This window comes from Drosophila pseudoobscura, chromosome X, assembly GCF_009870125.1.
Source record: "Drosophila pseudoobscura strain MV-25-SWS-2005 chromosome X, UCI_Dpse_MV25, whole genome shotgun sequence".
Taxonomy (NCBI): Eukaryota; Metazoa; Arthropoda; class Insecta; order Diptera; family Drosophilidae; genus Drosophila; species Drosophila pseudoobscura.
The window spans coordinates 40208256-40329467 of record NC_046683.1 but is presented as its reverse complement, the minus strand read 5'-3'; the positions used below and the strand labels follow the sequence as shown (position 1 = coordinate 40329467).

At 46.5% G+C, this 121212-nt stretch overlaps 14 protein-coding genes and 1 non-coding gene across 26 annotated transcripts; 5 read left to right on the top strand and 10 right to left on the bottom strand.

The window, feature by feature from the left end:
* Positions 1 to 25818: 25818 nt before the first annotated feature.
* Positions 25819 to 25890, bottom strand: TRNAE-CUC (transfer RNA glutamic acid (anticodon CUC)). The gene has a single exon. It is a non-coding gene; the product is annotated as a tRNA-Glu (tRNA).
* Positions 25891 to 29100: 3210 nt separating this feature from the next.
* On the bottom strand, positions 29101 to 33678 carry Rilpl (Rab interacting lysosomal protein like). Of its 2 annotated transcripts, XM_001355408.4 has the most exons (5): positions 32615 to 33678; positions 32055 to 32545; positions 31895 to 31990; positions 31645 to 31800; positions 29101 to 31421 (listed from the first exon to the last, which is right to left on the bottom strand). In XM_001355408.4, the coding sequence occupies exons 1-5, from the start codon at positions 33227 to 33229 to the stop codon at positions 31307 to 31309; spliced, it is 1473 nt and encodes a 490-aa protein (XP_001355444.3). In that variant the 5' UTR covers positions 33230 to 33678; the 3' UTR covers positions 29101 to 31306. The 2 variants fall into 2 exon arrangements, with proteins under 2 accessions (XP_001355444.3, XP_033239955.1); XM_033384064.1 differs by having other exon boundaries at positions 29101 to 31800; positions 32615 to 33675.
* A 997-nt stretch (positions 33679 to 34675) lies between these two features.
* On the bottom strand, positions 34676 to 49553 carry LOC6902086 (homeobox protein 2). Of its 9 annotated transcripts, none has more exons than XM_015185670.2 (3): positions 49257 to 49553; positions 41793 to 42591; positions 36433 to 38242 (listed from the first exon to the last, which is right to left on the bottom strand). In XM_015185670.2, exon 3 carries the CDS (start codon positions 38212 to 38214, stop codon positions 36433 to 36435), a length of 1782 nt encoding a protein of 593 aa, XP_015041156.2. In that variant the 5' UTR covers positions 38215 to 38242; positions 41793 to 42591; positions 49257 to 49553. The 9 variants fall into 9 exon arrangements, with proteins under 9 accessions (XP_002133617.3, XP_015041156.2, XP_033239951.1 ...); XM_033384060.1 differs by having other exon boundaries at positions 49429 to 49553; XM_033384058.1 differs by lacking the exon at positions 49257 to 49553 and adding an exon at positions 43770 to 44172.
* A 72-nt stretch (positions 49554 to 49625) lies between these two features.
* LOC4816040 (thioredoxin, mitochondrial) lies at positions 49626 to 50794 on the top strand. The gene is made up of 2 exons (XM_001355410.4): positions 49626 to 50060; positions 50392 to 50794. Exons 1-2 carry the CDS (start codon positions 49872 to 49874, stop codon positions 50686 to 50688), a joined length of 486 nt encoding a protein of 161 aa, XP_001355446.1. The 5' UTR covers positions 49626 to 49871; the 3' UTR covers positions 50689 to 50794.
* A 258-nt stretch (positions 50795 to 51052) lies between these two features.
* Positions 51053 to 55705, bottom strand: AMPKalpha (AMP-activated protein kinase alpha subunit). The gene is made up of 4 exons (XM_001355411.4): positions 54412 to 55705; positions 54094 to 54191; positions 53139 to 53883; positions 51053 to 53069 (listed from the first exon to the last, which is right to left on the bottom strand). The coding sequence occupies exons 3-4, from the start codon at positions 53415 to 53417 to the stop codon at positions 51585 to 51587; spliced, it is 1764 nt and encodes a 587-aa protein (XP_001355447.2). The 5' UTR covers positions 53418 to 53883; positions 54094 to 54191; positions 54412 to 55705; the 3' UTR covers positions 51053 to 51584.
* Positions 55706 to 56160: 455 nt separating this feature from the next.
* On the bottom strand, positions 56161 to 61387 carry ssx (sister-of-Sex-lethal). 2 transcript variants are annotated; one of them, XM_033384063.1, is made up of 7 exons: positions 61246 to 61387; positions 60378 to 60594; positions 59906 to 60295; positions 59588 to 59695; positions 59323 to 59504; positions 57666 to 58270; positions 56161 to 57556 (listed from the first exon to the last, which is right to left on the bottom strand). In XM_033384063.1, exons 2-7 carry the CDS (start codon positions 60453 to 60455, stop codon positions 57540 to 57542), a joined length of 1380 nt encoding a protein of 459 aa, XP_033239954.1. In that variant the 5' UTR covers positions 60456 to 60594; positions 61246 to 61387; the 3' UTR covers positions 56161 to 57539. The 2 variants fall into 2 exon arrangements, with proteins under 2 accessions (XP_033239954.1, XP_033239953.1); XM_033384062.1 differs by having other exon boundaries at positions 56161 to 58270.
* A 6782-nt stretch (positions 61388 to 68169) lies between these two features.
* Positions 68170 to 69162, bottom strand: LOC4815831 (histidine-rich glycoprotein). The gene is made up of 2 exons (XM_001355412.4): positions 68947 to 69162; positions 68170 to 68775 (listed from the first exon to the last, which is right to left on the bottom strand). Exons 1-2 carry the CDS (start codon positions 68959 to 68961, stop codon positions 68329 to 68331), a joined length of 462 nt encoding a protein of 153 aa, XP_001355448.2. The 5' UTR covers positions 68962 to 69162; the 3' UTR covers positions 68170 to 68328.
* A 2290-nt stretch (positions 69163 to 71452) lies between these two features.
* Positions 71453 to 72571, top strand: png (pan gu). Its single transcript, XM_001355413.4, has 2 exons — positions 71453 to 71711; positions 71774 to 72571. Exons 1-2 carry the CDS (start codon positions 71541 to 71543, stop codon positions 72464 to 72466), a joined length of 864 nt encoding a protein of 287 aa, XP_001355449.2. The 5' UTR covers positions 71453 to 71540; the 3' UTR covers positions 72467 to 72571.
* On the bottom strand, positions 72495 to 75009 carry LOC6902089 (pre-rRNA-processing protein esf1). Its single transcript, XM_002133584.3, has one exon. It carries the CDS (start codon positions 74918 to 74920, stop codon positions 72569 to 72571), a length of 2352 nt encoding a protein of 783 aa, XP_002133620.1. The 5' UTR covers positions 74921 to 75009; the 3' UTR covers positions 72495 to 72568.
* A 189-nt stretch (positions 75010 to 75198) lies between these two features.
* On the top strand, positions 75199 to 79093 carry LOC4815419 (solute carrier family 12 member 8). The gene is made up of 7 exons (XM_001355414.4): positions 75199 to 75922; positions 76001 to 76548; positions 76605 to 76806; positions 76875 to 77109; positions 77168 to 77773; positions 77830 to 78008; positions 78074 to 79093. The coding sequence occupies exons 1-7, from the start codon at positions 75693 to 75695 to the stop codon at positions 78231 to 78233; spliced, it is 2160 nt and encodes a 719-aa protein (XP_001355450.1). The 5' UTR covers positions 75199 to 75692; the 3' UTR covers positions 78234 to 79093.
* Positions 79094 to 79855: 762 nt separating this feature from the next.
* Positions 79856 to 84339, top strand: MTPAP (mitochondrial poly(A) polymerase). Its single transcript, XM_001355415.4, has 3 exons — positions 79856 to 80114; positions 80172 to 81054; positions 83177 to 84339. Exons 1-3 carry the CDS (start codon positions 80015 to 80017, stop codon positions 84084 to 84086), a joined length of 1893 nt encoding a protein of 630 aa, XP_001355451.4. The 5' UTR covers positions 79856 to 80014; the 3' UTR covers positions 84087 to 84339.
* On the bottom strand, positions 81062 to 82792 carry Tsp2A (tetraspanin 2A). The gene is made up of 2 exons (XM_001355416.4): positions 82646 to 82792; positions 81062 to 81995 (listed from the first exon to the last, which is right to left on the bottom strand). The coding sequence occupies exon 2, from the start codon at positions 81982 to 81984 to the stop codon at positions 81250 to 81252; it is 735 nt and encodes a 244-aa protein (XP_001355452.1). The 5' UTR covers positions 81985 to 81995; positions 82646 to 82792; the 3' UTR covers positions 81062 to 81249.
* A 2355-nt stretch (positions 84340 to 86694) lies between the features above and the next one.
* Positions 86695 to 88981, bottom strand: Naa30A (N(alpha)-acetyltransferase 30 A). The gene is made up of 4 exons (XM_033382367.1): positions 88533 to 88981; positions 87667 to 88423; positions 87337 to 87582; positions 86695 to 87274 (listed from the first exon to the last, which is right to left on the bottom strand). The coding sequence occupies exons 2-4, from the start codon at positions 88420 to 88422 to the stop codon at positions 87110 to 87112; spliced, it is 1167 nt and encodes a 388-aa protein (XP_033238258.1). The 5' UTR covers position 88423; positions 88533 to 88981; the 3' UTR covers positions 86695 to 87109.
* Positions 88982 to 92484: 3503 nt separating this feature from the next.
* Positions 92485 to 103487, top strand: LOC4815576 (mucin-5AC). The gene is made up of 3 exons (XM_001355418.4): positions 92485 to 92953; positions 99024 to 99282; positions 99339 to 103487. Exons 2-3 carry the CDS (start codon positions 99041 to 99043, stop codon positions 103093 to 103095), a joined length of 3999 nt encoding a protein of 1332 aa, XP_001355454.3. The 5' UTR covers positions 92485 to 92953; positions 99024 to 99040; the 3' UTR covers positions 103096 to 103487.
* Positions 103488 to 104111: 624 nt separating this feature from the next.
* LOC6902090 (golgin subfamily A member 6C-like) lies at positions 104112 to 109879 on the bottom strand. 2 transcript variants are annotated; one of them, XM_033384358.1, is made up of 4 exons: positions 109735 to 109879; positions 109582 to 109659; positions 106081 to 106160; positions 104112 to 106021 (listed from the first exon to the last, which is right to left on the bottom strand). In XM_033384358.1, the coding sequence occupies exon 4, from the start codon at positions 105997 to 105999 to the stop codon at positions 104233 to 104235; it is 1767 nt and encodes a 588-aa protein (XP_033240249.1). In that variant the 5' UTR covers positions 106000 to 106021; positions 106081 to 106160; positions 109582 to 109659; positions 109735 to 109879; the 3' UTR covers positions 104112 to 104232. The 2 variants fall into 2 exon arrangements, with proteins under 2 accessions (XP_033240249.1, XP_002133621.2); XM_002133585.3 differs by lacking the exons at positions 109582 to 109659; positions 109735 to 109879 and having other exon boundaries at positions 106081 to 106248.
* Positions 109880 to 121212: the final 11333 nt, after the last annotated feature.

Below are 121212 nucleotides of genomic sequence, written 5' to 3'. Positions count from 1 at the left end.
CTGTCAATGCTTCCAGCGGCGCAGGCGCAGGTCTAGCCGAACAGCTGATTCCCGACGAAAGCGAGAGAAACGCCAAGCCTTCAGGGTGGTGCAGGAGGGCTGCTTTGGGGGATGGGGAGCCGGTCGGATAGAGCGTACGATAGAGCAGCGTCCCATGTCCGATGATTGGCGATGCCGTCGGGAAATGCCAGAAATGGAATGCAAATGTGGCCGCAGGAAATGCCTCGGGATATCGGATAATGCAGGAAAGTTCAGAGATTGCCGGAGATACCCTCATAACGACATTAGATTTGCATACCTAGTATGTATTTACATACTAAATATTGACATATAAACCTATTAAAGCTGTCCAGATAGCCTTTAGAAGGAACCTTTCTTATGGGAACACAAAAATATATGGCCATACCTATTCTGGGGTTACGTTACATTCCTACAACAAAATGCTAGAAATAATGTATGTAAAAGTCAAATTTTCTTAGTAACTAAGTAGCTCTATGTTCAGCAAAAAAGAGACCACAATCGAACCTAGACATGAGGTAAAATATGATTACCAAAGATTGGGTAGGTATACCAGTATAAGATTTTTTTACTGATATTTGAAATGTTGAGAGCAATTTGCAAAGATATTAAGTGTACAAACCTTTCCTGTTTTTATGCCCTGTACTCAAAGAGTTTAGGATATCTTAGTTTTGTGGTGAAAGTGGACGTGTGTACCACTCAGAAGGAAGTGTTTCCGATCCCATAAAGTATATTTGTCCATGATCAGCATCAATAGCCCTGTTGACAGAGCTATGTATGTATGTCTGTCGGTCCGGTTAGTCCGTCCGTGCATCTGTCAGTCTTGTTTGACGGCCAGCTCTCAGAGACTATAAGAACTAGAGAAGCCAAATTTTAAATGTGCAAGCTCTGTGATCCTGTGACACTGAATCAACGCCCCCTACTGCACCAAAAAGAAATAAAATCTGTGGCATACAAAATGTTGAAAAGTCGAGAAGACCGAAAGTGCAGAATCACTTATCTAGCAGACTGCCGAATCTGGATCAGATCGGATTGTTATTATAGTCAGAAGGAACCAATAAAAGTTCAATGGGTTCGCTACCCTCTTAAAATTCTCACTTCCGCTTCCTCTTGCAGTGTGCGCCCATTGGCAGAGGGGAGCGAGATATAACGGCTGGTGTTGTTGTGAGACAAAAGAGAGTGAAATGTAGAGATGTAACGGTAAAATGAAAACAGATAAAATATTTTAAAATTCGAATCGTTCTAGTCGATAAACAAAGTGCTTGTTCTGTATGTTTTTTTCATCTCTCATGACGAGTGCGAGCAAAATTGAGAGAGACAGAGAGAGAGAGAGAGAGATCATGCGGAAGTGTGAAAATTTAATATTATTATTTACATTTAACTAAATGTCATCTTCAATTGGTAACGTAAAAACGCCAAATTAATAAGAAAATTATGAATTCCACACAATACATCGGTTTTGTAGAAGAAATGATCCACTTCGATGTGATACAGTGTGCAGTTCTGTACTTTCTATCCAGTTTATCGACATCTAACCCATCCACCTCCATTCCCTCAAAAATACTTCTCCTTACGAGCTTTGTCTTTCTCCTCGGATACCGAAAAACGCAAACAGCTGTTTGTACCTATATCGATAGGCTCTGAGCCGATTTTATTTACAACGTCACGAATCGCGAAAGTAGGCTGTGCAGCATACGCGTTCACCGGTACTCATAATATGACGGATGCGACACTTCACTGAGCGCTGAACCCGTTGTTCTGGTGAACGCGCTTAATGTGCTTACCTTTGGGGTAAGCAATCCAAATCACAAATGTAATTAAAACAATAATTTTGGACGGGATCGAAAGAGGGATTCATGATCTGTGGAGGAGTCTTTTGTAGGTCATCAGCCATCGGTCCTTCGTTGGGTCCTGGCTCAGGTGAAGTATGTAGTAGCCAGCACAAAATATAGGGAATTGGTTATCTTCTTTCGTCTCGTGAGACCCCCTAGTGATATTTCGAACGATCAAGCTTTAGCCGCTCTTAAGGTTGGATCAAAGCCTTAGCCGCTCTTAAGTCCGAACGCCCACGAACACATACAAGCGACGGACAGTGGGAAGCATAGGCGGCAATCGTACGATTGCACAGTTAAGCTATGCTGTGCATTAGACGATCGTTTTATGCTGCTGCGAATGTTCTGGATCATACGATTGCACAGTTAGTAAAAAGCTCAAAAGCTCTGCTGCACTGGCTACTCAGTCCATCGTCTATTACTGCTTTGAACAATATAAGAAAGTTGATCGATCTGTAAAGACGTGATAATTTCCGAGTGCGAGCAACATACATATTGCACACACATATATATAGTGCTATCCGGAAAATATATATATTTCCACAAATATATGCTGGAAGCATATAGTTACAAGTGCCGTACAGTTCAGTGGTCAGTGAATGACAAGAATTTAGTGCAGATATATTTGGGAAAAGAGGTATGTTTTCATATTAGTGCCGTGCACGTGCTGACATAACCTATGTTGCAGGGAGGTGTACCTAAGCTGCCCCATCGCGGTATAGTCTCGAGAAGACTACCCTGGGAGCTGGCTTAGGCGAACAGTTGTCGAGGTTTCTCCAACTCCAACCATAATTCATGTTTTCTGGACCTTATATTGCCACCAAGTCGGAATCTCCAAAGATCCAAGTGGAACAGATCAGCCTTAATCGCCAAGAATATTTAGTGCTGCTCAGACATAAATAACTAAATACAGGCTTGGCGGAAGATTCGTCAGTACGGCCAGGAACCATATACATCGCACCTGTTGACCTCTAACCAACTTCAGGCGGTCAACAGTCTACAAAGCAGCAGCACAGGATCGAGTTTTGTCCAATTTACATTTAATTCATTATCAAGTTCCAACGCATAAACATCAGCAGTTTAACGTAATGTAACTGAAACTTTATTAACACCCCTCTTTGATGTTACGCGCGTACATACCTACATACATATGTGCATATGCACACTATATTGTCTTTCGTTTGCTACCTTTTGGTTCAATTTTCGCGATAGAGCATAACAATTAAATTTCTGTCTGTATTATGAAAACCAAAACAACTGACTGATGACTATGCGACGGTGTTTGTAGCGTAATTGTATTGTATGCATTATATATTTATGATTTCCATATTTTAAACAGCTGCGGTCAACATCTACGACATCATTGGGCCCAACGATCAGCGTAAGACAATAACGCCGGAGTGAGTAATTATGTACAGCAAAAAGTAGTTTGGTCAAAAGAGCCTATTAACTTGAAAGTGTAGATATGCATACAATGTATAATGATTCAAACCCGTCTGCTCAGTGTGTATAATGCACCCCAGTCTGATCTAGCTTTTGTTTACGATTTCGATTCTTATTCTCTCGTTTATATATATATATATATCTATACCCTAATGTTTTTCATGCTTTAAAATAATGAATTTATAACTAAACTTATATGATAATTAGGATTAAGGAAATATTACCCACAAATTAGAAGCTAAGTCAATTGTTGTGTTTCTACAACTGCAACGTAATGAATATTGAAATTGAAGCCTCACATTATATTAAAATATGAATCTTTTTGAATTGAAATGAATCTTTAAAATCATAAAAATGGTCTGTCGAGTATCCGTGCCAGGATCTTATAAAATGTGGTAAACCTTAGTAAAGGATGGATCAAGGGACAATGCAAGAACTCGAACGCAATGTCATGGTAGGGTGGGTACAGAAGAGAGGGACAATCAACACCTAGGTTCTCTCTAAATAGAAATGGTTCAGTAGGGCTTTTATTTGGCGTGTCGGCGCTATCAGTATTTCAGTTTCCTTTGTTTTATATAATCACTTATAGTTCCCGTAAAGTGCACTAATTAAATGTAGTGGAGTACGATAGTACAATTAGGCGAGGAAGAACCCCGACCATCCGGCGAGCTAGACCCGAGCCTAGCAAGAGTGCACACGACCAACCCTATTTGTACGCCGTCCTTAAGTCAGTCATGGTCATCTGCTGATACCGAGGGCCTATATATCTGTTTACACAAATATATATTTAAACTCTGGTACACTACACATTTATGGCGCCCAACGTGGGGCCAGGCAACTTGCCTTAGAATCTAAAACCAATTCAGAGCCGATATTAAAATTTGGATTTATAGTGTCTTACTATATAGGCCGTTTATTTTAATAAGACAAGCAAATCTTGCCTTGGTTCTCCAAGCTCAACCGGTAATACATCAAAATTTCAACGACACATTTTCTTTTGCAAAATATTGCACAAAGGTTAAAGATTTCAAAATTTATACTTTGACTCGGTTTTCGGATTTAGCAACTACAATTCGTTTTATTTCGGATTGGTTGACCAAAACAGACCTATAGTATCAAATTGTGAGTATCAGAGACAGTTATGCAATACCATACAGTGATCAGAATAAACAGGAATTGTTTTAGGATTTAGCGGTTCCAATTCAGTTTATTTTGGATTGATCGACCAAAGCAAACCTGCTTTTTCACTTTAGGCATCTTGAGTTATTCGGATTTACAATTTTATACTGCCAAATCGCGATAGTTGTCCAATGATTCAGTGCACGAGGTCATTAACTTATAAATAGTCCATATTAACGAAAATAGAAAAGCCTACTGAAACCAAATAGATATTTCGTAAGTATTCTGGCATGTGGGAAAGACAGACATTATTATTACAATTAATACCTTCTTATATAATTTTTTTTATTATTTTTTTTTTCTTTAATTCCTTAAATATTGTCTGATATACAATGGCTGTAAGGCGAAGTACAGATGATATAACAACTGCTTTGCAGGAAGCAGAACCATTTTGTGGAATTTGCAACGAAGTATTGGGAACTAGTGAGATTATAGCCAACACCCCGTGTAGACACAAATTCCATAAACTTTGTATTTTGGAACAGATTAGGACAAACCCAAAATGTCCCACCTGTTCATTAGATTGTTCTGCTCTGGCACTAACATTCTCTAACAACACGTTGTTAGCCGAGCTTAACGCCGAAGGAACACGACCAACTAGTGCTAACGAATCTTTTAGCACAATAGACGGAACGTCTAATCGACCTAAAAAGGGCCAAAAGTTTATTAGAAGGGGTATGAATACGAGAGCAACTCAACGATCCAGGTTAGATCGCTCACTAACAGAAACTGAAACCAACAACACAACCCTTCCAATAACCTCTCAAGTGGAAATCGCTAACTACGTCCAGTCTGCTGTAAGCATTCAACAGGCTCAGTTAATGGAACAACTAACTTCATTTTTAAGCAAAACAATTGAATCTTCGATTCAAAGTCAATTAGCGTCACTCCAGCTGACACAACCAGAACATATCTCTCCCGATGTTTCCGGTGACAATAACATTAACCAAACAAATAACGTGGGTATCGGTCAAGCACGAGATAGTCACGCAGAAGTTCTTTTAGATTTTTCAAGAGCGAGTGCAAATCGAAGTAATTCGAGCTCACACGTAGCACCAGCAAAAGTTTCCAGTATAATGCAGAATTGGCGCATTAAATTCGATGGTTCAAAAACTTGCATGAGGATGGATGAGTTTATTTATCGAGTACGTTCCCTAACGCAACAAAATCTTTATAACAATTATCAATTGCTTTGTGATCACTTGTATCTTTTATTCGCGGGAAAAGCTAGTGATTGGTACTGGAAATTCCATCGAAATTACCCAAACTTTAATTGGGATACGTTTTGTATAGAGTTTAGAAGAAGATTTGAAGATGTTGAGACCGACTATGATATCTGGGAAAAGATTAGGAAACGTCGTCAGGGCGAAAACGAATCCTTCGATGACTTTCAATATGCTATCGAAGATCTCGTGGATAGGCTTCAAAATTCGGTTACAGAAGAAGATGTTGTGAATCTACTTATTAGAAATTCCAAGCCCACTCTTCACCACGAGCTTCTTCACTTAAAGATTGCCAATAGATCGTTATTACGACGAGAGGTACGTAAGCACGAGCAGTTTTATAACGATATAAGATCGGTCAAGCAAAGGACTCTTCGCTCATACGTATCGGAATTGTCAGGTCCAGACGATAGCGAGCAGCTATTCGATGACTTGGTCGAGCATAATGAAGTGTGTCAAATACAACGTCGTACTTCACAGTCAGTTCCAACTTGCTGGAACTGTGACAACAAAGGTCATAAATTTGACGATTGTGTAGGTCCTCGTAAGATCTTTTGCTACGGGTGTGGAACAAAAGATACTTACAAACCGGTATGTCCCAAATGTAACCCTCCGGGAAACCGGCAGAAGGATGTGTTAAACAACAACAAGCAGACACATCCTTAGAAAAAAGTTTGCAAGAATCACCTACTAGTTTAACGAACGACCAAAGTTTAAGGGAGCCTAAGATCAGCTCACAAACAGTAGAGGAAACCCTGCCTACGGCATATCATTTTTCATTTACTCCTTTACCTGAAAGGGAAGCAAATTATATTACAACGCGTAAGAAAATTTTTGATAAGATAGATAGTTTTAAATTTGTAAGAAAGCCCAAACGTTCAACTAAACGTTTGAGACAATTTTGGAAGATGGTTCGCAAGAATAAGAACAAGTTTGTTTCAGCTATATTTCTCAGTTCGGATAACAGGCTGTACACCAGTGTCACCATTGAAGGCAGTGATTACATAGCTTTGTTGGATTCGGGGGCCACAATCAGTTGTATTGGAGGTTCAGCCGCGAAAGAAATGTTGGCGCATTGCAAGGTTAAGAAGTGTTCAGGAGCAATACGAACGGCTAACGATACTGAAAGTAAGGTTATAGGCAAGCTGGTAACACAAATTAATTACCGTGGATGCACGGCAGACCTAGAAATGTTTCTTATTCCTGAACTCAAGCAAGACGTCTATTTGGGGATAGACTTCTGGCAAAAATTTGGACTTTTAGATAAAATCTCACACACTGCAGAGGTATCTGAATTAGATGTTGGAGGTACGGATGACGTCGAAGAACCACCGAACCTACATAAATTGACAGCAGACGAGAGAATTCGCTTAGATAAAGTGATAGGCTGTTTTCCATCTTTCGCTACTGAAGGATTAGGCCGTACCAGTTTAGTCACACACTCTATAGATGTTGGAGCAGCTATTCCCGTAAAGCAACGACATTGGCCGGTATCACCAGCCATAGAGAAATTGATGTTTGCTGAGGTGGACAATATGCTTGCGCTCGATGTTATAGAGGAGTCGACTAGTCCCTGGAGCAGTAATTGCGTTTTGGTAAAGAAAGGCGAAAAATATAGACTGTGTCTCGATTCAAGAGAAGTGAACAAGGTTACAAGACGGGATGCATATCCGTTACCACATATTGATGGTATTCTAAGTCGATTACCACCCGCTCGTTACATCACTGGATTAGACATGAAACACGCATTTTGGCAAATCCCGTTGGATGAACAATCGCGACAGTATACTGCATTTACAGTGCCTAACCGACCATTATATCAATATAAAATGATGCCATTTGGTCTTTGCAATGCCGCTCAAACTCTCTGTAGACTAATGGATCGAGTTATTCCAGCTCATCTTCGGACACGTGTATTCGTATATTTAGATGATCTACTTGTTTTATCGGAGGATTTCGAGTCGCATTTACTGTTGTTACAGGAGATAGCGTTGTGTCTACGCAAAGCAAATCTAACCATTAACATAGGGAAATCAAACTTTTGCATAAAAGAAATCACGTATTTGGGTTTTATTATTGGTAATGGTCGGATAAAGACAAATCCAGACAAAATCAAGGCCATCTCGAAGTTCCCTGTGCCAGTTACCGTTAAGCAACTGCGTCGATTTTTGGGGTTATCCGGTTGGTACCGACGTTTCGTTGAAAATTATGCTACCGTTAGTTTTCCCTTAACCGAGTTGCTTAAGAAGAAAAAAGATTTACAGTGGAATGATGATGCTCAACAGTCGTTTGAGACCTTAAAGTCCTGTTTAACCGCATCACCCATTTTGATAACTCCTGACTTCTCAAAACCTTTTATTTTGCTCTGTGATGCTAGCACTTACGGAATCGGTTGTGTTTTAGCTCAAGAACGCGACGGCGTTGAATTGCCAATTGCTTACATGTCAGAAAAATTATCCAAGGCACAACGTAATTATTCGGTTACCGAACTGGAGTGCTTAGCAGTCATAAAGGGAATAAAAAAATTCCGCTCTTATATTGAGGGACAGGACTTCGTAGTCATAACCGATCACGCAGCACTTAAATGGTTAATGCAACAAAAGGATTTATCGGGTAGATTAGCCAGATGGTCTATGAAATTGCGTAGTTTCACATTTAATATCCTACATAGAAAGGGGACACTGAATGTTGTCGCTGACACTCTATCGCGTCAGGATGAACCGGCTATAGAGGAGCTCACGCAAATAAACCCCATGGTTGATCTAGACTCAGATCAATTCAAATCAGCTGAGTATCTGAGTTTAATAGAAAGTATTCAACAGAATCAGAGTAAGTTCCCAGACTTGAAAGTGATAGACGGTCAAGTTTTCAAAAGGACAGTATTCGCTTCGGGAGATGAGTCTCAAGAGAACGCATCATGGAAACTTTGGGTTCCGTCAGGGTTAATTACGAACGTATTATATCAAGCTCATGACGCCCCTAGCTCCGCACATTGTGGGATGAGTAAAACCATAGAGAAGCTTAAAAGATATTTATTCTGGCCTCGCATGGTTAGCCAGACGCGCAAGTACATATCTGAATGCACCGTTTGTCGCACGACCAAGAGTCCGAATATGATTCTTAGACCTCCTATGGGTAAACCATTCACTTCGGATAGGCCGTTTCAGAAATTATACATAGATCTCTTAGGACCATACCCACGCACGAAAAAGGGAAACATAGGATTGCTCATAGTTGTTGATCACAATACTAAGTTCCATTTTCTGTGTCCCTTGAAGAAATTTACAGCCCCTAAGATCTGTGAATATCTGGAAGGGTCTCTCTTTTATACATTTGGGGTGCCAGAAGTCATCTTGTCAGACAATGGATCCCAATTTAAATCTAGCTACTTTCAGGCATTTTTAAATAGCTTCGGTATAACACAAAAATGCACAGCTATTTATTCACCGCAAGCGAATGCCAGCGAGCGACTGAACAGATCCGTGATAGCTGCGATACGAGCTTATATCGGTAACGAACATTCCAATTGGGACTGTAACCTGAATGCCATTAGTGGTTCATTGAGATCTACCTTACATAGGAGTACAGGGTATTCTCCATATTTTCTAGCATTTGGTCAAAACATGATGTTGAATGGGAAGGATTACGCACTCTTGCGTAAACTAGACCTTTTGAACGACGATACTAGAATGGAGAACCCAGATTCCTTGCAGCTAATCCGGCAACAGGCTAAAGCGAATGTCAATAAGGCACACGAAGAAAATTCACATAGATACAATTTGCGCTGCCGTGATACACAATTAAAGATTGGAGATTTGGTATATGCTAGAAATTTCACACAAAGTAGTGCTATAAAAAAGTTTAGTTCTAAACTAGCCCCTGTGTTCATTCCCGCTCAGGTAATTAAAAAGCGAAGTCCGTACTATTACGAATTGGTCGATGAGAACAAGAAATATCTCGGCGTGTATCATCTGAAAGACATTCAAATCAGGAGATAATCCCTCTTAATCAAGTTCTTCAGATAATTATTCGTCGAGCAGGTCTTGTATGATTATCTGTGGTGTAGTAGCCAGCACAAAATATAGGGAATTGGTTATCTTCTTTCGTCTCGTGAGACCCCCTAGTGATATTTCGAACGATCAAGCTTTAGCCGCTCTTAAGGTTGGATCAAAGCCTTAGCCGCTCTTAAGTCCGAACGCCCACGAACACATACAAGCGACGGACAGTGGGAAGCATAGGCGGCAATCGTACGATTGCACAGTTAAGCTATGCTGTGCATTAGACGATCGTTTTATGCTGCTGCGAATGTTCTGGATCATACGATTGCACAGTTAGTAAAAAGCTCAAAAGCTCTGCTGCACTGGCTACTCAGTCCATCGTCTATTACTGCTTTGAACAATATAAGAAAGTTGATCGATCTGTAAAGACGTGATAATTTCCGAGTGCGAGCAACATACATATTGCACACACATATATATAGTGCTATCCGGAAAATATATATATTTCCACAAATATATGCTGGAAGCATATAGTTACAAGTGCCGTACAGTTCAGTGGTCAGTGAATGACAAGAATTTAGTGCAGATATATTTGGGAAAAGAGGTATGTTTTCATATTAGTGCCGTGCACGTGCTGACATAACCTATGTTGCAGGGAGGTGTACCTAAGCTGCCCCATCGCGGTATAGTCTCGAGAAGACTACCCTGGGAGCTGGCTTAGGCGAACAGTTGTCGAGGTTTCTCCAACTCCAACCATAATTCATGTTTTCTGGACCTTATATTGCCACCAAGTCGGAATCTCCAAAGATCCAAGTGGAACAGATCAGCCTTAATCGCCAAGAATATTTAGTGCTGCTCAGACATAAATAACTAAATACAGGCTTGGCGGAAGATTCGTCAGTACGGCCAGGAACCATATACATCGCACCTGTTGACCTCTAACCAACTTCAGGCGGTCAACAGTCTACAAAGCAGCAGCACAGGATCGAGTTTTGTCCAATTTACATTTAATTCATTATCAAGTTCCAACGCATAAACATCAGCAGTTTAACGTAATGTAACTGAAACTTTATTAACACCCCTCTTTGATGTTACGCGCGTACATACCTACATACATATGTGCATATGCACACTAAATTGTCTTTCGTTTGCTACCTTTTGGTTCAATTTTCGCGATAGAGCATAACAATTAAATTTCTGTCTGTATTATGAAAACCAAAACAACTGACTGATGACTATGCGACGGTGTTTGTAGCGTAATTGTATTGTATGCATTATATATTTATGATTTCCATATTTTAAACAGCTGCGGTCAACATCTACGACATCATTGGGCCCAACGATCAGCGTAAGACAATAACGCCGGAGTGAGTAATTATGTACAGCAAAAAGTAGTTTGGTCAAAAGAGCCTATTAACTTGAAAGTGTAGATATGCATACAATGTATAATGATTCAAACCCGTCTGCTCAGTGTGTATAATGCACCCCAGTCTGATCTAGCTTTTGTTTACGATTTCGATTCTTATTCTCTCGTTTATATATATATATATATCTATACCCTAATGTTTTTCATGCTTTAAAATAATGAATTTATAACTAAACTTATATGATAATTAGGATTAAGGAAATATTACCCACAAATTAGAAGCTAAGTCAATTGTTGTGTTTCTACAACTGCAACGTAATGAATATTGAAATTGAAGCCTCACATTATATTAAAATATGAATCTTTTTGAATTGAAATTAATCTTTAAAATCATAAAAATGGTCTGTCGAGTATCCATGCCAGGATCTTATAAAATGTGGTAAACCTTAGTAAAGGATGGATCAAGGGACAATGCAAGAACTCGAACGCAATGTCATGGTAGGGTGGGTACAGAAGAGAGGGACAATCAACACCTAGGTTCTCTCTAAATAGAAATGGTTCAGTAGGGCTTTTATTTGGCGTGTCGGCGCTATCAGTATTTCAGTTTCCTTTGTTTTATATAATCACTTATAGTTCCCGTAAAGTGCACTAATTAAATGTAGTGGAGTACGATAGTACAATTAGGCGAGGAAGAACCCCGACCATCCGGCGAGCTAGACCCGAGCCTAGCAAGAGTGCACACGACCAACCCTATTTGTACGCCGTCCTTAAGTCAGTCATGGTCATCTGCTGATACCGAGGGCCTATATATCTGTTTACACAAATATATATTTAAACTCTGGTACACTACAAGTAGCCGGAACACGCTGACGTGTATTGGACGTGCACACCTAAATAAGAATTATTTGAACGAACATTAAGAAGAACACAGCTGCTTCCAAATCCAGACTATTGCGATCCTCCTGCGCCACAACTAGGACCTTTTCAGCATAGTCCAGCATAGTCTCATGTGGTGGCTTGAGGGGCATTTTTGGCTTGCCCCAAGTCAATATTATGTTAAAGAGATATGAGATGAATTTGTATATTTGTATGCCCGGTACTCGCAGAGTTTAGGGATATACTAATTAGTTTCGTGGTGGATGTGGATGTAACACCCAGAAGAAGCGTTTCAGACCCTAAAGTTCTAAAATTCTGGTACGTTGCTGAATTCCTATGGGTACATCGAAAATGTATCTGGTTGTGCAGTAATAGTGTTGGAAAGCCAGGTGTCAAAACGACAAGTTCAGGCTCAAATTGTTTAATTTCATTCTGGCTATAGTAATAATCCGATCGAAACGTGATTCTGCATTTTCAATTTTAATGTTTATTTTGTATAAAATTGTGTGTATATCGACATATCGATGCTTATTAAGAGTATATGTACATACATACACAGGTGCACTAGGGGACAAACCCCCTGCCAACCCCCGCCAAAATTAAATTTCGGGCGACGACGACAACCCAAAACTATTTTGTGTAATAGAGAGATATACTTTATGGGGTCCGAAACCCCTCCTCCTACAAGATTTAAGTACTGGGTACTCTTTGAGTACTGGGTATAATGATTTACAAAGAACGATTTTCTTTGCAGAGATTAAATGAGTGTTTTGCTCAAGTTAAGAGCACTAAAACGACGGCATCGAATAATAGTGAAAAACTACTTTAAATAAACATATCTTTTCATGCATTTTGTGTACAGAATCGATTAAAATTTCGGTTATTCTGTTGCTCGTCTCGAGGCTTCGTGCAGCACCCGCCACACTCTGGAGGAGGAAAAGGAAACAGACGAGAGAAACAGCGGAAGAGGGAACCACAGGGGAACAAGGCCCAGCCACGCCCAGTTTAATCCAATCAGAGGCCCAAGACTCCCATTCAATGGAGAAGTGAGAGAGGGAAAAGGGAGAACGGCAGAGAAGGAGCACGAAGAAGAAAGGAGGAGGAAAGAAAGAAAGACCAACAGCAAACCAGGCAGACGGCGAATCCTCGAGCCGAAATTCGAAATTTGAATTTGAATTCCGCGCTGGATTTCATTTAATTATAACTTAACACGAACCGGCGTTGCATATACGAGGCTGGCGCCGGTTGCAAGTCGAGGCAAATGCCTACAGACCATGCCCCATGCGCCCATGCGCCCATGCGCCCATGAGCCACGGCCCACCACTGGGCTGGCTCTTTTAAAAGTTTGCGACACGACACACAGCCCCACCGTACCCCGCCTCCCCTCGCATAAGAAAATGAGGCGAGGACGATGGAGAAGTTGAAGTTGAAGTTGGAGCATGCCAAAAATATTGAAATGTAATAAATACGAGAGAAAAAACAAACAACAAGGCAGGTGAGGATTGAATAGGTGGAAGGGTGGTGCTGGGTGGTGCTCGGTGGTGCTGGGGGTGATGCAGGGTTGTGTGGGAAAGGGACAGCTGAATTTTTGTGGCACCTGCATCGCGTGCGCAGCTCACTTGTTCCACCATAACTCCCCTCTATCCACACACCCAGTAACTCGACCGCCCATTCTTAGCCCCTTTTTATGATGGCTATAAAAAATATTTGAAAAAACAGGAAGCAATTTTAAAAACTATGGATCAAATCGAGGACAAACAGACAAGGGGCACGTGCATATGTATGTGTGCACACGGGTGCATGTGCATGTGCACGCGTATGTGTGTGCTTGCGTGTGACGTCATTGATTCTACAAAATTCGCCCATTAATTTTCTTTCCTTAGCTTTCATTTTCCTGTCCCCGCCATTTTCCACGGATTTCCCCCTGTCCTGCTACTCGTTTTTTTTTATAATTACGCTCATTATAATTGTATTAAATTTCTGGGGCTTTTTAATTATAACGGTGCTCGAGCGTGTCATTCCCACTCTCTTCCACTCTCTCTCTCTCTCTCGCTGTACCGCTCGCACGCTCATTTCCGTTTGGCCTTTGGTGCCCACCTAGCGCCACCTGGCGGCGCAATACGGCAGAAGCCGTAGCAGCGGTGGCGAAACAAATTGCGTTTTTATTAATTAGAAGAAACGGCTCTTGGAAAAAGGGGGGTGGCAAGAGGAGGAGAGGAGCAGCGGAGCGGCGGAAGAAATCGCAGCAGCAGCCACCGGCAACCGGCAGCCGGCAACACTTAAGCCTCAAATGGTACCACACCAGAGAAGAAGGAGCCATTGAGAATTTTCATAGCATTTCTACCATTTGTGTGGGAGGTTTCTTCTTTGAGGATTTTATTAGTTCCCCACATCTTTTCAAGGTTAATGAACGAGTATTATATTAATTTTCCCCCCTTAAGCGTACCACAGCACCCACCCTCCTTTCACACCCCAACTCCTTGTGGGGCCTCTCTTTTGGCTCATTTATTTCGCTTCTTTTTCTGTGTGTTCTGCTTCTGTTTTGTCCTTGCTTGTTTCGGGTTGCTGTTTGCACCGTAATCCTAATAAATTTCAACAGCAAGGCCCGAAAATGTCAGGACCCCGGACCGCGGACGGGCAGGAAACCTGGGTCTGGGTCTGCGGCCGAGGCAATTTCGGATCGTTTTCACATCGATTTTTCTGCTCCTTGCAGTTTTACACGTGCCGCGCGCTGCCGGCGAGGCCGGAAACGGAAGTTGCAAGTGGCATGCGTCGCTGTCTACTGTCAGCTGTCCGCGGTGCTCTCTGTCCCATTGTCAGCTGTTGTAACAGGAAGCCCGCAGAACGAAAAGTTCAAACTGCTCTGGCATTGGTTTCTTTCTGGCTGAGATTCTGGTCTTTTCCCCACGCCGTCTAAGGAACATTAATTAGGAAGGCGGCAAGGAGATGACAGTCGCAGGATGTCCCTCGTGGCGGGGGCATGTAGCGCTCAGAAGTTGTGTGTGACATTTGAACTTCTCTGCCACCCCACACACAAAGTGGGAGCAGAAGAAGGACCCAATAATCGCTGCGTCAGAAAAAGAGAGAGAGACAGATAGAGAGTGGGAGAGTGGGAGATAAACGAAGAGGGAATCAATATTGTGGCCCAAGCCAAGTGGAGCCGAACAAGCCCACAGCCCCTGTCCATACCCTGTGAAAGTGTCTTTAAATATGTCCACTCACTAATTATCCTTTGGACACTCCAAGCCAGCGGACTATTTACGGAGCCACTTACCCGAGACCCAACCCAAGTGCTCAAGGTCGATGTCGATGCTGAGAAGGTGTGCGTCCAAGAGCCCGAGAGTGGGCAGAAGAGTGTGCCTGATATCCAGTTTCAGTTATTTTTACGACAGGCCCAAGAACCAGGACAAAGACGAAAACGCAAACGCAAACGCAAACCGGAGACAGACTTCTGGTATCTTGATTTCCCTTTTCTCTTGTTGCTTTTATTGTTATTAATATTTCATTTCCTTTCGGGGCAAAACTTCTCCACAAAAGCAGCAGTCCTCGAGCCCCACCGCCCACCGCCATCACGCACTCGGAGCAATTGCGTTTTATTATATGCCTCCCCCGTTCCACTCTTGTTGTGGGCCCACTCTTCGTCCGGGAATTGCGTCGTTTCGTTGCCTAAAACACACACAAAAAATACATTGCATACTTTCGGGCATTTCGTTATATCAAGTTACAAATTTCAAGGTCAAAGAGCCAGCTGCCAGCTTTCATTTGTCTGTGGCACAGCCAGCCCAGCACGCACCCCACACCCCTCACACCCCCAAAAGGGGGAAAGGGGGGAGATGGAAATGGAAATAAAAGAATCCCCAAACGGGGAACGAGCGGGTGTAAGAGATGTAAACGGAAGGTAGAAAGCAGCAGAGATACCCCCCGGTTAGCCCAGTTGAATGATGTTTACGTTTACGTCTACGTTCACGTTCACGTAATGAAATGATTATCCCTACAAAGCATATAAATTAACATAACCACCCCATTAATAGGCCTACTCAATCCGAATGTGAGACGTGGGAATGTGGAAATGTGGCAGGCTGCACTGGTTGCAAGTCATCCTCGTGGGCTCTAGAGGGGGGCGTTTGGGGGGGTGCTCATAAAGGTCATGCGTGAGTTGCTAATCTTCGTACAAGGACAACATTTTGTTTCAGGAACGGAGAACATCGTTTTTAGTGACCTTTTTATAGGCCTTTTATAATTATTCGAGGTTAGGAGATTCTCCCATAGGAGAACATGGTTTTCCTTGAATGAATCTAAGAATATGTCTTCAGACTCAAAGAATCCGTAATTGATCGATACTTATCGTTATTTATCGGTTGTTCATTTGCATATCCTGCCTTGGCTGAAACAGGGCTGTTGCCTCTTGAAAATGTCTTCAATGAAACTCCAGGAATCACATCTCAAAATCTCATTAACCGCAATTACCACTCTTTGTCGATATTCGTCGATTGTTTAATGAAATATCCAGCTCTGGGAGGCTCAAGGCTGTTGGTTCTGCGAAGAACATTTTCTTTAAAGGCAACCGCACTTTAATTAAGACTCTTTTCTGGACCCCCGTCAGCTGGCATTAAGGCCAAAAGGTGTTCTTGGTTCTAGCCTGTTGTTGTTGTTGCTGTTGGTGGCGCTACCGTGGCAGCTATTAAGGCGCCACCTGCTGGGCGTTGGTTGCGTTTTATTTGAGCTGAACTGTTCTTCGTCGTCGTCGTCGTCGTCGTCTCTGCTTTCGCCTCTCGCTATCGCTGTTGCTGCCACTGTCGTACGTTTTGTGATACCCTGCCAGGGAGTGCCCTCTCATTTATTCACCAGTGTTAGCCCCCCGACCTCGGCAAGGCTCTTATCAATCACACGAATCGATAAGTCCTGAAAGATCATGCAATCTGCCAAATCGTAGATCCTACACACAGATACAAATGGCATAGAACAAAAACGGGCACAATTTTAAATTAAGTGCAATCCACTTTGATTGAAATATAAGTAATACAGTACATATCTTATCTAAGTAAATGTGAAACACTTGAAACTTTGAAGTGTTAAAGTGGGTGTTACATGTGTTAAAGTGTATGAGAAATGCATTTAGTCAATATTTTATTTTGTATACATATGTATGAAAATGAATGTATGAATTTAGATCAAATATTGTGAAAGCAACAAAAACACTTCCATTTAACCATTTCCGCTCTCGGTGCAAATATTTTTGGCATAAATGCTCAAATCTAAGTGTAACTATTTGATTGTCAGGTCTACCACGTTCCAATACGGTCTACCACTACCGTATACCATACATATGTGTGCTCTAGTTCTTCTGGTTAGTATATTTCATGTTTCGACTTTGGTCGTCCCTTTCTTTCCTTTCGGGTTGTTGTATGGAAAGGGACACACTGCAGGGGCTCATTGTGGCACAAGTTTTTGGCGTAAATCGATGCGGCAGCCACAGCAACATAAAGTAGATGGCAACACACACACACACACACACACACACACTGGGAAGGGGGCAGAGGGGGCATGATGGGATGGATTGGGGAAGGAAGGTACATACATACTACCTTCTTCTTAGTACCATTCCTCCGTTTTTTGAGTGTCACTTTGGATTGTGAGCGGCTTTGACACGTGGCAAGTTAAATTGAAATGCCGCCGACATCGCTGTACACATCTATTAGGAGAACGGAGAACGGCGAAAGGAGAAAGTGGACAGGAGGGATTGGGCATGGGGCATGGGTCGTTTCGCCCAAGGCGGCACTTAGCATTGCCAAACTGCCGAAAGAAGGAAAATGTCACCTCCAAAAGCCGGATAGAGACTGCAACTGCCAAAAGGGGATTGAAAAGGACCCCAAAAGGATATTCCGTGGCATCCTCTGATTTACACTGTTTTCGTTTTGGTTTTGCCTGCTCCCACAGCTCCTCACAGATTCATATGGAAATGAATGTAGGCGGCAGGGGTGAGTGGCTCTTGGCTCTGGTCAGAATGATAACCGCAGGATCCCCACAGTCGCATTCGCCATTGTGTCTCAGAGCCAAGAGCAAATTCAATAAAGTCCGCCAGTCCGCAGCAGTTTTTGCAGCATTTGTCAGTTGCCAAATGGCTAACATGTCCTTCTGTCTCAGCCCTCGGCCCCCACTGCTCCAGTGCTGCTCTCCAACTGCTCTCCAAACTGCCATTCAGACAGCCATTCAGTCCGTCAGTCAGCCATTCAGTCGGTCAGCCATTCAGTCGTTCAGTCAGTCAGGCATGCAGTCAGTTGGCCAATTAAACGAAGAACCCAAGAGAGGGCTAGGGCTGGCTGGCTGGATGGCTGGCTGGATGGCTGGCTGGCAGGCCAAACGAGGACGCACATTAGAGCCAGGCCCGAAAGGACAGGCCAGAAAGGATTTATGCAGTGCGGCACACACAAACCCACAAACACACACACACATGCGGAGAGTGGGTCAGCAGTTGTACAACAATTCTAGCCGAGTTGTGTGTGAGTGCGTGTCTGCGACTGTCCTCAATATATATTGGAAGAACCCATAAATAAATAAGCCATAAAACGCTAACGAACAAATATTATAGCCAAGTGCGGGGACACGGGCACGACCCAGGATATCATCTCGATCATAGTCACCCTCCCAGACCTTCCAACGACTGTGCCGTCGATACTCCCTTCATCGCACTCAAGCCCAGCCAAAGGTGGAAATTTTCTGTGGCTCTATTGCATCATGCTCCCGGTACCACACCTCTCTGGGCAGCAGCGTCTTGTGGGAGCACCACCATCCATCATAAAATGCCAATGTGCATTAATTGAACCGCCCACACACACAGCACCCACTAGAGCAGCTGCTGGCTATGCAAATTGCATAAAAGGTCGCCCCTAATGAGGGGGGCAAGATTATTGCAACTGATTGATGGACACTGCAGTGATGGAGGAGCTGCCAGCCCAGACTGGGCCTCGGATCGATCCAGCAATCAGATTAATCAGGGGGCCCCAAGACGAAGCCGCAAAAGCAAATCGAATTCAAATTACGGGCCCACAACACGCTCTGCGGATAACTAAAAGGACAAGTGAGGTCAGCGTCAGCCGGGTGCCGGGTGCCGGGTGCCCGGGCCAGGCAACACTCAAATTACAGGACAGCCACGCCCAAGCCCAGCCACAGTCGCAGCCCCAACCGCCCCCCGCACAGATAGAGATACATAATTGGCGAAATAACAGGCCGGGCCTACAGATCGGGAATTACTTAACCCACAAAAGCGGCTGCCAAAAATACAAAAACAGAAGTTCAGAGGCCGCGGCAGGCTCCAGTCTCCAGTCTCCCGTCTGCCTCGTGCAGCATACGCACAGGCAAGGCGGCTCATTCATTCTTCATTCCCCAGCTCTGCCTGCGCACCTCCTGCTCCCATTTGGCATTGTTCCCCTCAGTCTTTTCCCCCTTTTCTATGTTCTTTTTATACCCGGTACTTAAAGAGCAGAGGGTTATGCTCATTTCGTGTGAATCTATGTAACGGCCAGAAGATACGAGGTATTTTGGATTATTTTACCTACCAGATCTGCATAATGTTCGGTTCGGTTTCGGTGGGATCATCATTATGGCCAGAATAAACAAAAAAAGTTGAGGTGCTTCTATCGTTTGGCTCTTTGAACACCTGGCATTCGAGCACCATGAATGCCGCCTTAGAGCATCACATATACTCAGATAAAAATGGCATGATAAAGACAAACACACACAAATTTAACTGAAAATAAGTACTTTGATAAAAGTAAAAACTTTGTATATGGGTATTTTTAATATGGCACATATTTAATATAAATATCCAAACATAATATTTCATTTGAAGGCAATTAAAATATGATATGAGAGTGAAATCATTTTCCTTGCACTATTTCCCCTCTCGATAGAAACATTAAAATCTGAGTGTAACTATTCTATTCTCATGGCTTTTTTGTCTGGGCATATATCGATATATATATATATCTATGCTGAGAACTGAGTATCCTAGTGTCGAGGCTTGTGTGCATGGACCCAACCGTTCCGACCGGCTATAAGTCATACATACTATATATGTACATATGTACACCCTCTTGTTGTTGGGGGTGCTCCAAATATCTTGCTGAAACTTTAAGTGGCACCACCATCATACATACTCGGATCTTCTCTGAGATAAGTGCAACAAAATCATTTAGAAATCGACTCTGCAAGTGTATGAAATGCTTCGGCCCCTGGAAACTAGTCTTCCTTAAGGATTTCTTGGGCGCTTGTGGATACAACCTCAGACTTTGGACAGGATAATGTATCTGCAACATTTTGTTGTTGCCGTTGCAGTTGCAGTTTTTGTTGTTGCATAATTTTCTGCAAGGCTTTGGCATTGTTCTGTTCCACTCGCTTACAAGGAGCAGAGAGACAGGGGGGAAGGGACAGCAGCTGCTATGCAACTCCCGCGAAAGCCAACTTTAGTTTCAGTTTTACATTTAAGCTTTGTTTGGCGCCATGGGGAAGCCGCTGAAGTGGGGGAAGTATAGAGTGGGCAGTGGAGAATAGAGAGGGAGAGGGTCTTCAATGGTAGGTGCTTGGCCGGTCATGTTTAACGGCTTGTTGGCCACTTTACGCCCCGTTGTACGCGTCGCAGCCGCAGCCGCAGCCGCAGCCGCAGCTGCAGCGGCACCCCCCTCTGTAAAACGAGTAAAAGAACGAGCACAAAATTTACAACAACAAAAACGCCAACAAAATAAGAAGAATGGCGCACAAGCACATACAAGTGCACACTAATGCAGACACATTCCCACACACACCACTGTTTATAAATACACGAGCCTGCGTGTTAATTAAGAGTGTGTTCCAGAAACCGCCACACACTTTTTCACCACCTCAAAACTGAAACTCCTGCTTTTCTCCTTTGAATACAAACACGTTAACAAAAATTTGCTTTAGCATGTTTACCTGTTTCGTGGAATGCTGTGGCATCTTCAGCTGTGAAGATAAGAGAAAACCAAAGATGCAACCACGATCGTTTCAACTGGATTCCAGAAACACGTTGCAATCGAATTATTAGTACAGCCAAAATAAACAAACCAAGCTAAAGTGTATATGGCCATTCGATATACATATTTGTATTTTCTATATTTATTGAAAGTTTAACCAATTAACCATTAGCTTTGTTGTGCAAAAGTTAATTTTTTCGGTATTCTGTGATATTTTTATAGCCTTTATAGCCTCCTTTATTATTATCTCCTATATAAACTGATAGATAAACAGATCCTATAAAAACAGAAGTCCCAGAAAATGGCCAATCGGCTAATAGCCTAGGAAAAAAAACATGAAAAGTTGTCATATTTAATAATAATAGCTTACTAAGTGTCTCTGAATAACATCAACATTCCACAAACCATCGAAGTAACTTACCTTGGAGTCCATTTGGAAACGATAAGAAGTTTACTAAAATTTAAAGTCAGTAATGTAATGAAGCCTATGTGGCTGACGAACGTCCGTCCGCCACTAAAACTGGAGTGCAAAGTGCTTTTGTATAATGCAGCTCTGAAACCAATTTGGACATATATGTAGCTCCGAACTATGGGGAAACGCTTGCATTAGTAATATAGAAGTAGTCCAGAGGACTCAATCGAAGATACTCTGAGAACTATCACCGGGGTACCATGGCACATACATACGGAAAGAAAATATTCATAAAGACTTAAATGTAGGATCAGCTCAAGGTGAAATCGATATGGTTACAGCAAAATATCAGGTCACACTTGGTCTCAGGCCTTTAACTTGGCACACTAGCCATACACGACTCCGGCGAAGAGAGCTCTCACCCACCAATAGTAGTTAGGACCGTACTCTAAACAAGAGGGATGATTGGATAAATAAAATTCCGTAATACAAAAACGTATCTAATAATTTTAAAAATTGACGCCAAATACTACATATATTAGTACAAAAAATGTTATACAGATAGTCCCACCCGATTCGCAGAGTTTTGCAATCTTGTAATCCAAGCTAAAAAGCCAGTTTTGTTTTTGGTAGAGTAACGTCAGGTCATATTTGGGCTTCGATCCTTAAAACCGCACGTTCTACTATTATAATTTTTTTTTATTAATATATGGCCTCTTAATTAATATGCAAAAGTTTTTCAAAAGATGACTTTTTCATTCAGATTTTTGTATATTTTTTCGTAAGAACGTAAGTGGAAGTGCCCATATGTCGTTTCTTTCTTTGAACACCTGGCTTTCGAACTCTGTTAATCGTAAAGCAACACGCTTTTGAGTTCATACTCTCACGATGGATATAAATCTAATTATTTGATATTTTAAAACTGAGTGCTGGGTATTCCAATCGACTGGACCTTTTTTTCGTTTCTTTCGGTGTTCCAGAAATCGGTCACTGAAAAACTCCGCTAAAATTCAACAATTTCCTCCCCATTGTTTAAGATTTCTGGAATGTTTTCTCTACCTTTCTCTCCTTAACTCTTTCGTTCTGCCCTCTTCTGTTCGCTTCGCCCTTTGCCACTGCTGGCTGTGGGCGTGGCAGGTGGCAAATCAAAGACCACGTTTGTGCCCGCCCGACTGCAATATGTTTTAAATGCCAAGCAACTATGGCGGGGACGCCCATTAAAAGTACAAATACACAAGTAAATATACACATTTATACCCCATAGACCATAGCCCATAGCCCATAGCCCATAGCCCATAGCCCATAGCCCGCAGCCCATAGCCCATAGCACATGTAGGAGGAGTATATACACATTCATATGCTTATGGAAATATCCCATGCATAGTATGTATTTTGTAAAGGGGTATTGCGACGCGCCAGTGAATTGCCAAGTGCTCTACAGAAAGTGCAGGGAAAATGTGAAAAGCGGCGACAAATGTGTGCAGGGGTGGGAGGGTGAGGACGAGGGCGAGGACGAGGACGAGGGCCACAGAGAAAGGGGTGAGGGGGCACTTCAAGCGGTGCCTGCTCGCATGTGGAAATAAATCTGACTTTTCACCCGTCCAGCGGTCAAGCCGGCATGGGGGAATGGACTTATCTCCACCATCTGCCGCTCTTCATCTGGCAATCGATCCAACAGTCCATCAATCAACGATTGCACTGTCGAAGGACCCATCCAGCAGGTGGCACTCACTCACTCGACTCTCAGCTCTTTGTCTAGACATCTGTCAGAGTCGGGAGGCATTTTGATTTAATCCAGTGTCTCCCGTCCCGATTTCTTCCCATTGGTCTCTCCTGCTTCCCCACTTCCCCTTTGGAGCCATGGCGTCATCAGAAGTCGGAGCGGCGTTAAGGGACGGGCGGTCTCCCCATCGCAGTTCCCCCACAGCTGTTCGCGCTGGCATTAGCCGTTAGCCGGGGAATCGGTGAAAGCTTTTGGGCCATCTGTTTTCTTTTTGTTTCGCTGCCCCTATGGTATATAGGGGGAAAGCTCATCCAGCGCCTGGAACGTTGGCCACGTGTCCAGTGGAAGGACTTCTCGCTTGCACTTGCACTCTCTCTGTATCTTTGTATCTCTGTTACTGTCTCTCTCTCTCACTCGCTCGCTCTCTCTCTCTCTCTCTCTCTTTTACTTTGAGAGGAGTAAAAGCTTGGCCCAGTCTCAGTCTGGGCTCTCTTTTAGAAACGGAAGCCGTAAAATAAAAAGCCGGCAAGCGGCTGACAGAGATGGAGATGTTTGCGCGAGAGGGACGGAGAACATTTTTGTGCCCCCTTGCCGCGCCCGGCGCGCCTGGCGCACCTACCACTCTCTCTGCAACAGCTCTCTGTTCTTGCAACATTCTAACATTATGTCATACCCGAAATTGTTACTGTTGTTGCTGTTGCGTCTGAGGGACAAGTTGCGGCATGAAATTATGATATGGAATTATTCTCGGATGGATAGCGACGAGAATGGGGAATGGTAAATGGAAATGACGATGATGATGGGATGATGTATCCCCATCATGTCCTTGTCACTGTCCTTGTCCTTGTCGCTGTCAGGAAAGCAGCACAAAGCACAGCCATGAAAATGTTTTGTGCAACATATTCGATGACTCCTCGTCGTCGTTCACGGTTCAGTGTCCGTTGGGGTCTCTCTTGATCCCCCGTTGAAAATCATTGAAAATCATTCATGTGCTTCTTTGGAGGATAACGCCAGCAGAAAGACAGCAGGAGGATGCGGATGTCGAGTAGGAGGTAAAGGGGGAGAGAGGATAAGCCAGCAGAAAGGGCAGAAGGATGCGGAAGAGGAGTAGCCAGAAAATGAGCCGAAAGATGTGGTAGAAGGGAACGTCGGATACTGGCTACAGGGAAAGCTCTCTGGAAAAGACACCCACGAATATGCATAAATTACGATTGCAATAAAATTGTCCGCCCAAGGGAACTGGGCCGCCTGTCCGCCTGTAGAGCTCTCCACTCGCACAGCAGTAAGCATCCTTTAAATGATTCTTATTCCTCATTCTGGAGGAGACTCCTCGCTCCTTTGGGCTTAAGCCTCTAGTCTGAGTAGTGATACATTCTGCTTACCCGGCAACTTTTTGCGATATTCTGAAAGAGAATTCACCTTATTTTTGGGAGGAACGAACACCCCAACCCCCACCGCCTCCCACACCCCCACTCGTACTCCTCCTGTGAGCTTAGCACTTGGCTGAAATCCGCTTAAATGCCATTTCCGGCACAACAAAAGTGTTGCCTACTTTTTGTCGCCATTTAGCCGGACGGAGCATTGAAATGTGCGGCCAAAAAAGAAGCCGCAGGCTTGCCAGGGAGACGGGGAGGGTTAGGTCTAGGGTATGTGTGTGTGTGTGTGTGTGTGTGTGTGTATCTCAAAAGCAACGAAGGGACGCCGTCGAGGCTGAGACTGAGGCTGAGCCTGAGCCCTGGCTGAGTCTGAATTGAGTTTACTGGGGGGACAAGTACAGTTGCCGCTTCTTTTGTTAGTCCCCGACGCCCCCGCCTGGGGGCCAGCTGCAATGCAGTTGCCATATATTCATTGCACTGCCTTTTCCCCGCTCCTCTAGCCTTCCAAGTCAACCCAACATTACTGTTGACAAAATTTTATTTCTTTTGAATTTTTGGGTTGGAGCGGATGAGTGCAGGAGAGTGCAGAGGTTGCCTCCGGGGCTAGTTGCATTGAGGCTTAAATATCCACACTTGACACTCCCCGGCAATCGTCCCTGTCACATCCATTGTCCTGCTGTCCAGAACTGGGCTCTAGGACTATCATTCCTTTGTTTGGCGTCGAAACCTCCCCCTTGCACCTCCTCGCTCTGACATGTTAATTGGGTGCAGCCCTTACTCTTGGAGCCCGGCTCCTGTGTGCTCAAAAAGGATTAACCTCTTCCTTGGGCATACATATGTATATCATTCATGTGCTAACATTTAAATCAAAACGAGTGGGATCGTGGGAACGGCCCTAGCCGCGGCTCTACATATGTACATATGTATTTACGCGATACTCATTTAGTATATGTACATATATGTGAGCTTGCTCTTGCATCTGTCTCTTGTTCTCTGTTCTCACACCTGTTCTTTGGCGCTCCTCTCCGCCCACCCAATATAATAGCTATTCGCTCTGATTCATCCTCGGCAATCTTTTAAATATGGTCATTCGCTATGATTCTGCGTTTTGGTTTTTGGTTGCTCTAGCTCGTATAGTCTGTAAGACCTAGGCGCTCATCGGGACTGACGACCGGACAGACAGTCATGGCTATATCGACTCGGCAGTTGATGTTGATCAAGAATGCATATTTGGTTTCCTCCTTCCCACAGGAATTAGTATTGTACATAAAACCGCTACAGCAAAATACATATATCCATGTATATTTATTTTGTGATCGAAAAATATATTTTCTTAAGTCTTTGATCATAAAAGAGAATACAAAAATAAACACTTTATAAACTTCCCATACCGGGAATTGAACCCGGGCCTCCCGGGTGAGAGCCGGGTATCCTAACCACTAGACAATATGGGACTGTCAATACTTTTTTAATTCCAATATTACAAAAACAGATGTTTCCCTATTTTCTTCTTTTCTCTAAAAATAGATTTTGTTGTATTTCCGCATTTTGAAAAAAAGTTTCCTTTTCTACTTGATCCAACATAATACAAGTGAACCCTCTAATATTTCAAGAGTAGTTCTAGTAGAAGAACTAAGGGACACCTCAGGGGAAATCTGAGAGGATCTCCCACATTCTGGTATCTGATCTAAAGACAAAGAAAATATTTATGCTGCAGAACGTGGAACGTTTCGAAATTCTTGAGTGAGTTTCCTCAGTGTGCCACCAAGTAGGGATATTCGCAAACAAATCCTATGTACATATGAAGATGCCAATCGCCAATCGTCGATCCTCTTTTAAAATGTTGCACTTCTGAATCCGACACCGTCCGTCAGCTGATAGACTGTCTTGGAGGGGAAATTGCAAAAGAATTCCCACACACTTCTGCGGCCAACCAACGCACAGATAAAATAACACCCAACCAAACAAAGAACAGCAACAGCAGCAGCAGCACCAAAGCACGGGCATAAGCAGATATTGGTGCGGGAGGGGTAGGGCAGAGAGAGTCCCCGCCAGAACCAGAACTGGTTCACTTTCAGTGCATCCAATACACTGCGCCCCATTCATGGTCGCCTGTCCAAATTGGAGCATTTATTGTACAAAAAATGCACAACGGAGCAGCGGCCAACAGACGGACGCGGGCTGATTCCAGTGCGTGAGCCAGGTTATCTGAGGGGAAACGCATCGGAAATCAGCAGAAAGAGAAGGCAAACGATTTGCCCAGCGAAGCTTTCCCCTCGAAAGCTCAGCGGAGAAACGAACCCCTCACAGGTGGTACATAATGTTGTCCCGCTCTTACAGCCAATTGCAGCAATATCTCCCCACCTTGCTTGAAAATGTGCGTATGTGTGGGTGTTCCTGTGACTGCAATGAAAATCCAACCAACGAGAGACTGTAAGAGGGAGAGCAAGAGCTAGTCGCACTCTAAATATATGCAGTGGGAGAGCATTGTTGAATTTGGGTCGTTCGGCTGCTGCCGTCTGCTGGTCGCCTGGTTGCCCGTCTAGGGTAAGTTCCTAGAATGTTCATTCCAATAAGCCACCACCATGGCCGGTTGCAACATCTCGCGCAAACTGATCCAATTGATGGCAGGCAAATTTCGTAGAATTCACCCGATGCCAGCAGGCGTCCAGTACCGCTAGCAAGCCGCTACCAACCTGGACCAACATGTTGCGGCCACATTGGCGAGGGCGACATTGGAATCGCGTCATGCGCGTCGCTAATTCAGCAGGCAAACAGAGACAGAAACAGCGGCGGCAACACTTATGTAGCTATCAGAGCAGTAGAGCATTAGAGCTGAGGGGGAAATACACCTTCAAGAGCGGTAGGAGGGGGTCGCAGTAGACCCGGACACGGTCAGGATGGAGATGGAAGATGAGAGATGGAGATGTAGATGGCCTCCAATCACATATGGCCGCCGCCACACGGCACCGGCAACACATACGGACCGGCGACCCAATGCCAAGGCGCTCGCGCAACAACATCTCGGATGCGGTAGCAACAACCACAATGAGCTGGAGCTACCGTTACGGAGCAATGCCGGCTTCAACACTTTCGTTTTCTTGTTCCCAAGCGCTGGCCGCTAAATAGGCGCCCAGCATGCGCGAGGGCGTTGCCAAGCGACCGAAAACGTTGGCAAACAGTTGTCAGACAGAGATGGACGGTGAGTCAATGAACATGGGATATAGCTATCCCACTTGCACCCAGACACCTGCTCTCAACACATGTTGAATATGTGCATGTATGGGACACGCACACGCAAACACCGTTGCTCTCTCGCTTTGTTTCTCTCTTTGGAGCTTTTCGCAACATGCTGCCGGGCAACATTTGAGGGAGTTTTGAGTTGCTGCTGCGGCAGAGAGTTGAGTTTCTCTTTCTAACGTTATTCGCTGCCTCTGTACTGCTGGCCTCCTGTTCGAAAATCGACTGACTGGGCCCCTGAATTCGTCGGGCAATACGAAAACTGTGTCTCGGCGCGCCGATTGCATCCGTCGGCAGTCAGCGGCAGGGGAAACCAAAGGGGCAACAACGACTGGTGCGCGTCCAGTGGCAGGGGAAACAATAGTCACAGCGGTACAACGGGACAGCAGGGGAATCAACAGCAAAACGGTTCAACGGAGGCCCGACTCATGGGGGAAGCGATGCAGAGGAAAAACTCATTAAAAAAAGTTCCTTTTAATTAATGGAAAACCACCAGAAGAACAACGGCACGGCTCCACTTGTGCCCAAAACCTCACACACACACACCATCCATCCCTCATTGCGGCTTTTCCGCCCAGCCAATTAGTGAAAAATGCCCAGCCCCCCTCCCGCTGGCCCCGCACTACCCCGCTGACCACAAAAGGCGCCTTCTTCATTAGCTGGCGCACATTTCGACCTACGCTTTTCGCAGCGCATCTTCTTCTATCCTATTACGCTAACATCTTCTTAATTAAAAAGCTGGCAACAGCTCGTTCCAGGCCATCCATCCCCCTGCGTGTGCCGGGTGGCCGTTGACGGATTTTTAATTGCTTAATTGGAACTGCGTGGAAATACCCTGCCTTGAACGAAGCGAAAGTCGGATGGGGGACAGGGGTAGTGGCAGAGTCGTCCTTCCGACACAAAGAGGGGCCCTGCCGAAGCCGCCTGTTACCTGTTGCTGGGCAATTAAAACATTCCCCACGAGGTGCACGAAGGATGGGCCGAAGCCATCATCAGCATCCTGGCTGTGGCTGACTTTCGGCTGACTGTGCTGTCAAGGTCGCATCCCCAGGATCTGCTGACTGGCTGAGAAACCACCACGCCCTAGATACGCCTCAAACTCAGCAGATGGAACAGGCGCTCAGTAAGCAACAGGATGGCCGTTCATACATGGGGCAGGACACACGACACGATACGATACGATACGACGCAGTATGCGGCCGGAGATGCTGCGCATCATGCAACCGCCAGATGCCAGATGCCCCACATTTCGGAAGATGATGCAAGCCTGGGGTAAAATTTAGTAATAGTAAAGCCGTCGTACCTCTGAGCTGAGCTGAGCCGACCCGAGCCGAGCTGAGTGGAGAGCTTTCAGCGAAAGCTCACAGAGTAAAGGATATGCCGGAAGGATATGCCCCACCAACCCAATGAAATTTTCGAATGACTTCTTGGTTTCAATTGTTCATAAGTTTTATTATTTGATGAATGCTCTCCATAAAGCGATTCATTCGTACGTAGAACATCTGATGAATGGATGAACGGACAGCGCAGTGGGATAAATCGGTCGCTTCCTGCACGCCACGCCACACACACACACTCGTTTCCTGGTCCATCCATACTCGTCATTCACATATGTACATACGTACACATATATCATATATTAATTTGTATTGTATAATTGTTTCCGCTTCTTTTTTGGTTAGTCATAAGTATAGTTCCATATAATATGGTATCATATATGTATATATAGTATATAGTAAAGTATATTATGTATAATGCATGTGTATATGTGTATATAAATTTAGTTAACATTAATTCACCAAATACTCGATACAATCCAATGTCTCTCCCCAGCACTCGATCCGATCCGAACCGATCCCGATACGCTCTCCTACGTTCCAGTTCCAAGTGATCTTTTAATATTCTTTTTCGTTAGTCCTTCGGTTATCATCAATACAGTTTTCTTGTATATATAAAAATTCAGTTGCCACAATTTGTTTGTAATTGAAACGAGTGTTGATTCGCTGATTGATCGATTGAGGACAAGGATGGCGGGATTTTGTGGGGCCTGGGGCTGCAGGGTGCATGGGACTGACCATTAGTCTTTGGCACATTTCAATCGATAACGCTGATATGTAAGGGGGGAATGCACGCTTTGTGCTTTTAGGCAGGGAGGCGGAGCAGAACACAAGGAAAATGAAAGTAATTTTCTTAAAAAAGAGATCTTGAAGTAGCTTGTGACTGTACTGCGCTCTGAACAGAGAGTTTTAATAGCATCTTTTTCCATTCGAACCTAAACCAATTCAAGGCAATAAAGGACACACTGTAATCTTTCGTATTATATTCTAGGCTCAAGGACTCGCTTCGATGGAGAGGTGGTATGGTAAAATTACTTGGAATCGTTTCTTGGATTATATATGTATGTATGTATATCTGGTCGCTATGCTACATATTGTATATATATGCCCTTTTTTCTGAGGGGGGTCTACGTTACTACATGCCTTCAGAACTCTCAGACCTTTTGTGTAGGCCCATCCACGCTCAACCTGAATCTTTATGTATTTCTTATCCCAAGAGATTTCTCAGCCACAATTGTCTGCACATTTCTCAAGCCATGTATAACCGACTATTTTTATATATTCTACATATATGTATATGCATGTGCATTGTAATTCGTATTCACATTCGCTAATCCGCTAACAACAATTCGAGTCTTGGCTATTTTCCAAGTCTATGGTAAAACTTTTTTGGCTAAAAACATTATCTGCGTCTGAATCTGTCTATTCGTTTCTGATTCTGGTTCTGATAATGCTCTCCTTCTCTTCTATCGCTCTCTATCGCAAGCCTTGGCTTTCAATGGAATCTAATTTTTGTCTTAGTTTGATTTCGTTTCGATTAGTTTTTAATTCAATATTCAATATGCAATTCAATTCAACAAACAATGCGCTAAGGTTTTAACGTTTCGCTAATTATTTAAATATTTTGTATATATAGTATTTGTCATCAATTTGTTTTAGGTTTCTCATTTCATCTAAACGTTTTGCGTATTTTGATAAATTTGTAATAGAATAAGGCCGCTTGGGGCAACTGCTATGAGAAGGCTAAAATATCTACCAACAGATATAGTATTATGGGCATATAGATCCGGGGGCGGAAAACAGGAGAGATGGTATAGATAGATAGACTTTTAGCTAATGGAAGTAAATACTTTTCGTGTTATCCTCTCTCTAGTTTTTGTTGGTATTTTTTTGGTATAGGCATGGTCAGGTTCTGCTCTGCCTGTTCTCTACAAATACAATCTATCATATGTACTCCTTCACTCATTCTGTTCCTTCTTCATACAGATTCTATAAAAGGGACTGCGCTCATAGTTAAATTCATTAAAAACTCACTTCTGGTTCTGTGTCTGGGGGTTCTTTTGAACACTCCACTCAAATACTCGTATATCTTGGGTCTTGGGATTTTCTTGTGTATGTATATTATGTGTTCACATCGAGGAATGTATGTGGGGGATGTGTGTTGTTTTGTGGAAGGTATTGTTGATTGCCTGCTAGTCAGGGTCTAGATTAGTAGTACCTTAGTAGAGGGCCCCCGGCCGGGGGCATTAAGTTACAAATTAAGTTAGAATAAATACAAAAAGATACAAAACATTTACGTAAATAAAATCGCATAACAACTTAGAATTACGAGGGCACAGCAATCGAGTGTATAAACTATGTATGTACAGCTTAAACGGAGAAGGTATATAGCGAGGGACAAAGACAGACTAAAACAGATGAAAACATAAAGAAACAATAAATACATAAACAAATAATAGGATGCGGGCGAGTGATGCAGGCGAGTGGGCAAATAAACGTAAAAGTAAGAAAAAAATCAAAATGGAAAATGACAGAAACAGATAAACAGAACGGAAAGACAAACAAAAAAAGGCGAACTAAAAAAATGAGATGCACTTCAACGCGTGTGATGATGCTTTAGGGGGCTCTTACTTCGCTGCCTCGCCGGAAAAAGATATGGCGGCGGCGGCGGCCGAGCCCGACACAGAGCCGGGTGTGGCCGAGAGCGCCATCTTGGAGAGCGTGGCCAAGGAACGTTTCGGGAATGTATTATTGCCGTCTGACGGATCCGAGAAGAGTTTGCGGAAACTGCAACAGAGAAGATAGGGGACACAACTTTAGTAGAGATTCTGATTATGAATGCATGAGTATGATGAGTATCATCTGATGAATAATTTCATACAATTTGCGTATGCCCGACTCGGAGCTCTTCTTCCAGGGCGCATCGTCTGGCTCATACGGCAGCGGTCCTTGAACGGGTGCATCGTGACCAGGTGGCCTAAGCAACATAAAAAGTTTTAAATATACAAAATGTATACAAATCCTTTTTCAGATTCACTCACGTCTCGCCAGCGACTGGGGGTTCAAGTTCGGCTGCCGCTTCAGCCGCCTCTTCATCGTCGTCGTCGTCATCGTCGTTGTCCGCCAAATGACCCTCGTCATCGTCACTGTCATCTGAGCTGGAGATATGCCGCGACCGCTTGGCCTTTAGCTGGCTGGGGGGCTTTAGCTCGGCCAGCTGCTCGTTGAGGCCATCGATGGTGGTCAGCAGCTCGTCCCGCTCGCTGATCAGCTCCTTGAGCTCTCGCGTGGTATAACGCGGCCGATTGGGGTCGTTCTGATCGTCGTCGTACGATTGCACAAGATCCTCGTTCTCCTTCTCGGCCAGGCCGAGGCGCTTGCGCAGCTGGTTGATCTCACGGCACTGGTCCTGCAGTTGGGCCAGGAAGTCGGCTCGTTCCTCGCACAGCGTCTTCACCTGGGCCTGCATCAGCTTGTGTCGCCGCCTCGTGTCCCGTTCCGAGCCCTTTAGTCGCTCCGACTGAATGTTGAGCTAAACAGAGGTTAACGGTAACCAGAAGAGAGAATAAGTGAGAGATTAAGTTGAGTACGGGCCACTCACATGCTCCAGCTCGCTGTACTTGTCCTGAAGCTCCCGCTCACGTTGCTTCAGCTCGTCCCGTTGCTTGTATATCTGCTCCTTGAGCCGCTGCAACACCTGGGTGTCAGACAGGGCGCTGTGCAGCTCATTGTTGGTCATGCTGATGATGCTCTCGGTGAGGCTGGCACCTAGACCGGAGCTCTGGGCGGAGGAGGACTGCAGGTCCTGCGTCTGTTTTACCAGCCGCTTGTTCTCGTCCTGCAGCGAGGAGACCAGATCAACCAGCTCGTTGGTCTCGCTGCGCCACTGCTCTTCGATGAGCTCCAGCTCTTTCTCAAAGCGGCGCCTGAACTCCGCCTTCTCCAGCTTCTCGCTCTCCAACTGAGTGATCTTGTCCCGCAGATCCTGAATGGTGGCGTTCTCGCGCTCATTCTTCGTGGCCAGCGCCTCCAGCAGCTCCAGAGTATTGATGATCTTGGGCATCAACCCACTCACCGCGTCCGTCCCGAAGCGATCCATGATCCGCTCATACTCCTTGCCAATATCCGAGGCCAGGTCGTACACATCGACCACGCCGATGTCGTCGATGGCGTCCAAGACCATTTCGCCCATTTCATTGAGATGGAAGCCGGGCATGGAGTAAGGCACGGGCCAGCAGCAGCAGTACGGAGGGTCCGGTTCGCTTCTCTATTGACTGTCAGCAGCTGGGGCCACTTTTCAGGTTCCAGGTTCCACCAGGTGGCCAGACGGTTAGCTTTCCAGCCTTGGTGCTCCGTGCCAGCTGGTAAGGGTGCCAGGTGCGACAGTTGCCTGGAGAAAACTCCGTCGATGGGGAGGGGGGACGATGTGTAATCACCCACTTCGTTTCGCACAAACAGAGACACACACACAAACACGCTCTGTGGAAGCAGAGGGGGCTGTGAGGAGGTTCACGGGTATTTTGTTCACTTCAGCTTTTGTTGCTGCTGCTGCTGCTGTTTTCCCACACACACATAAATTTTGCAATTTATTCGCTGCTGCGATGATCAAAACATACCGAAAATACGTCACAAATTTCAAAATCTACTGTAAATATACTGACGAATTATTGGCATTCAAGTTGCATCATATTCTTCGTTTTGGATATTCTGTTAAATATTAATAGCTAGCTAAGGCCCTCAGGTCTAAGCTCATAGTTTTATCCGATTATTAAATCAATTTCCTACAAAACTGGTTCGATTAAGTTTTCATCTTTATTGCATTGCTTATAAAATAAAGGTTTAAGCAGAAACGGTCAACAATAATGTCCACTACATTTCTTTCTTGACATGGTAACTGCACGTTAACTACGCAATTGCTACATATTAACTAAATTTATATGTAATTACCAAAAGCGACACCTGGAGGGGAAATGTGTACGTTTCAAAAATTGTTTCTCGTTTTTTTTTTCATGAAACCCCATGGAAGCGCTAGTGTGAAAAATCTCCGTTATCCACTTTTTGACATGCCTTTTGACATTATTGAAAAAATTCCATGGCAACCGATCAAGAATTCGATACTGATTACGAATTGTTATTCGATTAGACCTAGAACATAACTCTAAATGGCATTTCTACACGTTTTCTACATTGGTGCATTGGACAATAAGGTGAGTCTATAACGCGTCTTAAAATATGCTGGAAAATACTACGAAAAGTATACAATTTGCAAGGTGTGTGAGCTAGACATGATGGCAAGAAAATCCGAAAAGATATACGGTCTGTCCCTCACAAATTTACCTAGTGCTATGAGTAATACAAATAAATATGTCTGGCAGCGCTGTCTTCCGTGCTGCATTATCTATAAATGTTGGCGCCAAACAAATTTCGTTTTGAAAGTTTAGCTAAGTGGATTTGGGAAATTGTTTTTAGACGATGACTGATTCGAGGCTAATGCACTTAGCTTATGTTCTGCACTTATCAATATTATCATAATGTATACATTTATTTTAGGATTTCTAATTCGAACACGCAATAGTCTGGCAAGCCGGCTTTAGTGCTGCATAACTACAAAAAATGGGCGCCAGACATATTCAAAACAAACAACCACAGCTAGGCCACAAAGTAAATTCATTGTTTTATTCATAAATTTGTTTACAAAAGTTGTATAAAGATTTCATTCTTGGTTTCGGTTTTAATTTTGGGTGTATGGGGGGGGATTGATGTCATTTTGTAAATTCTATATTCACAATGAATGCAGTTTACTTGCATTTTACACGTTCAATTAGCAATAACTAAATCATTTTGTATGTTGCACTTAAATACAGTTAAGCAGCGAAGACTAGCAAGTTTCCCTCTCTCTCTTTCTGTACAGACTAAACGCGAACTTGGTTTCATTGAGGGGGGGGGGTTCTTTAAGTACAATACATTAAATTAGCTATAATTCTTTGGATGGTTGTGGGAACTGTGGGGCCGGGAGAAAGGGGAGGGTGGAGCGTATGGTTGATGGCGTTTTTATAAAAATAATACACATAATACAACAATTTCGTGTGGTTTTTGTTTTTTTGTTTTGTTTTGTTTTGTTTTGTGTGTGTGTGTTTTGCTTTCGCTTTTTCGTTTAAGGACTAGATTAGGAACCACATTTGTACAGTTTTCATATTTTTGTTTTCGCTCTCTTCTCTCTCTCTCTCTCTTCCTTCAACATATCCTCTCTATCCTTATTCTCATTCTAATTAAGTATGTTTCAGCTTTTGCTTTTGGTGTTTGTTTTGTTTTTAGGTTTCAGTTTTAGTTTAAAGGTAAAATGTACAAAGACAAAGTGTTCGCACCTCTTCTCTCTCTCTCTTTCTTTTTTTTGGTTGCAGCTCTCTTCAAACTTAAAACCCCAAATCTTTCTTAAGGGTATAAACAAATAAAAAATACAAAAAAAAAAACAGTTAAGCATAGGTTTCTTTTGTTGTAAAATAAATAGGAGTTGCGAGTTGGGGTGGTGCTTGGGTTTTGGTTTCGGTTTTGGTTTTGGTTTGACTAAGGCGTACGTTCATCATTGTTTTTGGCAAGCATTCTCGATGGCAAAGGTCGAAAGGTTAAGTTAAATTCTGATCTCCTCTCTTTTTGGCACACAAATTAGGCATAAATAAATAATATTAATAATAATAATCATAATAATAGTAGTACTCCTTCATGAATAGCAATGGTAGCGGTAGTAAAAGTAAAAGTAAAAGTAAAAGTAAAAGTATTATAAAATATTAAGTTAACGTGTAGCTGGTGCGGGGGCAGCGCACTCGGATTTTGTTGCAGGTGCGTTACGACTGGGTTAATACGTACAATACTAACTAGTAGAAATACTAGACCAGCTCTCTAGCTCTAGCTTTAGCTTTAGCTGCAGCTGCTCCTCCTCCTAGGGGGTTTCATCTCCATCTGTGCCCTGCAGCTTTGCATGGAGTTGGCTTTCAGGCGCTTCGAGCGCTTGGCGGCTGGCTGGGGGGCGGGCGATAGGGATGGGGATGGGGATGGCGACAGTGAGGGGCTCGAAGGTGATAGGCCACCCACCACGCCCACATCCCTGGCTAAGGCATCCTGTGAGTAGTAATCATATTCATCTGGCAGATCCGGCATATCTGTAATGGCGATCTTTGCTGGCAAAAGCAGCTGCACTTGCAGCTCTTCCTGCTCCTCCTCCATCTGTCCATCAGGATCCTCGTCATTATCATCATCATTGATATCGACAATGGAGATGATGTCGCTGCTGCCGCCTCTGCTGTCCTGGCCATCCACAAGACCGAAATCAACATCCTCCTCCTCCTCATCCGAAGAGCTCCCAATTGCGATCACGATCCTGCTTCCGCCCCCGTCCCCATCATCGCCATCGTCCTCTTCGGACTAGCTACTACTCGTCTGCGTCTGCAGGACACCAGCCGATGATGAAGAGGAGGCGGACGAGGTGACACCGGCCACATGGCCCAAGGCGGCGCTGCCCGGAAAGTGGCAAAGGCACGCCGGATTGGGAAAGTGGCCCGGCTGGGCACCCAGCTTCTTGGTTAGCGTCTGCCAGTAGTCGATCTGCGCATTAAGCAGGTCGATCTTCCGCTTTCGCTCCTCGATGGCCAGCGACATCATGAACTCCTGATGCTGCGTCCGCGGACCCGTTCCGTTCCCGCTGCCGCCGTTTGAGCTGGACATGAGCATACCGCCGCTGCTATTTGCACTGCTACTGCTGCTGTTGAGGCAGGGCACGGTGACGGCCAGGCCGTTGTAGCCGTTGAAGCTGCCGGCGGCCCCAATGGCCACGCCCTGCGTGGCCTTATCACGCCCATGCTGATTATGATGGCCATTGAGCAGCAGTTGCACACCGTTCGCCGTTCCGCTGCTGAGACTGGGGTTGTGGTTGTTGTTATTGTTGTTGTTGTTGTTGTTGTTGTTGTTGGTGTTGTTGTTGCCGCGCTGGAGACGCGGTAGCTGAAGGATGGGTGGAGTGCGCCGATTTCCGCCAAAGGCAGTGCTGCCAATGGTTCCCGGGGCAGGCACGGAAGCGGTGGCAACATTGATGGCCGCTTGCAGCGTCTGTGGCGGTGGATTAACAGCGGACAGACCGAGACCGTTAAGGAGCATATGCTGCTGCACCTGCTCCGCTGTGAGGTGCTGCACTCCGGCGCTGTTGGAGCTGCTGTTCCCATTGCCATTGCTATTGCTGGCATTGGGCGTTGCGGATCCGTTGTGCAGGGTCTTATTGATATTGGCAAAGGACCCCACGCGTATGTGGCCCACCGTCTGGATGGTGATGTCCGGTTTGGGAGTTGACGACACGTAACTGCCGCTAGAGGATACGGAGGTCTTTGTGGAGCACACGGGCGAGCTGGCAGATCGCTGCACTGCGTCCGAGAGGCCGTTCAGTGGTCCGTTGAGGCTGGCTAGGCCGCCGGGCAGAGACATGGACGAGGAGGAGCAGGCACCAATTCCGCTGCCCACACCGCCACCTGCCGATCCCGCTGAGCCCTGCTGCAGCTGGCTTAGATCTGTGGCAAAGAGGACATCATCCTCCTCCTCGAGGCAAACCTCGGGCGCCTTGGGACTCGGGCAGTCATCGTCGTCGTCGTCGTCCAAGCAGTCCATGCCGTTCTCCGTCTGCTCGTTGTCGCTGATGGTCTCCGATTTGATCAGGACCACGTCCGTGTCCATGTCGTATGGCGGCATCTGTTGAAGCATCAGTTGATCAGTGACCTGCTGTCTGAGATGGTTATAGAGATCGCTCCCCAGATGCCAACCTACCTTTGAGTCCTCATAGTCGTCCTGATGATGGCCATTGGCCCCGCCGCTCTGGTTGCCCCCATTCGGGGACATCTGCGTGGCTATGTACTGAGCCACCGATTCCTGTTGCGACAGTGTGTTGAGCAGATCGAGGAAGGTGCCATTGGTCTTGTCTTCGCCGCACAGGTCCTTTTTCAGCAGGAGCTTCATGTTCTTGTAGAGCTGGCGCAGCTGCTTGGCACTGCGCTGATGGTACACCTGGGAGTTGAACTCCTTGGCGATCTGCAGCCAGACCTCGTCCTTCTTCCGGTTGGACTCCGCGTCCGTGCGCTTGTTCTCAATCACTTCCTTGTACTGCGCCGCGTAGCCGAGCACCATATTCCGCTCCCGCTGTGTGTACCGGGGAGTCTTTTCCATTTTCAGCCGTTTGCAAGACGTCTTGAAGCTGCATGAGGGGAAGAGGGTAAGGTATACAATTAAAAATAAATAAATGGATAAGGTTCTTCTAAGGTCCTTCTGAGCCCGCTTCCTGTTTTCTCATTCATCCAGCAATCCACTTCCAGGCTGCACGCCCCACAATGCTGCCTATCGGTAGACCTGAAACTACAAAAATATACGAGTCTGCCCATCGATCCAGCTCCTCAGGTGCCGCTCTTCTGCATTCTCTGTGGATCGAGTGACTCTTCTGACGCGCAATCTAAGTCTGAAAGATACATATCTTGCGGATCGCGCAGCGCACAAGCTTCGTCGCTATCAATCCCCACCTAGACCAGAACGGCGCCGTTCTTTAATTAATAAAATAAAGTACGGGGACAAACAGGCAATTGGAAAAAACAATTCTCTACTCTTCTACACAGACGCACACTGACACACACTTACAAACAGACACACACACGTGCGCTGATAAGCTGGCGACGCAGCTAACGGTGAAGCCGAAAGCTTCGTTTGTGTAAGCCCCCGCCAGCCCATCCCCCTCTCCGCCCTTCTCCTCTTTGTAAATGTGCGCGTGACGCCGTAATTTCGGACAGGACCCCCAGTCATTTGTCGTACCTATGTACATATATTGATTGTGGAGCCCCCTGATCCTGAAGCTTGACTGAGCTTAAAGCTTAGACAGAAGCTTGAAAAAGGGAGAGAGAGGATAGATGTGCAGGAGTGACAGCAATGCAGCAAAACCCACAATAAGTGACAACATGCTGGGCTGCATTGGCCTGGCACTGGGCACTGCCGGCTGATATCTAATCTTAAATTGGAGATTAGCGTGAAGCTCTCTCGCACTCACAAAAACAAAACGACAGCGCAGGGGCAGGGGAGTAGTACTCACGTTTTGAGGCCGCGCCAAAGCCGGCAAACGGACGACACGACGAGCAAAGAGAGGTGGGCTGTGGTGTTGTGTGTGTGTGTGTGTGTGTGTGTGTGTGTGTGTGTTGGGGGGTTTTGTGGGTGGACTACCAGACGCCGACCAAAAACAAAAAACGAGAGAACGAAGCGAACACGACGACGAACACGAACACGAACACGAACTAGTGCGCAGCAACTTCGCGGGCGGCGGCGACGAAGCACAAAGCTCGACTGAATTCGTATTTCGAGCAAATGGCTGGGACGCTCAGAAGTACCGTTGGAGTGCAGCAACAGCAACAACAACAACAACAATAAGAACAGCTACAGCAGCAGCAACAGTGACAGCGGTGGCGGCGGGCGGTTGGCGGCGGCGTCGACGAATGGGCAAACAAAAATAGGAATACCGCGCAGGCCCGCAAGCAGCGGCAGCAGCAGCAGCAGCAACACCGCATAGAGCAGAAGGAGTGACGACAAGGGGGGGGCGACGAGGGCCACACACAGCTGGGGCCCTGAATGGGGTTCCTCTGTTTGTACACTCGCACACACACAGACACAATGTATAAATGTAATTAAAGCTTGAAACCGAGTTTACAATAACAACCTCGCCGTCGCCTCCGTAGAAGCAGCAGCAGCAGCAGCAGAAGCAAAGCGCGCGAGAGGAATCAGCGTGAAACTTGAATAAGGAGAGACAGAGCAAGAGCGGGAGAGAGGCCGAGCCAGGAGTAAAGCGCGAGAGGGCGCAACAATGAGCGCAGTTTATAAATAAATGCAAAGACAGCCAGCCACACAAACGCACGCTCACACGCACACACACGAGACTCGAGCTCAAATGTAGCTGTAGTTTTTAAGCTGCAACAAAGTAAGGGTTGTGACGAATGCGGGTGACGGGAGACGGAAGACGAAGAGGTGCGCAGAATTAGAGACGACAAGAACGTGTGAGCGCGATTGCAGAGTTGCATTTTGTTGATAGAGCGGTGGACGGACACGAGGCCGTAAATAATGGATGTGGCGGACTTAACCTCAATAACAGAGGGGGCTAGGCTCGGGAGGTTGCTAGGGGTCTCCTGCGATCCTCCTCAAATAAAGGGAATGGGAGGGCTAGGATGAGTAGGCTTTCTGCTTGGTTTAACGCTTTCTGCGTCAATGCGCCCCGCTATGACAATGTTGGGAGTCAACTTTTAAGATAAGATTCGAGGCACAGACTAGCAGTGTGGGTGTGTGTGTGTGTGGGGGGGGAGTGTTTCGGGCTGCGGTTATCTATGAAATCCGCCTGGCAATGAGCCGCACTGGCCGCCTCCGTAGCCGCAGCCGCAGCCGCAGCACGTCGCGACGGCGGCTTTCCGCTGAGCAATGGCAAACAAAAGCAAAGTTTACTTTTTGGGGACTCTGCCGATTACCTATACTCTCCTTCGCTGTCTCTCTCTTTCTCGTTGTGTGTGTTATAACAAGCGTTGCTTAATGCAGAGCAAAGCGATACCTCACCTCAACTTATCTACACACACACAAAAATAAAGAGAGAGAGCGAGAGTGTAACTGTACACAACAGGTGGAAGTATTTACTGATAAGCCGCTGATAAAAAGCGAGCCCCAAGCGTGTGGTGTGGTTGAGGGGGGGTTTTAAAGGGAATGGGATTTGAAATGGGAGTGAAGCTTCCATCCAAACCCCTTCTCCCTCCCCACTCCACAGAGAGTTTCAAGTTCTAATTGGCTTTGTTTGTTCTCTGATAAGGCCGCTCTGTGTCTCTCCCTTTCTCTCTCTCTCCCTCTCTCTGTCTCTCTTAGATATCCACCAAGTCCGAGATAAGGTTCGGCCCCAAAAACAAAACGCACCTGCGTCCAATGAGCGGCGGCAACGGCAACGGCAACGGCAATGGCAACGGCGGCAGCACCTTCCTCGGCCTACCAGCACCCGTCCTGATCTTGTGGCTGCCGCGACTGCTGCTGCTGCCTCTGCCTTTGCCTCTGCCTCTGCCGCTGCCTCTTCCTCTTCTGCTGTTCTTCTTCACGGGATGGGGGGTAATCAGACGCGGTGGCTGTCTCGAGGAGCGCCTGTGGCCGCGGACGGGGGGCATTTTCCCAGCAAAAAAAAAAACAAAACTTTCGAGGCGGCCGATCCGCTGCGTTTGAGTTGAGAATTTTTACTGCGGCCGCTGCCTCGGCTGCCGCTCGTTCGTCTCCGGCAGGGCAAAACGCTTACTCGCTCAATTGTCTGCGTGTGTGTGTGTGTGTATCTGTGAGCGTAGCAAAAGCGCTTGGAAATGCTGGAACAGAGTTGTGCAATCCCCCTTCCAGTCTTCCATTCGGCATTCCAAGCCCGCATTTGGGATCGTTATTTTTTTCCCTCACCCCCTCCTCCATCCCCCACCCACCAAGGTTCAAGCTTCATCTATCTATCTATCTGTTTCATTCTCATTCTAAAGACATTCTGCAATCCCAAGCTGTATGTTTGAAGCTTTTTCTTAAGCTCGTATGACATTCACTGCAAATGACTGGAACTGGAAATCCCACTTAAACTGGAAGTGGAATAATACGCTGGAAGAGTCTCAACAGGGGGGTCGGAGCTCTAAGCTCTCTCCTTTATCCTTAGACTGGAAATTTCCAGGAAAGAGAGCTTTCAGTTTGAAACTCTACCCTGCCCTCCCCATTCCACTCACCTGGATCTGTTGCCGGCTGCAGTTTGAATTCGTTTCTCCCTCGCTGCCGCTGTCTCACACTTTTTGCAGTGTGATCCTCGGCCCCTCTCAGTCTTTCCGCTTTCCGGTCACTCTTTCTCTCTCTCTCTCTCTCTCTCTCGGTCAGCTCTCCGTCTCGCTTAGCCTTTTTCAACTGTCTGAAGCTGGATCTATGCCAGTTTCGGGCCGACTGTTCGACTGAATAATTTCGGTTTATGGTTTTGGCTGTGCCTGTGCCTGTGGCTGGCTATCGGTTCACGCGGCGTATGCGCGATTTGCACGTCTTGGTGTCCCACAACGACGCTGACCGCCAACCCGACCCGCTCTCTTTCGCTCGTTCTTTATGCAGTGCGATGCTCTCTTTCGCTCTCTATCTGTCTCTCTTTCTGGGCTGAAGACTTTCGTGTTGTTTTTGTTGGGAGGGGGGTGGGGGGTTCTTTGTATGCGTTTCTTCTGCGTTTCTGCAGCAGGCTTTGCGTTGTAGCTTCTCTTGCTTCTTTTTTTTGTTTTCTTTCTTTCTGTTTCTTCTGTTATTTTTCCAGCTTTTCCTTCTGTTTTCCCTTGTTGCTTATCACCTTCTTTTCTGCAGTAGTTTTATCCTTTAGTTTCTGCTGCTCCTTTATGGTTTCCTTTCTTATCCTTTTCTTTTTGTCATTCTCCCTTCTTCGGCTTCTTGTGCGCCTCTTCAAGATGATCTACTCTTCTTCTGTGCTCCCCGTCGTCGTGTTGTTGTTCTTCTTTGCTTTCCTTTCGTTTCGCTTTTGTTGTTTTAAACCTTGGACTAAAATTAAAAATACATAGAACAAATTTTGTTAATACGAAATCACGCCAAAACGTAAACATCAAGCGAGAGAGATAGACAGATACAAAGAGAGACAGGGAGATGGACGGAGAGGGGCCAATAGATACACAAGAAGAGGAAGAGTAGGTGGAAACAGTGGCAGTGACACGGGGATGGCGATGGCGATGGGGACGGGGACGGGGCAGAGACTTGGGTTTCCCCGCACTCCACGCTCCCTTTTTCCCCTCTCCTCTCTTATCTGGGCAGATCAGAACCTCCCCTTTACGGGGTAGGGGATGGGGGGCGGAAACCCATGGTTGAAACTACCAATATCTAATCTGGCCACTGGCCTGACTCGACTGACTGTTGGTTGAGCATTATCTTATCGTCGGCCGTAAGGTGGGCTTGTGGCTCCACGAGAACTTGGAGCGCGTGACTCACATTGGCCCGATCCGATTCCGATTCTGATTCCGGCGGATTCGATAAGCTACGGCTACGGCGCAGCAGAGAAAGAGAGAGCAGTGGCATAAGAATAATTTTAGGCATATGTATGTATCTATGATATTATACTGGAAAAAAATCCCTTCTTAAAGGCACTAAAACAGATGGCTATACAAAAAGGGAACTTTCACTCGGATGTGCTGTGGCATTCTCTACTGAATTCTCAATTACTGGAGTCTAATGGAGTGGATCCTTGAGTGGCCGCTCCAAGATAAATTCCACTGGAACTCCCTCCTTGTTAAGCGGAGAATAATCCTCTCGTATGCCTTCTCTCTATCTTTAGACCCTCTTTCAGGGGATTGGCAGCTTAGAGACAATTCCCTGACAATTTTAAAGCAACCCATATAAAGACGCAGTCATGGACTCGGGGCTGTTTTATATATAGCTCTGGGCTGTATGGCTGTATGTATGTTTATGACGAATCAAGAATTCGAGGAATGGAGATCTTCTCTTTCTCGGCAATTACAAACAAACAGAAAGCAGATCACAGACAGAGACAAAGTGAGAGACAGAGACAGATACAGAGGCACAGCAAGCGCGGAGCTGGCCCTCTTCAAACGCCCACGCGTTCTGGCGGCCAGCGTTCTGCCAGAAAAAACAAATGATCAACCACATCATCCCCAGCCCCATTCCCATTCCCATTCCCATTCCCAGCCTCAGCCCATGTACCTTCCTACCTTCTGCCACTGGCACTGCCACTGCCACTGCAGCAGCCAGCACACCACTCTGAATCCCCCTCTCGAAATAGCCGACGCACCGAACGAAATATAACAACAACACAAGTGGAAAACACACACAACAGAAGGAAACAGAAAGAAAAGCGCGAACACGAGAGCGGCAGCACACCGCTCCGATCTTTACCCGATTCGAAAACCGTTTGTCGGGATTTTGTCGGCGTCGTACCGATTCTGCTTTCGATCCGATTGGGACTCCGATTCCGATTCCGTGTTCTTTCGCTTTCGCCGCCGCGTTCGTTGCAGAGCAGAGCAGAGCAGAGCACAGAGCAGCAGTCGCAGTCTAATTGGATACTGAAAACTGAATTCAGACACGCGGCCAACTTGAGTTGCTGAATCGGACCGAACCGGACCCGCCCCGGCCCCAGCCCCGGCCCCGAGCCCCGAACAGTGGGCCGAAAGCAGCCGTCGCAGCCTGTTGGCCCCTCTCCGAGCGGAGCGTCGGCTGAAGGTGCACGCCGCCATCGCCAGCCCCTCCACCGCCCCCGGCCACCAGCTCCCCAGCCATGGCACGGATGCGGGGTCGAGCTGATCGTCGAAAAGCCCCATGAGGGGTTGGCAAATTTCCAACCAAAAGTTCTGCTCTGCCTCTGTATCGGTGTATCGGTGTATCTGTGCATCTGTATCCCCGTGCTCGTATCCGTGTATCTATGTCGACGGCAGTGTCCGCCCAAAAGCCAGAAAGAGAGGGAAAGAGCGGAGCTTCGAACAAAATTGTTTTTACATTGCGCCGCACAATACACAAAAATCACAACGTAAATCGAAATAGATAGATAGATGGCTAAATATATGGAAGATACATGTATCTCCGGTGAAGGAAGGCTTCGAATACCCTTAGTTCTGGAGAGCTGCAGAATACCGACTTTCCCTAAAGGTATTCCATAAACTTCTTTGGTGTTTCTAACAGTGATAGAAAAACTCCTTTTGCGGCAAAATAGAGTATGGATCTCTATGATACTCTATGCAACCTTAGATACCCTTTGGCCTCTAATACCCTTGATTCTTGAGAGCTTTTAAGTACCGATTTTTCTTGAAAGAGTTCTTTGAATTCCTTTACATACAAACTCAGCTTCCATTTTTCTGATGGTTGCCAATGCCGCCCGAAAACAAGCGACTATTAACGTACATCTATTAGCTCCAAAGTGCAATGATCTCTTATCGGCCTGGAGCTCTCATCTCTAGAATAGCCCTTCAGATAACTCTAGACATGTTTCTTAGCTTAGCTTTTGAAAGATGATTTACTTATAAAATAGAAAACATATTTGCATATGAAAATAAATATAATTTTAGAGTCGGAACAGATCTTCTGCAGCTTCTCAACTGAAACCCATTCAATCCAATAATGAAATCTCTTCATATCTGTGGGTAGCACTCTGATTGTCGTTCTTTGATCGTATTTCCATCGGAAACTAGGCGACAGTACCAACATAATACATGGATTATCTCCAACTAATATGTAGAATATGATTTGCTTTCCATTATAAAATAGAGCATTAAAGAAGGATCAGAGATCAGTTTAGCTCACAGAAGGACATTCCTCCATCCTGGACTCTTTCCATGACACTCCCTTGACTTCCTGGCTAATAAGTTCCAGACACATATGTACATAAGTAGGAAATATTGCAAACCCGCCGTCCCATTCCACCCATCCCTCCTGAGGCCGCTGATCGCTCGCTCAGCCATGTGAGTAGGCAACTGTACTTGGCATCTCTTGGCCACTTGGCAGCGTCGGAAAAGACTTTTCGACTTTAAAAATAGCTGCCCCAGAGATTGGCAGAGCGGCAACAGAGACAGAGAGAGAGAGAGCCAGAGACACGGAGAGATCGGTTTTGGCTAGGAGTGTGGGTTGGGGCTTTTCGAGGGGGTGTTTTGCGGGCTGGGTGCGGGGAGGTGCATGAATGGGCACACACTTTTGGGCATCTGTGCCCGCGTTTACAAATAGCCACAGTCTAAGCTCTCTCTCGCTCTCTGGCCGCTCTCGGTGCCTGCCGCAGATGAGATGGAAAATTGATGGGCCAAAGCGTTTTCCCCATTTTCCATTTTGGCTTTTTCCCTTCCCCTACCGTACCCTCCCCTCCCCACGGCCCCAACCGTCGGGGTTCGATGTGTGTGAGTTTTTTTTGTTGGAAACTCGAAACTAATGAGGTCGGGGCACGTTTGAGGCCTCGCCTCCTCCGTGGTGGCACGTAGTCGGCATGCGTTGCGTCATGGAGGCGGCCCCTGCCCTTACTCCTCCGTGCTTCCTGCAAAAGATACGCTGGAGATATTTGTAAACACAGAGAGAGGGAATTCGGGATGCATTTTGCTCCCCCATATTTCCCTCATTTTCCGTGCTCCACTTGAGCCTACTCTGCAGCGCCTCCACAGTTGGAAAAGTCTGCTCCCGCTCTGGCATCCGCTTCTCTAATTTCTGGGACTCTGTGATTCTCGTTTCCCGAGATTTTTGGACACGGGGCTCTTCTTGGGGCGAACTCTTGGCTCTCGGTACTTGGCTCTTGGGGAAATTCATTGCGTTGGTTTTTCTTGGCACTCGCTTTCGAAACGGTTTTCCCTGGCCCTGTCTCTCCGCCTGTGCTACGGATTTGAGTTCAAATTTATTTTTGGCAGCATTGCCGACAAGCCCCCCCCCTCACACCCATCCCTTCCACGGCTAGAACAGGGGCACAGACGTGCACAGATACAGACCGAAAGGAGGTGAGAGAGTTGGGGAAGCGAGGCCTCAGGAGTTGGAGGGAGGGAGTCGGGATCAGACCGAGAGAGCGCGACACGATCGGGCACTGCTTTCTATATCTATATCTGCATCTGTGTCTGTGTCTGTATCTGTGCTTGTGTTACTTTATCTTGTATGTGTGTGTGTATCTATGTTTGATATAGGCTTCCCATGTCTCCTTCTCTCTATTCCCTACTTCCCCCTGCTCCTACCCTTGCTATTTGTTTGTGTAATCCATTTAAAGGTAATTGAACTTCCATTCTTCTTGAGGCACCTTCTTCGTCAGGCGGCGCTCGAGCCCCGAGTAGAGCCTCAGAACTATTTTTAGACCGATCCATAAATAGAGGCGAGAGAGAGAGTTCTAGCTTGGATTGGATTGGATCGGATTCTGAAGTGCGGAGTTGCACGGCATGGGGTGGGTTTTGAGCAGATCATGGGAGTAGGAGATCCGTGAGCGACCTGCCCGTCCAAGACAGGCACATAATTAGACACATGGAATCCATCCCCCCGCCCCCTCTCTCTGGCTACGTGGAGGGGCAGGCAGAGAAGTAGAGCGGCAGCAGCACCGATCCGACACCGAGGCCGAATCGAACTTGGGATCAGCGTTCAGAGACGAAATAACGAATTTCGTTTTTCGTGGCGGATATTTTTAGGCCAAAAGCATCATAAAAATTTTCCCCCCACCCAGCCCCCCACCACTTCTGAAACCGTCAGTCGGCGCTTTCCAAATGTTCAGTTTGTTCCACTCGTGGAACACACATTCCTGGAAGTGATCAAAACTTGAGGGGTCTCCACGCCCTCTTCCTGTTCATCTACTTACTGTCCAGGGCGCCAAAGCAAAGCGAATGGAAAACTGGGGATAGTTAAGGGCACCCCAAAGCACACGCCAGAACAATGCACTGGCTGGGGCCCTGAAAAAATGCAGTTAGGGCACTTAATTGGAATGTCCTAAAAAAAATAGTCAGTGCGTGGCTCGTGCAGGACGCATATGGAAGCAGGCTTTGCAGTCAATCGATAACAATTAATTTTCAAGAAAAATCGAGGACAAGCGCACAGGATATGGGAGTAAAAGAGGACAGGCAGAATAAGAAGAAGTCGAAGTAGAGGTAGAAGTAGAAGTAGAAGAGGAGGTTCTAAGGTCAAGGCAGGGAAACAGCAAAAGAAGGAAGGGGAAGAAACTGCCATTCAGAAATAAGCAACTAATGAAATAGAAGCTAAATAAAAAGCCAATGCAGGAGATGAGGTTATCGCCGGGGAAAGAGAGAGAGAGAGAGAGAAAGAGGGTCCCTGCCAGAGTATATTTGATAAAAGGTATGGGTAAGCCAATGGGCAACTCTCGAAATGCGGTAAAGAACCCATAACGCCTTGCCATAGATACAAATGCACATAGACTTCGCATTAATTAAAGGGTGAGGAAATCCGATAATGATTCCTCTCGGGTGTCAATATTAGCAGGATCCCTAAAGGATGTATTGCCACAACTTGCCGCAAACATATGCCGGAGGTGATGCCCACACAGATTACTCTCCCGACAGGTGCCCATATTGCTGGCATTGCTGGGGTATGTTTACATGCTAACAAAAAGGTATGGTTAAGCCAAACTGATTTGCCTCCACACCTTACCTTAGAACGCACCTTGGGGGGAAGGGAAAAACGACGCTCGGAACACACAAATCAACGAAGAAGATGATAGATAGGGAGGGGAGCACACGCACATGGAGGACACGCACACCACAAAAGAAAAAGTCGCGCTCCAACACCAACACCAATAGACACACAGATACACAAACACACTCGACTTCGACCCCAAGCCAAACCAAAGCCTCGCTCGTTTCGCTGTAGCTCGGGGCGGGCGGGCTTTCGGGCCGACTACCTAACCTAACTGTAAGCACGAATCAAGCGGCAGAGCGAGACGACGGATGTGGAGCTTTGGACTAAAAGGACAAAGCTTGCGACCGTTACTGCCCTTGCATCTGTGTGTGTAAGTGTGTGTGTGTTGTGGCGGTGTGCCAAAAGCGTGTGTTGATGTCATAAATCCCACCAAAATACAACAGAGAAAAGAAGAAGAGGGAATGGGGCAGGGGAAGGGGCAAGGATATTGCGACGCAGAAGCCCAGAGTCAGAACAGCTGTGCGAAAGCCAACCATATCCATAGCCATCCATTCCGTCAAAACACGTTTCAAGATGCTGTGTGGTGCTCCCCTGCCCATGCCCATGCCAATGGCCATACCCCCTGGGCACAAAAGGGGGTTGAAACTGCAGCAACAGCAGGGCGAACAATAAGGACAAGAACGAAATCCGGCTCAAGGGAAGCTGCGCACCAAAAATAACTGCGAGCCGGAGTCGGAGACAGAAACAGAGCCGAGACCTGAGTTCTGTTTCTGATTCTGGTTCAGGCAGGGGTCGAGCTGTGGCCGCGTTTTGGAAATGGGGTGGAAAAATATGGGCAATTTCTTGAACACGCACACAAACACACACACACACACTAACACAGTCACAAAAATCCGAGCCTCTCTCCAGTTGGGATTCCGATAATTTCCGATTGAAACCCCCGCTTAGGACGAAGGCTCCACCCCGACCCCCCACGACAAAAGCATATTTTTTATGAAGGAAGGCCTTCTCATCTCATGGGTCATTCCCCCACCGGCACATCCACGGACTCTGAGCTGGACTTAACACACACACGGTGGGGGCCCGCAGAGGGCGACCCTGAAACCCACCAAACAATTACATATCCGTAGAATACACGCAAAGGATATTTCTCCTCCAGCCCGATTTCCAGCACACGGATTCTGTTTACACTTTTGCTTTACTTGGGGCAGCACACAAACAAAAAAATTCACAAAAAGTAGTAATAGGTAAACACTTTTGCGATAAACAGGGCTCTCGTACCGCTCGTGGCTCGTGGAGAGGCAACAGCGGCAGCAAAAGAATAACAACACGAACTGCCACAAATCCAAAATGCACGAGCGGGAATGAATGTGACAATTGCGCAAATCTGGCAGCACTCACACGCACCCAAGTGTTGAATAATATGCCGAATGCCGAATATCATTGACCAATGTTGCCACTCTGTTCGGCGATAGCTCGATAGTCCACTCGATAGGCCGTGCTGTTTATAAACAAACAATTAATACCAATACCAAAACGCGCTGAGTGAAGACAGAGAAAATCTATTTGAACAACATCATTATAATCTAATCGCCTGGGCCACTCCGAATACGCTCAGAATCCCAGCCCCGGAGAACATTGTAATCGAAATCGGTATCGCAGCCCACCCCCACAAATCGCGCGCACACACTCCTGTTCCCTGCAGAAATTCCACTGGCAAAAAAATGCTTAAGATTGCTGCCGAGGGAATCGCGCCACGTCTGGCCGCCTGCTGCCTAATCAGCGCCAGCGCCCAGAGCAGTTGCCACCGAGTGGCCCCACAGTCTGCAAGGGCCACACAGAAGTACCTATCCCAGTCGCAGCACCTGCACAAGAAGCTGGTCATCAAGGATCACTACGAGTTCGATCAGAAGGTGAGGGAGAGAGAGCAAGTGCGCGCCTCAGGCACAATTATGCAATGATTCTGGCATGCGGCACCTGCAATACTATCTGGTGTACGTGAGCGGTTCCGGCCGTAAACAGCGAGCCAACTAGCCACCCCATGACGCATTTGGCTATGCGACTGTCTATCTCTGTGTGTGTGTGTATGTGTGTGTAGTGAATAGCTCGTGTATGCAAATGAGCCCAAAACGGCGGGCTGTTACCGGTTTGAGCCCGTTTTTTATTTTGTTTCGAAATGTCCAAAGATCTAGTATTTGTCCCGAACTAATATCTTCTCCTCTCTGGGTCTGGGTTTGTGTCCAGGTCATCAACAGCGACAATCCGGTGATTGTGAATTTCCATGCCGAGTGGTGCGACCCCTGCAAAATACTCACACCCAAGATGCTGGAGCTGCTGGAGAACTCCGATGAAATAGATGTGGCCATCATTGATGTGGAGACGAACCTGGATCTCGTCGAGACGTTCGAGGTGAAGGCCGTGCCCGCCGTCCTTGCCTTTCGCAACGGCGTTGTGGTGGATAAATTCATTGGCCTGGTGGATGCCAACAGCATCGAGACGTTGATCGACAAGCTGAAGCGGAAGCAACAGCAGAAGCAATAGAGGAGGATTACCAGGATTAAGGATGGGGGCCTCGGATACAATAGTATAGCTTTGCCGCAAATCGAGATTTTATATAAAAAACGAACCAGAGTAGACTGTAACCGCAGTAGATAGATAGCCTAACCCTTATGCAGCAGCAGGAATACTTTTAATATGCAATAAAAATCTAATATATAATCATAGTAACATTAAACCTGGTTTATATTTCGACTTGTTGCTGCTTACCATTCCCATGGGAATCGGAATGCGGCACTCAAAACTGCAGCGGATCAGCTGACTGTATCAGTGTTGGTAAGCGAATCAATCATAGAGATGGAGTAGAATGGGGAAAGTGATTTAGTTCCTGGTTAGATAGAGAAAGCAATAGAATGGTTTATTTGGTTGCTTTATTAAGGCTTTTGTTTATACGAATACATAGTTTATGGAACTGAACTGGCCTGTCCCAAAACACATTAAACCGCCTCCTCCGGAGTAGTGGACTACAAACTAATAACTGACATCTGGCGCACTCCCGTGCGATGCGACGCGGATTCGTTTGGGGATAAATACGAAGACGAAGTACGAGTATACGGAAACATACGATACGATACAATATACAATTAGGGGTGTAAAATAATAACTCAACGTGTATAAAATAGAAACAGAACAGATCTACAAACTAGGGTCGATTCGGTTAAAGCAAAGCGGTCAAGCGGATACGCGGCTAACGGTAGCGGGTAGCGGATTGTCGGATGACCTGAATGGCATCATCCAATTACGAAACATTCTTCTGTTCTTTTAGTTTAAATCTTAGTTATGGTCATGCCACCGGGAGAGGAGAGCCCTGCCCCGCGGCGGAGATGCCATTTACTGTTGTCATTTGGGGGTAGACTATGGACCGATGTGGATCCGGGGGCTCAGCGCGCCAGCTGTATAATGAGCGCCGCGCACATCTCGAAGAATTCCATGGTATGGTGGCCGGTCGGCTGGAGCGGCATCAACCCGGTCACGCTAAGCGGTGGCGGTGTGAGACTCTCCATGATGACGTCGTCCCCTTGCTCCACCTCTTCATTGGTGAGGGACTTGAAGTCGAGCAGATAGCTCTTGGCGTCCACTTGGTACAGCTGCAGCGACATCTTCGAGAACTTGCCCGTCTTCACGTTCTGCCGCCTCACACGGACATGGTACGGATTGATGATCTTCCACTCGTAGTTGAGCGCCTTCATGGCCCGGTACACCTCCAGCATTATGTCGTTGGGCTTGCTCTGCGATCGTATGCCCAAATGCCACTTGGCCCGCTTGATGGGTGTACCGCCGCGTGCCGTCTTCTCGGGGAAGGCAGCGCCGCCCGAGTTCTGCACGGACATGGCCAGCTGGCGGTCGCGCATCGGTGCGATTCTCTCCGGATGCGGTCGTATGGCGGCCAGAACGCTGCTGCTCGGCGGCGCCACTCCGGGTGGCACAGGCGTGGCGCTGCCCGAACTGGCGGCCGTTCCGCCGCCCACAGTTACCGTGGCCAGAGGCGTCTGGCCGGAGGCTTGTCCTGGGGTCTCGTGCGATGCATGGGTGGCGATTGGCGGCGGCGGCGGGGACCCGGCCACAAAGAAGTTATTGATCTCGTTGATCTGGTTGGCGGCGTCGTCAGCGAAGCGCTTGTTGTCGATGATCAGGTGGTACGCGATGGCCAGCTGGTCGTGTGGATCGCCGCTGAGCAGCGAGTTGTGCACCTCGAGCTCCTTGACCCCGAACTTGGTGCAGACCTCGGCCACGGCATAGGTGTCAATGACATTCGAGTCTTGCTCAATCGACGAGGGGAAGAGGTAGGCGGGCAGCTCCTTTTGGAACCACTCGTGCTTCTTGATCTCCTCGATGTTAGCCCGCTTGAGGGGATCCACCTGCAGCATCTGGCACACCAGATTGACCACCTGCTTGTTGAGGTACTCCGGTATGGGGAAGATGCCCGATTTGATCTTTCGGAAGAGCGTCGGCACGTGCTCGTCGTCGAAGGGCAGCGTGCCGCAGAGCAGGGCGTAAAGAATGACGCCGCACGACCAGATGTCCACCTCGGGACCGGCATACAACTTGCCCGAAATGACCTCGGGCGCCGCATAGTTGGGAGAGCCGCACGAGGTGCGCAGGAACTCTCCGTCCAGCATCATGTTCGATAGCCCAAAGTCAGCGATCTTCACGTGCATGTTGTGGTCGAGCAGGAGGTTCTCCGGCTTCAGGTCGCGGTGCACAATCATGTGCCGATGACAGTAATCCACGCCCGAGATGATCTGCTGGAAGAAGCGGCGCGCCTGATGCTCCTGCAGCTTGCCGTGTTTCACGATGTAGTCGAACAGTTCGCCGCCGCTCACGTACTCCATGATCATGAAGATGTCCGATGGGGTGGAGATCACCTAAGGGAAACGGGCAAGGGGGAACTTATTACACAGGACTTCGGGACACAGGAATTTAAGACTCCTTACCTGATAAAGCTTAATGATGTGCGGATGCCGGAAGAGCTTCAGATTCTGGATCTCTCGCCGAATCTTACCCACCACATCTAGGCTCTTGATCTTCTGCCTGTTAAGAATCTTGACGGCGACCTTGACGCGCGTAATCTGATGCTCACCGATCTTTACCTTGCCAAAGGTGCCCGTACCGAGCGTGGCGCCCAACAGATAATGGCCGATTTTCACTAGCGGCTGGCCATTGACGGTGCCCGCCGCCGCTGCCTCAGCGGCCGCAGCCCTCGTCTGGGGCATTTCGCTGTCGCGTCACTGCGGCGGCCACTCGAATTGAGTTACCAAGCCACTAGACGGAGACGCACTAAGCTGTCGCTGCAGTAGCAGCAAGTGGCAAGCACTGTCCGAGGGAGGGTAGAACGTGAGCAGGAAGAGGGGAGCGACGAGCGGTGGAAGGTCGTTATCTCGTTTATTGCGTAGTCCGCTATCCCCTCTGTGGCGCTGTCGTTGGTCACTGTCTTGCGGTGATTGTTTATTCTATATATTTCTGATAACTCTCAGTTTCCAATCCTCTTGGGTGAAATTCGATGCCGTGGGGCAGCTTCGTAGTCGCCAATTGTGTATTGTAGCGACAGATTAACTATTGGTTAAAGTTTTTTGTGGGGCTTTTCCTCTCGTTTAATTGACATTGGAATACACGGTGTGTTTTCCAACACAGTGGTGCTGTTCCAGCAGCTGTTTTCGAATCGCTCCTTCTCGCTCTTGCCTGGAAGGCGGAAACGAGAGGTCGATAAGTCATTTGGTGAACTGTAATCGATAGCTATCGCCCCCAACAGTCAACCTATTGGGCGCGTTCATTTTGAACAGGGTAACAACTTGGTTAAAGCGCGGAAAATAATACTGTTTGTAAATTCTTATTGTAGCTCCATCGTATCCTTCCTCTTTACTTACAAAAAGAAACCACGAGATCTTTTACCTCAAGTGCACTAAAAGTCTTCAAGTTTCATAATATTTGTGTGTATTTAGAAAGCCACAGTATACATCTTTGTTCGTCCGGTTGTAGGCGCTCGCTCACTAAAGGAGGAAAAGAATTAAGAAAATACATCAGTTTTGTCAAAAACTCTGTATATTTGGCAAAGTCCGAAACGGTTTTATAGTGACAGGTTGAAACTATCAATCATTTTATCTTAACTAATACATTAATTTTGAAATTTGCTCGTGAAATCCACGGGTTTGCCAAAAAAAGTTTTGGTTCTAGCACTCTTCTCTTTTTTGCCTTCTCAAGAGGACTCACCGTTGAATTGGCAGGACCTCTGCTCACAGCGGCGCACTTTGGCACCAGGACACTTTGATACTCGTTGGCACGACTCCGTTTCATGACTTTCACAGCTACTGGCTGTGGCTTGTACTTTTGTATTTGGCTTATGTTGTTTGTATGGAATCCGTGATCATATACTCCACTGGTCTCTGGGGTGTTGCTGTCCATGTCCTAGAATTAAAAAAAAAACCAGTCTCGTTGCCTATTCCCTATCATCCAACTCCCTCATGCCTATCCTTCGTATATTACAACCTCCCTTTAGATTTCCTTTGCCTAATTTTCTGGTTCTGTGCACTTTTAAGATACTTTTGTTCAGTTACATTGCATATAGTATATCATATATTAAATTCTGTTACACTTATAAAAAGGTTCTCTTACAAATAAATCTCTCATTTGGTTTTCTGTGCTCTTGGGATAAATCGTTGTCATTAATCTAAACGTAAAGGGCTTTTTTTCTTCTTATACGACGGCGCTGAGCTACTCCGTCCCTCGGTTGCTTACGGACTACATTAAATGTGTATATTTAATACAAATTTAACTATTCGACAAAAGCAGCCTTCTTCACACGCTGACAATGCTGCTATGTTATTATCTTAACACTTGTTCATGCTACAATAGTTGTTTTGTTTTGATAGTTTTATCTTACAAAATAAGCTCGTCTCGTTGATTTGTGGTAGGTCCCGGTCGGGTCTGATCCCCAGGTGGCGACTGTACCCTCGACTTGTTGCCGTTGTCGTCTCTCTCTGTCTGTATCACGTGAGGGCGCCATATTGCTTTGCACTATGCTCGCTCCTGCTCTCGCTAACATGCTGCGCGTCTCATCTCATCTTATCGTCACCTCTCGCTCTTTTTCAGAGCTAACAATTAAGTCTGTGTGTCTGACTTGATGTTTATAACGTATAACGGTTAATATATATGTAATGGTATCTTTTTATTTTATATTTAACGTTAATTACATGTATTTTTCGGCTTGTTTCTTTCAGTTTTTTTCTTCTTTTTTTAAATTTAGTCTGAAAAAAAAAAACACGTACCTTATCTATGATAATTCTACAAGACTAGGGTTTTATTTTTATAGGTTTATATTTAGTCAAAAAAAATTTTTTTAAGAGTTATAATATTGATATTTCTACTCTATCAAAGGCGTTTTTCCAGCAGCACTCGCGCGGAGTTTCTGATTTGACAAAATGGCAAATATATGTTGAATTTCAGATTACAGAATCGGGTGTTTTATACATATATCCATTGTATATTCAACATACATATATATATATATATATATTCATATATATATATATGAATATGAATATTTATATATATGTATATATTTATTATATAATTTGTGTGTGTGTGTGTCTTTACATACAATTTTTTGAGGTTCCAGGATCCTCTTATAATTTTACAATTGAATCAAACATTCTGCAGAGTTGAAATGTATGGTATACATATATGTATGTATGTGTATGATATTGAGTGTTGTCTGGAAGTGCGTATGTTTTGTATGCTTCTGATACAAAAATTAAATGGAATTTGAATTGGATATCGATCGTTTCAAACGTAAAATGTGAATAGTTTGTGAAATTCTAAAAGGAGAACTCTCCTGCCTCTTGCCTCGTGTGTATGTGTGTGTGTATCTGCGTAGCTTGGAATCGTTATGTTTATCTCTGTTTTTGTTTTCTTTGTGTATCTGTTTTGTTTTTGTTTTTGTCTGCATCCCTTTTGTTTTTGCTGCCAATGCCTTTTTGCGCCGCTCTCTTCCTTCGTTCGCCCTCCGATCTTCAACCGATCAATCAGTGTGTGTGAATATATACATTTGTGTGTTTCTGTGTGTCTGTCTGTACGAACACATACATACATCTAGGTAGAGAGAGACGCACAGAGTCAAAGAGAGAGAGAGATAGAGGATTTTGAGGGGGCTATTTCCGGGATATTACGAGGGGGATGATTTAGATTCAGTTTCGGTTTCGATTTCGGTTGTAGTGGTTAAAGCTGCCACCGCCTGCGTGCCTGCTGCCTCCTCCGGCTGCTCCACCACTGCCTCTGCCTCCGCTAGTGCCGCGCAGCATCTCATCATCATCAGCAGCATCCTGGTTGTTGTTGCCACGTCCGCCACCACCACCAGTTGTTCCCGGCCCCCAACTCGCCTCCATTCTATGCTGTTGTGCTTGAGCTGTTCTTGGAGCTGGTGTTGTTGCTGTTGCTCCGTCTGTTCGATCTCGGTCTCCCCTGTATGTCACATATACAAGACCCATGGCTTGCAATCTCCCAGTTTGAGGATCTAAGTAGTTGAGGGTATTGACATGGTTCGAATCGGAACACTGGTAATATACATATGCGGTATCTGCTCCGGCTCCTTCTGGTGTGGTTGTTCCCGCTCCTTCTCTTCCTGCAGATGCTGCTCCTTCTGCTGATGATGTTGCATACGTATACGTTGTGGGTGTGGCTGATGGTACGGGCACTGTTTGCGTTGATCCAGATCCCTCATCGACCTGATGATAATAATAATATGTTGTGCCACCCGATTCTCTCGATGTCGCGGTATATGTTGGAGTTCGTCTTGCTCGTGTTGGTGGTGCTCCAGGAGCTGTTCCTGTAGCCAAATATGTGGTGGCGGCAGGTGCAGAAGTAACCACATAGCCAACCGTATTTGGATATACAGCTGCTGCTGCTGCTGCTGTTGCTGTTGCTGCTCCTGCTTCTGCTGCTGCCGGTGTGGCTGCTCCTGATCCTGCTGTTGTCTGATAGGTAGGAACAAAGTAAGCAGGTGCATAGTAGGCCGACTGGCTGGGTATCTGAATGTTGGTCTGTTGCTGCTGTGACTGCTGCTGGCTGTAACTATTCATATTGTTGTTGGTGATCGCGCGAGACTGCTGCGGCTGGTTGGGGGGTTGCTGACTGGCGGAGATGGTGGACATGTGTGTTGTTGTTGTTGTTGTTGGTAGCAGATGTTGTTGTTGTGGCTGGTATGATGGCTGATGAGACTGTGGTGGCTGTGGATGTGGACGCGACTGCGGTTGCGGTTGAGGATTCGGATGCGGAATTTGCTGCTGCCATTGCACGGCTGCCTGCTGGAGTGGCTGCAATGTGGCAATGGCAGCATGACCACTTCACCTGTGAGATGCAGCTAATATTGGTGTAAAGAAATTAATTTTTTTGTGTGTTTTAAATAAATTTCTGTGCATGATTGTTATATGGATGCAGTTTTTGAGATCGTGTTGTTCTATTTGATCTACCTCTATGCGCCATATGCTGGTAGCCGCCACCGCCACCACCGACACCGACACCCGCTCCTCCACCGCCCCCACCTCCACCATGCATATGCACACCCACTCCCATTCCTACGCCCACGCCCATGCCCCCCATCCCCATGCTGATGCCGTGGACTCCTCCGTGCAGCTGCATATGGTGCACCGCCGGGTGGTGGGCCATATTATGGTGGTTGTGGTGACTGTGGCTGTGGTTGTGGTTATGCGGCTGGTGGGGATGGTGTTGTTGCTGATGGTGCTGGTGGTGATGCGGTGGGTGATGGTGTTGCTGGAGCTGTTGCTGGTGCGGCTGTTGCATGTGTGGATGATGCTGGTTGTTGTTGTGGTGCTGGTTGTTGTTGTTGTGGTGGTGATGGTGGTGCGGCTGATGTCCAATATGCAGTGGGCCAGCCATTCCCCCACCACCACCTACACCACCGCCAATCGGCCCGCCAATCTGCGACATGAACTGTGCAGCCTTTGCCTTGCCATGTTCCTCGGCCAGACGCACCCAAATCGGCTGTGTGCATCCCAGTGGAACCGTATTGTTCAGCGTGTTCAGTGCATCCTGTGCCTCTTCGCGCTTACTGAAGCTGTAGCGGAGAATGGAAAGAGAGAGAGAGAGAGAGAGAGAGAGAGAGGGAGAGAGATAGACAGTTAGAGAAAGGCAAAAGGAGTAGACACTATAGCTGTAGGATATATGGAAATCTTCTATTATACGGGGGTGCCACAGACCGAATTCCAACCTTCGCACCCCGAATAGCGTTTGGGTAGAAATCACAGATTGACATTCAACATCAGTTGGAATTCGGCCTGTGGCATCCACGATTATACTAGGTATTGATATGTGAGTCCTTTCTCTACTCTACGAGTTAAGGCATCCTTTTCCATTTAAATGCCCTGGCCCTTCGAGCTCTCTAGATATTTCTGGACCTACTGTGAATTGTGAATGTCTCTTGCATCCTTTTCTACATATCGTTTGAATGTTGAACGTGTAAATCTTACATACATCAGTTTCATATCACAGATTCATCGGATTATTCAAAAGAAAGCATAACAAAAGAGTTGGCTGATCTTGCACTGAAGCGTTCTAGCGTTCTAATTGGCAAAGGGTAATGCTGATGTTTTGATAGATCAGTGATTTTACAGTCTTAATAAACGTCGTGTCAGATCTGGGCTTGTAGCTAGAAAGCTTGCAGATAAGTTATGCCTAAATCTACACTGCAGCCACGACACACCACAGATGAACGCCCCGGACAAGGTTACATATAGCGTATATGATTCGTTTGTTTAAGAACACAATTCATCTTACAATATGTGCTGAATATGCAATCCTTTGAGAGCCTAACAGCTCCTAGACAAGCACCTAAGTCTGGGCCACAATTACGACCATGAATGACAATCTCAAATGAACATTCACTCTGGACATTTCTGTATTACATTTCTCTAATTACAAATATCCTATTAAGGTAGGAATCTATACATAATATTAAGAGTGCATTCAAACATCTCTATATTTAAGGGCCAAATTTGAATAGATCTTGATTTTGGAAGGTAACTCTAGATCAGGGGTCGGCAGCAGCGCTGCTGCTGGCTTATGAGAGCTATTTTACTTCTGGGGACAACAGAATAACGATGGACTTACCGTACAAAGGCAACGCCGCGCGGACGTCCGGTGAGTTTGTCCCGCAAGATGTTCCGTTGGACAATTTGGCCAAACGGCGAGAAGGTTCTGGTGAGCATATCATCGTCGATATTGCGTGGTAGATTGATGACATACAGGTTGGTGTCCTTGATGGACTGGCCGCCGGGGCGAGCATACGAGACCTAAGAGACGAGAGAGCGTCCCGAGAGACAGGAATGAGTATGCGCAAGCGGTAGGTGGTTCGGGGACAGGGTGGTACACTCACCTTCAATCGCTTGTTGCGCACATATAGCCCGTTCAGCTTATCGATAGCTTCTTCGGTGTCCGCCTCTGTTCTGTAGTCGACGAAGCCGTAGCCGAAGCTATATCCAGTCTGAGCGTCGGGCGCGTTGCCAAAGAGGGTGGGGGATGAAATAAACCAGAGAGAAAGGATGCACAGGTTAGAGTTGCAGTTTGTGTATGTATTGCACGGTGCGACAAGGACAACAAGAGCAATAGCAGGAGGCCTCTCTTGACAACAACGACCTGTGACGTGCATTCTGCGTGGCCTCTTACCCTACTTCCCTGGCTGGCTTTGGCTTACCTTGAAGTCGCGCATGATTTTGCAGGTGTTGATGCCCCCGAAGTTGGCAAAGAGCTCGTACAGCTCTCGGTCCGTCATATCCTGTGGTAAGTAGTTGACTATTAGATTGGTCGAGCTCACGCGCTCCTCCTGCTCTTGCGGCGGTGCGGCGGCGTTGTTATTGCCACCCTGTTGCTGCTGCTGTTGTTGGTCTGCAGGGCCTGCTGCCTCCTCGCTGCCATGGTTGTTCTGCTCGTCCCCGGACGATTCCTGGGGCTGCTGCTGCTCCTGCTCTTGCTGCTGGTCCCCGCCCTCCTGGAGCTCATTGCCATTGCCATTGCTATCATCATTGAAGCTTTCATCGTGGCTGCTCTCCTGCTGGCCCTCACGCTCCACAGCATCGGCTGGCTCCTGGAAAATGGGAGGAATAAAGCGAATTCAGCATTAGATTTCGAGTGGAAAAACGGGAGAGGATTTTAAGGCTCGGACTCACCTCTATGTCCGAAGACAACTCCTCGTTCTCATTCTCATACTGAGGGTTCTGATCCTGCATCTTGTCCGACTGCGACATGGCTGTCCTGATCCTGTTCTATACGCAGCCCAAAAAAAAAAAAAGTCGCTTGCGTGTGCTTTCGCTTTTTGCGTCTCCGTAGACTGGTCAAAGTGCCACAAAAAATGTGTTGTATCTACGTCGCAGTGCGCGCCAGAAGCTGCAAATGGAAAAGAAGCACAAGAAAAATATATGTGTATTCGGTTTTCTGCAGCCTAATTCAATTAAGAGATGATGTGTGATGTCGTTGCACGCGTCCGCGTCCACTTCTGTCTCCGGTAAGGATTCAATTTCAATTGCAGTGACCTGGCCCTCCGAATTGCAGCTCGTTCGTGTTGCCCCCAAAATGTGTGTGTACATGGTGGAGGCTTCGGCTTCGGCTTCAGCTGCGGCTGCCCCCGAAGGTCGCTCGGATGTCCGGATAGTGTCAGGTTTGAGCCTGACGAAGCGCATCCAGGGACATGGCCAATTGCAGCCGAATTCACGTCGGCAAGCTGCCGTGTTGTCGGTGTTCAGTAAGAGCCCGCCTCCCAGCGAAGAGCTGCTGCTGTTACACTCGGCCTGGGCTGGAGCCCGACGCGGCCAGAACACAGCAAAGTAGCTAGAGAAAAATCTACCCCCACCCCTAAAAAAAAAAAACACCATTCCATGCACACTCATGCACACACATACACGAACACAAACGCGGGGCAGCAACAAGAAAAGAGCGAAGAAAAAACTAATGTACGGAGAAGTCGGGAATACAGAAGAAACCCATCGCGGGGCGTGGGATATTCGCGAAAATACAATTAGAAAATAATTCGCAACTCACTTTCTTTTCACCAATTGCTGACACACGAAGCTACACTAGAAAACAGCTAATTTTTATTTTTTTTTTTCTCGGAAACGCTTTAGCGGCGCCCTCTTCGGCTGTGTGACCGCGGATTTATCGTTAAAATATACCTTCCGACCCTCAGATATATACCAAAATATACCGTCTCATTTTAAAAATATACCGTAAATATACTGACGAATTGAAGTTATATTTTACATATTCCTCGATTTTGATATTCCGTCGAATATTACTAGCCATTTAGATCTCTCAGCTTTGTCCACATAATTGTATCCTATAATATTGATGAATAAATTTCCTACTCGCATGTATTGTATTTTGACTAAAACACGGTTTGCAAATTAGTGTTGCCCGCAACATTGTGCATGGAGTGACATTAAGAATGGCCAATGAAAATCGTCAAAAAGGCAATGCAAAACTTGTTGCTTTAGCAACATTTCTTTTGACCAATGAAAATCGTAAAAAATGCATTGAAAAACTAGTTGCTGCAGCATTATGTTTTGAAGAACATTTTTGCGTCGTTCCCGTTTGAACCGGTTCGTAATGTGGCGGTATATTTAAACCCATCACATGAATAACTATGTATATATGGATATATTATAAGTTGTGTATATCAAATACATATTAAAACTGTCTTTTCAATAATAGTTTTGACACTAGTCCCTGGGCTCCGTTAAAATGACACACATGGCAAGTACCCTGTTGAATAGCATGATGCATGATGGTCTTAATATTCCCCAATAATTGCGGCATATTCATCCTTAGCGACTGCCCGAATGTTTCCAGGTTTCGGCTATTAAAGTGGCTCAGCCTGAATGGTATACCATCTAAGGCTCAATTTTCGCCGAATAAAATTCGGAATCTGCTCCACCTGTATTCCTCCACCTGAATATGAACATCACGTTTGGTTGGTTTTACTTATTCAATGATTGGGAAATGCAGTTCCAATCATCACCACATGCCGATCCAAGAACAATAGTTTAAAAGTATGGAATGGGACTTATTGTTGCCTACCGGCTAAAATAGGTCCTTACCCAATTCAAAATGAATACGAGTTATGCGCGCCAAATAGAAATTGTTTGAAAGTGAATGAGCTAGAAGGATTTAAATGCAATCTATTGGAATAAATGATACACTTAAGAACGATTTGTGAGCTAAAATTAAAAAAACCTGCGTATGGACGTTTCTATACACTTTCTTCTTAAATATACCTTTAAAAATTAAATTTAATAGATTGATGAATCAAATACCGTCGGTTTAATTTTACTGTCAAAAAATACCGAAAAGTTTTAAAAGTTCCATAAACGATCACCCTGCTCTTCGCCATAGGTGATAAGAATTTATATCGTATCGAAAGTTTCCAACGAGAACTACAATGAGAGAAAAAGCGATCATCACTACTTAGAGAGCGAAACCGATCTATCGAAAAAATATATTCCCGTATGACTCTCAGAAACATACCATAAAATACCCTTAAATAATAAAAATATACCAAAAAGTATTACCATACTAAAGGTACACCCAGCAACAAAAAAAAAGCCGCACTCTCATATTTTATGGATTTTTTACTTCTCCAGCGTGGGGTTTCCTTAAATGTTATCCGATTCGTCAAATTTTTTTGTTTGTGTCGATCAATCAATTCCTAACAAAAATAAATACTAAATTGTTTGTTTTCATATTCATACAATTAAAAACAAATATTTTTCCAAATAACACTTTTTTCAACGGTCATTTACTAATTTGATCAAACGAAGGAAACAAATTCAGTAAAATTTTAAAGACGATTTCTTAAAAAAAAACAACAATTGTATAAAACCTTCAGATTTTCATCCGTTAGATCCTCAAACCAACTTCTTATATAAATTCCACTAACTCAACCATAGTTTTTGGTGTTAGATGGCCAATCTAGGCACTTATTGTCCACTTCCGGCTTCAAAATGTTTATCTGTAGTTGAAAAATAATCAAAGCTAGTTGAATGCATTTTAAAAATAACAAAGCGTCAAATAATCACTTACAGAGCGCGATCGATGATTCAGGATCGTCCTGAAAGATGGGATCTTCTTTTCTCTCAGTAACTGGTTCCATACTGGACACAACTACACTGCGAATAATTTTCTCATAGTTTTTTGCATTCACCATACCCTTAATCGTAATTAGCGATTTAATTTTATTTTTAGATATGTATCCTCAAATCATATAAGGAGAATGCTTTACGGTGGCAATGTAGCAATTTTCGGAAAAGCGTTCTCCTTTTCTGCGGCGAACTGTACGCGAACCATCGGGTACAATAAAATTAAATTTAGACTCATCCGAGAGTATTATTATTTGTGACCACTCAGATTCACTCCAATTAGAATTTTCTGTACACCAATTTAAGCGAGCTTTCTTCATTCAACTACGCAGAAGTAGCTTTTTGCCAGGTACCCTTTTTATTAAAGACACCTCCTTTGGCCGACGTTAAATAGTTCGAGCCGAAATATCATCTGTATATCGTTGCTACAGTTCTGATGCTATCCTAAATTAATTTTTAAACCGATCCCAAAGCTCGTTTAATAATAACACAATCTTTTCTTACCCCAATGCTAAGATTGGTACCAAAAAATATTATTTAATTACTGATTAAAAAAAAAGTTTCAATTATATTGAATTTGATATTAATTTACAAAAAAACAAATTAACTTATTGGAACAAATTTAGTTTTGATTGTAAAAAAGTTATTTTTCTATTTTAATTTAATATTTGCTTTCGTTAGGTAAAAACGAGGGGGAACGTTGTGAGTTGCTGCGTACACCGCAACTCTACAGTTATACCCGATACTAAGTCAGTATGGCTCTCCTCCGGCAGACGGCGCTAATATTAAACGAAACGACAAAGAGTGCGTGCGAGAGAGACAGAAAATCAGTCTGAGCGTGACGTCGGGCGCTGCGTAGCCACTAAAAATTGATTTGTTCCTTTTGGCTATAAAAATGATCTGATCTAATCCAGATTCAGCAACCGGATAGATATGGTCATTCTCTATGATTCTGCTGGAGAAGTCAAACATTTACATATTTTGAATAGCCTTATGACATTAGACTTGCTAGCTGACTAGCTTCAAAAACAGAGACGGCGTAATGGGAAAGGCATGCAGTGAGAGATAACCGGGAGACGTGTTTACAGAAGGCTAAGAGCAAAAATTTTTCGTTTTGCCTCTCATGCTATCTTCTCATTATAGCAATGTCTATCTGGTCTGAAGCCAATGAAAGCCTAGCTGACGGCCTACCTTGGTAGGTCAGCTGCGAATAAGCGGGCATCCCTTACGGGAGAGTACCGAAATAAGCAGTCCCGGACAGCCAGCGGGTGCTCGCGAAGTAGCAACACTAACGATGCGCTTGTGGTGCCGCCTCAATAAGTAGCTAACACACTCCCATCCCTACACGCTACTTACCTACATCCCAACCCCCACACCCACCTCGCACCGGGCCCCACCGGGCAGCCCCATGTTCTAACTATGGCTTATCCGGGCAACGTGGATCTCTGCCCGGACGGACCGTACCTCTTCTCTGCAGCTCATGGGAAAGAATGAAAGAATTTAAAGAAACAAAAAACCAAAATGAGTCTGGCACTCCCCAAATGCCAACAGGGACAGGGACCCCAAACAGGGAAAAACAGCGTCTGTAAGGATGTCCTAATCAGTACCACTGTACAGCAAGCGGAGCGGGCGTAGCCCTAGTCTAGGAACCTTGGATAGTGGGAAACCCGCACCTGCATTCTTGCCAGAAAGCACTTAATATCTTTATTCTCCTTAATTATAGCGATAGAGACAACACGTCGGCAAGCCTAGAGGTGAAAGGAACACATTTAAGACTACATGGCCCATGAGGAAAATGATCTTCCCAACGACTTCGTTCGCAAACTCGCCAGCGAGTGGTCGGACATAGACGTACTAATAGACTGCGGTGCTCACCAAACTCAATGGGGGAGCTCGGACACAAATGTAAGCGGCAAATCACTGTTCAGCTTCATCGTCCGAAACCTAATGACTACATTAATCCCATGAAGGCCAACAGGGAAAAATATTGCTCAGCCTTGGTGGACTTACTCCCCTCTAAAGCACCAACATGGCCGGACACAAAGGACGACCTAGATCGTCTAGTAAACAGTTCACAGCATGCCTCTCTAACAAAACTATGTGGAAAAAGAAACCCCCATGGTGGACAAAACAAATAGACATCCTATGTAAAAGCTATAGGACTCTCTTCAACAGAGCCAAAAGCGCGAACGAGGAGAACCACTGGGCCACTGGCTACAAAATCAGTCTGGTACGTGGACCAACTCCAGTAAGGAGTCCCTGCGCATTCTAATAGATACGCATTTCCCCGGGTGCACTACCATTGAGCCGGCACACCTCGCAGGAGAGAAGCCGGTAACCTCGATGGATCAAATCCTCACAAAACGGCCGATAAACGGGCAATAACCAGGCAATCGCCAGGCCCGGACCAGGTAACCGCGGCCCAACTTCAAAAGGCCGGGGATACAGCCATCAACTGGCTAAAATGTATCTTCAGGAAAATACTGGCAGTATGTACATTACCAAAAGCTTGGCTTAAGGCTAGGCTTAAGGTCTTCAGGGAAAGACTCAAACTCAACCCCAAAAGACTTTAGACCAATCAGATTATCGTCTTTCCTACTCAAAACTTTTGAGACACTTAGGAAAATCAAAAGTCCTCAGCTGCATTCAAGCATGCCTACTGGAAAGGAAAATCCACGGAAAAGGCACTTCATGTAAAGTAGTGCCATACACTCCCTCGAATCCCTCGAAAACGGAGCTCGTGTTATTCACAAATAAATATAAGGTGCCGCCCCTAAACCCCCCAATACTAAATGGATGCCGGCTCTCCTTAAGCGACAGTGCCAGTTACTTAGGTTGGTAATTGACAAAAAGCATAATTGGAACTTGAATGTCAAAGATAGAGTGAAGAAGGCAACCACAGCACTCTACACTTTCAAAAAATCTATTGGCTTAAAGTGGGGCATAGACCAATGGATATATCTGGCAGTAGTCAGCACCCATCAGCTGCGGAAAGTTCAGCGAACTGCCGCCCTTTGCATCAGTGGAGCTCTTCGCACCACGCCAAATGCGCCTGGACCTTGCAGGAAAAGAGCGGGAAGAAATGGCAGTATCACAGCACATAGGTCCCAGCAAGAACAGACTATCAAGATCCAGGAGTGTACACAGATACTCCCTTCCACACAATCATCCCTCATAGAGACTAATGGCTCGAGGGACTCCCAGGCCCAGATGGGGCATAAGCATCTTCACGGATGGTTCGAAGCTGGCACGGATGGCAGGGTCGCAGGAGGAATTTACTCCGAATCATAAGGCCCTCCTTCAGGCTCCCAGATCAGTGTAGTGTTTTCCAAGCAGAAGTTACAGCAATCCGGGAAGCTCTGAACTGCCTTCAAACGGCCACTGTGGCAGACTGCCCCAAATCTTTTCTCGAGATGGCTCAGCAACTGGCTATTAGCCTTATATGGGTCCCGGGACACCGGGACATTAAGGGCAACTGTATAGCGGATGAGTTGCCCAGATATAGTACTACAACCCCCAATCTCCGAGATAAGGACGATATTTTTATGCCTATGGCCTTATGTTCTCAAACATGTTAGGAATAGCGGATAACTCAGATATACTTCTATAATTATTTTCCATCAGACCTGCTACCTTTGTTATGGAGAGGAATTCTAAACGATTCCTTCCCATGTTAATTGGGAGGAAATATGAAGAATCAATGGACACGGCGAATAGTTTAAGCAAGGGGACACACAAAGCCTCGGCGCACTACCTGAGTACACAGTCGGGAACTCCGTCAGGACCCGGTAAAAACACCGGCTTAAGTAGTCGATAATAGGTTATTTGGCAAAATTGGAAAAAAAACATCGGCAATCGCCTTGTACGAACATACATATGTACATACAACACATTCGCTCATTATAGTCGTATAAAGGATATACAAAATAAGACTTTCTTATAGAAAGCGTTTCCGACCCCATGAAGTAAATAATATGTATATATTATTGATCAGCATAAATAATTAACATAAACTAGACTGGCCGGTTCATCCACTGTGCTTGCTGGCAATGCAGCACTCCACAAACTTTAGATGCTCCATGCGGAGTAGTTTTTTTTCTAAACAAAGATTCTGTCCAACCAAAGGATGCGGCCAGGACCTTGGGTTTCTTAAATTGGACGGTCAAAGGGAGTTTGTTCTAATTAATTTAAGCTAACAAAATTCTACATAAATATATAATTGTTGTTATTATTATTATCATTGTCGAAATGCAAAAAACAAGCAATAAAATAAAAGTTGCGGATCTATATGGATGAAATAATAGGGAATTGTAAGCGAGAGAATTTTTATTGTTAGAATAACATAATATGATTGGAGGGGACTAACTATGGACGATAATGTAAATCCCTCCAAAGATCCAACTGCGCTTAGCGGATGGTCCTTTAATGCATACAATATACTTATATCCCTTTACAAAATAGGGATAGGATAAAGAGCTCAAGCCGAGTCTGGCTTAAAATATGAAATGGTTTAAAATTAAATAATTTAAAAAATTCAATTATCTCTCCATAAAGAACACATTAAAGGACAGGCGTGCTCCGCATTTCAAAATCATATGGGCGCCAAAGCAATGAAAAGTATGGCAGCTCTATTTCACTTATACATGTACTTTTACATACATTACTAACCGAATGTTTAAAATATTCATTTAGCGTAAAAGTTTTTCCAAATCAATTTTGAGAAACTTTTCGAAATTTTATCAAATGTTGCCTAATGGTACAAATCTGATACAATACGACACAACCTTCCAAAAAATGTGTGTGCATAGAATGGATAAAACACGAACCCTCATTGATTTAGGTAATACTCTAGGTAAACGTTTTATTTAACAAGAGACGGTACATATAAAAAAAGCCTTACACACGAATGGGATGGGGTTGGGTTTGGGGAGAATAACTCCTCCTCACAACTTATTTGGCAAAGGGGGGCGCCGAAAAGGATCTGATCTGCCTACTCATGGTGCGCATAGTGCTCGTGATGTTCGTAGTGCTCCGAGTGGTGCACGGGCTCCTCGTAGTGGCCATGCTCGTGCAGATGCGACTCGCTGTGGTTCTCCAGCACCAGGCCGTGGTTGTGATTGTGCTCGCTCTTGGGATGCAGGATCTTCAGCTTCTGTTTGGTGCCGCCGATCTCGATGGGCTTCTTTACCAGATGCTGATCCTCCTTCTTAATGTAAACGGGCACGGCGTGGTAGTGATGGAACTTGACGCTCTGATGCGACGTGGCATGCTTATGCTCCACCTCATGATGCAGCTCCGTCTCCTCGTGCTCCGGCTCGTAGCTGGCATGTTCCTGGTGTTCGTAGTGCTGCTCGTGGGGCTGCTCCTGGTGCTCGTAGTCGTGGATCTTCAAAGCGTGCACGCTTACAGCCAGCAGGGCCAGTGCCAGGCAGGGCAGCTAGAAAGTGGATAGTAAGGGCGCAGAATTAGATCTTATGTAGATCCCCATTTGTTATCACAGAACTTTCGTTTTCCCATAAGGAAAACTTTCTTAAAATTTCATTTTTTTCTTTGGATGGATGGATAGATATTCCTGATGGACTTATATCATATTTTTTGATTTGCTTACAATGAGTTTCAGCATTTTTCTATTTGTTTGTTGAAACGAAACACACGCACAGAGCAGAGAGAGCACAAAAACACACAGAAAGTCACTGGGAAAAAATGTATTCTGGATTCGATTGCAATATTCCAAAGATCGTTTTTGGTTACGCGAAGCGAAGCGAACTCCTGGACGGCGGCAGGCTGAATGTGGCTCTAGCTCTGGGACCAGATTCGATTTATACCCGCCAGAGCCCAGAGCCGAGAGCCAAGAGCCGTCTCCACCACACAGAGAGATGTGGAAAGAAAGGTAAGGCGAGGCAGCAGCAGCAGCAGCAGCAGCGCCGAATTAGCCAGCGAAATGTGAAATGTGCGGCAGCAGCACGAGTAGCTGCAACTACAAAAACAATGTTGCAATGCTGCAACAACAGCAACAGAAACAACGATTAACGGCAACGAACTTCAAGTCAAAGTCGAGGCAGACCAAAAGACAGACACAACACGACTGGTAGGGGGCAAATATGAGAGGAGTTTGTTATATTAATACCCCACCCCGTTCAGAGGGTATTATTAAATACATCAGATATTTTGCAATGAATTTAAAGGAAGCATCTGCCGACTCCATAAAATGAAGTACATATGTACACATATAATAACGTACATATATGTAAATGCTAGATCTAAGGTCCAACATCCGATCGGATCACTATCATTCGAGACACTGTACATATTATGATCTCAGGATGTTTGGATGCGGAATTCATAACTTCTGCTTGTTTTAATGTTTCAAATCAAGTTCTATGCGGGATGCCATTATTTTGGTCTTGGGTTTTGTTCTAAAAATATCATTTTAACAGTTATTATGATGAGGAATATTAATTCAATTTAATTTTTTATATTTTTTCTACAAGGCCGTCTGCAAGATTTAGTCTGGGGCAGTTTATTATTCTATAAAAGGAGATTTAAATTGTGGGAGTTTAAACTGCAAATTTTCTTTCATATGGCTGTGGATGTCAACTCGATCCATCTGCAAATGGAGGGTATCAAATAATGCGACGCCCCAATTTATTGCCTTCCTTTTTCTTGCTGTAATTTATGGCTGCTGCCACAAAATTGTTTGTGAAAATTCGACAAAAACATATACGTACCTACATACATATGTACATATGTATACTCGTATGCGTATAGTATGCGTGCGGGATAGTGGTTCAATTAAAATATATATTATATTACGTATTCGGCATTTTGGCCGCCACTGGGGGCAAGCAAGGCAATGCAGCCTCCCAAGGAGGAGAAAAACCCGTTGTCAATCAAAGCAATAGCGGCACCAACGGGTTAACCACCCATGCCCACCCCACACACAAACCAGTCCCAGTCCGGGTGTCTGTGTGTGTAAGTGCAAGTGCAAGTACCATTAACGGCATTTTTCAAAAGGTGCCAAAGACAAAGAGGAGAGAGAGAAGCAAGCAATTAGAAAAAAAAACGGTAAATGATTGTGTTATCGGAATTATCGGAATTCCATTGCCAGAAGGATTCAAAACAGCATGAGGGAATGACACAAAAATAAGAAACGGTATTTTAAAAGAAACCGGAAGAGAGTAGCAAACAACAACGGTACAGGTACATCGCTAGAAGATTGATAAAAGATCGATCTGGTCATCGACATGCAAATCTAGCTTCCGCGTTTATCTGTCAGGAACCCAATTAATTCCCCAGGTGGAGTGATAAATGATGGGATTTGCTTGCCATGGGGCTCTAAATATGGTGAAGGGCCCGGCGGCCTCTCTCTTATGCTCTCCATTATGCAAGTGCATTCCATTGTTTCAACTAGAGCACGCAGCAGGGCGTGGTGGGCTCTGACGCCACAGGTGAAAGGTTAATGAGCTTTCTTACTCTCAATCTCTCTCACTCGCTCGCAAAGATTTCCCCTCAACCGATTCAAATCGAACGAGATATAAGTAACCATTCCAATTAAAATGCAGCAAAAGTTAGATAATGCCCCGCGTGCATGTGAGCGACTTAGGAAGTTCGAAATAGCCTAAAATTGATATTCGAGACGAGACGAATTTGAAGGGGAAGTCTCCTGCATGCGAATAGGGGCGCAGCTGCACCAGCAAAGCCGCGCTGCCTTTTCGAGTGCAATCGAGGCGATTTATTGTAGGTTAGTATGCTTGCAGCAGGCAAATGCGGCTGACTGGCTGTCTGGATGGCTAAGTGTACCATGTGCATTGCGCACACACATTATCCATTGGGAAAAGTAAAAGTAAACTGCTTTCTCACCCAACACAATTTGCATAACATGCCAGTTTGGGCCAGTTTGCTTGTCTAACATGGCCTGTCGCTTTGTCTTGGCAACATTTTTAATTAGCAATTCGGCGATAAATCGCTTTATATAACAGCCGCAATTGGCAGGAAGCGCAGCGCAGGCGCCCGCCTTGCAAATATTGTCAATTTAAATTTGAATTTAAAAGTGCGGGTTCAGCGGTTCAATTCAGCGATTCATTGCTCTGATCGATTCTGGATCTATCGATTATGGGAGCCCGGGGCGCTGAATGGCGTTTAACTGTAAACTGGCTATGTTGAAAACTATTTGCAATATTTGGTAATTGCCAGCCTTTAAAAATGAATTTGGGCGATCCCATGTTGAGAGCCGTGCGCGTGCTCGGCCAGGGCACATTCGGCCGCGTCTTCCTGTGCCTGCAGCACGAGGGCAGTCGCCAGCAGCGTCAAGTATGCGTGAAGCGCATCATCGTGCGCAATCCAAAGACGGAGCTGAGTCTGATCAAGGAGGAGGTGAGCTTGGCGTTGTCCTCGAATTTTGTCTAATAACGATGGTTCCACCTCCCACCCACCAGATCTACATCATCTCGCAGTTGCGTCATCCCAACATCGTCGAGTTTATTCGCTCCTTCAACCACTCGGGCACCGTCAACATCGTGATGGAATACGCGCCCAACGGGACCCTGCGGGACGTGATTCAGCACACGGCCAACCTGCCGCATGAGCGCCTGTTGCGCTACTTCGGCGACATGGTGATTGGTCTGGAGTACCTGCACATACGCAACGTGATCCACCGTGATATCAAGCCCGAAAACATGCTCCTCGACGCTGGCGACCGGGTGAAGATCGCCGACTTTGGAATATCCAATGTCCATGCCCCCAGCAAGCAGCACCTAGCGGGCGTAGGCACCCCCTTGTACATGGCCCCGGAGGTGATGTCCGGTAATGGAAAGGTTGATTACAAGTCTGACATCTGGTCGTTGGGGCTGGTTCTCTACGAGCTGTGCGTAGGCCGCAGCCCCTTTGTCGCGCTCATCGATCCCGGAGCCACGCCCCAGCAGGTGCATACCGTGGTGGTCACGTTGACGCGGCCCAAACTAGACTGCCAGCTTATACGGCGCCTCCACAACTCCACCTGGTCCCGTATTTGCGAATTGATGGTGGTCTACGAACAGGAGCGCCGCATCTGTGTGCCCGATATCTTCCGGCTGGATCCCTGCATCACTTCCTTCCTCTACAAGCAGTATTTCAATTACAACTACAACTAATTTATGATCCCCCAGCGAAAAGAAGACCTTTTTTGTACGCATATTTTTAGCATTTACTTTTCTAACTTAATAATTTACATTAAGCAAATACACAGTAATCCCCTAGACCTTCGGCTGCTGCTGGAGTTTCCGCTTGAGGCTCTTCACCAGCGCAGACTGTTCCAGCTGCTGCTTGCTGCGCTTGGGAGCCAGCGACTCGTCGGGTGAGTCCCCTGTCTCACCTCCGTCCACCTGCCGCTCGCGACGCTTGAGCTTTTCACCAATGATCTGCTGCATGCCCTTGGTAGCCTTGTAGTGGGAGTGCGTAGGATCAATGTTGTACTCGTGCGACTTGTAGACGGCCTTGAAGCGCGTGTCGTTCAGGTCCACCCTGAAGTCGTCGTCAGGTTTGGCATTCTCCGGCTGCTGCTTGGCTTTTTTGAGTTGCTTGCGACGCTTGCGCTTGGAGCCGCCCGAGTTCTGCTCCTCTTCCTTGAGGATCTTTGTTAGACTAAAGTGATGCTTCTCCTCCAAGCCGTCGCCGTCGTCTAGCAGCAAGGCCAGCTCCTGCTGGTGCTGCTGCTCCGCCGCAGAATCCTCGACTTGATCCTGCTTGTTGTTTTTCTTTTTGGCTTGCTTTTTAGTCTTGGGCGGCTCGTAGTCGCCATTGGCAAACTCCTCGGCAAAGTAGGCATCGTTCATGTCGATGCCATCGGGCACTGAGGAGTCGTCGCTGTCCTCGAGATCTCCACCCCGTGCCTCGCTCTGCTTCTTCCGCCGCAGCTCCTTGCGCAGCTTGTTCTTTTCACTACGCTTTTGAATAACCTTCTCGATGGGGGTCAGCTCGGATGGCTGGCAGGATGTGGCTGTGCTCGTCTTCTCCTGCTCTTCCTTTGGCTCGACAGCCGGCTTAATGTTCCAGGACATTTCCATCTCGTATTTGTGCTCCTTTTCCTGCTTCTCTTTCTGCAGGATATCGGCCAGTAGGTTCTTGTAGCTAGCAATGCGCTCCTGCTTTGAAAGCTTCTTGGGAGGCTGATGCTGCTTTTGCTCTGGCTGCTGCTGCTCTTTCTTCTCCTCCGCCTGGGGCTGTTCCTCATCCTCGTCTTCGTCTTCCTCGCTGCTGTAAGCCACAATCTGGCGAAGCTCCTTGTCGGTAAGCTTGTCCACCTGGCCACTGGAGAGCTTGTCGCCCAGCTCGCGTCTGTCCAGCGCCGTTTCATCCCAGGTGAGGTCCACCTTGGCCTGCTGCAGGGCAGTCGTGGTGAACTGGCGGGGCTTGTAGTTGCTGGCATCCGGCAGCTCGAAGCACTCGTCTTTTGGCGTATCCTCCTCAAAGGAGGTGTCGTCGGGGATGAAGCGGAGGTCGACGCGCGTGGCGGAGCTCTCGTACTCAATGCCATCGCACTCCTTGTACACCTTGTCGGCGGTAGCAACGGAGTCGCACTCGGCCACAGCGTAGTAGTAGCGGAGTCGGTTCAGCTGATACTGGCGCAGCTTCTCCATATGGTAGTCGTCACCCTCCTCGGCGTCACTGTCCTGCTCCTTGACCAGCTCCTCGTCTGAGTCGTCCTCCTCCTCCTGCTCCCTCTCGTCACGCTTCACCAGCTCCGCCGGGCCGTGAATCTCTTCTTCGGCCAGGCGTGCCTTGCCGAACTCTGAGGGGTAGATCTTAACGCTGAGAATGCTTCCACCGAGCGGTAGGAAGGAGCTCAGAAGCACCATCAGATCCTCGGCGCGTATGCGATCCCAGTCCATGTTGCAGATGGCCAGGCGTCGGGTAGACACCTCGGTGCTCTCGGCATCATTGTCCAGCTCGCCCCAGACATGGTCGATCTGCAGCTCGGGCCCCTCGGCACCTTCGTCATCATCGGTGTCGTCGTCCGACGAGGAGTCCGTCATCAGGCGGCCTTCGCCTCGGGCATAATCAACGTTTGGGTTGGTCAGGCGCTCGCGCAGGTTCTCCGGGACTTCGGAGCCGTCGCTGTCCAAGGAATCGTTTTCGAACTTATCCTCTTTAACGTCCACGCAAGCAATGGCCAGCTCTTCTGCCCGGCGTTCTTTCTGCTCCTCCTCTTCGATCTCTTTCTTAGCCACCACCTCCGCCTCTGCCTCAGCCTCCTTTTCACCATCATCGCTGTCGTTCTCATCCAGTTCGTAGAACTTGCGTAGATCTTCGGCATTGCTTGTGTTGACCGGTCGGCCGTACTTGTCCACAGTATACTTCACCTTGAATTTTTCATCCGTGAACATCCCCTGGAAGCGCTTGTCGATCTTCACCTTGCGTTGCACCTTGGGCACACCCTTGAAGCGGGGATCGGACAGCAAATGTTGGAAGCGCGCATCGCCCCAAATCCCAGTCTCTGCATCTCCCTGGGTAGACGTAGCGATCTTGGCGGCATATCCTGATGTAGAAGGCCCTTCCTTGTCGGCTTTCTTTGGCCCCTTAGCTGACCTTTCCTTCTTCTTGACCATTTTCCGTACAGCTTGAGAATAAAAACTGAACGCCAAATGTAAACACGTGCAGAGACCGCATTATGGAGTTGCCACCCAGTCGGAGCTCGAACAGATGTTAAATTAAAACAACAGATTTAGTCGATATTCGATAGCCTGCCATCACCAAGAAGGACTAGAAGATGGAAGTATATAAAAAATAAAACCCATGGGTATAGGAATTTGTAGAATCACATTTGTTGTTTCCGAATTTTCATTCATTTGAATTGGCGCGCCGGCCATCATCTGGTAGCTCAGGAATAATCGGTTCGCCCATTTAACGGTATGGCAGCACGCACGGATAGCTATCGATGACGACTTGCGTATAGTTTACATATGAAAGTGTGTTTTTATTTAACTTTTTGCGCATTTACCACCGACATTCGTTACATCCCGCCTCCAATGATGAGGTCCGCTGTTTCGCGTGCCAACTGCGAGTAAGCGAAAAGGGGGCCAGACCACAGACTTGGAGCGCAGTTTCTGCTAAATCACATGCCCAAAATTTCATTCGCTTGCCTGCGTGGATGTGTTTTGGTATCCATCATCTTCATTGCGACGTCGCAGCCAGAGCCAGTCAAGAAGCCAATAAATAGCAATCAGTTAATTGCCGCGATTAGGCCAAAATAGTCGATAGATAGTCCCATCACAGAGGCCAGGAATAAGTCGGCTCCAACAACAACAAGCGCCCAAAAAACCCACAGCTCTCTCTCTCCCGCACACACATACACAATACGCACGCAGACCGGAGCGAAGTATGAGTAATACGGCAGAAAGTAATGGGAACCGGCGCACTGTCGACTGGCAGCGCTTCGGTCTTGGAGGCGATGATGACGGTGAGGTGGCCGTGGCCAGCTTTCGTCAGCGGACCAACAACAACACGGGTGGATTCGTGGACCTGGGCAACGAGTACACATACGCGGCCGGTGGCCACCATGCCTCCGGGGCGAACGAGATATTCGCCGGGGAGCAGGGCGATAAGCCATGGTGAGTAATGGATAGCCCCGGCTTCTGTTGCTGCCCCAGGACTACAGCACATCCTTCGTTTCATCCAACACTCAACAGGTGGCGCTCGAACTTCTTTATATCGCAGCCGGTCCTGTTCGGTACCTGGGATGGGGTCTTCACCTCCTGTCTGATCAACGTCTTTGGTGTGATCGTGTTCCTGCGTTCGGGCTGGATCGTGGCCCAGGCGGGCATCATCAATGCTGTAGCCATCATCGTCTGCACTGTCCTCATAGCCCTGGTGAGCGTCCTCTCGGCCATCGGCATCTGCGAACGGTGTCGCGTGGAAAGCGGTGGCGTTTACTTTTTGATTGCGCACACCTTGGGCTCCCGGTTCGGTGGCGCCCTGGGTTTGCTCTACTGCTTCGGCCAGGCCGTGGGCTGTGCCCTGAATGTGATGGGATTCGGCGAGTCGATGGCCGGACTGGTCGGATTGGAAGGCAACAAGTGGGCCATTCGTGGCTTTGCCACCGCTGCTGTTCTGCTCCTGGGCTGCATCAATGTGGCCGGCGTAAAGTGGGTTATCAAGCTGCAGTTCATTCTGCTAATGATCCTGCTTATCTCGGCGCTGGACTTTATGGTGGGCAGCTTTGTAGGAGTAGATCCAGGTAAGATCATGTCTATTTCTGGGTCTGTCCCTTGCTCATTTTGATTCTCATCGCAGAGAATGGCTTCGATGGCTGGGTGAGCGGCAACTTTGCAGAAAATCTCTGGCCAAGCTACGAGGACGGATATTCGTGGTTCCGCGTTTTTGGGGTCTTCTTTCCCACTGTCACCGGCGTTCTGTCTGGCATCAATATGAGCGGCGACCTGCGCGCTCCCTCGACAGACATACCCAATGGAACCCTCGCTGCCTTTGGCACTTCGTAAGGCTTCCCCAAAAAGAGCACCCTTGTTACCAAATAGTGACACTTTTTCTCCCTCTCTTTGGTAGGACATTTTTGTACTTGGTGTTTGTTCTGTTCCTGGGGGCCACCTGTCAACGGGCCATACTCTACAAAGACTTCATGATCTCCGTCAAAGTGTCGGCCGTGCATTTCCTGCTCCTGGCCGGCATCTACGTCTCCAGCATGTCTTCCTGTTTAGGCGCCATGTATGGGACTCCGCGCGTTCTCCAGAGTATAGCCAAAGAAAGCGTCATTCCAGGCATCGATGTGCTGGGCAAAGGTGTAAGTAATCTTTATTTATTTATATATGGGATTCAATATCGCCTCGCTCCCTTTGCAGCGCGGACCCAACAAAGTCCCTCTATATGCAATGGCCATTGTGGCACTCGTGACGGTCACCTTCATTATTGTGGGCGATATTAATTTCCTGGCCCCCATCGTGACCATGCCCTTCTTGCTGACCTACGCCTGCATCAACTACGCCTACTTTGCCTTGGCCCAGACCTTTGACATACAAGAGCAGCGCGAGGAGCGATTCCGTATTCAGGCCTCAAGCCCCAGCTACGAGACACGTCGCTACGGCAGCGTCTCCGATGGAGGCAACGACCTGGACCTGCTCTTCCCCGATCGAGTGCGCCACAAGAATTTGCAGAGTCCTCAGAACTCTCCCATGCACCAGGCGGCGCCAATGGAGTTCGACTTGGAGGGGCCCAGCACCTCCTCGACAGCGCCGGCTCCCAGCCAAGCGGAGGCCCGGGCTTCAACGACGACGATAGCCACAGAAACGGGTACAGAAGATGCCACAGCCTTATCAGTGGAGCAGACGGCCACACAGGGCGGTAGTGAGGATGAGAATGAACCGATTGCTCCCATCCGTCCACCCATTCATTCCAAGACGAAAAACTGGTACTCTGGCTACTGCAATCGCTGGTTCTCGCTGGGAGGGGTAAGCTAGTGATTCTGCCTCATTGGCATCTTTTTATTACCTGTTGCTTTCGCTAGGCCTTTGTCAAGTTGCTGGTGATGCTGCTAGTCAACTGGTACTACGCTTTGACCTGTTTTCTGGTGGTCTTTGTTGTTTGGTTCTATGTAGGCACGGCCAACCCAGCCGTTAAACCAGGCCTCACAGCCGAATTCAACTTTTTCGCCTGGCTCAAGAGCGTCATATTTAGGTGTTTTGGGTAAGTAGAGCTTAAAGTTCGAAGAAGAGGATCTAACCATAGCCATCTCTCTTTGTTTCATGCAGTAAGCGCATACATGAGTATGAGCAGATTGTGGTGACGCCCTCATGTCCGGGTGTAGATCTATCGCCGACGCAGCTGAACGAGCAGAACGAGGACTTCAGGCCGCGTCCCAACTACCACCACTCGTCCGTCATCGAGGGTCGCCTGATCGACGACATCTAGATGGAAGTGGAAGTGTCCGACATGGGAGTGGCTGTGCAGCTGTGGCAAGCAATATTTGAGTGCATTTCTGCCAAGCTAGAGCTAGAGCTAAACTAATCGAAACTAAGCTAAACTGAAAAAACAAAAAACTCAACTAAACTATATACTTACATAACTATGCGATATGTATGTTTGTATTTCAATGTATGGATGTGTACGTGTTCGTGTGTAAAAGCTAGGAGCTAAGGATATATGTATGTATTAATGTTTAGTCCAGGCACAGGCATTTACAACCCAAGATTCTCCTTTGTCCTCCCACAAGCAGCATACTGGCACCCGCACACACATACCACACACACGCACAGCGCCCAAAATGAGAACAGCTCAGAGCAGTCCTTTTTTTAAATTAATAATAATTATCTTAAGTTTTGGCACGCTTTTAATGTGTTCCTTGTTCGAGTAGTTATTTCTAGATAGAGAGAGAAAAAAAAACAGCTAGAGCGTGTAAAATTGTTGCTAAATGGATATGTTTCCAATGTTTCTGCACACCGACAGCATTTTGAAGGAAACATATGTGATACTGAGATAATAAGTAAAACCAAAAAACAAACAAAACACGAGAAAAACAAAATCAAATTTCAGGATCTGACGACTTTGCATTTGAAAGAAAGAAGCGAAGAAGCACAACCCACACACACACAACCCAACACAAACACACAAAAAAATACAGATTAAATGAAGGATTTAAAACACACAAAATTTACTTATATGTAGATCCTTAGGCTCATAAGTCTCACTCCAACTGTATTCGCAACCCAATGAACAATAACAATGTAAAAGTAAATCTAAGATCCAGATCTAATATAAACCATACATAACATGCTGTTCTATGGACTCACTCCAACGTAATCAGATCCCCAGCAGATATCATCAATAACCGCAATCTATATACACACCGTATTTATGTATATACCAACACACATATATATATATATATATATATATATGGAATATATGTATACACCACATGTTGTTTAAATGTAACAAAACAATCCCCAATTAATAGGGAGAGGAGAGGATAGGAGAGTGCGAGACGACCCTTTACACATATTTCGAAAATATAGCCCGGGTGTCTCATTTTTGTACGTGAATATACATATATAGCATAATTGAACTTGGTTATACGAAGGAACTGGGCATCCCAGTGGTGAATTTGGATATTCCCCAATGTATTAACGATAATAACTCAATAAATGTGTATTTGAAAAATTCAAGCAAGACTTTAAATATTCGCGCCAGCACATCGGCAGTCGAAGTAATCGATAACTTTACAGTTTTATGTTAAGAAAGTCTTCTTGAATGAAAGGAGCTATAAAGCACTGATTGCAGAACAATATGCTACATATAGACATACATATATATAGTCAATTATTGTGGAATTTCATTTAAAAAATGTAACACTTAAATCATCAGGGATGGATACTCTGCCATCAGCCTCGATATGTGTCTGCTGATTTAAATGAATATTTTTACTAGAGCCTTCATATTTAAATTTAAGCTTAATTATCGAGATTTGAATGCAGAATAGAACTAATATTAATCAGATAAATTTCGCATTAAATCAGAAATTTATATCACTGCAGCCCTGGTGCAGGCAGCCGAACAGCTGGGCATTTGCCTTAACCTCACAAACGCAAGTGCAACCAAATATTCGAGGGACTATTTGTTCAAGTTAAACGCCGGACTTGCAGGACGCATGAAGTAGTGCTAGGATCTCCACCAGTCAGCCACACATACCCGCCATGAACAATCTGATGCGCCGAGCCCAAAACGTGCAGCTCTGGCGAAAATATTGCGTAAAACAATACACCACAGAAGCCGCATCCGCTGCCCTGTCCAGAGGTAGGGCCACCAGCAGCTTGTTTCTATCGTAATTATCCTCTCGTCTCTCCCCGCCAGGCAAGCCCAACTATGACGAGTTCATTGCTGGCCGTCAGGTCCAGGCGCAGCGCAGCATCGTGGTCCAGGTCAGCTCGGAGAAGTCCTACTCGGAATTGTATAACTACTGCAGTCGGTTCGGCTCCATTGTGGGGGCGCATCACTACTGTGTGCGGCATGACGACGATCTCCACTACATCCTGCTGGAATACTCGACGGCCCATGAGGCAGCGGCTGCCATTGACTCGGGTGCCACCAATGGGGACCTGAGCGGTGTGCCCGTACGCTCGCCTTTCCTCTGGTTCAAGGCGGCACCCGGCAAGCGTGGCCCCAAACTCGCCCCCAACAACAACAACAACAACAACATTCACCACCCGCCGACTAGCGATCTGCAATCAGTGGACGGCACCAGGCAGCTCGACCAGGAGGCTTTGCTCAGTCAGCTGCGCGGCGCGGAGAGCATCGAGCAACAGGTGCAACTACTGCATAGGCACACCCAGCTGAACGATCTCGGCGTCCGCATGCGCTTTCTGGCCGCCCTACAGGTGCAGCAGGCTATCTCCGGGATGTTCCCCGCAGCCCAGGCCCATCCGTTTGGCTCCTCAGTAAACGGCTTCGGCAAGATGGGCTGCGACCTGGACCTTATCCTACGCTTCGATGGGGAGACTGGCGGTAGAAAACAGTCAAGTGGCGAGCCCCCCTCGCGCCTCATCTACCACACCAAGGAGAACCTGAGCAACGGACGATCGCAGACGCAGCGACACATGGAATGCTTTGGCGACATGCTGCACCTCTTTCTGCCCGGGGTCTGTCACGTGCGGCGCATCCTGCAGGCACGGGTGCCCATCATCAAGTACCATCATGAGCATCTAAACCTGGAGGTGGACCTCTCCATGAGCAACCTGTGAGTATTTGGGGTTGCGTCGCCGAGTCGCATTTAAATCTTTATTTGTAAGCTTATTGTTCGAATTGGATGTGGGTGGGGTTAACCTAGGATCTATCTAGTGGGGAAGGGATGTAATGTAGTACTAACTATCCGCAGGGTCTCTTGCCGTTTGTGTAATCTGTACTGCTAACTTAAGTATGTGCGTGTCTAGGATCAGCGGCGATAGTTGCTGGCTTGCTCCTCCTCTTTCTTGACGGCCTGCACTAGGACGAAGCTCATCGTACCACAAATGACATTGAGCATGGCCAGGGTCATGGCCAGGGCCACAATCCAACCAGTTTTGCCCTCAAAGAACCAGGTCAACTCATCCACACAGCCATTGAAGAAGGCATTGCCGCTGACCGTGTCGCGGCAGGAACTGGGCAGCGGCTGGTGCAGATCCAGATAGTCCCAGGGTCCAGTGGCGCCGCAGCAGCCGATATTCTCCTGGATCATGGTCAGCACGTAGTTGGAGTAGGTGTATTCCGAGGTGGACACAAAGCGACGCAGCGACACATTCAACAGCGGCTGCAGGCTCGAGTTAATCGTGCTGTACTGCATCGTAACGGCCGAACCAGCCACAAGGGCCACAAAGCCAAACAACTGCGTGCCAATGAACACGAACAGGGCCAGGGTGTTCTCCATGAGGGCGCTCAGGCAGCCCAGGAAGCTCACCGCCATCATGATGATGCTGACGCCGATCAGCACGTACACACCGATGTAGAAGGACTGCGCCTCCAGGATGCGCAGCCAATCATTGAAGCCCGGCTCGGCACGCAGCCAAACGGTCAGGGCAAACAAGGCCGTGGCTATCATCCATGCCACAATGTTGAAGCAGAATAGCGTGTATTTGACGCAACCGATCTGCTTCTCCAGCTGTTCGTCAGAGGCTCCATAACCAATACCCATAATGTGGCAGGCTGTAAAGAAATACGGAAAATTAACAGTTAAGAGATGATTGAACAAGAGGTCCCATGTATTCCCTGGGAATCAAGTGATCCTCAAGTGATTAATCGACCCTTTCCTTTTGATTTGGTTCTCTCTTGAGTCACATACCAAAAGCTCCCGCCCTACCCTAGCAGCATTTTTTTGTATTAATCACGATGTTGGTTGGTTTATGGCTCGGCGCTCTCTCTGTTGGCCGCCTTATCGGAATTGTGTTTAGCAAATAGCGTTATCAGGAGCCGCCCCGCACGAACTAGATGATTAATACCAGTTCCAATTGCAACACTCCCAAACCAAAAGCAGGAATGCCAGAACTGAACCCATGGAATGGTCATGTAAGCCATGTAGAAACTGTGCAAAAACAGATCGTTCCTGCAAGGAAATGTGTCTGTAATCCTTTCTTGGGGAAACGTCTCTTCAGAGCATACATTTTAAGATAGTTCGAGGTCGGAAGGAAACCTCTGGGATCTCGTTTTTCCAGCCATAACTTTCACGATATTTTAGCCATGCAAAGACTTAATCGCGCAAATCCTTTTGGGTATCCATTGCACACTTCTCCCAGAATCGTTTGGGATTCACACTTCTCCCGGAAACTCTTGGGATTAATTCATATTGTATTTTTCACCTTGTTTTAGTAGATTTTCTTTTGGTCACCAGCAAAAAAAAAAATAAACTTGCGTGGCAGCAAAAGGAAGTGCTCCGTTGGGTTCGTTCGTTAAAATCGTTTTGACCAGGCCACAGAACCAGAGCCAGAGATACGTTGGTGACAACATACCATGGCAGCCCAGGCCTAGGCTGGGAGAGACCTAAGATAAGATACCCCGAGGCAGAACGGGCAAAAGCTTTGGCTCCAGCCTCGATAAGATTAGATAGCGACAGGTGGCTATTGCCAAATGCCACTGCCACACAAGGCGCTCGCTCTGCGTCTCTCTTTGGGGCAGCAGCAGCAGGTGAATCAGCTCTCTCTATCCGGCTGTCTGTCCTCCCCTGGCATGCCGATGGCCATGATTCACCGACGGTTAGGGGTTTCGGGAGGGGACTGCACTCACATCCGGAGTGTGCTGGTGGTAGTGGGGATGGGTCAGTTCTCTAGTCTCTCAACGCGGTTGCGTAGTACTCATCCTCTCTGACTGTGTTGCTCTCTCTCTCGTTTCAGATCTGGCTTCTACATGTCCGAGCTGCTGTATATGTTCGGGGAGATTGATTCTCGAGTGCGTCCGCTTACCTTCAGCATTCGACGCTGGGCGCAGGCCTGCGGACTGACGAATCCATCGCCGGGGCGCTGGATCAGCAACTTCTCGTTAACCTGCCTGGTCATGTACTTTCTGCAGCAGCTGCGCCAGCCCATACTGCCCACCATTGGGGCTCTTGTGAAGGCGGCTGAAGCAAAAGATGTGAGGGTCACCGAGGACGGGATTAACTGCACCTTCGGCCGGGACCTGGAGCGTGTGGGCTTCCAGAGCCGGAATACGAGCTCGCTGAGCGAGCTACTGCTGCAGTTCTTTGAGTTCTATTCGCAGTTTGACTTCCACAACCGGGCTATCTCCCTGAACGAGGGCCGGCAGCTGTCGAAGCCGGATCACTCGGCCATGTACATTGTGAATCCGCTGGAGCAGCTGCTAAACGTGAGCAAGAACGTGAGCCTGGAGGAGTGCGAACGGCTGCGCATCGAGGTGCGGAATGCCGCCTGGATTCTCGAGTCTGAGGTGGAAAACTCATCGCTGCCGCAGAGCGAGCGCCAAGAGGAAACCTGGGGCCTGCTCAACCTCTTCAAACATCCTGAGAAGGCCATCATTCGGCCGAATATGTTCTTTAAGCCTCGCATGGTGGAGGTCAGCGATCTCTTCGAGGAGAAGCATCAGCAGCTACAGTCAACGATAGGTCCGGCCTCGACTGGAGAAGCCGTGGCGACAGCGGCTCCCTCTGTGGCCTATAAAAACGTCTCGGTGCGGCAGCAGGTGCAGAGCATCAAGGCCGCAACGCGCACAGAATTAAAGCAGCTACGGGGCTCGTCTAGTGCGGCGGCAGCCCCCAGTCCCAGCACCAAGAACAGGCGCAGCAGGTGATAGGACACCGTTGTCTACAACCCGTCGTGTAGACCCGTGTACATACGTAGAGTTAGTCTGACCACTGACCTGGCAATTAGCTTAAGCAGCCTGCTAAACAGAAACTGAAACTGAATGTTGTTCAATATTTTTAATCTTCCCATTAAGATAGCATACTCGCTCGTAAGTCTAGGATCCACTTAACAAAAGTAAAATTTTGAGTATTTAAATCACTTTTTTATGATAAATAAAAACCAACGTTATCAGATTACTATCGAAGATATTTTGTGATGGAAAACCAAACTTACGTCCCAAGATCTTGGGACTTTGATAATATGGATAATGCTAATGACTCAAATATTATCACTCTACGAACTTTAGATCAAGATCTTGGGATCTCGTCTGCGTCTACGGGGTTATGGCATGTCGGCGAGGATGAACAGATGGATGAAATACCAGAGATCTCTGTCTACGAATTGTAGTCCCAGTCATCAGATTAGGTTCTTAGGTGCAAGATCTAGGGACTTCAATAACGACCACAGAACATCCCACATAAGTAGAAGAAGACCACAGATCAGAGCTCACGCAGAAGATTGGATCTTTAGATGTAACCAAGATGTTATGTCACCCCCATTCGATCCAAACGATTGGCACTAGTCGTCGTGTAAAATTACGTGAGACCTTCGAGGACGGAGTGTTCTGTGTATCGAAAAGTTGCGATGCAGGAATGATTATTTTATTATGACGATCATAGATCAAATATCATTCTAAAAACTGTAGTCCAACCATACAAGTGGATCCTTATGACTAAGATTTGAGCCCTTAGTTCCAAGAGATCCATTTAAAAGAGGAAGATTTAGATGTAACAAGGTCAGAGAAATATTCGTCCGGGGAAAATATACAATATTGTCGGCCAAATCGGAACCGCCACTTTGATTTTTTGAGAACTGAACTCCCATTCGTAATAAATGATCTCAAAGTGACCCCGAGTAAAGAGTTTCAATCGAATCCAATGAATGTTTCAATTAAGTTTCCGCCATTTTGGTTTTTTTAAGTTATTCAAAAATCTTGAGTACCTGTTGAAAAATGCATCTGGGATTCGGATTCAGCCACACCCAAGACATAAGGTACACATAGTCAGACCCCCCGATCAGAACCAAAATTTTTCTTTTGTTTAGCCGTGATATCAAGGATTTTTACTCTAAAACTCTAGCTCAAGATCCTTAAGAATAAGATCTTGGGGCCTCTGTAAAGTCACATTTTTGTGCAGAACAGAATATGAATGATCGCACGGTTTCTTGCGTATGAGAGAACTGATTTTATATAATTCTCGCCCAGGCTAAGACTTGAGCGAGCTGCAGAGTATCCAAGCATACTCGTATATTTGTACGTGATCTTTTTTGTGTGGAGTGGAGTTTGTCTGCACTTACATATATATTCCGCTACACCTCAGATCCGACCCAACCGATAGATTAAGTTGCAATAGACCGTATCCACTGAAATGTGGGGAATAACTTCGAGGACCTGTTGTGCGCATCGAAATTGTGGATGCTGGTAATGAAATATCAAAGGTCAGTCTAAGAACTTTACTTCAACCAATAAAGTGGATGCTTAGGAACAAGCTTTTGGGCTTTAAATAGATCCAATCGATTGGACGCAGACTAGTGCATCCGTGAATGTTTCTTATGTATGAATGATCACTCTCTACATGCTGTAGCCCCAAACGTAAAAGTGAATCTTCGAGTCTCTTTCCAGCAAAAACGATTGGTATCTTTTGATTGCCCCTTTTCCTCCAAGTAATTTTCCCAGAAAACGGTCGTAATTGCTGAAATTTTTTATTGCATTCTTTCAATATTAGTTTTCATGGGGTTTGATTCACCTCATCTTCATTTATGTGTGGGCTGTGTGGCGGTGTGGGGGCGGGGTTTTCCATAACAAAACTTGGGCGTGGTGGAGCCGATAGGGAAATGTCGGCCAATGGTCTCGGGATGGGTAGATGGATGATAACACTTTGATTGTAGACCGAGACCAGACCGGACCGGGGCGGGGCGGGCCGGGGATGAGAGTCGAAGATGAATTAAGGCATCCACTTTGGAGAGGGGGGGGAGGGGCCACTATTTTGAACTAGTAGTCTCCATCTTGCATGATCGATCGATCGATCCGTCGATAAACCTATTACACTCGCAATTGTACAGCCGCACAGGTATGTATGTATATATATCTATATATATATCGCTACAATATGCATGCGTGTGTTCTGTGTGTGTTTTTTTCCCTTAATTTTGTTCCAATTTGTTTTTATTTTTTTGATATACAGTTGAGTTGTTCGTAGAATTTCCTTCCTGATCTCCTGGGCTCCTGGGATATCTTTTGTACAAAAAAAAATCTGATTCTAGGTGTATAGCTTTTTCTCTGTGTATGTGTGGGGTATATATGAATGCATTCCGTGTGGCATCTGAATCGTGGGTGGCGTTTACGTGATGATTTTCTTCTCATATTCGATACGAAATGCCGCATGTCTATTGCCTATTAAAAGGTAGCTTTAAACGTAATTAACTAATTGCTCTCATACGAACTTAAGGTATAGTTTTTCTTTTACGCATGTAAATCACGTATTTCCATACAAAAATTGCCTTCTGTAAAAGTACTTCAATGCTGTACCGGGAGTCGAGTCCCATTTTTATATGTATAAGCCATACGTTTGAACAAAGAATCAAGGAAGGAAGGAAGCAAGAGTACGTAAAATAATTTACAATTTAAAGAGAGAGAGAGTGAGACAAAACGGAAATATAGTGGGAGGCAGACAGGAGGTCAGGGAGCAAGGATGGGGTGAACCTAAGTTTGAATAGGCACAAAAAAAAGATATCTTTAGCCGCCGATGAGCAGGGACATTGGACCACACTGCAAAACAGTGGCCTGGAAGTAATGCTGATGCTGCTGCTCCTGTTTGATGCTGCTGGCGGTGTCGTCGTCGTATTCGGCGAAGGTGTTGGCGTTGGCGGCTACTTTTAGACGACAATTTCAACGGCAGCCGCCGGCTCGACTCATCTGAACCAGAGCTTCAGGCGCAGCGCATCCACGCCGTTTAGATAGTAGCGAAACAGTCGCTTATCACGCACAAAGCCCAAATTCTCGTACAAACGCAGCGCCGGCTCATTGCGCATCTCCGTCTCGAGCACCACCTCATCGGCATTGTCCGCCAGCATGGCCTGCACAAAGTGGAAAGAACGAAAGTTCAGTTCAGTTGCAGGCACTGCTCTCTCAGACTTACCTCAATGGCCTTGGTTACCAGGGTGCTGCCGATCTTGAGTTTGCGATACTCTTTCCGCACCGCCAGCATGGCTATGTAGCCGCGTCGCACGTTCATATGCATGTCCAGCTTGCATACGATGGCGCCCACGTACTGATTATCATGCGAGGCTAGGAAGCACAGTTTTGGCCAGTTGTAAATGAAATACCGATACGTGTATATCGAATAAGGCTCGGAGAGCTCCGCCTGGATCAGACGCATAATGTCCTGGAATGAAAATGAGGGTTTTAGGGGGAGGGAAAAAGTAGTCAAACGGTTCACAAATCCAAGCCAAAGATTGAGTCTACCCACGTGCATTTGATGCTCGGCCTCGTATTCCTTGTAGACAATCTCCGTGGCTAATGTGGCAGGTTCAAGCTGGAGCTCAATTGTGGGCGAGGCGACTGCATCTGCATCTGGGACACCTGGTGCTCCAGCCTCAGCTGAGCTCGATGGCGCCATCCCAGCCCCCGTTCCGATTGCTGTCGGCGTTGTCTTTGTGGTTGTTGCTGTGGTTGTTTGTGTGTTGGCAGTGGTGTCGCTTGTGGCTATTGTGGATGTTATGGTGGTGGTCTGCTGCTGATGCTTCTTCTGCTTGTTGTTCCTTTTCGCTTTATTATTGTTGCTGCTGTCCACGTTGTTGTCGTGATGGCTATTGTTGCTGCTGTTAGTGTTGCTGCTTCGGATGTGATTGTTATTGTTGGTGTTGTTATTGTGGCCATGTGCATGGCCATTCAGTGCTGGCAGGGGCGTGGCATTAGACGCCTCTGCTTCCTCTCCATCGCCATGGCCATTACAGATATGCAACTGCTGGAACTCAAGTTTCAGCGCCTGAAATTGAAGCTCATTCTGCTGTAGCTCTGGATCGGCATCCGACACTACTTCTGCAGCCTCATGGCCGGCATGGCCATTGGCGACTGGCTGTTTATTCTGCTGCGACTGCTGCTGCTCTTGCTGCTTTTCAATAGTTTTCTTCTTGTTTTTGCACTTTTTCTTGCCACTTGTAGTAGTAGCCACCGCTGGCGTCTGTTGCGTCTGCTGTTGCTGCTGCTGCTGAGCGTCCGCCATCCTGCGGGAAGAAAGCGGGAGAGGACAGGAGTGAATGAGTGCGGCGGAGTGAATGGAACTTTGGTTCGTCCTCAAGCCAAAACCAAGTGTGGGCATATAGATGCACTCACCCGCCCTGCTGCTCCTGCTGCGCTTCGGATTGCGACCAAGTCAACGCACTTTCGCACTGGCCACAACCGTAGTCGTCGTTGGCGCTGCCGCTGCCGCCGCCCGAATTACCTTTATTTTTGGTTATATTTTTTCACAATTGCAGGTTTTTCATTCACACACAAAACCAAACACACATACAGCAGCAATAGTGTTCTAGTACACACACACAAATGCAAAATTGTCGTTCGCTGCCTTTCTTCGCCCGCACTCGTCTATGATTGAGGTGTGTGGTGCTATTACTTTGATAATTTCGTTTCGTTAAGACTAATGTGTGTGTATATGGGTACTAATATTATATAAAAACCTATTTCACATCCTCAAAACTTCTGATTTTCCTTAGAACCTCTCTCGCTATGAATAAATCCACTCACACACACATACATGGCAACACATGCACGGGGGCGACCAGCTGTCTGCTCTACAAAACAGTCGATAGCTGTATCGATACATCGATATATACCGAGAGTATCGATAGCTGGCCGTACTGGCAGCACTGCGTTGTACCCGCTAACCGATTCAAAATCAAAATTCAAATTGGTTTAACTCCCGATTAGAATACAAACACATTAAAAGCTTTTGAATTGACTCATATTCGAGCGACGCTTAAATTATCTGCTTTTCAACCTTCGCCTACTTTCGGTTTGCCACAGCCAACAACTCATTTACATGCCTGGCCGGCTCATAAATCTCAGCTTCCAAATTAAATCTAATTCAAATGGACCTCTGGTCTAATCTTTGAATCTTATTTTGCTTGCCAGTAGGAGAATGGGAGAGAGGGTGAGGCTGGCTTGGGTTTCCTTCCTGTTTGCCTTGGTGTTCAGCAAACACACATTGCCGGGGCGGGACTTTGACTTTCCCTCCTCCTCTCTTCTCAAGTGCCGGCTCAAGTGTTGTTTGTCTCTGGAACAGGCCTGACTGTCGTGGTCGTCTCGATGTTATGCAACCGAACTGGGAGGAGGAGTCATTCAGTTATGGGAAATTTGTCAATTTTTTGACGAGTATACTTAAATTCTTCAAATCGGTCGAGGAAAAAACATAAATAATTTAACAGCGGCTCACAGGAAGGATCTTGCACAATCGCATGGCGCGGCCTGCCTGCGGCCGCGTGTCTGCATACAATTTGCAGCTAATTTCGATGCTAATTAACAAGCCGAACAACATTGACGATCGATTGATTGGGGGTCTTACTCTTACGGTCAATAAATGGCCGCCAAAGACAGAGATTGCAGAGTGAAATTCAATCCGACGACCGTCTCTTGGGCAACGAACTTGGCATTGCGCCGCAAGCTGAATAGTGATGCTCACTAATTCACGGGCTAGAATTGGCACAATTAATGAATGATGAAATATGTATGTGACGTCAGTATATAATTAGAGAAATGATCTGGTTTTCGTATAACCATTTCATGCATATGCATATGCGGATTGGGTTGGGTTGGAAACGAATTGGTTTTGGATTGGATTGAATAATCTTAGCCACGCGATTGAATAATTTCTTTTGAATTTTTGCATACTGCGTTCCCCTAAGGCAGCAAAGCCGAAGCTTGTGATACACTAATATACTATTAAAATGCTCTCCCTGAAGTGCAATGGCTTCATAGACTCGACTCTTTATGCTGCTAAAAAATAGATCGAGCAAGAGGTGCTTCCTTCTTTGAATTGTTCAACCTCTGCTCAAAATCATAGCACTCTTACGCCTCGAAAAAAATGGTATAGAAAAAAGCGATTTTGCGTCCGTTTTGTTTGCTGTCTGTTTCACTTTTCTCTCGTTCACTTCTCTGCTTTTGTTGCTGGTCGGGAGAGAGAGAAAGAGAGAGAGACTACGGCAGCAAAGTCAAATCCGAAATTAGCAAAGCAAACAACACACGGAGAAAGTGAATGGCCGAATAAAGTAAAAGCAGGCACAGCACACATTGGAGGGAGGGGAGCACCGGCAACGCGGACACAGCCAACGCCTTATCACAACCAACTCAGAGAACTCTGCTCTTAATGGAGAGCTACACAGGTTGTCAGAAAGATTTGACGGCATGACATGACACAATGTATTTCAGATGCATGATGGACTGCCAGAGAACTCTCGGGGCACCTCCACGCATAAACGCTTGGTACTCGTAAGTATCAGTGGCTGTAATTTTGCAAGTACCGACAGCACTTCACATTTTGGCCCCTGCGATGCTCCAAAGTTCCATTCCATGACACACAGCCCTGCATTCCGCTCCACATCCACCTCCCCAGCATTTTGGCCATGTCATGTCAAGAGTTTATGGGTTTTGTCATTTTCCGTTTTTATTTAAGCTTCAGTTTTGTTTTTTTTTTAAGTTTTTTGTGGCTGTGTCTTGTATTATTTTGTGTTGCAATTCGGAGTGTGTGCAAAAGGCAAAGTCAAAGCGCAAGCGCACCAAATATAAAGCACTTGGAAAAACCTTACAGTCCGCAGCCCCTAAGCACAAGCCTCTTCTGCCCCGCCAGGCCTCTTGTCTCCACACCAAGTTGCTGGGCTGCTCCCCCTGAAAAGTGATTTAAGTGCGGCACAACTCAAGCCAAACGCCAAAGCCGCAGACGAAATTTGTCGCGTCAGCGTTAAATTGTGTCAAATGTTGTCACAGACAACAACAGGGGTCCCCTCGGAAGGGAGTAACCATTTCATCTTTGGGTAAGGTTACCATCTTTCTGTGCAAATGGCAAATGTTACAAATAACCAACAAAATAATCGTTTTACTTACTCCATATGTCAAGCGCGTCAAAGTGAAGAGATTTACCAACGGACCCCAATACGAACCCCAAACCATTGCGAGGGCCCAAAAAGAGAGATAATCTAAAAATGGTCCAAGAACTAAGCAACAAAAAGAATTCTTACTAGGGAGGCTCGGCATCGCACATTACGTACTTCTCGTACTTCGCTCGAACTTCTGTCTCGATTCTCGGTTGCGGACAACTCCGTCTGTTATTTGTTTGTGCTTTCTAAGAATATGGGATGGAATGGAATCAATGGATGGGAGCAACAGTTGGGAGGAAAGGTATGAACACCGCTGCTCTAGATATGAAAACTAGAACGGGGAGCTAAAAAAAAGATTGTTGTTCAAGGTATCTATACATTTAAATAAAAATTGTACAAGATTATAAAAGAGTGAAACATCTTTGAAGTGCCATTGAGGAACTGGATCCCATAAGTTAATCATAAGCCGGGTTTTCTACAATTTTTTCTTTCGTTATCTTTAGTTTTCCCCATGAATCAGATCACAGTAGTTAGGCTGTTCGACTGGGAGTGGAAGTGCATTGAGGCATACGATCGACATATTGCAGTAGCTCCACCATCTCCCAGTCCCCCACTTCACAGTCTGTCTGTTTATTATGCAACGAGAGCAGCGACCACAATGAGATCGACGCATTGTAATCAAAAACCAAATCAATTTGGTCCCCTCCACCCCGAAAGTGCGTCTCGTGCGAGAGAAAGAAAACCCAAGAAATTTGAATTTGTCAATTGGGGGAAAGGCGACGATGATGCTGCTTGCCGCTGCTGACCAAAGTGAAATGTCTGGAGTGAAGATGGACCCAAAACCTGTCCACAGAATGCTGTTCACCTTCCCCCTCTCAGCATCGGAGAGCCGATCGTGGTCGGATCCGATCGCAGTGTACTTGGTCAAGGTAAGCGAGGCACTTAAGCTATGAATCGAATCTGCGGCTGATGACAGGTCACGCCTCGGGGGCAATAGACAACGATTCGGATGCAGACTTTGGCACAGAATCGAAATGAATCGAATGGAATCCCTCCCAGTGGCAGCTTCTAGAGAGGCACTGCTGCTGCTGCTGCTGCTGCTGCTGCTGCTGCTGCTGCTGCTGTTGCTACCGCTCTCTTTTCCAGCCGCACTTCAAAGTTGACGACGCAACCGCAGAGGCAGCCGCAGCGGCAGCCGCAGCGGCAGCTCTGGCTTCAGTACAACTCGAGCGCTCATTGAAAATGGTCTGCAGGCCGCGCATGCGCCAAGCCCCGATACCGATTCCGAAACCGATTCGAAACATAAACAAAAACATAAACCGAAACCACAGTCGCAGTCGCAGCCAAAATAAAAATACAAATCAAAATCAAACCGAAAATCAACTCAAAGCCCGAGGCCCAGCTCCAGTCGCGTGCTCGTATTTTGCTGCCATTTAATTTTTGGTTTTTTTGGTTTCATTATATATAGTTTTTGTTGTTGTGTGTGAATTTTGTGTGTGTGCACCGCCTCGAAAAGTTGTGAAAAAAGAGAGCAATTCGATTCGATTTTGGATTGAATTTCGATTATATATTGGATCGGAGCGGCAGAGGAGCGGCAGAGCGGAGTGGAAGCCGATCGATCGAACGGCAGAGGAGAGCATCGGACAAGCACCGAATATTGAAAATGTAATTGGAAAATGCTGGCCAGTAGGAGGGGGTCTGGCAGGTGGGAGGGGGGAGGGGGGAGGACGGGGTGTGACAGGTTCAGGTTCCCCCTGGCAGCTGCAGGTTGTATTGTGGGGAAACCGGGAAAGTGGATGGCAAAACAAAACAAAAGACTGCAGCAACGAACTTGATTCAATTGTCGTGCCGCGTGTCGGTCGCAGTGTGGCACTGTGGGACGGTGAATGGAGCCACTGAAACGACCTTGACACAAGGGCAACCACAGATTACAGATTTTTCAAATGGGCGTGGAAACGGTAGGGATGAAAGTACTGAGGAAGTGATATTGATATGATAATAGGCGTTCAAGTGCTGTGGAAATTATATTGATAAGGAACTATTTATTCTCCATTGATTGACTTTGAAGATATATTTATTAAGTATCTTCACCGTAAACGCTATCCCTGGTGGAAAATCATTGAGTAAAGAAGGCCATTCTCGGATCAAAATAAGAATTGTGACATCCCCAAAAAGTGGTGTTCAAGAATTCGGGACTCTTTGGGATTATTTACGCTTTTAAGGAATCCCTTTATTCTTATTCTGTCTTGTTCTCAGAGAGAGAAAGAGAGAGGAAGCGCATCACCTCTCTTCCACGCCTCCTCTATCCTAGTGAGATCTCGTACTCTTTCAAAAGTTAAACAGCGACTCTTTGCAGGCGAAAGGAGTATGATTGTTTCTCTTAAAATATTTATTAAAACGTAGTATAATCTATCTGAGAACTCAAAAAAACTATGGCTCTGCTCTATCCCAGTGAGACGCGAACTCGTTTGGGGGCAGGAAGGAGTTTAAAATTTCCACATTTTTGAAGGGGAATGAAGTGCTCAAATCTCCTGAAATATCTATGAAAATGTTGTCCCATCTATCTGGGAACGAAAACAAATTGTTCTCTTTAGTTCTCTTTAGTGCCCAAATACAAGAGCAGAAACCACTATCAAAAACTACTTCTATAACAGCGACTGGCAGTGAAACAATCCGCCGGAATATCAAAAACAATTATCCAACGAATGCAACAACAATTCCAGCGACACTCTTCACATTTAGGGCCAGCAAACCAAAAGGCCAGAAACTAAATGAAACAAAAAGCCATTTGGAAAATTAAGCAAAAGTGAACGCATGTAAAGTGTTTTAATATTTATTATTATAATTATTTCTGGCTGAGGCTCTCTTTCTGTGGATGCGAATGTGTTATACGTTATACGTTGGGTGAAAGTGTCCGTAAAAAGGGAAACAACAGGCCACAAAAGCCGAAACCCACTTGACAAAAAGACCACAAACAAAGCGACAAACGAAACGAAAGAGGGCCAACAAATAAATACTCGTAATAAAAATAAACAATAATTAGGGGGGGCATCTGCCAAGGCAAGAAAAAGTGTTGCCAATAAAGAGATCCAAATACAGATCCAAATATCCCATAAAAATACATCAGCCCGACCAAAAACAAAACCAAATCCAGTTGGCCAAGTTAGCGGCAGCAACTGCTACTGGGACTGGGACCGGCAATGGGACCGGCACTGGCACTGGCACTGGCACTGGGACTGGGACTGAGACTGCGACTGGTGGTAGCAGCTGCCTGGTCTGGCTTTTCCTGGCCGCCCAAAACAACATTCACTTGTCATATGCATTTAAGAGCTGGCTTAAATAGAATTTACCACCAACGGCAGCAGCAGCAGCAGCAGCAGCAGCAGCAGCAGCAGCACCAGCACCACCACCACCACCACCACCAGAGAGACACTCGACACTGGAGCTGGCCAAAAACCCAGTCTGGTGGCCTGTAAAACAAGGAAAATTACCACAAAAACCACACAAAGCCACAGGCATCAGGCATTCAGCTTTAGTTTAAGCCACACAGCTTCAGCTTCAGCTTCAGCTTTAGCTTCAGCTTTAGCTGCGAGTAAAAGTGGTGCGATGATGAGGCCACAACTCAGACTCCGACTACGACTCCAATTCCAGCTTCAACCCGCTTTGTGGGCTGACTGACGAATTTGTGGCTTGATTTGTCGCCGTCCGTCTGACTAATTGGCCAAAGTGAGAGCCAAGCCGCGCCGAGCCGCGCCGCCCCGAGGCGCTTTCTCGACTCGCCAAATCCGGAAATGGTGTGGTGGAAGATGAGACACGACAAACGACACCGACAGACAGGTGACCTTCAGATTCGGTGAAAGAGGGAGTGCCAGAGGCTCTGTTGACCCAATTCTGTGATCTCACACCTCCATGGCCCATGCGTGGCCACTGTTTCCAAGAATCATAGGTACATATACCGTTCTCTTTGTGATGTCCGATGCCTGAATGACCTTTCTGTTGGCCAACAAGTCTCTGCTCATTGCTCTCATGGCTCTTAGGCCCCAACTAATGCACTAATGAAGTGGCTGCTTCGGCCTAAACAATTGCCTTTTGTTTTTATTGTGTGTGTCCCCCTTTTCTGCGCTGCCTTTTTTATTGTAAATTGCCCAGCAATCACCCAGAAACGAGGGAGAGGCAGTACAGTAGATGCGGTAGATGCCGGAGATTCAGGGTTAAAGTCATTCAAGTCAAGGGCCTGCGACCAAATTAGGGGTGCACTTGTTGCTTTAGACCGTGTTTTTGTCTTATAATTTTGCTGAATTTCACATGATCTATGGATATGCCAAAGTTTAATGGCACTCGGGCATTTTGCAGAGCTCGGGGTCGGGGTGACGTCAAGAAACGAAGATGATGGCAGTGGGTAGTGGGCAATGGATTACTTGATTACTTGGTGGAATTTGAACTTTGTGGTCCCACGAAAGTCACAACATTCATCTAGCCTAGAAGTCGACCGCTGATAGACATTTTGGAATGGTTTCTGAAGTGGTGGGGATTGTACTTTGATATCTTTGCGTGTAAGATTTCGCAAAAACTTGTACGTTTCTGTCAGCTTCTGTCAAAGTTTAACGACCAGAAGTCGTGTAACATTAGTCAGTGGGCAACAACAAAATTATACAACATTTTCTACATTTCCGATTCCAACTATGAGATCAAGGCCTTTAACATCTGGATATCTGAGTGGAGTCTGTCGGAGCTTCCGCATGAGCACACGTACAATGTGGTGTATACGCATGGGGTGTTCAAAATTCAAGATTTATAAATAATGAAAATAAGGAAAATAATACAAATGCTGCAAATGAGTGAAGAGAAATGCCGTCAATTAGTCGTGGAAATGTCCCACTACCACTCCCACTGCCACTCGTCTGGGGACTAGGTTATTGAGTGTGTAATCTAATGTTAATAATCGTTTGGAATTACTTAACACAAATGTAATTGTTGCCCCACAAGACACACAAGCACACACGAATGTAACATTATGTTTAATGCGCTCCAGTGACGTCGTCGTCATCATCATCATCATCATCATCATCATCGTCGTAGTCATAGTCTTGCCTGTGGTCTTGTCTTGGATTGGATTGGGAATGCACTCACTCACAAAAGATTGACTCACATTTCGTGCGTTGTTTTGAATTTGCTGCCTGCCTGCCTGCCTGCCTGCCCTGCTGCAATGGCAGCAAATTATTTGCGTTTTGATTATGGGTATGGCACGAGTACGAGTACGGGGCTTCTCTATAGACAGTCGTGCACACGGCGCCGGCGCCGAGCCACGCTGTTGGATTATGAAATTTAAATGCATTTTTCCTCCCTTAAGCGAAATACGCAAAGCGGAATTGTCGTCATGCTCTTGGGGGGCATGATAAATAAATATTACAAATAATTATATTACATTTTAAATATATTAAGGGAGACTACAAAATTATTACCGAGAAAATCATCTACTACTCAATGGTTTTTCATGGTTAGGATTTACATATATGTTATCAATTGGTTCCCATTATCATCTCTTCATTATTCAACTTTGAGTTTTATGGATAATTATTAGTGCAAATAATTCTTATCACCAAAGAATATTCTTAGAACATAAAATAAATTTGTATGGTGTAATTTTTTTTTAAATAAATCTTTTAATGATGAATATTGATATACGGAACAGTTTTGGCCTATGGAAGATACATATTTTATAGCCTGGTTTAATGGTCTCAAAAGGAATGAGGCTTTGTTGGTCGATTGTAGTTTTTATGACTACTGTTTGGGCAAGGAAAGTGTATGTACTTATGTATATCCAAACGAATGTTCAACGAGTTGCAGAATCAGAAAGATCGATTCCGATTGGATAATTGGTATAGGTTGAATAAGCAGAACTAGTTGAAGAGCTCTTCTGATGTTTGGCTCTTTGAACACCTGGCTTTCGTCCTTTTCGGGAGAGTATCGAAGTGTCGAGGCACGCGTTCCAAATGATTTTTTTTAAAGGTATCTTATTTTGCATTCGTTAAGTAGCTTTGATTCCAAACAAAAAGAACATAACAGAATACATTAGAATAAATAGAATTTTGTATTAAGAATGCTACTGATCCACAGCCTATTGCAGGGGTTTTGTAAAAAGTACAGTACTCTGATTATTAGTAGGATGACTGATGATTTGCACGATTATGGATAAAATATAAATGGTAGCTTTGGTTCTTGTAAGAAATGTAATACGAGTTTCAGTCTTCAAAAAGGTGATCTGATTTGATCTGATGTGATGTGATCTCTCTCTTTGTCTCTGTCTCTGTACCGTCAGATGTCATCTGACGGCATTCCAGCTCGAGATACTTCGAGATGCCTGCATATCCACTAGAGCACTAGAGACTGGCAATTCCAATTCCAATACCATTTAAAAGACCGCGAGTTGCAGTTTACTGCTCCACTCAGAATGCCCGGCACGTAGCTGTCGAATGGGTTTTCCAGTTCATTTCAGTTCAGTTAAAGAGCTGGAGAGTCGCATAGCTTGGCCATAAACTGGTCACCCCCCCCTGCTCCAACTCCCGGCACACGTTTCGACCAGATTATCTAACAGTTCATTTCGCTAACGGCTTCTCGCTTGCTGCTGCTGTTGATGGCTAACGTCTTCGTCATCGCTTTCTACGGCACTCTCATTAAATTTATGATTTAACTACGGCAATTAAGTGAAAATTAAACGCTTCGATGGCCACGATAGATGGAGTACTCACTCCCAGCGCTCCTCAATCGTACGCCCCATTCCCTTTCCTTAAATGAGGAAAAATCTATAATAAAGTGGGATAGATCCCCGCCACAGCCTGTGGCCCAAACAACATTTCCATTCCCATATCTATCTCTGCCTCCTGTCTCTTGCATCACTCGTTCATCCTGTTGAGGATCTCTCTTTACGGTCGGCAATCGGTGACGTTGCCGCTTGCATAATCCCCAATCTTGGAGCATCGAAAAATCATAACAAATGATGGTAATTCCCACCTTCTCTCTCTCCATTCCCCCCCACTTAGTGCTCTTCAAGCAAATGTTTCTCGGATTTTTTACGAGTAGCGTCGTTCGTTTTGTGTCTTGTCTTGTTTTTTTTTTTCTGTTGGTACAATAAATTTTGTACACTTGTCCGCATGTTTGTCTGTCTGTCTTTTGACGAGAAATTTGTCATGCATTTCATTTGATTTCTTTCACGTTTTCAAGTTATTATTTCGCCTCTCGGCCATTTCTCTCGGCTTCCACCTATTTTTTTATTTTTCCTGGGCGGAAATTTTTCGTACTACTCCGTTGATCTTTTATACACAAATGTATACATTTATTTGTATGATGAATGGATGAATGGATGAATGGATGTATGGATGGATGGATGTTGAGGGAGCCACTCAACTGGAAGTGGTTTCGAGTGAAATGAGAGTTGGGGCTGGGCCAGAGAAGCGGGAGATCAAATAGAAACCTACTTATGGGCGGAAACAAGCGAGTACTTCGGCTATCATATGGCCAAAATAAGGGCTTAAATAAAATATCCCTGGGAGGGAAATTGTACTTCATGTATGCCCCACGATGCCCCCCGTAGTTTTGCGGCACGTGCGCCTCCATTCTGTATGTTTTCATGCAGGCAATCCATGGGTTGTCCGTGGGATGTTCTCGGATGATGCTGAACCCCCAGATAGATAGTTCTCAAAAATCGTATCATTTGCTTTCTTCTCCTTTCGCCTAGATCTCCGGGGCGGCATCATGCAACAAGGTCCGGGCTCCTTCGAGTGCTTCCTGGCACTGAGTCTACTGCTGCAGCTGGGAAGCCTGGGTGTCAGGGCTTTGCCGACCATTCAGGGCAGCACCGCCAATGCCAACAAGGGCACGAACTATCTGCAGCAACAGCTGGACAAGAGCTTCTTTCAGCCGCCAGAGATCGAGCAGACGATCGATGAAGTGCAAAAGATACTGGCCAACGATCCGGCCCTGCCACGACTGACGCGGTAAGTAAATGCGTGGTAATTTCCGGCCCTACGTGACGCTTACCCTCTAATCCCAGCGGCGAAATCGAGGAGCTGTACGAGAAGGTGACGCGCGAGGAGTACGAGAAGAGCATCGAAGCGGGCGACATGAGCCGGGCGGACAGCATGCGGGCCCTGATGCTCGTGCTGCCCTTCAACACGGACAACAACACCGAGGAGAATCTGCAAGAGCTGTACACCCGACCACCAGTCACGAGGGTTATCGATGCGTACACCCCCCCGGATCCCATTAAGTTCCTCACACCCGACCCGAATGCCGTGCCCCGGAGTACGGTGCCTGGCGGCAATCCCCGTGTGGCTGCCACCACCTACAAGCCGGCCTATGCCGGAGCACTCCTCTATCCCCATTCCCAGATAAAACTGCAGCAGCAGCAGCAGCAGCAGCAGCAGCAGCAGCAGTTCCGGCCTATGCCCTCGGCCACCACCTATCATCCTCCTGCGCCACCTCCGGTGATGTACCAGGACTTCCAGCCTGTAATCTCCACTCCTTCATCTCTAGCGGCCCCTGGTCCGTCCGGGTCGCAGCGTTTCAGCTCCCATTACAGCGCCAAGAATGCACAATTCCTGCGCAAGCGGAAGCCCACATCCAGCACGGTCAAGCCCGTGGCGGACATTCTCGAGAGCCTGGGCATTGTGTCCGGGTCCGGCCACCATGCGGAAGGCGATTCGACCCACAAGCGGTACGCCATGGATGACTACTATCCGTCGGAGAGTGCCCCACAGCCGGCGGTGGTGGCGGTGGCGGATCTGCGTGGCCTCCAGGGTGCCCGCATCCGGCCGGATGCCTACTCCAACTTCAAGCCCCTGAACATCGGCGAAGAGCTGCGAGTGAAGCCCGAGGTTGAGGGCTACCTCACGCGCTTCGGGATTGTGAAGAAGGCACCCAAGTCCCTGAAGAAGAGTGCCCCGCCAACGGAGGAGCCAGCGGGCGCCCATACGGAACTCTCGACGGCGACGGCACGTCTGCCGCCGCAGAGCAATGCAGAGCTGGCGAAACTGCTGGAGAATCTGCAGGAGTTGGAGCGGCTACAGTCGCAGCCCAAAAGGAAACAGGCTTCGACAACCACCAAACCGAGCACCTCAACCACTGCCAGCACCACCACGACGACGACGACGACGACAACGACACCTGCGCCAGTGCAGCTCATCACCCATGGGGAGCCACTGCTCATTGAGGCGAAGAAGCCAAGAAGACGCATCGATCCCAACATTGACATCAACTTTGCCAATGCAGGCAACCACCAGGCAACGGGCAGCCGCTCAGACGAGCTTTCGAAGCTGCTGCAGAATCTCCAGGAGCTGGAGAAGCTCAAGATCAATCCGGAGAACGTCCTGAAGGCAACCAATTCCAATCCGGGTGTCCAGACCCTCAGTAACCGTTTCTCTTCGACCACCAGCACCACCAGCACAACGCCTCCTCCTCCACCTCCTCCGCCACGGACTACACCAGCTAGCGATGCTCGCGATCTGCAGCTGATCTTGCGGCAGCTCCAACAGCTGGAGAGGATGAGAGCACCAGCGACCAGCACCACCGTGAAGCCTATACCCCTCGATCTGGGTCTGGGTCTGGGCTTGGGCCTCAGTCAGGCCAATTCCCTGGGCGCCGCAGATCTTCTCCAGCTGCAGCGCCTCCTCAGCGACGACAGGGAGCTGGAGAAACTCTACGAGCAGGCAAGAAGCACAAAAAGAAAGCAGCCAAAGAGCACCACCACCAGTACCAGTACCAGCACCAGCACCACGAGCACAAGCACGACAAGCACCACCACGACACCGCGCACCACCAAGACAGCATCAGTGGACCATGCCCAGTTCGAGGCGCTAATCACGAGGGTCCAGCAGCTGGAGCGACTGCAGCAGCCAAAGCCAACGACCCCGAACTTTCTCACCCGGAACGTGGCCGGATCAGAGGCCATTGCAGGAGAAGGAAACAGATCCGGAGGCCTTGGCCTGGCAAGCAACGACTTTGCTCAAATCCAGCAGCTCTCACCCACATCGACGACTCCGTTTGGCCAGGTAGAGATCTCCACAGCCGCCTCCACATCCAAACAGCGACCGCTGAGCCATTTCGAGAGGAGCAACGGACTGCTGCAGGAAGTGCAGCCGCAGGACTACGTGCAGCTGCAGAAGCTGCTCAGCAAGGTCCAGGAGCTAGAGCGAGTGCAGCTCCAGACGGACCACCAACCGTCGCCTCCACAGCTTGCCACCGCCGCCTCTGTGCGCACTCCGAACGTGAAGAGTCTGAATGGGGCCCACATCGTGTATGCCCAGTCCGTGGCGGAGATGGAGCCAGAGCCGGAGCTGAAGCTGGATCTGCCAGTGTACCAGAAGCCTGCAGCCAGCGCTCAGCAGAGCTCCAGCGAGGAGCTGCGCGAGTTGGCCATGTCACAGCCGGCTCATCCGCAAAAAGGATCATCCTCCACCGACCAGGCCTTTGGCCAGCAATTCCAGCAGTTCTTTGGCAGTCTGGAGGATACGGGCGAGCGACAGAGCTACCACCACATGCAGCCCATCTACAAGACGCCCACGGCAACGCCCACGGCAACGCCCACGGCAACACCCACATCTCTGCCGGTGACTCCTTCAGCGCCACGCTTTGTGCCGGCCAGGAGACCCAATCCCACGACACCCGGCCCAAGACAGGCCGATCTCGAGGAGCTGCAGAAGCTGCTGTACAATACCCAGCAGCTCCAGAAGCTGGGCGTGTCCCTGCCCCATGAGCTCTCCCAGCAGCTCGAGAGCCAGCTGCAGTCGACGACGACCTCAACCACGACCACGACCACGACACCAGCACCACTGCAGACGGTAGACTCCTCCTCGCCGGCGGTCTTCTCGCTGACCACCATCAAGCCGGCGTCACCGCGACCACGACGACCAGCCACGCACACGACGGAAAGCAGCGTGGAGCTGCCCGTGTTCAGTGCCACCAAGATCATAGAGGCAGCCATCAAGCGAGCGGCCAACCGGATCGGTGTGTCCACAGAGCAGCCCCTGCCCCTGGGAATGGGAATGGGGCAGGGATTCCGACGACGCAGCGACGATGAGGATGCGGCGGCCGAAGATCTGGACATGGAGGATGGTGGACGGGAGGGTGTCCTCGATGGCGATCTCATGGCCGAGTTCAGTGAACTCAACTATCAGCTGGCAAAGCCGGAGCAAGAGTCACAGCCGGAGAAGAGAGAGACGGCGAACCTCAGCGAGCTGCAGCGTTTGATTAGCAATCTCCAGGAGCTGCAGCAGCTCAACGTGAGTCTGGATCGGGTGCAGCCACAACCACAGGCACAGCCACAGTCTCAGGATGCCGTCTATCTGCAGTCGCTGCAGGATGGCCACAGCAACGAAACCTTCAAGTCGAGGCGTCAGAGCGAAGCCAACACCACCACAGAGAAAGCAGAGACCACCACCCAAGCCCCCACACGGATCAGCCTGAGTCTGGGACTGGACGACGGAGACATGGACACAGGATCCACCATAGAATCATCATCATCATCATCATCATCGTCGCCATCGCCATCGCCATCGCCATCTCCCTCCGATTCGAACAACTCTACGGAGGAGTCACGCAATGGTTCGCTCGATGATCTAGCGGACTCCTTTGGGCCGGATCCAGTCACCGAGGATCCGCCGCCTGCAAAGAAAAAGAACGGCTTCTACTTCCTGGCGGACTGGAACTCCTTCCTCGAGGTCGGTGACGGCGATGATCAAGTGGTGGTGCGCCTGAGTCCCAAGATCGGCGATCCGCGACTCTTCCTGCCCGTCAAGATCCCTTCCTCCTAGATACTTACACCAGACAAAAATATAAATATGTGTACATATGTTTCCCCTCTGTCCCGTCCCCCTGCCAAGGGGGTATCCAAACTATCGTAATCGTAATCGTAATCGTTATCGTATCCGTATCCGTATGTGTGTGTATTTATTGTAGTCACTGTTCTTTCTCTGCTCCTCCGCCGGAATCAGGATCCGGATCGGGATCGAGTGGTGGTGTTTTCCAGGGATCCAGATCCCGTAGTCATAAGTGTGGCATAGGCTGTAAGAGTCAGTCATCCGGTGTCAAGGAACCAACATAAAGAGTCGTCGTGGTTTTATGATACAAGTACTATGTATATCTATATGTATTGTATTGTAACTAGAATTTTTGAATAAAAGATTTATTGATAAAGTTAAGAGAACCCACAGATACACACGAACTGGTATAAAATATGTTTAACTAAAATGGGGTAACCTACAATGCAAGCTTCCTTTCTCCCCCTATAGGGACACCAATAAGCCACAAGACCACAGTAGTCTCTACCAATTTTCTATTGGAATCGATGGGAGTCCAATTCCCGACAGGGAAACCAGTGCCTCCTCCAATTCCAATCGGTTCAAAAACCTATGTTACCATCGAAGAAGTTGTTATTTAATTGAGACAGCCTCCATTTTACCATCAAAGGTTTTCCCCCACAAGGCTCGCTTGACCTGGCATCTCCATTTGCACCACCAACTGCAGCAGAAGGCCTCGGACGACAATAGTGCTCTCAAGGGCATTCAGGATGAATAGGAGCACCACTCAGCCACGCTGCACCGAATGGTTGTTCTGCAACTGTATTAACTGCTGTACAATAAAATGGCGGTTGCACAATTTAACCAGGAAAAGAGCTCAATTTATTGCAATTCAATATGTATATGCACCCACCATCAAGTTTAATTTTGAAAAACTGTGTGAATACAAAATAGTACAATTGTGAATTTGAATGATACATTGCTGGTATAGTGTGGTGTCCGGGTAAATAGATGTCCCCGTTCATAAATCGTAAAAAATATAACAATAGTACATGTATAGACAAACTCTAGTTGTGTATATGTATTGTATGTAGTGTAGTGTATAGTGGATGTACTGTACTGTAGGTTACATTATTGCTGATAAGTTTCGAGTTAATTTTCATCGTCTGATGAACGACAGCTTCCAGTCGATGGCCTGGCCTCCATCGACTGCATAGGATGCATCTGGGTCACCCAGTAGTCGGTGGCCAAGTCACAGAATGTCTTGAACACATCTTCTAGCACCTCCTCAGGGTCCATCTTCAGGTGGTTCCGTCCTAGAATCTGGGACATCGAGATGTTGCTGCTGGAGCTGCTGGGACTGGTGTTGGCGGTGCGGGTTATTTTGGACAGCTTATCCACATGACGGACCATCTTCATGAGCAGGGAGTGCAGTTTTTGGTTCTTTCCATGCTCGTGGTCAGCACCAGCACCAGCACCAGCACCAGCCCCATCGCCCTCGCCATCCCCCTGCCGTGAGCATTCTGAACAGCTGTGGACCTGTCTTTTGGCCAGTTCAAGTTTAAAGCTTTCCCTCAGCTTCTTGAAGCAATCGCGTGTATTTGTGGCATCCGCACGTAACTTTGCGTTCAGAGATTCGAGTAGCTCTATGGCCTTCTTTTGCACAACCATCCGCTTTTCAAGTTCAGAGTTCTCATCGAGGGCTATTTTGAGTCCCTTTGAATGGAGGTCCAAGCGGTTCAACATTAATTTCATGTGACCTACTTTGTCTTGTAACTTTTCGTTCGTGGAACGAACTTTCTCAAGAGTTTTATTTTTCTCGAGGAGCTCTCCTTGGAGTTTACGACAGAATTCCTTGACTTTCTCATTCCCCGCCGATTTGTCTTTGTAAAAGACAGTCTTGTAGATCTCTATTTCCTTTAAAAGCTTCTCATTGGCAGTGGCCAGGCTCTTGAAATTTGATTGCACCTCTGTGAGTTCCTGCTGCAGTTCTTTGTTCTTTTGCACTTCCTCGGAGTTCTCGTCAAAGTACTGGTTCTTGTAGAACTTCAGTTCCACTTGAAGCTTTTCATTTTCAGCGCTCAGATTCTGCATTTCTTCGGTCGCACCGATGGCTTTCTCCTCTAAGTCTTCGTTGTACTTTCCCAAGTCCTGAATAACAGTTTGATTATGGTGGAGCTCGGTTTTAAGAGCGGCACAAAGTAATTTGTATTTCCGATTGGGGCCGCCGGACGCTCTCTCTCCCTCTCCCTCTCCCAGACTCTTGTAGAAGTCTACCTCTTCGACGAGCTTTTCTTTTTCATCGGCCAGGCTCTGGCACATCTCTTGGGCCTGCTGCAATTCGCTTCGGAGGACGGCACAAACTCCGTTGTGCTCCTGCATCTGTTCAGAGCGCTGTTCGTAAAACTTCTGCCTGGCACGTTCCAATTCCCCCATAAAATGTTGACTTTCAGCTGCCAAGTTGCGGCAGGTGGTGCTCACACTCTCCAGACTCTTTCTACAATTCTCTAGCTCTTGGCGCAGATCGCTGTTCATCTTCTTCTCGTTCGACAGAATCTGTTTTTCTTTTTTGGCCGCATTACTTTTCAACTTGACCACATTGTTCAGATGTATATAACGTTCGACAATTTCATCGAGGAATCCAGTCGGATCCTTTTTAAAGTGTTCCACAAAGTTCCAATGCCTCAAGTCCATCGAATTCATATCGTCTGAATTATCCGAATCTGTTTCATTATCCTGCATGCAATACCCTGAAGCGCTCCCATCTGATATAGATGAAGATGATGCATGCACCGCGTTGGTTGATTGCGATGAGCCGGACCCAGATCCAACCGATCCTGTACCCTGTTTCGAGAGCATGTGTTTTGATTCGCACGACTCACAGCTGTACATGTAGCCGCCATTCTCCTCCGAATCCATGATTGTATAACTTTTAGTAGATCTGTTGGGTGTTAAGCTATACTATAGACCTCTGAGAAACCCCCACCAATGCAATCTCACCTCACTGTGTCACTGTATCAGTGCCTAGTTCGTAAACGCAAGGCAGTTATCATTCCTTGAGGCGGCCAAGCAAGGGTTGGCTAGAAAAAGAATTATTATTTAAACTATGATTTTGAGCTCGAATAAATTTCCATTTGAACTAAAGTTGTAAAGTGGTTGCTTATGTTTAGTTTGAAGCCAAAATCAATGATAACTTTACTTAAAACATTCAAATATACAAAATACATTTTAAATTCCAGCGCTGCCACCTGGTCAAACCCCTGCCCCACCGAGTATTTCCCTTAAATTAAGATAGCTTCTTATGTCTTATTAAATTCTTATTAACAGGTTTGATCACTGTGTTGTCGATAGCTAAAATCTCTCCTTGACATTTTTAACTTTTGCGCCCTTTTCTTAGGTGCTATCGATGTTTTCGATAAGTCAAAAGGCAAACATCGTTTAACATCGGGCAACACTAATTTTTAAAATATACTTTGAATTCGTCAGTATATTTTCGGTATATTTTGTAAGCGAAAAGCTATATTTTAATATATATCTGAGAGTCAGACCGTATATGTTTTATCGATAATTCCGCGGTCACACTGGTTGGAAAGTAAACGGCAGGGTGACCGTTTACGGTATTTTTAATACTTTTCGATATTTTTTGAGGTCAAAATTGAACCGACGGTATATTTACGGTATATCGGTATACAATGGTATATTTTGCCAGTTTAATCAATCTCTAAAGAAATCCAATAAAAGCAAGTATTTAGAGTAACCCAGTTAAGTAGAAAAATTATTCATGAATCGTATAAAATTATGTGGGCATGGCAAAATGTTCTATATAGTTTGTAGTATTCGACGGAAGATCAAAGAGGAATATGATACATTTTCGGTATTTTTTAGAGTGAGACCGTAGATTTGATTGGGACTTGCTCTCTTTTCTTTGGGACTTACTCTCCATTTTTTGATGGGATATCCTCTCTTCGTGGAGGGATTTTTCCTCGCCACAATGTCCCTTTTCAGCTCAACAATGTTTCTAAATTCTACACTCATTTTATGCTGCTGGCAACATTAATTTGTATGGGCCAGACTCATGTGCCGTGAAATCGTGCAGCATTGTTCCACAACATTGTGCGGATTGAGCAACATTTTGCATACCCTGGGAAGTGGATATTATAGAACTGAGAGAATGTTTGTCATCTAATGATGAAGGCCAAACTATTCAGTTTCTGCTTCAAAGGTATTTAAACGATATTTTCAAGATTTTAGTCTTCTTACAGAAACGAAGAATGGGTATCGGGATTGAGATATATTTACAAGACCCTAATCATATGCATAAATATGTCCAACACACAACAATCATTTCTATATTAATTACGTTTTAAAACAGCTTGGAAAAACAGTTTCTTCATATATATGTATGTACATAACGAAATAGGGTATAGCTGAGCCAAACTCCGGTGGGCGTGACATTTCATACTCACTTACGTTGCCACTGTTTTTTTGTTGACCTTTTTTGTTTAAACCTTGTTCTCTACACTATACAACAAAAGAGGCTACTTAAAAGTAGTCAATCAGGTAGAAAATTGATTCATTAATCGGATAAAATTAGGTGGACATGACTAAATGTTCTATCTAGCTAGTAATATTCGACGGAACATCCAAATTGAGCAATATGCGTTCCAATACTCGACGGAGAACGATTAACCCATTGCAATCCAAGGGGGTATTTAAATTTTCCACCGAAAATAATGAAAATTTAATAATGTTAGCGTAGTTGAGGTGAAAGTTAGCGTGGTTATTTTTAAGTTCAGATGAAAGATGGTATGAATCTACAAGAAGAATTTACAATCGTTAATATATTCCGCCATTTACCTCAAGTAGTTGAACTTTTTAAATGGAGGGGGCTTATGTGGGCTAAGTTCGTGTTCTTATCGATAAGTCCGGGGTCACACTGGTACACGGCCTTGCCGCCCCAATCTGTCTCGGCCCGCGGCCGCAACCCACACACCCCACAGGAAGATGCTTGGTGAACGCGAATCCTCCGTCAAATGAAGCGAGCGGTAGCTGTGCGCGCGTCGATAAACAAATTTAAAAACTACGAAATTCGCTCGAACCTAAAAAAAACTTCGCTTATACGTGGGTTCAAATCCTTAGCCGCGCATCGAAAAGTGCAATAGAAATGACTTTGTGCAATTGTTTAATCTAATAAAAGTGATTTGGCGCGGCCGCTCCAACAACCGTTCAGCAGCGGAGAAAAACGTGAGAGCCAGCTGGCACGGTAACGGGAGTGTCCTGCACTTTTTTTTTGCAAGTGTGTGTGCGTCTCTTTTTGTTTATAGGTGTCCTCCGGTGGATCCTCTCGTTGGCGCTAGCCGCAGCCCCCTCCGTCGGCCAAATTAGGGCGTGTGCTGAAATTTTGTCAAGGAGCCAAAGGAAAGCAACAAAAAAACAAAGAGAGAGAGGAGACCCAACGAAACGAAGAGTACGAGTGCAGTAAGTGTTATTTATTCTGTGTGAAGAGGAGCGGGGCTTAGTGAAACGGTTGAGAAATTGCATATCGTTGTTTTTATTTGTTTGTCCATTTGTATTGCCTTTCCTCCGTTATCTCCACGAAACTCCTGTGTGTCATTGTGTGTTTGTGTGTGAAAAATCAATAAAAATTTCCGAGTGCGTGTGTGTGTGTGTGTGCAGCAGCCAGGGACGCTCGCTCTCTGTAGGCGGTGTTGCTGCTGGCCAAAAATTTGCGTGCTGTGTAGGCCACGGAGGAGAGCGATAGGGATAGAGACTAGACTGGTTCTAAGATAATCTCGCGTGTTTAATTACTTAGCTAGTTTAAAATGTGTGCTAATGAAACTCCCTCCTCATCGCCTCTCGCATCTGCCCTTCTGCTGCTGGCGGCATATTGCCCACCACCACGAAATAAAACCGTCCTACCACTAACGGGAGCGTCCCAGCAGAGCAAGCAGGGCGACGCAGGCAGCGTAGTCCTAATGGCGCCCTGCGGATATTTTTTGTAGATAAAAAGAAAACGAAACAAAAGGAAATGACAGAATTCGCAAAACAAAAAAAAAAAAACAAAAACGGAAAGAGACAGGGAGAGGCCGCGATCCAGCAGATCCGTTGTGTCACGAGTTCTTGCATAACGACCCCTCCCCCGCCATTAATCCCCCTGCCATCATTAATAACCCTTTTAAAACTCTTTTCGGGTAACGCGTTTCTGTACTTCGTTCCGCTCCACCAGGGTTCCCTTTCTGACCACTTTTTGGATGACTCACGTCTAAGCGTGACGCACCCCTCCTACCCAGGTTCTTTCCAGGTCCGTCCCCCCCCATCAAGATTCGCCCCGGGATAAGTGCGTCCTTGACAGGACGGGACGCCGCGAGATATAAATCTGTATAGTGTGGCACTTATCGCTTGAGGGACCGCGGAAAGCAGTTGCCGGGCGGCTGGGCCCGATGACAACATTATTGCAGCAACAACAAGAACAACAACAAATAAAATTAAATTCAAACTTACTCTTCGCCTTATCCTGTTCTAGTCAGTCACCAATAGGCGCGGTGTTCCTTTTAGGGAATGTGTTATCCGCCGCAAGATCTGTTGGGTTGAAATAGGCTATAACTTCTGACCTCAGGGCCAACAACCCCCCCCACCAAAAGCATACAAACTTACCAACTGCAGTAGCCCTTCCTAATTCGGAAAGCCCGTTGTTCTATTTCTTTCTGAAAAAATTATATAATATAATTATTTTTTGTATAGGCTGGCTCTAGGTTTTTCAAGGGCTCTGATAACTGTGAGCACCCGAAAATGATATAAGTTTTAGGCGAAGGGATCTAAGTTTCGATGAAATCACGAAATTTGTCGAATGAACGACACTGAACTTGACATTGAACTCGGATCAGGATTGAATGGCCCGCTCTGTCACGCTCTTCACTCTGCCTTTTGCTCTCTCCTTTCTGCTACTGGTCTTTTGCTTTTGCTTTTGCTTTTACTTGTGGTGTGGTCAGTGTGCGGGGTGCATGAGTGCAAGGTGGGGCCTTTAGTTGAAGTTTATTAGCAATATTTGGAATGCGTCACCTTGCATAAAAATACCTTGCTCTCTTGATCTGTGTGCCAGAGAGTGGTTAAACTACTGTGGGAGCCGCTCTCTCGGATGCTGCGAGTAGGTGTATAGGGTATACAAATTATCATCTACCCGAGACCATCTGCAGTCGATCTTCCCTTCCCTTCCCTTCCGTCTCCATCCTGCTCTTTGCCTGGTTCCTGCTGAGACTGTGGGAACGGGATCCGAGGCGGATTGTCCTCCTACTCGAAAACAAAAACGAATACAAAAGCAACAACAGCCGCGCAGCATGCGGAGGAAGCAGCAGAAGACAAAAGTCGCTGGCCTTTTTGGGGCTGCGCCTGCGCATAAAATTCCTTTGCGTCGCCTGCCGTCGCCTGCCGTCGCTGCTGCCCGAAAGCGGCGCGTGCGTCGCGTTACGCTCTGCTGCCAAAGAGGAGACGAGAGAGAAAAGCAGCAAAGCAGCATCGGAGGCAGAGACAGTGGCAGAGGCGAAGGCGAAGGCTGGAAGGAGGCCGAAGGCAAAATATATGTAACGCATCAGAGTGCGGATATCCCTTACAGGCCGTATGGGGGGCTTGTAATTTTTGTGCTAGCAGTATTGTTTGCACTCTTTTTTCAATGGTAATGCAATAGTTTTTCTGCTTGATGCGGTATGAAGGCACTTGGCTAAAGCTAAAGGGCACTTTTGGGGCACATCAAACTTAATGCCGTTATCTGATACATCCATCGTATTATCTGTGCCTACACATGTACAGACCTTCCCACAGCTGTAATGACGGGTTGCCTAGTGAAACCGAAGCTAAAACATAAACAAGAGTCATCAGAAATTGAATCTCCTTCCCTCCTGCCCGGTGAAGCACGGGCGGGCGCTTGCACTGCCAAATTTGCTGTCCAGGAACTCGAAAAATCTCAGATGAAGATTTACACACATGCACACATATGTATGTATGTACATACATACGTATGTATTTACTATGTGTGATTATGTTCTCGAAATATGCAAAGAACCGTTTGGCTCTACTTTTTTGGGTTCTTCTTTTGTTACGGTTTGGCTCTGTCTCCGTCCCTGTCTCTCGCGCTCTCTTCAAGCAGCCATCGAACCTAATTAGCATTTTCAAACGTCAATTAAACTTCGTTCTACCTCTACCTCTGCCGTTGCCTCTGCCTCTGCCGTTGCCTCTGCCTCTGTCTCTGTCTCTGTCTATGGCTCTGCTCTGCTCATTTCTGCTTCTCCTCTGCCTCTTCTCTATCAAACTGTTAGCTCTGCCTGCTCTTCTGCTCTTCTACTCCTCTGCTCTCTCTCCCTCTCTAACTGTTAAAGTGACCAAGTGACCAAACGGTTATTGTCATCGCTTGTTCTCTCTGTTCCTGTCTCTCCGTCTCTCCCTCTGTTCACTTCCCGCACCCTACGTTATTTATTCGTAAAAGTTTATTGCTCCAAATCTGCGAAATCTGCGATAAAATAACTCTCGCTCGTAAAAGGGGGTAACAATTGATTGGCAGAGGCCTCCCTCCAAATGGGAAACGAAAGCAAGAGGAAGGCCTGCCAGTGCTGTGCTGTGGAGTGGAGTGGAGGAACCTGAAACTAGAGCGGCAACCCCTGCTGCGGCACATCCATCATATCGATTGCCTTCAAAGTGCAAAATACAATTGGGGATCAGACAACAACGGAATGCAGTACTTTTTTTATGGTAGAAGATACATAGATCTTAAGTGAAATTAGCATATGACAAAATATGTTTGAGATCATCGCATCTTTGGGGTTAAGAGGTTTTCCACCCCACCTAAAGATACATTGTAAAAGAAGGAAAGAAGGAAAAGAAGCCCTACGACCGACTGACACCAAGACACCCAGACTGCAAACACACACAGATACACAGATACACAGATACTTGGTGGCGGCCCTTGGGGAGACGACACACTCACAACAAGAGAGAGAGAGAGAGAGAGAGAGAGAGAGAGAGAGAGATGGATAGTTTTGTGTGGAGCTGTTGTCTCTATTAATTTAGCATTCAAACGGATGGGGGCCTTCAATTGGAATGGCAATTGAAATTGGAATTGTGTGTGAAACAGATTTGATTAATTACGCAGCCTCAGACCCCACCCCATCCCCCTGTCGGGGTTCTCATGTTTCGCGGTTCCTGCGGTTTGTGTCTCTCCCAAAGAAAGAAAAACAGAGATAAATCCAAGTCCAGGGCATGGAACCTGCCATAAGTGGGTTATCGCGGAATATCGATCGATTACAGTTATCGCGGAGTATCGATCGATGCTCTGGAAAGAAGCATTATCTGTCATCCGATGGAACCATCTGCAGGGGGAAGCTCTTTTTTTTTGGTTTATTTTTGTACATTTTGAACAAGGAATTATATTTGATGTTCTTTCTTAATTAAGGCCTCACGTGCCCCAGGGGCATGTTGCTCAGACTCCACTTTGGGGCATCTATTAAGAAAAAAAAACAAAAAGAAAGATGAAGATGATTCCGTTGACTAATTTTGGAGACCCAAAACACACACACACACACACACCACTGTATGATATATGGAGCACGAAATTATGATTTGACGCACGAAGGGGAGAAACGAAAAAGTGGGAGTGGGATGGAAATGTTCACCATAAATCACCCAGAGAAAGAGAGTCGAAAGAGAGAGGAGTGCAGAGCCAAGTGAAGAGTAGAATTAAAGTGCAATCGATACAATTTTCAACGAAACGATCGACAGACATGCCCTGCCCTGCCCTGCCCTGCCCTGCCTCCTCCCTGGTACTCCTCCCTTCCTTTCTTTTCCACATTTTTCCCATCTCAAGTGGCAAAAGCAGGAAGCAAACTAAATATAAATCCAAGTCCAGGGCCATGCCATATGTGGGTTGAGGCATTAAGGCAGAGACAGGGACAGAGGCAGGGGCAGGGGCTGGGGCTGGGGCACGCTCTACATACATATATGGACATGCTCTTGGAGAGGCCGACGCCGATCCAGAGACCGGCATCTGTCCCGGTCCCTGTCGATCCGTGGAATCAGAGGGAGGGAGAGAGATCGAAGGGAGCGGAGAGCGGGACAAGATGTCCATTAAATTATTGCTACGATCTATTAGCAGGCGAGGACGAGGGAGGATCCACTGGGATGGGATGGATGCATCCAAGTGCGGCAGGGATCTTAAAATAGACATCCGATTGCTGCCGATCCCCTGCTCTTTCCTCCCTCCCCAGTTCCAGCTGCTTCTGCTGCTGGAATCCCGCGATCTGTGTCTGGCGTTGAAAGCGTAAGCGTCAATCGCTCAAAAAATTCAAATATATCCGGCAAGAGAGGAGATTCGTCGATACCCATGGCCGATTCCCAATGGATGTGCCGCGATAGCTCCTCTTGAGTGGTTGAGTATCTGGCAAAGATCTCCTACCGATATTCCAGGGTATCAAATGGTATCCTCCCAAAGCAAAGCCTCCCTTTGGAGCACCCGAAATCTCAAGCCTTGGGCAGAAATGCAGAACAGAATGACAGCAGAGAGCGTTTATAATATCAATATATTGATTGCTGAGTTGCTGGATTATTCAACTTTCGTAACAGAGTGTCCTATTTGTCCATTTGGGAATTTCTTTAATTTTTGTGGCAATATCCTTGATCGATAGACACGATTTATTGCATTTTTGTAAGGTCTTCGCTTCTGTTTTGTGCCATCTTTGATCGATTTTCCATGGTTAGATATCTGTTTATGCTCTGTTTTTTTAAAGGCATTTCCAGTCCCCTTTGTCTCTGTTTTGGTCTATGATCTCCAGCTTTGATCTCTTAACAGATCAATCGATAAATATCGATTTGTTAAACTCTGGTTCTCTTTTTGGCGACAGGCCTTTCCCGCATTTCGAATTTTCGCATTCGAATGTTATCCAACTTTCGACGCCTGGAGTCTGGGGGACTGGGGTGAGGTTCTAGCTTTATCGGATCTCTAAATATTTACGCAAGAGAGAGAGAGAGGGGGGGGGGGGGGGTGGGAAGGGAGGAGGCAGGGCGGCGGTGCGATGCCATGCGCAATCTTATCGCATGGGTAAATGTTTGAGCTTCCAGAGGAGATGTTGACAACATTTCTCATTTGCTGGCGGCTGGCTCTCTGGCTCTCTGGCATTCTGTCGCAGGCATTCAGCTCCCAGGCCGTGTTTTTGCTTTTGGCCTCTTTTGGCCTCTTTTTGCCGTTTGCTTTTTTGCTTTTTGCGTGCCTTTCGTCTCCCGTGATGCCTGGCGACGGTTTGGACCACTGTTTGCCTTTGGCTTTAGCTGGCGATAAAGCTGCGCTAATGAGAGAACGACTGTTGGCTGGTGGGACGATTCCTGGGTACCAGGGACTGTTGACAAACTGTCATTGACACTAAGAAGCAAAAAAAATGGAAGGGGAACGGGAAAGGGAACGGGAACGGGAGCACAGGAGGAGCTGGAATGGGATCAGCAGCCAGGAGCTGTGGCAGAAGTGCCAGAGCGCACGAGGAACAGAAGTGGTCACAGGAGGGGTCTGTTCTGTTGACTGCAACACTGCAACACGGAATCCAAAGGACGCACTCTGCCTCGCTCTTGTCTGAGCAAGCAATGACCTCCAGCCACCCTTGTAATGTTGCAACCGAACGTTGCAGCAGTGGAAGGGGGAGAAACAGGGCATGGTCTGGCCAGATGCGGGTCGCGTGGTCTCGGGTCAATGTCTGCCTCGAGGCGGGCGGAATGTCAATGTTTTGACAACAAAACACAAGGGGCTGAAACAACAGAGGGAGAACACACATGGACCCGATCTTTGAATAGAACCCAATGGAATTTTGGCGATTTGGATGCCTGTAATAAAACAGGCATGTGTATGTATTATTATCAAAGTATCAAAGTGTCGCGGCTCGTGTGCTGCCACTCCCCTACATTTCAATTGGCTATTTTCATTTTTCATTGTTGCTGCTCTCTAAACAATTCTCGTAGTTATTGCAGTTGTTTCCTCATTGAAAGTGTTTTACTGTTTGTTTGCGCTTTGCTTTGCTTTGATTTCTGCTTCATTCATTCATGCGAGCGTCGCGTCGGTGGCACTTTCCCTCCGGAGACAATACCCACTTCTTGGGGCACTTGGCCTGACTCTTAAAGATCGTCCGTCGGTAGATCGTTGTTCGGAATCAATGGCATAGCCGATCGAGAGACGAGAGACGGCTCAAGTGAGGCATCGATCGATATAGAGGAGGGGCTCTTGGGCCCTTGAGATGGTGGGGAAAGGGGGGCTGCTTGAGTTTCCACTCAATGGGTTGTTGCTTGAGCGGGGAATTGAGAAGATTCTCAATGGAATAGGCAGCTTATTCTATTCCTGTTTTACAAAATTTCCTTCTCCTATAGAAAATACCTTTTCCAAAGGAAAACAAAAAATACCCTTCTATGATTGTTTTCCCCTTAAACTCCCATCTTTCATGAGTTTTTTTTCTGGGAAGTTTCGGCTGCATTCCGTACTTTACTTTTCTTCTCTCTTTCTTGCAGGCCCATTCCTCTCTCTGGTTGGAGGAGGAGCATGCCGAAGTTAGCGGTAAACAAGGCCGGCGAAAGAGAGGAGAGAGAAAAGAAGCGGTAACCGTAACGGAGGTAAGTCACCAGCGAATGAGGGGGAAATGCGGAACTGGCAATTGAAGAGCGACGAACGGATGTGTGGGAGAGGCGGAGGAAGGGTAAAGAAAGGGATGGAAAGGAGAAGAGCAAGAGCTACTTATGGAGAAGAAAAGGGCCAGAGGAGAGGGAGAGTGCGGAGGTGTGACAATGGCATTGTCCTTGGCACCCTTTGGTTTCTGTTTTAGAAAGGGGTACGCCTTAAGGGTTTCCCCCAACACGATTCAAGAGGGATGATTGTGGCTCTTGCGGTTGTCTTCCCGTGGAGGATCCCCTTCAGACGCACTCAATCTGTGTACTTCTTCCACTGACACACACACACACTACGCTTAGCCGCCTGTCTGGGCTACCCTTTCTTCTTCTCATTATCTCTCCTTCCATTATTACTGCTTGACAAGCAGTGCAGAAGATACAAATCAGAATGCAGCAGAATGTGTGATGGGACAGGGGGCTGACAGTGGGAGGGAGAGCTCAAGTGAAGCTGATGAAGTGTCGGTGTCGTTGTCCTTGGGTGTCTGTTTTCTCCCCCACAGAAAGCACACGATTTTCATTCTGTTTTCCTGTAGTTTTCTGTGTTCTGTCATTACCGGCATTCCATGTAATCCCGTGGGATCCAATATCCGATGGATTCTCTTGGAAGAGAAGGAATACTCTTTCAAATTCTCAGCAACTGTGAAATTTATATGTATATGTAAGTAATTTACATCTGAACCCTTAAGAACACACTTATTTTCCGTTTTGATTTTCTGTAGTTTTAATTATTTATTTATTCAACAACTTAAATCTTTTAAATATAGTTTTTAATAATTTTACACGATTTTAAGCATTTATTTTGGTTTTGTTTTGAGGCCAAGAATCGAATCACAAATACCCATTACTGATCCGCAGGCGTAATAACTTTTAACCGCCGCCACTGTTAGTTAACAGCGCAAGCTGTGCAAAATGTCGCCCAAAAGTATGCCATGAAATCTGCAGAGTGTAGTCTTATAGTCTACCACCAGCTGGCGTACTTCCAATTTATAGTGCAATGTAGAATTCATGTAAATATAATGTAGAAATGCCAATTGGAAGCTTCATTCCGGATCCGATTCCGATCCATTCGAATTGGTTTTAGGATCTAAATCGAGTAATCATGTGAGGCAATTAAACCAACAAAGTATCTTCCAAAAGTAGTAAATCCTTTGGGAATATTTGATGTGGCATTCTTGAATCGAGAACCGATTTGAGTCGCCCTCCACTGCTGTCTGCAACAAAGTATGTGTCCAGTGGAGCAGCAGCAGCCTGGGGGAGAGGAGGAGGTCTCTGGTCTCTGGATCTTGCTGCCCGGGATGCCGCAATCTCTGTGGTGCAATCTCCTGTCGCAGTAGTCGGTGGCTGCCTGCTGCTGCCGCCGCTGCAACGCATCGTGCGGCATGGTATGGATCGAGCGAGGAGTACCGTACCGCAAAGTTCAAGCGATGGTTGCCACACATTTGTTTGCCTTTTATTTGCTGCCTCGTTTTGTTGTTGCTGCGTTTTTGCGTAACCCGTTTCCCGAGACTCCAAAAATGAAACAAGTTCTGGCTCCCGTCTGGAGCTGCTGCTGGAGCTCTGGTCTCTGGCACAGCGGAGGAGATGCAGCCCCGAACGAACCGCTGCCACAATTGTTGCACACACAAATTTGCAGTACAAGGCGGGGGGAGCGGGGGAGCGGGGGAGCGGTGGGAGGCATTCGCCGTTTAATGGTTGTGGCCAGGTCGTCAGGTCGTTGGAAAATGTGTCAGCAGTTGGAGGCTCTAGAAATCCCACCAGAAGCCTCTGTCTCTGCCGCAAAAAGTGTTGCCCTCTCTCTCTCTCTATCTCTCTCTCGTTCGCTTGGACAGAAGATCTATCAATGGATGATATTCGTATGAGCCCATTGGGGATTTGCTTTTGCCGCGTCAGAATTATGGAAGTAGCTTCAATGGCGATCCCCGATGGAGAGATTAAATGAAGTTCACCTTCAGATCTGCCAAATGTATGGAATGTCAGAGATTCGTTGGAGATTCTACTACAGATCCTATAGACTATAAATCTCCTGGAGTTCCCCTGAAGATTCGCCAGCGATCCACTTTACTGTTTTCTGCCCCCATCAGCGTCTCCGTCTCCTCCGGAAGAGCCACAAGCCACCAACGCAAATGCGCGTCCAAATATTTAAAGCAAATATTTCTTTTTGTCTGCCTTTTGGCTTTGCATTCGACTGTTTTTTCTTCACTCGCGGGGTCTTATTGATTTTAATTATGTGCCAGAAGAGCATTAGATGTGGGGGCCAACAATCCACAGATACATAGATATGCGTAGCATCCAAGGTGGCCGGCGGAGGGACCATCCGTGGGTGTTGTTTGGCCAACACAGCCGACAGCTTAATTGCAATCAACGGACGAGAGAGAGAGGGAGAGGGCCTCGACTGTGAGAGGGACCCTTCCTCCACAGAAGACTCTTCGCTAATTAGCAGGTTTTTTTCTTTCTTCTTTGACTTTGGCTTCTGACTTCCACATTTGGTGTTCATTAAATGATCATTCGGCGATCATTGATTGGGATTTAGATGGAGATGGAGATAGAGATCGTCGGTGGATATGCTTTTAATTTGCATGAAAGACGGCGAAGAAATTCCAAGAGAGACTGGAAGACCTGCAACCTCTTTTGGGGTACCTTTGCCTCAAGGCTAAGCAACACTGGAAAAGAGCGAAACTCATTCTAAGTTCTAGTTGGAGACGGATTTGCACTTAAAGACCAACAAAGAGTTTCCAAGCGATGGAAAGCCCTAGACCCGGGCAGCACTTTTGTTTTGTTTCGTTTTAGAAAGCTTTTGGGGTCTGCGTCAGCGATTCGAGCAGTCAAGTGCCTGCCCCACGTCCCTGCTTCTTCCCTTTCGAGGCAGAGACAGCGAGAGACCCAGAGACCCAACCCAAAGCCATGTCCAAACCCATAGCCAAAGCAGTGCTGTAGGTCAAGGCTGGGCGCGGCGGGCGTTCCGTCGGATACGTGATGTCTGTTGACACTCGGGCTGTAACATGCATTTGCTGCTGCTGGTGGAGAAAGCCCCCCACCCTCCGAACAGAGGCACTTTGCAGCAGGCAGAAGAGAAGACAGAAGAGCGCGGAAGGAGAGTGCAGACAGAAGACACACATTAAAAATCGGCTGACAAATGGAATGTCAGGGAACGAGGGGCATGGGCATGGCCATGGGCATGGGCCTAGACCTAGACTTGAAGTTAAAGATCTCTCAAAAACAATTTGATTTGTGTCTGAGTGTCTGCGATGCACGTCCGCTGCATGAGTAGATCTTCTGCTTAGAAAGTAGAAAAAAGAGAGCAAAACAGAGGGAGAGCAGGGGAGTGGGGAGTGGGGAGTGGTGAGTGGGGAGCAGGGAGCAGGGAGAATGGGGGATAGATTGTCTGGGAAAATGTGTGGGAAAGCGAGGCATCAGATTCGATTGAAATACGATTTTGTTCTTTGGATTGTGACTGTGACACATTCTCGTATTTCACTTAACCAAAAATCTCCAACTGCATCTCTTGGGAGATTTTCCCCTTGATTTTCCCCTCCTCCTCTTGCCCCAGAGAGCTTCCATCTGTCCGTCCGTCCGTCCGTCTGTTTGTTTTTCGTTTTGGCAAATTAATTGATACGCTTTTTAAATGTTAATCAAAACACAGAAAACACAAGCAGCCATAACAAATTATTAACCATCATCAACCCACACACACAGACACACACACACACACACACGCACTCGAGACGCACACAGATACGCTCCATTCCGAATATGTGCATCTGAAAGATAAAAGATACTCTGCAGATATTTCTTGGGGGACTTAAGATGCGATTTCGGACGCCTTTGAACGTAATTTACGATCATTTTAGTTTTTATTATAATTCAAATTTTATTTCTCCCTTTATTTTTGTTGTTGGGATTTTTAGTTTGCAAAAAATTGTTAGATAGAAATTTGTATGCCCCCACCGAAGAGCAGGAAGAGAAGGGTGGGGGGGGGGGGGGGGTGGCAGGGGCGAAAATTAATTGATGGGAATTTCTTTTTAGTCGATTGGTTGGTGGGGCATGGGGTCCGAGGGGCAGAGGGGCAGAGGGGCCGAGGGCCTCCGCCTGCTGCCGGTCTTTCGTTTGGTTTGGTTTTTACATATTCAAATAGAAATCGAAAGCGTTTGATTTTTGATTTTGTTTTCAGCTTTAGCTTCAGCTTCTCCTTCTCCTTCTCCTTATCCCCTTTTCTTTTCTCTCCTCTCTTCGGCTTGTCTTTCGATTTTGCTTCTAATTTGTGGCCCAGAAGAGGAAACACTGAAAGAGGAGGAGTGCGGCGGCGTCTCGTGTCTTGGCTTTTGTCTTATTTCTACGCATGCGATTACATAAAGAAATGCCTCGAAATCGAAGATCAAAAAGAAATGGGAGCCTAGAGGGGCAAGAGGTGGAGCCACAGCCAGAGGCAGGTCTTCGGTTCGGAACTCGAAGTCTAAACGGTTTTCTTTTTAGCGAAATTAAGTAATAGATTTTTTGTTTCGGTCATCGGCATTCCCCCATACCCCCATTCCCCCATTCCCAGAGAGTCGTGTCTAACGGTGCGGATGGGTGATTTATATGATTTTTTTGAGTGCGATTGGATGGAATGGGGGGATGGGGGGATGTTGGAGACGTGTGTGTGTGGCATGTGGCGTGAAGGAGAAGAGTGGCATGAAGAGAGCCAGGCGAAAGGAGGATGAATGCACACAGATGCAGCGTGCTGGATAAAGCCTTAACTGTTGGGAGTTTTCTACGCTACTCATTGAGAGCATTCAATGGGAATCGATGTATTAAACGGCTTTGCTATCGATTCAAAGATTCACAAATCGATCAATTGATTTATCGCTGGGCTATCGAAAAATCGATTTTTAGAATGTTTTACATCGTGGGATCGTAAAGATCGAACATGGCGATTATATTATCGCATATCGAACGTTTATCGATTACAAGTTTCGACGAAAAGCACTCCAAAAATGGAAGATTATGATGTGCCAATGATTCCCGTTTCCCATCTCTGAGATCTCTGGATCCGCCGCTCATCCCGCATTGACATACTATTTTTTGGGTTGACCCCGAAAAAAGGCCCCAGCAATAATACACTCGTAATAATAACCACAACAATAGCAACAACAATTGTAATGATTACCCAAAAAAAATATCAACAGAAACAAGCACTGAGAAAACCGCTTTCTGAGGGGCAGGAAAGGGCTGGGAGGCAGGGCTGGCGGTGAGGCAGGTAGCAATAATGCTTTGTTGTTGACTTTGCCGTGAGCATTTCACGCACTCACGTTTTTTAATGCAATCTCCGAAAAACACTTCCAAAAACAACGAGCAATAATAATACCACACCCCCTGCCATCAAAGATCGTACGAGTGCCCACAATTGCCCGCCTTTTTATTTCGACTGGAGCTGCCAGACCCTCTGCTCTTCTGCTGTAAACGTAGGCAGATCTT

Coding starts and splice junctions, on each gene's coding strand:
- Rilpl (XM_001355408.4), bottom strand. CDS start 33,229: ATGCCCGGCTTCCATCTCAATGAAATGGGCGAAATGGTCTTGGACGCC. Junction 32,546..32,614: donor AGTACAGCGAGCTGGAGCAT/GTGAGTGGCCCG, acceptor ACCTCTGTTTAG/CTCAACATTCAGTCGGAGCG. Junction 31,801..31,894: donor GAGTCGGGCATACGCAAATT/GTATGAAATTAT, acceptor TCTCTGTTGCAG/TTTCCGCAAACTCTTCTCGG.
- LOC6902086 (XM_002133581.3), bottom strand. CDS start 41,210: ATGCCCCCCGTCCGCGGCCACAGGCGCTCCTCGAGACAGCCACCGCGT. Junction 38,243..40,968: donor CCGCCGCTCATTGGACGCAG/GTGCGTTTTGTT, acceptor CCCCTCATGCAG/CTTCAAGACGTCTTGCAAAC.
- LOC4816040 (XM_001355410.4), top strand. CDS start 49,872: ATGCTTAAGATTGCTGCCGAGGGAATCGCGCCACGTCTGGCCGCCTGC. Junction 50,061..50,391: donor ACTACGAGTTCGATCAGAAG/GTGAGGGAGAGA, acceptor GTTTGTGTCCAG/GTCATCAACAGCGACAATCC.
- AMPKalpha (XM_001355411.4), bottom strand. CDS start 53,417: ATGCCCCAGACGAGGGCTGCGGCCGCTGAGGCAGCGGCGGCGGGCACC. Junction 53,070..53,138: donor ACATCATTAAGCTTTATCAG/GTAAGGAGTCTT, acceptor CGTTTCCCTTAG/GTGATCTCCACCCCATCGGA.
- ssx (XM_033384062.1), bottom strand. CDS start 60,455: ATGTCGCAGTCGGACAAGATGCAGGATCAGAACCCTCAGTATGAGAAT. Junction 60,296..60,377: donor AGTTGTCTTCGGACATAGAG/GTGAGTCCGAGC, acceptor CCCATTTTCCAG/GAGCCAGCCGATGCTGTGGA. Junction 59,696..59,905: donor AAATCATGCGCGACTTCAAG/GTAAGCCAAAGC, acceptor CCCGACGCTCAG/ACTGGATATAGCTTCGGCTA.
- png (XM_001355413.4), top strand. CDS start 71,541: ATGAATTTGGGCGATCCCATGTTGAGAGCCGTGCGCGTGCTCGGCCAG. Junction 71,712..71,773: donor TGAGTCTGATCAAGGAGGAG/GTGAGCTTGGCG, acceptor CCCACCCACCAG/ATCTACATCATCTCGCAGTT.
- LOC6902089 (XM_002133584.3), bottom strand. CDS start 74,920: ATGGTCAAGAAGAAGGAAAGGTCAGCTAAGGGGCCAAAGAAAGCCGAC.
- LOC4815419 (XM_001355414.4), top strand. CDS start 75,693: ATGAGTAATACGGCAGAAAGTAATGGGAACCGGCGCACTGTCGACTGG. Junction 75,923..76,000: donor GAGCAGGGCGATAAGCCATG/GTGAGTAATGGA, acceptor AACACTCAACAG/GTGGCGCTCGAACTTCTTTA. Junction 77,110..77,167: donor TCGATGTGCTGGGCAAAGGT/GTAAGTAATCTT, acceptor CTCCCTTTGCAG/CGCGGACCCAACAAAGTCCC.
- MTPAP (XM_001355415.4), top strand. CDS start 80,015: ATGAACAATCTGATGCGCCGAGCCCAAAACGTGCAGCTCTGGCGAAAA. Junction 80,115..80,171: donor ATCCGCTGCCCTGTCCAGAG/GTAGGGCCACCA, acceptor TCTCCCCGCCAG/GCAAGCCCAACTATGACGAG. Junction 81,055..83,176: donor GACCTCTCCATGAGCAACCT/GTGAGTATTTGG, acceptor CTCTCGTTTCAG/ATCTGGCTTCTACATGTCCG.
- Tsp2A (XM_001355416.4), bottom strand. CDS start 81,984: ATGGGTATTGGTTATGGAGCCTCTGACGAACAGCTGGAGAAGCAGATC.
- Naa30A (XM_033382367.1), bottom strand. CDS start 88,422: ATGGCGGACGCTCAGCAGCAGCAGCAACAGCAGACGCAACAGACGCCA. Junction 87,583..87,666: donor AGGCCGAGCATCAAATGCAC/GTGGGTAGACTC, acceptor TTTTCATTCCAG/GACATTATGCGTCTGATCCA. Junction 87,275..87,336: donor TGGTAACCAAGGCCATTGAG/GTAAGTCTGAGA, acceptor CACTTTGTGCAG/GCCATGCTGGCGGACAATGC.
- LOC4815576 (XM_001355418.4), top strand. CDS start 99,041: ATGCAACAAGGTCCGGGCTCCTTCGAGTGCTTCCTGGCACTGAGTCTA. Junction 99,283..99,338: donor GCCCTGCCACGACTGACGCG/GTAAGTAAATGC, acceptor CTCTAATCCCAG/CGGCGAAATCGAGGAGCTGT.
- LOC6902090 (XM_033384358.1), bottom strand. CDS start 105,999: ATGGATTCGGAGGAGAATGGCGGCTACATGTACAGCTGTGAGTCGTGC.